This window comes from Camellia sinensis, chromosome 6, assembly GCF_055761805.1.
Source record: "Camellia sinensis isolate YWXY chromosome 6, ASM5576180v1, whole genome shotgun sequence".
NCBI classification, from domain to species: domain Eukaryota; kingdom Viridiplantae; phylum Streptophyta; class Magnoliopsida; order Ericales; family Theaceae; genus Camellia; species Camellia sinensis.
In genome coordinates this window covers 81,267,441-81,411,619 of record NC_138966.1, presented here as the reverse complement: position 1 = coordinate 81,411,619, position 144,179 = coordinate 81,267,441, and the positions used below count along the sequence as shown (strand labels likewise).

Here is a 144,179-nt window from a genome sequence, read left to right as displayed (position 1 = left end):
TCGAAAAGGAACATTGTTACACTCAGACCTCATAGTTTCGATTGTTTTGATTAGCAAATATAGAGCGAACCTTAACTAGCCGTTGAAAATCAAAAGAGGTAATATTGCTTACCTTTTCTTTTCCTCTGCTTTCTCAGGTACCAAACATACCCCTTTTTTTAATTTTATTTTATTTTTGGGTAAGACCCATTAGTTTCCCATAAAAGAAAATGATTACCCTCAAAACTTATGGTTTCAATTTTTTTATTAGCAAATCAAGAACAAAACTTGATTAGTAATTAAAAAATAGAAGAAAGAGCTCATATTTCTTTCCCTTTTCCTTTCCCCTATTTTCTCTAGAACCAAACAGACCCATTAAATTCCCAGAAAAAGGAAAATGAAAGAAAACTCGCCTGCGCAATATATGATCTGGAATGTGATCTTCACAGAGTTCTCGGATAGTCGTAGCCCTCTCTAAGATATCAGCTTCGATTCCAACACATGAAGAATCAATAAAAGCTCGTGAATGCCTATGATTGGAATTAGATAGAGAGCTGAGAGTCCGATTTCTACAATTAACGAACCATGAACGAGTACAGTTAGGGTATTGTGGTCTAGGTTTAACAGAGAACCTCCATGAAAGAGCGTACAGCTGAGTTGTAGAGACACAAGCCATGGACGCTCGTAGAGATAGAGGGATGGCAATTTAAACCCAGCCCGACGAGGACCCACTCCCCCATCCTCAATAGGAATGGTTTTTCCCCAAAAAATATCCCCAATGGACCGAGATGGTATTCAAAATTAAATCCCTGATCAATTTCGGGCCAGGGACGGGGATAGCTTTCATAGACCCGCCCCCGCCCCATCCCCGTCCCCGGCCTCATTTCTTCCTGAAGTAAAATTACGTTTGTACCCCTCTCTGTATATATGTGTGTCTCAATCACTGTATAGGTTCACACACACGCACACACACGAACAAAACAAAACACATCGCGCCTCTCTCTCTCTCTACTCTCCCTCACCGCTGCTTGCTCACTCTCTCTCACCGACGCTCACTCACTCTCCCTCGCCACCGCCGTTGCTCCTCACTCACCGCTGCCGTCACTCTTCCCTCTACTCTCTCTCTTATATGTCACTGATTTCAGTCCCTCACTCACTCGATCTTCACAGCGTTGACTTGCACAGCGTCGATCTTCCTCCGCCGATCTCCTCCGCCGCCCTTCTCCGCCCTCCTACGTTTCTCTACTCTATCGATCTCCTCTGCCCCCCTCCTCAGCTCAGATCTGTGAGATCTATTTTTTTTTTTATCTGTTATTTTTTTTTTATCTATAATGATGATCTGCTATTTATTTTTTTTGATCTATTATTTGATGATGATCTATGTTATGTTGTTGATAATGATCTCCGTTGATGATCTATGTTGTTGATAATGATCTCTCCCTCTCTGTTTGGTTTTTTTTTTTTTTTGGTCCGGGGAATTTCGAGGTCGAGGAAACCCAATCCCCGTTAGGGGACGGGGACGGGGACGGTGATAGGTTCCTCGTCGGGGATCGGGGCTGGGGACAGGGAGAATTTTACCATCGGGGACCGGGGACAGGGAGGGTGATCCTTGGCCCCGCTCCGCCCCGCCCCGTTGCCATTTCTATAGAGATTGAAAGAGTGATGGATAAGATCTGCTATAGATGAGAGCATTGGGACCCAGTTGGAGATTTGTTTTGATCAGATGAAAATCAACAGTTGAGGAGTTTTGAGAAACTTGAGGAGTAGAATGGTCCAATCATTAAAATGGAGCGTACGAAGTCGGGAGCTTCTATTTGCACACACCCATTACATTCTATGCATATTCTACTCAATAAATAACTTGTTCGGAATTAGCATTTCGAAAATAAACAACTTGTTCGGAAGTAGAATTCCGAAAATTATCATTTTTTTCGACAGTAGAATTTCAAAAAAAAAATTCATTTTTTCGACATCAAAATTCTGAATGTGTTTATTTGAATTGTGTGTGATGTCTATAATAATAATTTTACTTGGGAATAAAATTGTAATAAAAATAATTATCATTAAGTGTGTGCACAGAGTGGAATGGGTGTGTGCAAATAGAAGCTCCCTACGAAGTCGTTTTGATTGAACTCTGCCGGTCATAACACGTTAAAAGTCGTCGGTCTTTTGGACTCACCCATAATAACGTATTAAAAATAATGGAAAATTACATACAAATGGGAAAGGGGGAAAAAAATTATCAATATATAGAAGGTGCAAGTGTGTTTGTGATTGTACCTTTCAGACATGTTTGATTGACAAAATTAGAGTATAGGATTGAAATTTTTAATCCGTGAGCCCAATAATCCTGTGTTTGTTTTGAAATTCTATTTTAGGATTATTAATCCAATGAATAATCAATCCAACAAATTTGTAAGATTATTAGTAATGGGGTAGGAATGTGATTTTATATCCTAAGTTGAGAAATAAAATAAAAAGTCTCTTTTACCTTTATATATTTTCTTATCCAATACAAATCAAACAATGGATAAAAGGATAATTTATCCTACTAATGGATAGTGAATATCACACTAATTTGATAAGATTATTAATACATTTACTATTAGTCTAGTGAATCAAACATGGCCTTCATGTGTTGATAATTTTTTTTTTTTTTTCTTTTTCCACCTGCATATAGTTCCCTCAAAAGCAATTTTTTTTAAAAAAAAAATTTCATGCATTTTTTTACCTTTTTTTTAAAAAAAAAAATTTACGTGTCTGTGGTAATTTAAGAATATTATTACATATAAATAGAAATATTTTAATTATTAATTTGTAATTAATTTTTAAATTCTACACTGATCTAAAATTTTCGCTTAAAAAAATAATTAAATTCATTTTACTGTTTCATGATTTGGCACTGGAACACTTTATCACTGGTTCACATATAGTTAGAAAGCTCCCATGTAATTTTGTATTAAATTGTCACTGTTAGCTTTTTGGAGATTTTTTTTAGGATTCCTGATATTAAGATTTTATAACATAAAAGACACCCAATATTTTCATAATGTCTAAGGTTGCTCAACATCAATTCAGAGAAAATTCGATCCAGAGAATTTCTCTAGACTTCCCAAAGTATTTTTCTATGTTTTGACCAATTTTCTCTAGTTTGCTCATAATTTTCTCTGTGTTTTTTATCAAACTAGAGAAAATTGAACAACTGCCATTTTCATTTTGACCAATTTTCTTTAGATTGTAAGATATTCAGACAACAACAAACCAGAGAAAATAGAACAACCACCATTTTCATTTTGACCAATTTTCTCTAGACTGTAAGACATTCAGGCAACAACTACCTAAAGAAATTGAACAACCACAATTTTCATTTTGATCAATTTTTTTTGAACTGTAAGATATTCAAATAACAGCAAACTAGAGAAAATTGAACAACTCCCATTTTGACTAATTTTTTTTCTAGACTGTAAGACATTCAAACAACATATGCACCAATGTCGATCGAAGGGTTCTTGCTTCTAGTGTACGCATCAAATTATGCACATACAAATAGAGCAAATGAGAGTTACCTCGTCAATTTGAGCGAAATAGATGACGAGATCCATCCAAAAATCAAATCATTATTATTCTAATTTACAATATTAATTGAATTAAGGATGAATTCTAGAAATCAAAACACCAAAAGAAATGAATATCACAACACAACACTTAACCAAACTAGTAAATTTCACAAACAACAAGTGCAATCAAACGAAAAGCAAGAATTTAGTTTTTTTTTTCTTTTGTATATTACCCAAATTTGTATTAAAATCAATGATGTAGATAGACCCTTGTGGTTCTGAAAAAGATCAATTACACAGAGAGAGAGTATAACTGCTTAGGAGATGATGTACTCGGGGATGAAGTTGTTAATGGCAACTTTGAGGTCCGAGAAAGAGAACTCCAAAAAGGAGGGAACTTTGGTGTTTGGTCTGCTAGAAGGCTATCGATGGACGAAAAGTGGGTTTGTGCTTTGTGGCGGCTGTTGGAGATGATAAGTACGTGTGGTGGTTTTGAAATAGCATTGATGGTGATGACGATGATGAAGGAACCATTGAAAACGAAGAGTCATCAATGGCGGTGACGATTGCAGTAGAGATGAAGATGAAGATGAAGATTAGAGTGAAGAGTTGCAGAGGGGAAGCCATGATTCTTGTTTCACTTGTAGAGAGAGAGAAGATGAGGGAGAGAGAGGAGAGAGGATATGACTAAGGGACCTTAGACCATAAAAAGAAATATTGTGGACCTTTCTCATTACTAAAAGTTGGAGAAAGATGTTAGACTAAAATTTTATAGTTTTTTCATCTAAACTAATAGAAGCTATGTCAATGTTATCCCGTTTTCTCTAATCTTAAAATTAGATTAATATATTAATTAAAATAAAATAATTTAAAATATAAAATAAATAATAACTAAGAATTGAAATATAAATATAATTAAATTAAAATTAGATTAACCTAGTAGGAATTATAATAAATAATTAAGAATTTAGAATTAATTTTCATCCAAAATATAATTAAATTAAGATTAAAAGTTAAGAATTATAATAATAATTAAAAAAAATTTGGGTAAACTACCAATAGGTCCTAATAATTGGACTTAATTCCTATCAAGTCCTATTGAAAATAAGTATTGGTAAAATTATCGCTAAAAATAATTTTTTTTGTTACAATTTTTTACATATGTCACTAAAATTGACAATTAGTGACTTTTTTTGTCATGATTTTTATAAATTGTCGCTAAAACTTATAATTAGTGACCTTTTTTTAGAACAAATTTTTCTCATAGGACCTATTAGACAATAAGTCCACTTATTAGGACCTACACATAAGTATCCCTTAAAATTTTTTAATTAATTGTTATTTAATTGAATTAATGTTAGCCATTATAAATTATGCGTATGAGAGATAAGAGAAAAAAAAAAAAAAAAAAAAAAAAAAAAAAAAACAAGGATTTGCGATCATTTTACATTTTTAGTTAACGGTATTAACAATTGCACTTTGGTCCAAAACAATATAGAAACTTCTTGGCTATATTTGAACCATAAAAAGTAAAGTGCTCTGATCTCAAATCACAAGGGGTAAAATAAATGTTGCCTTAAAAAATTGAGATAAACAAGTAGTGAATTTTTTTAATTTATTTTTGTTTTTAAGTTAATAATAATAGAGCAAATTACCAAAACCCCTCTCGAGATTTAACTAAAATACGAGTTCCCCCTGAGTTTTGAAAAATTACAAATTGCCCCCTGAGGTTTATATTTGCATAACAAATTAGGGGGCAATTTGTTATGTAAATATAAACTTCATGGGGTAATTTGTTATATAAATTTAAACCTCAGGGGCGGGATGTAATTTCTCAAATCTCATGGGAGAATCTGTATTTTAGTCAAATCTCGAGGGGGTGTTGGTAATTTACCCTTAATAAAAAGGGGAAAAAATGAATAGATGCAAATTCATTTTTATAACAAATTCAATATTCAAATATATTATTTTATTTTTTTATTATTGATGAACTATCTTTTCTCTGACTTGTCTCTCTAATAATATATATAAAAAAAAAAATTAGAACTGAAGAAAGTGAAATACAAATTCATTTTATTAACCATACTTACATATTTCAATTTTTATTTTCTTTAACAAATTAAAGATCTAAACGTGTCATTAACTTCTTCTTCTCTTTTTTACTTTTCTTTTCTTTTTCTTTTTCTTTTTTTTAACTATCTTTTCTCTAACTCCAATATATCACTAAATTAGCACCACTAATGTTTTCATTATAAATCTTTATAGTTGCACCAAATCATTTAATCTTGTTCTTTGTGTCATCATTTCAAAGCAAATCAACTATGATAATTATACTTTGTTAGGATTTCACTCTGTCTGATTGAGATCATGTTTTATAATATTGGGAAAAGAAAATATATATATTTAAACAATTAAGTTTTATAAACTCAAATTTCAAGGGAAATGTAAATGTCAATTTTGATTTTTTGATAATATAATTACACATGAAGCTACAAATAAACCAATTAAACTAAATAATAGATTTTCTTGGAATTGATTTAAATTTTCAGGATCTATTTCTTAAATTTTTTTAAAAAGCTAGTTTGGGGAAAAAAATAAATTTAATTTAATCAATGAAAGTTATGTTAAAGTAACTTAAATACTTTTAAGTGGATATTTATTTTTGTTTAATCAACCTCTTTTTCACATAGGTCCATCTCACCATATGATTTTTCACATAAAAAAATAAATAGCAATGTCTTGTAAAAGCTTGCACCTAAATTAGTACATTTCAAACTAAAAATCACATTTCCCCATCTTAAAAAAGCACTAAAATTCACAACTTTTTTTACACCTTTTTCTTTTAATTTTTTTTATATTGCTTGTCAGCTACTTTTTCCAAGCCCATATGCTTGGATATGTTATGTGGTGGTTGGTTCACACTTCACCTTCACACCTCATAATTGACGGGAACCTCATCAACTGGAAATTTACAAAATAGAATGATCTAGGTTCATTTTTTACTTATTTTATTTTATTTTTCTTCGTAAGGCATTAAAAATTAAAGAGGAATAAACCTTAAAATGCTACTCCTATAAATAATAATAATAATAATAATAATAATAATAATAAGGCCCTATTTTGATGACAATTCTATTAGTAAAGTCTAGATTTATATATCACATTTTGTGTGACTTTTCAATTATAGAGGGACATGTAATTATTTTATTTTATTTTTAAACAAAATAATGGATTAATTACATTAAGACTCTTTCATTTATTTATTTGTAAACATCAACTTACCCCTCATTTATGAATCAATAAATTTTGACCCCTTCAACTAAAAAATACGATGGTGCTACATGCACCAATTAGTGTACTAACTAACGTACCAATACTAGTTATGACATTATTAATTGATTCCATTCATTATACAAATTACAAAAATAAAAAATGTTTTAAATTATATCATATCATCAATTAGTATACTAGTTAGTACACTGAGTTTATTTGGGAAGTGAGTTGGCTTTTTGGCTATTTTAGTCTAAAACTAAAAAGTCTCGTTTGAGATAGGCTTTTTAGCTTTTTAGACTTTTATGAAACAAAAAATAAAATGATTATGGGTTGGATATAATGTTTTGTCTTATTAGACTAAAAAGTTTATTTTGTTTTTTTATGACTAAAATAACGCCAAACCCAACCCAACCCTTCTTCACAAATGAGTGTTAATTGGCGCATATAATATTATTTAAAAAAAAATATTATTTTCATCCTTTTGAACCAACTTCACAAGAGTTGTATTTATATAATTTTTATAATTACGGGATCAATTTAAACGGATTTATCAATAAAGAGAATAAAATGTTACAAATAGTTGGGGAAGTCCTGATAGAATTAACCCCAATATAATCACGTGTCTCACGGATCAATTACATAATTCATTTTTATTTGATTTCTTTCAATATTTTCTATTTTGGGGAAATTACACAAATTGAGATGCCAAAAAAAAAAAAAAATCTACATATAAATAGATTAAATTTTTTTATAAATTGAATTACTAATATTTATAAAATTTTAAATTAATTTGTAATTATTTTTTGTTGTACTCCCCTTTTATTTTTTACTTTTTGCATTTTCAAAAATAGAAACCATGAAATTAAAAAAAAAAAAAAAAAAAACCTCTTTTTCAAGTTGTTTTTATTATAGTGTGATGATTCTGCACCTATATGTAAAAGAACAGAAGCAAACAGGTCATTTGAATCTAAAGCATGAAGTTGTCTAACTTACCCCTAGTGCAAGTAGAAAAACGGTTGAACCAAAGAAACATGGGGCGCGAACCAAATGGCCTGGCATGTCTTCTTCTCCCTTGCCTACTATTTTCTGTTAGTTTGGAATTTTCTTAAATCTTTGATTTGGTTCATGCTTCCGTCGCGCCCTCTATGTGTTGTGGTTATTTTGTGCCCTCTAGGTGCTGTGCTATTCTTGTTTGTGTTGTCCTGTTACAATATCAATTTCATGCTCACTATGTGTTTGACAATATGCCTAAAGGGCTGCCTTTCTCGTACACACTTGCATATTGTACTAACCATACTGTACACCATCACCGCAAATGATCTGCCAAACAATTAAATATTTAGAAAACAAATCAACACACACCTGGCTTGCAATATGTTAATTCCAGTGCATTGCGACAGAAAAGGATGGAAAAAAAAAAACGCTTTATTAAGAACATTCAACCACATAAAACCAACTAATTGATGCCTTATTTTTTTATTCCCCCCTCCCTAAAACATAAACTAACTGATGCACACCTTGATGGAAAAAGTAACTTTTAATTGAAAAAAAACCCTACCTCCATAGTCAGCAATTTATATGGTTTGGATTAGCAAACCAAGATCTCGATGCTCAAAGGTATTCTATAAACATTCTTTGTATAGTTTCTGAAAGCATTACAGTAACATTCATTTTTAAAAGTCCAAAATTGTTACAAACCTTATAAATAAACTCTTAAGTGATACCAAATGGGCCCTATAGATAGACGAAGAAATTTTTTGCTGCAATATTGGAATTTGATACAGCTCTTGTTTGTAATTATTTTCATATTTTTGTACCCACAAGTATGCAAATTATTGAAGTGAGTAGAATTTTCAAGTAGGTTTCTTGAGCACAAAAAAGTATTTGTGTTAAATTCAATAAGAGTAGAAAAACTCCCTTTTTTTTGTACTTTACATTTTCCAAAATTTCATATAAGTATTTGAGGGAGTTTTCTTGTATCTTACTGAGTAAATCAACATTCATAAACTTATGTATAAATGTAAACATTTGTAGCTTATATGTATAAAAATTATGCTCCTTTTTCAATCATAATGTCATAAATACATTAGAAAATAAGAATTCAAATTGATAAAATTGTGTATAGATATTTTTGTGTATATTTTCTTTGTACATATATGCTTTTCACAGTTTTATTCTGTTTTAACATATTTTTGGTTATTGTTTTCCCCGGTATTTAATCGAAATAGTTTTTTTTCCCTTCACATAAATCATTCTTTCCTTACTGATAACTTCAGTTTGTAAGTCTTTGGGCATGTGATTTGCCAGCTGTGTAGTAATAAACTTTTGAATTTAACTCCGTAAATTGTCCAAGCTTCCCTGCTTCTTTTAAGAGAATTATAGGTTAACAAAATGAGCTGCTATTGTAGAGAAGATATAGACAAATATATAGCATGTAATTCTAAGAGAGGTTGTCCTACAAAGCGGTGGAATTTATCTTTCAACGTGTGGCTCTTGCATGTTTTGTGCCTTCTACCTCGTATGAAAGAAATTGCACCGATATATCTATTCCATGCAATTGTAAGAGAAGAGGCAAAGTTCATCTCTAATATGTGGTTTTGGTTTTCTGTTAAAATTTGCAGATACAGATTCCAGATGCTGTGGATTGGTTGGACCTCCAATTTGGACAAATAGTGTTTTCATGTGCTTTGTATCAAATGTTAAGATGTGGAGGATCCTATATATATAGCTCTTGCTTCTACCATTGGTGTCATCTGCAACAAACAAAATACCTGGTATGTTTTTCTTCTTTGTTCGATACTATCTTCAATGCTATATTTTGTTTGGTTTTTTGCCATAGATTCATGCTTCTGTTTTATTCATTGTGTGTTCCCTTCAAAATTTGCTTACTATGTGCTTGACAATATGCCTACACAAGATATTCACACGTCTTTGCCTCCATAAATTGTCCACCACGTGCTTGTGAATATGTCTAAACCAAAAATTCAATTGTGTTTCCATATCTCATCTCTCAGCATAGCTACAAATACAAAACCATAAAAAAAAAAAAAAATTATTTCCAGTCCTTGGGTATTTATAGTAGGCAAAACCATATTGTCATGCTAGAAAAAAAAAATTGCTTTTGTTCTGATTTCTATACACTTGCAAGATGTTCAAGTATCTTCAGAACAAGAAAACACGCACACACACACAAAAGCAATTTGGAAATCCACCAGGAATTCCAAACAGATTCTTAGACATCCAAAAGATTTCATTAATATTCTTGATTTATGATCCACTTGACAATAAATAAACCAAACAAAGAACCACAAGATCCAAATATGATGAATTTTCTAACACTTTTGAACTAGAATTTCAATTGTTTGGCAAGATCTCATTCCATGGAATAAGTACAAATACAAAAAGATTAAAAAAGTAATAATAAATTAGCTATCGTGTATTTATAATAGGCAAAACATATTATGGTAAAAAAAAAAATTGTTCTGATCTGTATACACTTGCAAGATGTTCAAGTATTTTCAAAAATAAAAAATAAAAAATGGCTCCAATTTATTCTATTGGGTGTGATTGGAAATTAAGTATTGACATTGGGTCTTCAAATCCACTAGGAATTCCAAACAGATTCTTAAAATCCAAAAGCTTCCATTAATACTTAGATTCATTACTAAGGTTGTAAATGACATTCAAATAGCCGAATTCCAATTAGTCAAAGAAGCACTTGATCAATAAAAGAAATTTAAATTTAAAAAAAAAAAGGAAAAGAAAGAAATTGAGAATTCTCAAATCAAAGAGAGTTTTCAAGGAAAAATTGACCTGGATGAATTTACCAATGAATCAATCTATTCCTTGTATTTGACAAATAAATCATTACGATTTAATAGGTCCAACAATATTGTCTAGCAATCATTCTGAATACCTAATGACACATAACATGTCACATATGACACCAGAATGAAGAACAGTAGAAAATTAAAGGCACAAGATCAATGTAGAACAGTATAAAATTAAACAAAAGGAAACAGGCTCTTGGTCATGATTCACAAAGACCTGATGTGGACACCTCCCATATAATAAAGAAAGCATACATCCTGGAGAAAAGCAAGACAATGAACTTCACATATCATACAATCATGTCTTCTCAATTAATTCACTCAAAATTGTTTATTTGAACTTCACATATCATGAACTTTCAATATGGTGGATGCACGATAATTTGATGAGATTTACCTTTGGCTACATGGGTAGATGTTGTGTAGATTCAATTGCCGATTCAAATGTTAATTAAGAATTTTTTTTTTCTCTTGTTAAGAAAATAAAATAAGTTAGAATTCAAGCTGATATAAATTGTGGGTTTGATTATTTAAAATGAATGGCCTGTTGTTTAGCTTGAAACAACAGTGTGGGAGTTTTCATTGTCTTTTACATTTTGGAATGTACATAGCAATGAGTGGATAGACTGCAATAGAATGAATTGACAATAGCTCTTTTTCTCCGCCTTCTTAAAGGCAAAAAGTAATTCCTTGAGTAGTATTCAATCATTATCATGTGGTCTTTTTGAGTTATCCATTTAAATGGAATCTTCCAAATTTGATATTATATAGCTAGTGTATCAATCATTCATAGCTAACTTCTGATTTTCATAGCTTTTGAGTTGTCTTCCAGAGGAATAGCCATGTAGTTGCAATTGTCATGCCGCAATTTGTTATGTACATAATTTTGGGACCTTTTGGAATGATATCTTCCAGTTTGATGAGTGGATTCTGAATTATTTCTTCGCAGGTAGTGATCGAAGATGCAAAGCACTGAAGAGAGGCTGCCTATGGATAAAGTGGAGTAAGCATGGCAATATGAACAATTTATTTCCTTTTGCTCATTGAGATGTAAAGTAATTCAATTTAGAAAGATTGACTAGTGTAGGTTTGCAGCATCATTGGTGGTGATAGAATCACTGTTGAACCCACTCTTAAAGTAAGTCATGTTAGACCTCTCACCATGAATATTTGTTAATTCTTTAACTTTTAGTAATTCTTTTGGTTGAATCCTTGGATTTTACCTCGTCTGATGTAAGCATACATTGCTATAACTGGTTATGCTAGCTATGATTCATCTCTTTTGCATCTTCAAATTATTCTAGTATATACTAACAATGGATTTTGACTGAGTTATTGGCAATTTTTTAGGACGTTGCTCACTAGATATTGGTAGCATCAATTTTTCATTTTATTCTTTATGAATTGGATAGTAGCTCAAGGCACCTTAATTATATTCTAAAAGCATCTTATTCTCAACTAACGCGCATGGCTGTCCAACTAGTTTTTTAAAAACAAAAATGTAAAATAACTGATGTATTATTATTGATTGTATTGATGTTTTACAAGATTGATTAATTACAATTCCTATACAATCTATATATAGAAGAAAATGTGGTAGTAGGTGTAGTGGAGGTGATAGTGGGTTAGGTGAAGTGGAGTGTGTGGTGAAGTGGAGGTAGGTGAAGTGGAGTGTGTAGTGGAGTAGGTGAAGGTAAAGATGGGAAATTCTAACAGCCCCCCGCAAACTCAAGGAGGAGAGAAACTAACCAACTTGAGTTTGGAGAGAGTAACAAAACAAGAAAATACATAAAAATAAAAAAGGATAGGAGACACTGTATGGTCGTGTCAGACACTCTATATATATACGTTGGTGAAGACACTGTATGGGGTGTCATAACGTTGTAGAGGACACTGTATGGTGGTGTCAGACCGATGTAGAAGACAGTTTATGGGGTCATGTCGGACCGTTGTAGAAGACAGTTTATGGGGTCATGTCGGACCGTTGTAGAAGACAGTTTATGGGGTCATGTCGGACCGTTGTAGAAGACAATGTTGTGACAGTTTACAGAGTCTTGTCGGACCCATAAAGGAGCTAACCGGAATCAATGTCGGGACAGTTTACAGAGTCTTGTCGGACCCTTGTAGAAACTAACCGGAATCTATGTCGGGACAGTTTACAGAGTCTTGTCGGACCCATAAAGGAGCTAACCGGAATCAAATGTCGGGACAGTTTATGGGGTCATGTCGGACCGTTGGAAAAGTTGTACCCTCAAAAGGTGTGCCCAATTTTTCAAAAGGCGTGCCATCAAAAGGCGTGCCGGAGTCATCATGGCGAGGCACGTGAGTGCCTTGGTTGGCGTGCCCGTTTGTCGGCGTCAAAAGGCGCGCGATGCGCGTGGCGGCCTCGGCTATAAGACAGAGGCTGAGGCTGAGGCAGAGAAAACGGAGGCTGAGGCTGAGGCAGAGAAAAGCTGCGAGAGATATTCTGAGAGAGAGTGCTGAGAGAGATTCGGTAACACTCTGTTACGAGAGATAGTCTGTAATACTCTTGTGCCCAGAAAATGGCCTCGTCTTCCCGGAGTCTGCTCACTCTCTTTCCCGACCTCAACGAGTCAACAGGAGAGAGAACTGGTGCGGGGGCACTGGAACCTCAACCAAGTACCGCTGGGTATACTCCGTTGAACTTTCCGATGCGGTCTGTGGAGCAAAGAATGGCAGGGCTGTCGGATGTGGAGGCCAATCAGCATACTTTGAAGGCATGTGTGGAAAGCATGACGGCGGTCACAAATTTGTCGAACCGGCTGCAGAGTAGGACAAATGAGGTGCAGTATTTAAACTCCCAGCTGGCTCTGCTCCAACGCATGTATAAGGATGCGCGAGCAGAGATTAGCGTGCTAAGGGCAGAAAACAAGGAGCTGAAGCGGAAGGCCACCGTAATGTTCCGATTTGGAGGGCCGCCATATGCTGCAGTGGAGGAGCAGGGAGTAGTGATCATGCCCAGTGGAGTGGGAAACACGGAGGCAACGCCGGTAAGGGCCGCCCAGGACGGAGGCAAAAAGAAAAGACTGGCGGCAGAGTAGAGAAGAAGTGAGGTCGATGTGTGGCCGCTGCAGAAAAGAAAACAAAGCTGTGGTTGTTGTTGTTTGTTGTTTGTTGTTTTTTTTTTTTTTTTTTTTTTTTTGTGTAAAATTATGATCGGAGTGGATCCCGGAGAGGAATAAAATACGGGTGTTTGGCAAAGCTGTAAATGGTTTGATTTTTTTTTTTTTTTTTTTTTTTTGCTTGTTTAATAAAAAAAAATATATATATATATATAGATATAAAAAAAAAAAAAAAAATAGGGAACAATATGATGTCTGAGAGTATCAATGAAGGTTTAGAATAAAAAATAAAATTTGATGAAAAAAATAAAGTGGGCGGTTGCTGTTCAAAAAAAAAAACAATGGAGGAAAATAAATATAAAAACAAAGAAAAGAAAGTGGGGTTGTTGGAAGAATAAAAAAAAAAGAAAAGGGGTCTCGTTATGGAGGTGCAAGACGGCCAGTGGAGGGAAAAGGAAAAGAAAAAGAAAGGAAAAGAGAGGGTGGAAAGGGAGAGAGAATCAAGAAAGCAGAATGGGGTGGGGCGCAGAGAGAGAGAGAAGAAGTGGGGTGTGTGTGTGGTTAAATAAATAAAAGAAAAAAAAGGGTGTGTAGTGTAAGGATCACAGAGACTGCCTCTACATCTACACACGGGCATCTCTCTCTATTAGCAATGGCTCGGACCAAGCAAACAACACGGAAGTCCAACGGAGGCAAGGCTCCGAGGAAGCAGCTCGCCACCAAGGCCGCCAGGAAGTCGGCGCCGGCCACCGGCGGAGTGAAGAAGTGGAGTTGTATCAGCTTCTGGTGCCAAAGCCGGTGACACTGGATTGGGTGCAACAGAAGCTTGAGGACTAAGAGCAGCACCGGGAGACAAACAAGAGGAATGTAAGAACCGCGTCGAACCACACCCATCTTACTGGACTCCCCAATCTGGTCTCCTCCGATCGAACCGCGTCGAGGACCACCGACAACAATCCGGCGAGCTGGGCCGACGGAGTGGGTTCGGGTTCAACCAACACAAATCAGAGTTATTTGAGGGAAGTTACATTACTCAGGTTCGGCATCGTCGAATTTTCACAGTGAAAAGGGATCGGAAAATGTTTCAACCAGAGGTGAAGGTATGATGGAATCATGGATATGTTCTTCAGATTAGTAATCTTCTTCAGACAAAACAAAAATGAGAACAAAACAATGATGGTGTTTATCATAATACATGAAAGAAACAAGAGGAATGTAAGAAGAAGATGCAGAGGGTCGGAAGGGATGATGCCCACGAAGGTATAAAGAAGGTATGTGTAGAGATCCAGCGGGCGGCCAAGGCGAGGCTGCCGCCCGCCGGTGAAACGAAAGTACTAAGTTGTTAACCTTGCTCTGATACCATGTAAAATAACTGATGTATTATTATTGATTGTATTGATGTTTTACAAGATTGATTAATTACAATTCCTATACAATCTATATATAGAAGAAAATGTGGTAGTAGGTGTAGTGGAGGTGATAGTGGGTTAGGTGAAGTGGAGTGTGTGGTGAAGTGGAGGTAGGTGAAGTGGAGTGTGTAGTGGAGTAGGTGAAGGTAAAGATGGGAAATTCTAACAAAAAATATGATTAATAACTTTTTCGAGAATAAAATTGTCTAATATTGTTGATACAATTTTTGTTTGTTTGTTTGTATTATCTATTTTATTTTTTAAATAAAAAAAGTAAAATTAAAAAAAAAAACGAAATAGCATTTGCTTTTGGAGTTGATTGATTCTACTTCTACCAACCGTCTGAATTGCGGAATTTTCCAGTGTTTTCTGCCCCTTTCTCTTCTTCCTCTTCATTCCTCTCTCTCTCTCTCTCTCTCTCTCTCTCTCTCTCTCTCTCTCTCTCTCTTTTCTTGATCACTGTAAAAATGGCGGATTTTATATCCTCACTCGACAATCCTCCGATGATTTCCTCCGCATCGTCATCCGGAGCTACCGTTGCTGATCACGAGGATGATTTCATAGGCGCATGTAGTATCTGTCTCGAGCCGTTCAACTCACAAGATCCTCCCACTTTATGTTTTTAATTGTTCTGTTTAGTAGAGTCGAAGAATGTTAAATTTGTGATTTTAGGTTGAATTGAATTGAGATTCGAAGCTTCAAACTTGAACAACTCGAGACATGGTCTTTGAACTAATTGGAATGAGTTTATTTGTGAAATAAAATAGCTTAATTTGTGCTCTCACTTTTGAAATCTTGTCACTGATTATCATCGTCTGGTTTGTATATGTTTCATGGAGTGTCAAGTTTGTAATTGGGTTACTTGGTTTCTTTGAATTTTGTGATTCTATGATCTTAGATTGTCAATTTGTGCCTTCTTCTACATATTGATCTATTGTGCTGGATCAGTAGTGGCAATAAACCCTGTTTTTCCATTTAATTTTAGAGTTCAATCGATTGATTTGGCTGGAATTCTGTCATCTTCATCGGATATATTTGGGGGTCAATTATGTTATTCTTTTAAATTTCTATTTTTGCAACTCTTCTTCTCTTTATGATTGGGTTTGTGTCATAAAGTTTTGAATTTATGGTTGTGATATCGAATTTGCCAAATGATTGCTAGTAATTTATGATAAATACTCTTGTCCTGATATTATATATTGGTTGTTCTTGCTCATTTAATAGATAATTACATGTAGGTTCAAGCAAGTATTAATCTATGAAGTCTTGTTCTTTTCACAGGTCACCAACTGTAGACATGAGTATCATCTCCAGTGTTTTCTTGCATGGTAGATGCACTTACTATTTTATTTAGTTTAAACTTGAACTGTCTGAAACTTTAGAACCAATATTTCAGTGATGGCACTTCACACCCATGTGTTCACATGCATGTTTTTTACTTGTACATTGTGTTCGTTTGTTCGTATGGTAACTTGTTTCTCTTCAGGTCACAAAGAAGCAAAGAGTGCCCTATACGTTGGCAGCTTCTTGTCTTGAAGGACCCTTCCAGGTAGATGATTTTTGTGTGGAAAGAATCACATTGGCGCACAAACAATTTGTTGTTGTTAACTCATGAATTTCTTAGTGTCGGTGTCTCAGTGATGAATTCAATCTCATGAAGTTATTATTTATTGCCAATTTTCTTTCTTCTACCTTTAGTCAAGAGCTTTTAGCTGCAGTGGAGAATGAGAGGAATTTGAGGTCAAGGCACAATGCTCACCATGAGGACTATGAAATGAATATTGTGAGTTGTATGGTTGAACTTGAATCTACTTATCCTTCAAATTGGTTATGTTAAATAGCTTGCTAATAAAAATTGTCTCTTAGGATAATTCTTATGGAGATGATTCAGATTTTGGTGAGTGTATTATGAGGCATTTTGCCACCGCAGCACGCAGAGCTCGTTATGTTGAGAGAAGGGGAAGGCCGAGATCTTCTGGTATTGGTCCTCCACTGGTTCTGCTCTCTGTTCCTCCTGGAGATCTACCTCTACCTGATGTGCAGCATATGCGCAACACATCACCAGAAGAATGCCAAACTTCCAGTTATGAGTTTTCGGAGGGTGATTCACCAACATTTAGCACTCTAAGGTCTGTGGTTCCAGAGGTTGTGAATGTGGAACCCAACTCTGTTGGCAACAGAAACGGTTGCAATAAACCCAGGTACCTGCCAGAACTGTTGATCCTTGTATTTTGAGATATATATATATTCGTGAATTAATTTCAATAAACCAAGACACTCTTAACTCATTTCTTATAGTCGATGAATAGTTTTTGAATGTTACACGTGAATGACGGAGTTTGATAATGTAGAAGTTGGTTGAAACCTATTTCTTCGGACTGTTCTTATGCATACATGATTCTATGACTTTCTACATGTTTGGTAATTATTTAGAGTCCTTTGCTGCCCTGAAAGTCCACAGAGACCAAACTCCTCTGAATTTCTTGCTTTCTCGGAGTCTGTTAAATGGAAATTTTCTGTGGCTTCTGCCAGGTATTTTTTTTGGATAGTTTGGTTTCTTTAGGAGCTGATGCTTGCTTGTTTCATTTCTTTGATTCTTGGATGTATGGTTCTTGTGCAACAGGTATAAGGAATCAATCTCAAAAAGTACCCGAGGATTTAAAGAGAAGCTACTTGCCCACAATATCTCAGTCAAAGAATTGGGAAGAGGAGTTCAACGTGAGATGAATGCAGGTATTGCTGGTGCTGCACGAATGATTGAGTGCCTTGATCTTCCCTCAAAACGGACCGGAATTTCTGTTCCTTTATCCAGTTGCTCAACCTCAAACTTCTCGTATAAAGGAAAAGACACTCGAGTGTAATTACTCAGTCTCCTAATGAAAATGCTGGGGAAAGTGTGCATGATATGAGTTCACCTGAATCCCCTCGTGTTCACAGTACCTTCCCAAGTGAATTGGATATTTCTCTCGTTCAGGTTTGTTTACTCTTTAAATCATCTTCTCAATAAACTATTTTACTCAAGTTTTGTTAACAAGCCATTGTCTTAGTCGAGAGCTGATTCCTTCATTCTTTTCCTAATTTTCTTTTTGCCATTTTGGCCCATCAATTTGTTTGTGTAGAACTAGTATGAAATGCTCCATGTTATAGAAATGACAACTGCATAAGATTTGAATGCTTACCATAAGCATAGCTTATTTTCTTGCTATTTTCTCATGCCATTGGGATGAGCTATATATGTCAGAAATGGAATTTCATGTGTGGCATAAGTTTTTATATATTATGTCATTCAATGGTATTAGTTGAATTTCATATGAGAACTTTTGGGTGCCGAATTTGGGGTGCATTGGCTGGCTGGGTTATATAATTATGGGTAAGCTAATAGACATCCCAGCATTTTTGGTCTGCTAGATTGTCGGTAGGGTTTGTTGAGTTTGAGTTGGTGTAATGTAATAACTAAAGCAATCTGATGAGAGAGACAGCATGGCTGAGAAACAGCCAGGAAAAGCTTTGAGATGCTTCCAAACCAGATATTTGTGTCTTATAACCAAATCCTCGAGACCAACATATTGGCATATAGATAGATTGGAGGCTCATCGTTTATCATTAGACTGAGCCTCGAGGATGAGCGATTTTTTTATTTGGTTTGTTTAAATAATAGGCACCATCATTAATTGGCATGCCTCAATCCAAATGGCCTGTTTATTAACAAACACCGTGTCATGGTTACTTATGCAATAATCTCTACTTTGGCCAGCAGGTAGATTCCTGAAGTGATGGTGAATCGCCTCAATGGGTGATTTGAAATGCTAGTCATGCATAAAACAATGAGAAAATGCACCATTAAAACAATGAGAGACTTGAATTAGGGTGAAGCCATTTCAAAAGTAATATAAGCAGAATTGCAGGATTCAGTTTCCATGATTCATACAAGTACCCAATTTCTCAACTGATTGTCAAAGATAGATGTTTTATGTTTGAACTTCGGCTAATCTTTCAATGTTTTCCATTTCAGTCTGGAAGGTGATGTTGTTAAGATGCGAACCAGTGCTCAACTATGGGTTCCACATTTCATTCTCCCCATGAAGGCATTTACTCTATGCCGTACGATTAGGAATCAGTCCAGGCGTTTACGCAAGTGACGTATGACAAGGAATCAATCCACCATGATTTAAAGGATGATAACTGGTTCTTGTCCTGCAATAATTCTATTTGCGAAACTTGAAACCCTTCAAGTGATTTACTGTTTTTACATAAATATGGTTATATGCATTATTGTTCCAGTTAAGCGCATGGGATTTTTAACTTTGTTGGCGTTAATGTGCTTATTAATATAAAGTTTATCCTTTGTGCTTATTAATAAGCACATAAATAATTCCTTTGTAAAAATTATTTACTAATAGACGTGGTGGAAGGAGATGGACTTTTCTGGAGAATTCCTTCGTGCGTCTGCCATTTCCATCCCTTTTTTCTTGTTCTTGATTTTTGCGTTTGGTTGTGTTTTCAATTTTCATGTTTTCAAAAACAAAATAATGCGAAGATGGAAAACATCAATTTGTTTTTATTTGTACTATAACAATTTTGAAAATTCAAAATAACTTTTTTGATGTTTCCAAGAAAATAATTTGTTTTTCATAATTTTTTGGGGGGAATACTGATAAGCGAGGCTTAGAAAAATTATTTACGAAAGTATAAAGTTTATAATTTTAGTAATTAATATTTATAATGTTTATCATGTTTTTGTTAATAATTTTTTCAATTCTCATTGATTAGTAATTGTCCCTTTTTTTTCCTTTTTTTTTTTCCAGAAAGAATTTTCATGATTTGACTAAATTTTACCTGGCATATTGGTTTCAATGTTGATGAGAACATATTAGTGTATCAATTGGCACACTAATTAGATATAATATTAGGTAGGATCAGGGCGGAGGCACAGCAGGGCCAGCCAAGGGGTCACGTGCCCTCTTTCAATTTTGAAATTTTTTTTTTGGATACTGTCATGTATAAAATGTATTTTCCTTTTTTCTTAACATGTTCTTTGGCTAAAGGTTTATTGTATTGTTCACAATAAATTGTTATTTAATACTTTGAGAACACTATGTAATATTGTTTATGTAGTAGTTTAAATCAATAGTGTAACAAAAAATATTATAAATTAGATATAATGAACTCATTATTTTCAAGTAGTTGACATACCACTTAGTGTAATTTGTGATTTCTATATTTTAAGCATCACATAGGCAACGTCATATGGTATTCTAAGATTGTTTAATAATTTTCTTTCAAAACACATAATTTACAAGCAATGTCATCTCTTTAATATTTTTCTGTCAAATAAAAATTAAATAGATTTGATAATAATTTGTACTATAAATGATGTGTTTTTTTTTTAAAATTAGGAATTTTGGTCCATAATTTTTTGTGCTAAAATTGCAAACTTACGTCATCATCCGACATCGAGCTATTCCGCACTATTATAGAATTTTGATTTGTTCTTATTAATAATGAATATGTAATTTTTTATGTTTAAATTTATTTCATAAAATTATTATTATCTTAATATTGCTCATGATTTTATAATTTATCCTAATATAAATTAGAAGGCACATTTAGAAAGGGTGTGTATAGTGAAATTTTTTTCATGGGATGGGTACATTTGTTGAAATTTTTTTTTTGTTATGACTTTCTAATATTATGTCTCTAGATTTACAGCGAAAAACGTTTCATTGCAAGTGTGAATGCCTTTAACGTTTTAAAACTCTTTGGTCCATAATTGTCATGTTTAAAAAGTAATTTGTTTTAGGAGACGTGCATTAAATGGCGTAAGCTAATAATGAAGCATTTTATTTCATTATAATTTCACATAAAATGTTTAAAAAAATATGTACGAAAAAATAGAGAGAATGATATGATAGCTTACAGTGATTTTTTAGCTCAAATATGTAGTTGACAAACGAGACTTCATAATTTCACTAAAAGTCATTTATCTAAAAAGTCAATCAACAGATAAATCTAATTTTAAAATTTTTTTAGACACGACAAAAATTTTCATTTTTTGCGACGGCACAGTGCCGTCACCGATACTCTTAATGCCGTCTTAAAAACGTTTTAGTGATGACAAATGGAAGATCACAACAAAGGGCGTTGCAAAAACCTTTTAGCGACGACATTATGCTGTCGCCTTTTTTTAGTGACAGCAATTGTTACCTTTTGCGACGGCAATTTACTGTCGCATATAATATGAAAAAAAGTACCTTTTGCGACGGCACCGTTTTACGGTCGCTAAAAATTTTATTTGAGACAGCAAAAAATATTGTCACGAATGGTTTTGTTTTTTTGCAACGGCCTGCCCACTGTCACCAATGGTTCTAATATTTTTTGCGACGATATGGTGCTGTCGCAAAAAAAAAAAACTACAATAAAATTATTAAAAATATTAAAATTACTTGTATTAAATGAAAAATAATTGAAAAAGAAATCAATAATTGTATAATAATATAAAAATTCCTGTATAGAAAAAATAATTTCTCCATAATAAAAATATTCTTGCAATCTTAACTGCACATCAACAAAATTACCCTACCACATAATGTTCTATAATACATATATAATATTTAAATACATAATGTTGTTCATAATTCAAAATAACATAAACCTAAATTACAAGTTTTGCTCATCATTCTCTGTGGGTAACAAAAACAAAAATTACGCATTCTTTACAGACATACATTCCACAAGAAGCAAACTCCTACTCGGGAAATATCTGACAAAAATAAAATAAAATATAATTAATGACAATATAATTATGTGTTAATATGTTAATTACAAAAAAATATAAAAATTTAACTACAATACAATTACAAAGATAAGTAAATAATTTTGCCTAAACCGAAATCCTGCTCTAACTCCCAAACCGGGAACCCGATTCGAATCTCGTCTTCTCCCACAAGTATTTCATGCCTAGGCGGTCATGTGTGCCAAATTTCGTGCTACTTCGACGCCGTTTGGTGATTTTGGGACGTTAACACCTCGAATTCTAAATTTCCTAAGCAACTAGTTTGTCTAGAGTGAAATCCGACTCTAACTCCCAAACCGGGAATCCCATTCGAGTCCCGTCTTCTCCCACAAGTCTCTCGTGCCTAGGTGGTCGTGTGTGCCAAGTTCCGTGCTACTCTGATGTTGTTTGGTGATTTTGGGGCGTTAATGCGTCGAATTCTAAGTTTCATTAGAGTGAAATCCAACTCTAACTCCCAAACTGGAAATCCGATTCGAATTCCATCTTCTCCCACAAGTCTCTCGTGCCTAGGAGGTCGTGTGTCAAGTTTCGTGCTACTCCGACGCCGTTTGGTGATTTTGGGGTATTAACACCTCAAAGTCTAAGTTTCTTAAAAAACTAGTTTGTTTCTTAAAAGTGAAATTTGGCTCTAACTCCCAAACTGGAAATCCGATTTGAGTCCTGTTTTCTCCCACAAGTCTCTCGTGCCTAGGAGGTCATGTGTGCAACGTTTCGTGCTACTCCGACATTGTTTGGTGATTTTGAGGCATTAACACCTCAAAGTCTAAGTTTCTTAAGAAACTAGTTTGTTTCTTAAGAGTGAAATCCAGCTCTAACTCCCAAACTGAGAATCCGATTCGAGTTCTGTCTTCTTCCACAAGTCTTTCGTGCCTAAACGGTCGTGTGTGCCAAGTTCCGTACTACTCGGACACCATTTGGTGATTTCGGGGCATTGACACCTCAAATTCTAAGTTTTTTAACAAACTAGTTTGTTTCTTACGAGTGAATATAGCGATCCCGGGTTTACCCTTGTTGTACAGTGATCCGGACATGTGTCCGCGGATGTTGGTAGTTGGTTATTATCGTGTTTACATTCCTTTTTCTTCATATTTGAGTTATAGGATGTGTTAGGCAGGTTTGTTACAGGTTGGTTGTGTTCGGGAGCCTAGTGTTGCTGCCTAGAATTTTGGACCTTCGCTCGAGCGAGGAGTTGGTCGCTCGAGCGAGAGTGGGGTTCGTGTCTGGTGGGTCGAGCCAGAGTGGCTCGCTCGAGCCAGAGTGGCTCGCTCGAGCGAGCGGTTGCACCTGGTTCTGGACCTGAGAGTTGCCTTTCTTGGCTCGAGCGAGCTTCCTTCGCTCGAGCGGTCTGGGTTTTTCTTCGCTCGATCGAGAACTTCTTGGCTCGAGCGAGAGTTTCTGTGTCTGGTCGCTCGAGCGAGCGTGTTTTATATCAGCGGACAGTAGCGGTTTTGAGCTTCAGTTTTTCACTTCTTTTTTTGATCAAACCCTTGATCTGAGACCCTCTCTCTCTAAACTTACATTCTCTCTAAGATTTGATCTCCCTAGGGTGTGAATCTAGCCTAGGGCCTTTGTTAAAAAGATAGGGGGTGTTGAGAGCTTCGATTTAATCTGAAAAAGTTTGGATTTGGAGCACGTTGATCTTCGAGTCTTCATCTCCTTTTTGGCTAAAACTTCAAGGTAGGGATATCCTACTCCTCTCTATGGGTTTTGTCTTTAAATTTTGGTATTTTGAGATGTTGGGCTTGGTTTGGTAATTTTGTGAAAGTTTGGGGCTTTTGTGTAATTTTACAAAAGTTGGGGTTTTATTCATAATAAACCTAGATGCATATTTGGCATAGAAAAAATGGAATGATTGTTGAATCATTGATGAAAATGGGACCTAAGGGTTGAAATGTTAATTATGGGAATTGACCTAATTACATTGTTTAATTAATTGGGATAATTAATTGAGAAGAATGAAGAAATGAAATGTTGATTGAATATCCATTGTGCATTTATTTTCTATTTAGAAATAACTGCTTTGGGCTATCGGTGGAGGATAGTCGTGATTGTTGTAGACAATGCATGATGATTAGGCAAACTGAAACTAATCAATGAAGTGTGTCATGGAACTTGACGGTTGATAGAATACATTAATTGTATGTATTGGGTGATTGTGTATAGAACCAATGTGTTTGTCTACGTTATGTGTAGAGGAGGAGATAGGGGATGTACTCCGCGGTTTAGGGGAAGATAGGGGATGTACCTCTAAACCGGTTAGTGTTGGGAGAAGATAGGGGATGAACTCCGTAGATACAGCTCATATGCTTGTCTAGAAGTGAAGATAGAGCTTATATGCTTATCTTTGTGATGTGTGGATATAGCTCATATGCTTATCTGTGGATATTGTGGTTATACATATCTGTTGTAGAATGTGGATATAGCTTATTTGCTTATCTGAGAATGTGGATATTGTTGTTATACATATCTGTTGAGAATGTGGTTAGTGCTTATATGCCTATCCGTTGAAAAAGGGAAAATGAAAGGAAACTTGGACTCATAAGTCGTATGACATAAATATGTGGTTTATGTGATTGTATCAGTGTTGGCCATCTATCAATTGCTAATATTTTAGTCATTGTTCATGGTTGGTTTAGTGTATTTCTACTGGGCTGTGGCTCACCCTATATGGGAATATCATTTTCAGGTGCAGGTAGCATGCCACCTCCAAGGACATAGCTGGGAGGCTAGAGGCGGGCATACTTTTGTTGCTTAACTTTTGATGTATTACATGTAACTTCAAGCCAAGGGCTTAATGTGTAAACGAGTTAGTACTCTTTGTTGTAACCAAGTGTTAACTTGGAAAGCTGTAAGCCCGTAGGGCATTTTGTTATGATGTTAACATGTAATACTTATGTAATGGAACTCTAAGGAATAAAGTAATGTGGTTAGTTTATATGTAAATGCATGCCTTATCTGATGGGTTTAATGTTGTTATTTTGAGGGCGTTATAACTTGGTATCAGAGCGTACCGGGTTCGAATACTTTGGGTACGTGGGAAGTGATTAGGATCACAATGGGTTTGTCTCGCTTGATAGAGACTTAAATGTAGTATCATATGCTATGTGCTTAAGTGATAACATGCTTATGTGACTATGTGGGTATGGGATTTAATTTCTAGGATGTTGATTGGATCCTTGGGTTTCTGGGAGTCTTGTTGGAAAAGCACTTGATCAATGCTGTTTCTAACCGGAACTCTAGTAACGCCTCGGGACTATTATTATCCGGAAATGAAATTCGTAAGTGCTTATGTGTTTATGTGCTTATGTGGAGTGAATTACAGTTGTCCATGTATTAGGACGTGAGTGTTTAGTTTCGGCACATTTATGAATGTGCTAACGTTCTGTGTTGCCTTTATTAGGATGTCAGGACGAGGAAGAGGTGCTTGGCGTGGTAGACCTGCGAGGCAGGAAGTACCGTTACCGGGTGAGATTCCGGCAGTGCAGGAGGGAGTTGGGCAGGCCAATGTGGCCGAGCCAGTAGGTCAGCAGGCTATGGGTGCCTTGGCCAGAGAGATAGCAGGAGCTTTGGGTATTCTTAGAGCTGGGAATCAGGCAGCTGAGACAGGGCCTTCTTTCTTGAAGAGGGAGTTCTTCCGGTCTAATCCGGATGAGTTTATCGGGGATCCGAAGGAGCCACTGAAGGCTGATGAGTGGTTAGAACAGATGAGTAAGACGTTCGAGATGCTTGGCATTGAGGACGGAGCACTGAAAGTGACCTTGGCATCCTTCCAGCTGAAGGGAGACGCGGGTCAATGGTGGAAGTACGAGAAGGCTCGTGTGGGATTCAATGAATTTAAGCTTAGTCTTATTCAATGAATTTCAGCTCGTGTGCCTAGAGCTGAAGGGAGACGCGGGTCAATGGTGGAAGTACCCTAACTCTCAAACCGAGAACCCGATTGGAGTCCCGTTTTCTCCCACAAGTCTTTCATGCCTAGGCTATCGTGTGTGCCAAGTTTCATGCCAAACCAACACCGTTTGGCGATTTTAAAGCACAACACCTAAAATTCAAATTTCTTAAGGAACTATTTTGTCTAGACCGAAATCCGGCTCTAACTCCCAAACCAGGAACCCGATTCGAGCCCCGTCTTCTCCCACAAGTCTCTCGTGCCTAGGCGATCATGTGTGCCAAGTTTTGTTCTACTTCGACACCGTTTGGTGATTTTGGGGCATTAACACTTCAAATTTTAAGTTTCTTAAGAAACTAGTTTGTTTCTTAAGAGTGAAATCCGGCACCGGGAACCTGATTTAAGACCCGTCTTCTCCCACAAGTCTCTCGTGCCTAGACGGTTGTGTGTACCAAATTTTGTGCTACTCCGACGCCGTTTGGTGATTTTGGGGTGTTAACACCTTGAATTCTAAGTTTCTTAAGAAAGTAGTTTGCCTAGAGTGAAATCCAGCCCTAACTCCCAAACCAGGAACCCGATTCGAGTCCCGTCTTCTCCCACAAGTCTCTTGTGCCTAGGTAGTCGTGTGTGTCAAGTTTCGTGCTAACAATGAAAAATCCTTTGTCTTTCTTCCTAATTATGTGTTAATCATATTCGAATTTTATTATATATATGTTGTGTGAAAATTTAACTGTCAAACAATTTAATTTATATTGAACCTGTCTGTTGCGATCCACATTCGCCCCCTGTGACACAAAGGCCATCACATTAATATAGTAAACCATCAATATGCACAGAACATAATTTGCTAGAAATCACATTAATATCAACAATAAATGGAAAGCTACATCAAAGCATGCACACATGCAACTCTAGATGTGGTAGCAAGCAAATAATAATTATGATCATATTTAGACACATGCAAGTCTAGATGTGGCAGCAAGCAAATAATAATCAAGATCATATTTAGAACCATCTAGATGTGGTAGCAAGCAACTTCAAATAATTTATTTGAAGCATTTGTTCAACATGAAGTTATTCTAGGATATTAAAAAATAGAAGGGTTATATGCCGAAATGACCAACACTGCAGCAAATTTGAACCCCTCAAAAACAATGTCATGTACCTTTGGGGATTAATGAATTTAAGCTTAGTCTTATTTATTACCCCTTGGTTAAAGTTTTAACACTAAATTTAAATCCAAATTGTGTTTTAGAAGATCTATCTTTTGTTGATTCCTCACATATAACGATTATGAAATATCTTTAAGTTGACAACGACAAAAGGATTTCATTTCAATTAAGGAAATGCAAATACTATTCATCAATGTCCATGGATTATTAAAGAAAAATTAAATTTCAAATAACATCATATTCTATTTTTTCACTCCCTCAAATATCAAGACTTGTGAGTGCTCTTTTAAATCACACAATTTATAACAATTGCAGCAAAAATCACTACCCACTTGAAGATTGTATCACCTGTTAGTAATCAAATAAATCATAATGTAAATAAACATATCACTTAGTTCTAGAGATTTATGATGGTAAAATAGGTGAAAACAGCATTGGTCTTTCTCCTTGGACAGGGAGATATTTTAAATGTTAGTACTTCAAGCCCTATTCTTAGAATTAATTTCATATTTTTTGAGACATTCTTTTGATCTTAAAATGAACATTTAAAATTTTTAATTAATAATCCCCTCCCCTTTTTTGTTCTCTTTTTGGTGTAATTGTAATTGTTCTAAGAATCATAAATTAGTCTAAAGTAACTCTTTTTTTTTCTAATTATATTTTTGGTAATAACAGCCACATGCATCCACATACATTCACTTCAACTTGCCTCATTCAAAAATTTAAAATTACACATCACAAACAAGAAGAAACGATGATCTAGACCCTTTCATTAATATAGAAAATCATATTGGCAATTTAGCATACATTCTAGAAGAAAATATTTAACATTGATTTTTCTTTAATTTTCTTAAAGAATATATTGTATAAATTGATAAAATGTTTAACTATTTTTTTTTAAAATTATATTAAAGACTCCTATATATAATCCACAACAATTGACAAATTAATGTTTATAAGTTATAAATCCAGAATGGTACACCGAAAGGTAGTGGTATGCTCATGATAACTAATTGATACACAGCTACTTCACCTAAAAGTCCAATCGAATATGAGAAACTTAAACTTCTAGGTTGGAGAAAATTTGGAAGACATACAAACTACTAGCTTTTCCTTTGAAACTTATAATCAAACATGAAGAATGAATTGATTGCAATATTACCTGACTACTATCCCCATCCACAAGATCACTCGTGGCAATTCTACGCTCATACTCAACCAGAGGCCCTGCTTTGCTTACTACTACAATCAAATCAAATTAAACCCAAATCAAAATGTGAACGTCATGCTAAGGATTATTTAAAAAAATTTAAAAGGACAAAAAGACAACCTCCTCGTCATGAAGCCAAACCCTCAGCTTCTTCCACTTATCTAGTCATATATAACCTACCAAAGCGGCTCAAATTTGCGCATAAAAATCTCTCTTTACCTTCTTTTTTTTTACCCCACAAAAATCATTGCAACATTAAAACCCAAAGAACAAAATATTTTAACTCAATTCTCTGAACCCCATAGAAATTCTTATTTCATATTCAGAATTTTGACTAGCAAAACTAGAAGAAGAATCGAAGTTCACAAGGGGCCAAAAAAATAAACCTTCACACCAAATAATTTGAATTTTGCATCAAACAAAACATTATCTACAAAACTAAAATCTCTGTAAACCTTGTTACAATTATATAAAAAATAAAAACCCATATCTATTTTATAGATTTGTAACAGACCAAACCCAAAGAATAAAATTTGAACTCAATTCTGAACCCCACAGAAATTCATAATTCAATCAAAGAATTTTCACAAGCAAAACCTGAAAATTAACAAAAGTTCACAAGAATAAATAAATAAATATGAAAATGAAAATAACCCTTCACACCAAATAACATATATTTTAAATCAAACAAAATGTAAATTCATACCTCAACCATCTCCACATTTCTAGCTCGTTCGAACAACCCAGCAAGAGTAGCACTGTTGACATTGAACATTGAAAGGTAAGTTTCCAATGAAGAGTTTGAGAGCAGGAGACAAACTGGGTTCCTCTGCATCACTCTATAGGTCCTCTTCTTGCTTGTACTCGGATGAAACTGCGATGTTTTGTACGAACTTGGAAGGCGAGGAGGCTGCTCGATGCCGTCACTCGACGGAGAGAGAGAGAGAGCGCCGTAAGAAGAGATTAGGGATTTTTGGTTGAAGGGGATTTTTGGTTTTTGAGATTGGGGATTTTGGTTCAAGCGATTGGGGAGGGGGGTAACCCGAGCGAGAATGGAAACAAGGGGGAGTGGAAAATCGAGCGGGAATATTTTTTTTTTTGGGTTTCCGTCACAAATGAATATTTAAACAACAAAATGGCTCTTTTTTTAAAAAAAAAAATTATTTTTTGTTAAAATAATTTTTTTTTTAAAGTTAATGAATTTTTTTTTTGATTTTTCATTTTTTTTAGTCACTAAGGTTAAAAATTTATTTGTTTCATTTTTATTTTAATGAATAAAAAATTATTATTTTTTTTTTAATTTGGTAGAAGTAGGGGTAATATTTTAATGAAAAATATTTTTCATTAAAATAAAGTTAATTTTTTGTGGTCAATGAAAAATATTTTTTTGTGAACTCTTTGTTTTTGTTACTAAAAATCAGGAACTAATTTTTTGTGGTAGAGGAGAGAGAGAGGTAGTAGTGGTGAAGGTGATGGATAAGAGGTGATAGTGGTGATGGCGGTGATGGTGAAGGAGATTAGTGGTGAAGCTGTGGTAGTGGTAGAGGAGATGATAAAGTAGCGGTGGTGGAGGAGAGGTAATGGTAGTAGTAGTGGTGGTAGACAGAGAAAGAAGAGTGATGAGTGAAAGAAAAAGAGAAGAAACAGAGACAGAGAGACAAGAAAATGAAAAAATAGGTGAAAAGAGAAATGTTATATCAAAAGAGTAAGACGCGTCATTTTTCTTAATTTTTTTGTGACAGAAAAATACTGTTGCATTTATTCAAACCATTTTGTAACTGTATATTTATGAAGCTGTCTCAAAGCCACAATATTTTTTTTTTTTGCAACGGTACCTATTACAATCACAAAATTCTTTTTTTTTTTTTTTTTTTTTTTTTTTTTTTGCGGCGGCAGTTGGTGCCGTCGCAAATACTCTCCTTTTTTGCGACAATAATTTCTGCCGTCGCAAATACTCATTTTTCGCGACAACATTTTCTGCCGTTGCAAATACTCTATTTTTCTACCGTCGCAAAAACTCACCTTTTTCGCAACGGCAAGTTTTTTTGAGACGGCAAGTGTGCCATCGCAAATGCTTCCGTCTGTTAAGCCCACTTTTCTTCGAGTGAGACAACATTCTTAAATCGTAATATTTTGCAGTCATAAGGACAATAACAATTTAAAAGTCACTCGTCTACTATTTTACATATCTATCCACGTTACATATCTGTCTATCTATCTATTCAATGTCAACTAGCTATCATTCAAATTAAAAATTTTATGATTTTCTATTTCCAAGCTATAGAATCGCCTCTTTTGACCTAATTAGTTTTTTGAACAAATTTCACTTTACCCAGATTATGGCTCATGTGCACATTGCTCCTATCATTTGAAAATAAGCACATAACTCACGTAATTTGCATACTAAAGTACACCTCGTTCAGTCTATTAATAGCTCGGGTGAAAACACTAAAATACTCTTTGTAGATAGGTTACTCTCACTGTGCAAATCATTAACATTCTCAACATTTTTAACAAAAGTTTTTACTATTAACTTGATGAAATATTTAGCTTGTTTAATTTGAGTTTTTTGAATTCACTTTTTAAAAAATTAAATTTTTTTATTTTCCGTGTTTTTTTGTTCATTGAATTTTTAAAAAATATTTTAAGCCATTTTTTTAATTTTTTAGATACACCTAACATATATACACTTAAAAAGTATAATATTTTTTAATATTTTTTTTGCAAATATTTTACTTTTTAGATACATATAAGTAAGATACATATTAAAAGGTAAAAAAAAAATTGTTTAAAATTTTTAAAATATTCACTAAAAATATAAAAAAATAAAATAAAAAACTCAATTTTTAGAAAATTAAATTCAGAAAATTGAAACCAAACACGGTGAATACACTTCAATCTATAAATTACAAAAAAAATTATGCAACTATTTCAAAATGATTGATGATAATCTGCACATTGATGATACCACAAGTAAAGTAAAATTTACCCTAGTTTTTTTTTAAACCCAAAATTAAATAACTAGTGTATGAACATTAAATAACTAGTGTATGAACAAATATAATTTATAAACTATGTTAAAACATGAAATAGTAATGACAGTTAAAAAAGCATAAAAAAAGTTATTACTAATATAATATTTTACTAGAATGTAAACACTACAAGAGAAAAGTAGGTTCAAATAATGTTCTATTAATTAAAAAATGTAATTGGTAATCACTCTGTTTAAAAAATATAATTAAAATAACCCTTTAAATAAATAAAATAAAAAAAGAAAAAGCATGAATGCTATCCACACCTTGATCGGTACATTATGGTAAAAATTCTTCAGTTGCATACTTTAACAGAAACAAGCTCTCTCAAAATCAGTTCAAAAGTGCTCGAAATCAAATCAACCACAAAAAACTAAAAAAAAGATCACATTTTATAATCATTTGAAGTCACCAATAGTTTTTTTTTTAAAAAAAATTGTCACCAATAGTTTGGATGCCACTTGAACTTGTTACACATTTTGTGATTAGAAAATGTTTGAATAAAAAAATGCATAACATTATCATAAAATACATAACACTATCACAAAATGTGTAACTTCATTTCTCAATCATTAAGGCATTTGATGAACGTGGTGATGTGAATATTCACATTAAATAAATTTGACAATGTGAATATTCACGTTGATAGGTCGAATGTTCACATTCACAGTATGTATATTTACATCATGGAACATTCAGGCTGTCAATGTGAACATTAATGCGCGGTTCACCCTATTATTATGAGGGGTATTTTGGTAATTATGTTATCCATAGGATTTGTTGGAATATAAAAAAATAATTTAGACTAAGTGGAGCGAGTGAAAAATGATTTATGAATAAACACCATCTTGTTTGGTTTCAATTTGCTGAATTCAGTTTTTAAAAAATTGAAATTTTTTATTTTTCATCTTTTTTTTATTTTCACTGAATTTTTTTAATATTTGAAGTAATTTTTTAATTTTTAGATAACATCTAGTGTATAAATACACTTAAAAAGTATAATATTTGTGATTTTTTTAAAAAAATATAATTCTTTTTTAAAAAATTCACTAAATACCAATAATACAAAAAATATATATATATGAAAATTAAGTGTATTTTTATATTATTGTGCATTATTGATTTTGTAAAATATTTTTTTTATAAATATTTTACTTTTTTAGATATATCTAAGTAAGGTACATCTAAAAACATAAAAAAAAATATTTAAAATTTAAAAAATACTTATTAAAAATATGAAAAATAAAAAAAGCTCAATTTTTAAAAAAATAAATTCAAAAAATTTAAACCAAACCAAGTGATGATTTATTAATTTTCAACAATAGTGAGAATCAGTGTTTGGTAGAATTTTTGGAAACGTGATTCCATACCTTTTCGAATGCTGTGTTTGGTTAGAATTTTCAAAAATTGATTCCACACCCACTTTTGAAAACACGTCTATCCGGTCATCCTCCCGCACATTCGGCTGGTTGACCAGAACAGTGTTTGTTTTTTATTTTTTTGTCGCAATTGGCACATGTTATTTTTTATATTTTAAATAAAAAATATTTTCAAAATTTTTTTATGAGTTTTGAATTGTGTGTTTAGTTATGAATTGTAACTTTTTAAATCAAACAACTTTTCTAATTTTAAAAATTCAAAATTTTTTTCAAAACTCATTCCTAAACAAATTCTTTCTTTTCAAATCATAATTCAAAATTTCACAAATTCAAAATACTTATACCAAAAACTAACACCCCGGGCGTGTACTTTGATTCCATTATATGTAAGGATAAGCAAAACCCTAAATTCAGCAAACTCAGAGCCTTCCCCTCTCAGTAGCTTGCAGCTCTCTCTCTCAGCCATGGCGAACTTCTTCAGAAGAGGTAATTTCTAGATTCATCGAACATGCAAATTGTGTGGGTGCCTATCCAAATACTTAGAAGGGTTTCTGCACAATGTTACCTTCACTTTTCATATCATATCAATACACCCCAAAACATTGAAACGAATGATAAATTTGATACTCTTTTCATACTCTTTTCTTTCAAGGTCAAATGTCTTAGCAGTTCGCAGCTCTCTCTCTCTCAGCCATGGCGTTCTTTAGAAGAGGTACTTTCTAGATTCACCAAACATGTTAATTTTGTGGGTGCCTATCCAAATACTTTGAAAGGTTTCTGCATAATGTTACCTTCACTTTTCATATCATATCAATACACCCCAAAGCACTGAAACAAATGATAAATTTGATACTCTTTTCTTTCAGGGTCAAATGTATGTAGTCTTCATATCAAATGTTTTGTTCCCCCTACGCACTTTCTAATTTATTGTTTGTTTGACAAATCTATAATTCTGAAACATCTAGGATTGTTTATTCAAATTATTCTGTTGATCTACTTAAAGTTTAGTGCCATCTATGAATGACCATGTGAAATTATTTCTTAGAATTGACCCTAGTTGTTTATCATCGTTTAATTCTACATTTCTCGAGGTTTATTCTTGATAATTTTTTGTTTTGATTGTGAGTAGGTAGTTGTTTGGTGCTTTTGGAATATTTTTTTTGTTAAAAAAACAGCATTTTTCTAATTCAATCGCGATGGAGTTTTTATCACTATGAAAAAAACAGCATTTATCATTTGTTTCAGTGCTTTGGGATGTATTGATATGATATGAAAAGTGAAGGTAACATTGTGCATTAACCTTTCGAAGTATTTAGATGCATGTTTGATGAATCTAGAAAGTACCTCTCCTAAAGAACGCGATGGCTGAGAGAGAGAGCTGCGAACTGCTGAGACATTTGACCTTGAAAGAAAAGAGTATGAAAAGAGTATCAAATTTATCATTTGTTTCAGTGTTTTGGGGTGTATTGATATGATATGAAAAGTGAAGGTAACATTGTGCAAAAACCCTTCAAAGTATTTGGATAGGCACCCACACAATTTGCATGTTTGATAAATTTAGAAATTACCTCTTCTGAAGAAGTTCGCCATGGCTGAGAGAGAGAGCTGTAACCTGCTGAGAGAGGGAGGCAGCTAAGTTTGCTAAATTTAGGGTTTTGCTTACCCTTACATATAATAGAATCAAAGCACGCGCTCGGAGTGTTAGTTTTTGGTATAAATATTTTGAATTTGTGAATTTTTGAATTATGATTTGAAAAGAAAAAATTTGTTTAGTTATGAGTTTTGAAAAGAAATTTCAATTTTTAAAATTAGAAAAGTTGTTTGATTTAAAAACTTACAACTCATAATTAAACACAATTCAAAATTTTATTCAAAACTCTTTAAAAAAAATTGAAAATAATTTTTATTTAAAATATAAAAAATAACAGGTGCCAATTGCCACAAAAAAAACAAAAAACAAACAAACACTGCTCTGGTCAACCAGCCGAACGTGCGGGAGGATGACTAGATAGACGTGTTTTCAAAAGTGGGTGGAATCAATTTTTGAAAATTCTAACCAAACACATTCAAAATGTTTCCAAAATTCTACATTCTCACTATTATTGAAAATTAATAAATAATTACTTAGTTTGGTTGAAATTTTTTGAATTTATTTTTTAAAAAATTGAGCTTTTTTTATTTTTCATATTTTTAATAAATAGTTTTTAAATTTTAAATATATTTTTTTATGTTTTTAGATGTACCTTACTTAAATATATCTAAAAAGTAAAATATTTATAAAAAAAATATTTTACAAAATCAATAATGCACAATAATATAAAAATACACTGAATTTTCATTTTTTTATTATTATTATTGGTATTTAGTGATTTTTTTTTTTTAAAAAAATTATACTTTTTAAAAAAAAATCACAAATATTATACTTTTTAAGTGTATTTATATGCTAGATGTATCTAAAAATTAAAAAATTATTTAAAATATTAAAAAAATTTAGTGAAAATAAAAAAAAAAACATGAAAAAGAAAAAATTTCAATTTTTTGAAAACTGAATTCAACAAATTGAAACCAAACAAGATGGTGTTTATTCATAAATCAATTTTCACTCACTTATGCTCCACTTAGTCTAATTATTTTCTTATATTCCAACAAATCCTATGGATAACATAATTACCAAAATACCCTCCTAATAATAGGGTGAACCGCGCATTAACGTTCACATTGACAGTCTGAATGTTCCTTGACGTGAATATACTAGGGGTGGGCGCGGATCAGTTGCGGCCACGAAACCTCCAATCCGCCATCCGTCCGCCAGATTGGCGGATTGGAGAAAATCAATCTGCATCCGTTCGCCAATCCGGCGGATGCGGATTTGGCGGATTGGCAGATGGATACGAATCGGTTTGGTGGTTTGAAATTTTACAAATTTTCAACAAAAAACAAAAAACAAAAAAAAAAAAACCCTAGGCAATGCAATATTTATTCATTCAAATCCATGGTCTAACAACAGTTTAACAAAAAAAAAAGACTTGAAAGAAAATAAACCATTTATTTATTAAACATATAGAGTATTCAATTAATTGTAAAGCTACAGATTAGATTTTTTTAAAGTATAGAGCAACAAGCAACTGAGAAGAGTATTCAACATATAGAGTATTCAATTAAACATAATCTGATTCCATGCGTGATATAGTTTTAACACATTTTGTAGCAGCATATCACGGAAAAATTCTAAATATTGGTTAAGATGAGACTTACAGGAGCTCAAAATGCAGGTTGGTGTGCAACTATTTCAAACATACAACAACCTGAGACAGTAGCAACATGTCATTCATGGATGAGTCATGCCATGAAGTTCTCACCACCTGCATAAGATGTGAGGCGACACCATTAATAGGTAGACATAAGCTGGTGCCATTTCTTCTCAAGCATTAACAGTATACAAACCTTGTTGACTGAAGCCAATTCTAGGAGAGAATCTATCTGAGTATCTGAATGTAATATTAGATTGGACCTTAGAAAAAAGATCAATGGACTGATGGAATGCAAGTGTTGTATTTGATTAATTCAATTGTAGAATACAAGTTTATTTCATTTGAATATATATAAATTGATAAAGTATGATTAGGAAATAAATTGTAGAGCAGCTTTGCAAGTCCAAAGTCACCTGTGCATTTAATATTTATGATCATGAGATCAAAAACTACCTGGAGGACCATATGCATCAATCAAATCATATTCATTCTTTTTGCCTTCTTACCCAATCTGATTTCATTGTCTTTCGTAAGAAATATGTTTGAAAACTCAAAAACATTATTAAACATGATTAATACTCAGAAACATGATTAAACATGACTATTTGATCAATGACAGCCCAAATTTATGATTAATTTAACACAGTCAAAGCCCTAATTAATTAACAGAACACAGTCGAAGCCCTATCAGATTCAGAACACAGTCGAAGCCCTGAAGTGGAGAAGAAGATCTGTACAAAGACAAGAAGAGAAGACAAGAGAAGAAGCCGAAGCCCTAGCCCTAATTACTGAAAAAATAAAAAAATAAAAACACAATCGCCGATCAACGATCAAAGACAAAAAGAGAAGAGAAGAAGAGAAGATTACCTCCTAATCGATGCTTTGATGGCTCGCCGCCACTGTCGTCGATCGCCGATCGTCGCTAGCTAGTAGGCACCACTGTCGCCGACGCCGATCACTTCTCGTCGCCTCCGTTCAAGTGTGTGAGAGAGAGAGAGAGACTTGAGGGGAAATTAGGTAGGCGGGCGGGTCGGGTGATTCATTAGATTTGGCGGATTACCCGCCGCCCACACCCGCCACCCGCAAAAATGTTATTTATTGGCCGCATCCGCCGGTCAAATAGCACGCATACACCCATTATGCCTCGGGCCGGGTCGGGCGGATGGGTCGGGGCGGCAGATCCATTGCACACCCCTAACTGTCAATGTGAACATTCAACCTATCAACGTGAATATTCACATTGTTAAATTTATTTAATGTGAATATTCACATCACCAAGTTCATCAAATGCCTTAATGATTAAGAAATGAAGTTGCACATTTTGTGATAGTGTTATGTATTTTATGATAATGTTATGCATTTTTTTATTTAAACATTTTCTAATCACAAAATGTGTAACAATATCATAAAGTATGTAACATTATCACAAAAATGAGTAATTTTATTTCTCAAACACAAATTGTCATAAGTCTTATCAAAAAAATATGTTACATTTATAACAAAAATATATAATCCGGTGCATGCAATACACATTTTGTGGTATTGTGTATATGCTATAGTAGTATTAAGGGGAATGTTATGGTACACAAAATCTCAAAAAGTGTACTCATCTATATTACACATTTTTGTGATATATGTCATGTATTTTTATGATAATTTTTTTTTTTTTTTGGATATAGTTACGACAATTGTAAATGAATATTTTTGTGGTAATGTTACACATTTTTTGGCTAGAAAATATCTAAATAAAAAATACATAATATTAACGCAAAAATAAATATATTACCACAAAACACGTACCATCACTCTTGAACCACAAATTATCTTAATCCTATAAAAAAGATTATGTAATATTTATCATAAAATTACATATAATAGAATGAATATGATACCATAGCATTTCCCATGTAAATTCCCGTAACCATAAACCTAAATGAAGTTCTCCTTGTACTTACAAATTTACCTACATATAAGTAAATAAATTAAACTAAATTTAAAATCCAATTGAATCAAATATACATGAATAAACATTCACTTTGTCTCAAACTATTTGTTTCGTGCATAATCAAAAAAACTTTAAAATAAAATATTTGATCCATTTGTATTAATTTAGAATATTATAATTGTTGTTTTGTTAGTTATTATTAATCATCTAGTAATTAGGAGTTCTAACATTAGTGAGTTATAGGTTGGGTCACATGTGATGTGGTAGTGGATTGTTATATGTTTACGAAGGTCAGATTTAACTTGATTGAACCAACATTCAGCAGAGGTTTCCCCCTCAAGGTGGGTCTCTTCTTTCCAATTTCTTCTCTTTTTTTTTTTCTTTGTTCTTCTTTTTTTTCAATTTCTTCTTCTTCTTTTTGTCAATTTCTTTTTCTTCTTTATTTATTTATTTGTGTTAATGTGTTAATTTTGTTAAGAAAAGGGGACTGAACTTCTAATTACTAGATAATGAATAATAATAACAAAATAAAACTTATAATATTCTAAAATAATCTGAATTTACCACTTAAAATCAACCTTGCTCTCAAGGTTGAAATACAACTAGATGACATATTTTTTGAAATAAATATTCTATTCACGTATCAAAATTAAAAATAATATATATATATATATATGTTGGAAAATTTATAAAGAGGTAGTTGTGAATTGAAATAGACTCCATTTTGAATGAAAGGGTGTAATCTTTCATGGTGTCTTTTTGTTTTAAAGGAAGGGTCAAACCTCCATTTGAATGAAAGGGTACAAACATTTCATGGTGTCTCTTTATTTTAAAAGAATAGGTATGTCCCTTCTTCATACCTTTTCTATTCAAATTGAATAGGTGCCAACAAAACCTATATAAAGGCAGCCCCATTCCAATTTTGATTGATCCGAAAAATTCAGTCTGAAATTCTTGCCTCTTTGCTATCCATTTTCTTTTAGTGCATTATTCTTCATATAAAATATTAGGAATAAATTTCAAAGAGTTATAGAACACAAGGTTTTAATTCGCTGGACAATTTTGTTCGAAGTGCTTCTAAAAATTTGTGAAGATCATTGTATCCTGGGAGATAGACGCCACTCAACCGTAAGCACCGTAGCAGGGCAAATCTGTCTTAAGGACAGAGTGTCACACACTCGACTTGGTCTTAATTTTAATTCGATTCGATAAATAAATCCGGTATGTTATTTATTTATTTTGTTTGATTTTATTTCAAGTTATTTTATTTACACAGAATATTGTTCCAACAATCTTAAGACAGAACCGAATTATTCTGTTTACAGAATTTTTCGTTTGTTTCCTTTTTTTCATTCTTCGTAAATAATTTCGGAAGAAAATTATTTTCTGTGGATTTACAAAATAATATTCTGGTTGGAAAAATAAATAATGATTATATGCTATTTGACAGATAGTAGTAATATACTGTCTCTTTTCTTTGACAACAACTAGTAGTACGATACTGGTGTCATTAACAATTCAGAATATATTTTTGTGGAATTTTTCAGAAATTAATTTTGGGTTTTAGAAATTATTTTACGAGTTTTCATTATTTAAAATTCTGTTTTAGTATTTTAATTATTGAAGTGCTATAGAAATTAATTTTCTGTGTGGAATTAATTTGGTTGAATAAAATTTTATTTTATTTCCAAATTAATTGAAAAATAAAAGTTATTTTCTTATTTCTTTTATTTTATAGAATTTAATTTCTTGTGTGAAATTAATTTGGTTAAATAAAATTTTATTTTATTTCCAAATTAATTGAAAAATAAAAGTTATAGTTTTTATTTCTTTTATTTTACTGAATTTATTTTTCTGTGTGGAATTAATTTGTTTAAATAAAATTTTATTTTATTTTCAAATTAATTGGAAAATAAAAGTTACATTCTTGTTTCTTTTATTTTTACAGAATTTAATTATGTGAATTTGGTTTAATATTCTGTGTAGTGAAAATTATAATTATAATTTTATTTTATAATTTAGAATTTATGGCTACTAAAACTGGTCAAACTTATGTTCAAACCAGTACTGGTATGGTAATTGCCATTACGCCAACTTCTCCTTATGTTGGGACTATGCTAGTGAATCATGGTGGAAAACCAGAGAAGCTCTTAGGAACTATTTTTAAAAGATGGCATTAAAGAATGCTATCTAAAGGAGAGAAAACTGGGAAGTACAAGTTTAATGGCATGTGTTACATTTGTAACAAAAAGGGACATCGGGCCAAAGATTGCCGTTACAAACGTAAAGGCAAAGGAAGATCAAGTAAGAAGGTTGCTAATGCCAAAATGATCGAAATGGATAAAATTTCCAATGGTGTAGATGTCATCAATCTTTCTGCAGTTGTTTCCGAGGCAAATCTTGTCGGAAATCCTAAAGAATGGTGGGTGGACACTGGTGCTACTCGCCATATCTGTGCCGACAAAAAGATGTTCACATCTTATTCTATAGTGGACAATGGTGAACAACTTTTTATGGGCAACTCCTCAACTTCTAAAGTTGAAGGACAAGGAAAGATTATTCTGAAAATGACATCAGGAAGGGAACTCACTCTCAACAATGTGCTGCATGTATCGGAAATTCGCAAGAATTTAGTTTCCGGATCATTGTTGAGTATAAATGGGTTTAAGCTAGTTTTTGAAAGTGACAAGTTTGTACTTACTAAAAACGGGATGTATGTAGGAAAAGGTTACATGTCTGATGGCCTTTTCAAGATAAATGTAATGACCGTTGTACCCTCAGTCATTAATAAAAATACATCTTCTTCTTACTTGCTTGAGTCTTCAAATTTATGGCATGGTAGACTAGGACATGTTAATTATGGATCTTTGCGTAGATTAATTAATATGGAATGTTTACCTAAATTTAACATTGATTCAAATCATAAATGTGAAATTTGCGTTGAGGCAAAATTATCTAAAACTCCTTTTCATTCAATTGAAATAAATACGGAACCACTTGAATTAATTCATAGTGACATTTGTGATTTTAAATCAATTCAAACTAGAGGTGGAAAAAAGTATTTTATCACTTTTATAGATGACTATACTAGATATAGTTATGTTTATTTAATTCGAATCAAGGATGAAACTTTGGAAACTTTCATTCAATATAAGAATGAAGTTGAGAATCAACTTGGTAAGAAAATCAAGAAAGTTATAAGTGATAGAGGTGGTGAATATGAATCACCTTTTGGTGAATTTTGTAAAGAACATGGAATAATTCATCAAACCACTGTTCCTTACTCAACTCAGCAAAATGGAATTGCTGAAAGGAAAAATAGGACTTTAAAAGAAATGATGAATGCCATGTTAATCAGTTCTGGATTACCTCAGAACTTATGGGGGGAAGCAATACTTTCTGCTAATTATATTTTAAATAAAGTACCCCGAAAGAAAGTGAGTCAAACACCTTATGAAATGTGGCATGGTAGAGTACCATCCTACAAATACTTAAAAGTGTGGGGGTGTTTGGCTAAAGTGGCTATTCCTAGTCCTAAAAAGACTAAGATAGGTCCTAAGACCATTGATTGCATTTTCATTGGTTATGCCAAGAATAGTAGTGCATATCGGTTTTTGATTCATAAATCAGAACATTCCGAAATGCATGTAAATACTATTATTGAGTCTTGAAATGCATCATTCTTTGAACATGTATTTCCAAATAAAACTGGACAAGAGACTAGTAATAATAAGAGATCTTTTGATATTATTACTAGTAATGATCAAGAACATGATCAAGAGCAAGAGTTAGACCAAAATGAGGAAGAAGAACCTAGGCGTAATAAACGTGCTAGAACCTCAAAATCTTTTGGTCCAGATTTTCTAACATTTTTGTTAGAAAATGAGCTTTTAACTTTTAAAGAGGCTATGTCCAGTCCTGAAGCTCCTTTGTGGAAAGAAGCTGTCAACAGTGAAGTTGAATCCATCTTGCAAAATCACACTTGGGAATTAGTGGACTTGCCACCAGGTTGTAAACCTCTTGGGTACAAGTGGATTTTCAAAAGAAAATTGAAAGCGGATGGATCAATTGACAAATACAAGGCAAGACTTGTGGTCAAAGGGTTTAGACAAAAAGAATGTCTTGATTACTTTGACACATACTCACCAGTTACTAGAATAACATCCATTAGAATGCTAATTGCCATTGCATCTCTATATAATTTAGAAATTCATCAAATGGATGTAAAAACCGCTTTCTTAAATGGTGAGTTAAATGAAGAAATTTACATAGAACAACCAGAAGGGTTTTCTATTCCAGGAAAAGAAAAGAAAGTGTGTAAATTGGTTAAATCATTATATGGCTTAAAACAAGCGCCAAAGCAATGGCATGAGAAATTTGACAAGGCAATGATGTCAAATGGATTTAAAATTAATGAGTGTGACAAATGTGTTTATATTAAAAACACATATAAAGGTTATGTCATTGTATGTCTTTATGCAGATGATATGCTCATCATTGGTAGTAATAATGACATGATTAAAACTACCAAGAAAATGTTGAATAAACATTTTGACATGAAGGACATGGGCATTGCTGATGTAATACTTGGTATGAAAATTACCAAAAACATCAGAAGGATATGCTTTGTCACAATCTCATCACATTGAGAAAATACTTGACAAATTCAGCAAAGATGATGATCATCTTGTAAGAACACCTGTAGATATTCATTTGTATCTCTCTAAGAATGTACAGGAAAGTATTTCTCAATTAGAGTATGCCCAAATTATTGGAAGCTTAATGTACTTGATGAACTGCACTCGCCCAGATATAGCTTATGCAGTAAGTAAATTAAGTAGATATACGAGCAATCCGGGAGTAGAACACTGGAAAGCAATTATAAGGGTTCTTAGATATCTCCGATTTACTTGTAACATTGGGCTTAATTATACTAGATATCCAGCAGTACTTGAAGGATACTGTGATGTAAATTGGATATCGAATACAAGAGACTCAAAGTCCACTAGTGGGTATGTCTTTACTCTTAGTGGGGCGGCTGTATCTTGGAAATCTTCCAAACAGACTTGTATTGTTAGGTCTACTATGGAATCTGAATTCATAGCTTTAGACAAAGCAGGGGAAGAGGCAAAATGGTTTCGCCACTTCCTTGAACATATTCCAATATGGCCAAAACCGGTGCCTGCTATATGCATACATTGCGATAGTCAATCAGCAATTGGTAGAGCACAGAGTCATATGTATAACGGTAAGTCTCGACACATTGGTCGTCGACATAATACCATAAGACAACTACTCTCTAATGGAATTATGTCCATAGAATATGTTAAGTCTAAAGACAACATAGCGGATCCACTAACCAAAGGGTTAGCAAGAGAGTTAGCTGAGAATTCATCGAGGGGAATGGGACTAAAGCCTATTAAATAAGAGTTACCACAATGGCAACCCAACCTAGTTGACTGGAGATCCCAAGATCTAGGTTCAAAGGGACAACCGAGTTGTGAATGACTCAGAAGGATCACTGGGGAGTCTATCTCCTACCCATTTCTTTGATGAAATAGTGATGTCTGCAGCAGTTTAGGTTAAGTAATACTTTTAATGATTCTTATATCTAGGTAAACCTAGTGGAGTATGGCAGGATACTTTTCATAAGAATCACCTATGTGAGTGTGAACTGGGCCAGCTCTATAAGATTTGTGAAGGGCTACAAGTCTTTAGAGCACTCATGAAAGACTAGGTTGTTCAGGGCCAAAATGAACACAATAGTGAGAACTAAACTGTGTCTGGAGATATACTGTGTGAGTTCTATTGTCTTGGTTTACACAAATGGCTGAACATTTCAAGACATCATGTTCACTGGTTAGCTAGTAAATCCGATAATATCTCACAAGGGAATGTTCAAAGCCAAAAGCTACCTATCCTTTGCAGAATATTTCCAATTCTGTACTCTCTGTATTTACATCATGTTGTTGCATTTTCTCTCTGTCAATTTCATTCATGTGGGAGATTGTTGGAAAATTTATAAAGAGGTAGTTGTGAATTGAAATAGACTCCATTTTGAATGAAAGGGTGTAACCTTTCATGGTGTCTTTTTGTTTTAAAGGAAGGGTCAAACCTCCATTTGAATGAAAGAATGCAAACCTTTCATGGTGTCTCTTTATTTTAAAGGAATAGGTATGTCCCTTCTTCATACATTTTCTATTCAAATTGAATAGGTGCCAACAAAGCCTATATAAAGGCAACCCCATTCCAATTTTGATTGATCCGAAAAATTCAGTCTGAAATTCTTGTCTCTTTGCTGTCCATTTTCTTTTAGTGCATTATTCTTCATATAAAATATTAGGAATAAATTTCAAAGAGTTATAGAACACAAGGTTTTAGTTCGCCGGACAAATTTGTTTGAAGTGCTTCTAAAAATTTGTGAAGATCATTGTATCCTGGGAGATAGACGCCACTCAACCGTAAGCACCGTAGCAGGGCAAATCTGTCTTAAGGACAGAGTGTCACACACTCGACTTGGTCTTAATTTTAATTCGATTCGATAAATAAATCCGGTATGTTATTTATTTATTTTGTTTGATTTTATTTCAAGTTATTTTATTTACACAGAATATTATTCCAACAATATATACATATATATCCATTAAAAAGTATCATATATTTCAAACAATTTAAATCAAAGATAGTATTGTTAATTGCAACTCATTTGTGATATGATTCTCACTATTATTGAAAATTAAAAAATAATTTATTCATAAATCATTTTTCACTCGCTTATGGTCCACTTTTAAGTTATGTTTTATATTCCAACAAGTCCTATGAATAACATAATTACCAAAATATCTCTAATATTAATAGGATGAATTGTACATTAATGTTCACATTGACTGTCTGAATATTCCATGATGTGAACATACACAGTCAAATGCAACATTCACACTATCAACGTAAATATTCACATTTTCAAAGTTATTTAACGTGAATATTCACATCACTAAGTTGCTAAATGTTCAAAAAATATTTGTAAGAGTAAAATTGTTCATAAAATACCTTAATGGTTGAGAAATGAAATTGCACATTTTGTGGTAGTGTTACGTATTTTATGATAGTGTTATGCATTTTCTTATTCAAACATTTTCTAATCACGAAATGTGTAACATCATAAAATACGTAACATTATCACAAAAATGCGTAGCTTTATTTCTCAAATATAAATTGTCAACTCCTACAAAAAAATATGTAACATTAATCACAAAAATATATAACAAGATGCATGCAATACACACTTTGTGGTATTGTGTATTGTGTATATGCTATAGGAGTATTAAGGGGAACGTTATGGAACACAAACCTCAAAAAGTGTACGCATCTTATATTACGTATTTTTGTGATATATGTTATGTATTTTTATGATAAATTTTTTTTTTTTTACTAGAGTTACGACAATTGTAAATGAACATTTTTGTGATAATGTTACACATTTTTTGGCTAAAAAATATTTGAATAAAAAAATATATAACATTACCAATAAAATAAATAATATTATCACAACATACGTACCATCACTTTTAAGGCTATGTTTGGCATAAATGGTTCGGGTTAAAATAGCTACAAACAGACAACATTGGTTAAAAAGTCAATAAGACAAAATGTCACATCCAAATCATAATCATTTCATTTTTTTTTTAAAAAAAAAAAAAAAAAAAACCAAAAAAGTCTATCACAAACGAGGTTTTTTAGCCCCAAACTGACCTCGTTTAGCATGCAACACTTTTAGCCTAATACTCAAAATGTTATTAAAAAAACCAAAAAACCTATAATCGATACGAAAAAATCAATAATTTCAATTTCTCTCTATTTTTTACGTCTTTTAGCTTGATTGAATCAACATTCAACAGTGGTCTCCCCTTGGAGGTGGGTCTCTTCCTTCCAATTTCTTCATTTTTTAATTTTTTTTTTCAATTTCTTCGTCTTTTTGTCAATTTCTTTTTCTTATTTATTTATTTATTTATTTGTGTTAGCGTGTTAATTTTGTTAAGAAAAGGGGCCTGAAATTCTAATTACTAGGCCTTTATTTGGCATGGGACGAAACTGATGTTAGGGTTAAAATAATCATAAAAATATAAAATAAATAAAAAAAATTAATAAGATAAAGTGTCACATTTAAATTATAATAAAAAAAAAATTTCAAAAAGCCGACCACAAATGAGATTTTGAGTCTCAAACTAAAAACATCAAAAAGTCAATATAGTTCCCAAACGAAGCCTAGATAATGAATAATAATAGCAAAATAATATTCTAAAATAATCTGAATTTACCCCTTAAAATTAACCTTGCTCTCAAGGTTGAAATACAACGGGATGCCATATTTTTTGAAACAAATATACTATTCACTTATCAAAATTAAAAATAATATATATATATATATATAAACACCCATTAAAAAGTATCATATATTTCAAACAAGAGCAATACTTTGCCCCGAATGGCTCGAATTTCTGTTCACCGATCGTCCGGATCATCCGGCAAAAGGGTTGACAGTCGCGGTTGTCATTGACAACTGCAGTAGACAAGTGTTTCATCCGATCGTCCGGTAGGTCGTTCGGTTAACAGAAATTCGAGCCACTCAAGACAGCTCAATTCGAGGCACTAAGAATTTCCCTTCAAACAATTTACGTCGAAGATAGTATTGTTAATCGAACTCACTTGTGATATCCAAATCCGTAGATCTACGTTTACATTGTCATGGTTCACGGTTGTTGTCCTTGAAATTCTATAGGAAAAATTGTCAATAACAGATCTGTTTAAGTACGATCCGAATCTATCGATCCAAGTGTTATTACCTTGAATTGCAAAAAAAATAATAATAATAATTAAAATTAAAAACTCACAAATGAAGTGACGGATCTGATGTGTTTTTCTTCTTTTGTGTTTTCGCGGTTCTCAATCTATGCAGTGGGCTTGAATCTAACATCATAATTGACCTAGAAATTGTACCGCCTCTGTCTTCAGGAAAAGTAGATCTCATAACTCATCTCTACTGATATATAAAGCGCGGATGTAAATTCCTTGGTTCCTGATGAAATTACCATTTTCCCTTTCATTTGGGCTTTCAACCTCATTTGCTTCAAAGGGTTTAACCCTTGGTTTGGCATTGACATAGTCAATTTTTTTTTATTGGAACTTTTTTAATCTAACTTTTTTAGTCTGGTTTGGTTTGAATTTTTTGACTTTGTAAGAGAAAAAATGTAATAATTATGATTTGGATGTGACATGTAACGCCCTCAAAAATAAACCCATTAATTATATGTATCATCAGCATGCAATGTTAGAGAGGAAACATTTCATTATAATATTCATCAGAGTCTTACTAAATAAAAGCATTACATGTAACCTCAAATTAAATGCCCTACAGGCTTACATCTTTCCAAGCCAACACTTGGACAACAAAGTATGAGTTCTAACTCAAATCCAAATAAAGCCCTAGGCTTGAGTGTTTACATGTACTAACAAATAAAAACAAACAACTGAAAATAGTCTTCAAAATCCAAGTCCCTTCCAAGCTAAGTCCTTGGAGGTAGCTTATCACCTGAACCTGAAAATGATGTTCCCATATAGGGTGAGCCACAGCCGAGTAGAAATATACTAAACCAAATATAAGCAATGAATAAAGCAATAGCATTCAATAGATGGTTAACCAAGATAATCAATTACAACATTATCCAGTCTCATGACACTATTGTCAATGACACATTCCACTTTCCAACATTATCAACATGGCTCAGAACCTGGCCAAACTTACAACAGTGAATCATATATATCATATTCGCATTCTTCCAATGTCAACAAACAAATGAGACTCAAGCTCAAATCAAAACACTTCATACTTCCAGTTTGATACACATTTTAGTGCTGTATCAATAAAAACACTTCAATATAAATAAGCACACATAAAAGTGATGCTAATGGAGTCCATCCCCTATCTCCTCCCAAACAAAATCTGGTTTAGAGGTCCATCCCCTATCTTCCTCTAAACCGTGGAGTACATCCCCTATCTCCTCCCACACAAAATAATGTATGTAAACACATAACATATAACACACAATCAATACACATAATGTCTGTATTAATTCAGCAGTCAAAATGAATGACTCAACCAATGTGATTAGTTTCAGTTATCCCTAATCCACATGCAATGTCTACAACAATCACGACTATCCTCCACCGATAGCCCAAAACAGTTATTTCTAGATTTGGAAATAAATATATCAACAATTCAATAGGCGAGTGATTTAAATTATCCATCTACACCATTTAATCAATGAATTCCTCAATTTCATGAATTTAACCAAATTCCCCAATTCCCTTAAATTAATTATACAAATTAATTAATTAATACAACTAGGGTTTTTCCCAAAATTATCAAAGTAACCCCAACATATCAATATACCAAAACTTAGAACAAAACCTATAAAATGGAGTAGGAAATCCCTACCTCGAAGAAAACAACCCAAATGGAGAAGACAGAGATGAATACCCAAATACCAATGTGCTCCAAATCGCCAAATGTTCAGATTAAATGAAAGCCCTCGACTCCCTCTATCTTTTTAATAAAGCAACTAGGGTAGAAACACACTCTAAATAGATCAAACCTAAGAGAGAAGGTGAGTAGGGAGAGAGAGAAGTCGGACCTAGGGTTTGGAATCAAAAAGAAGATGAAAAAGACTGATCAAAACCCGCTGCTGCGTATATAAACTGGACAGGCTCGCTCGAGCGAATACATGGTCGCTCGAGCGACCAGACACAAGAAAAGCTCGCTCGAGCGAAGAAAAGCTCGCTCGAGCCAAGAATGCAATGCTTCAGGTCTGCAACCCTGGAGCACGCTCGAGCGACAGAATGCTCGCTCGAGCAAGGAACTCGAAAACAAACACCTCTCTCGCTCGAGCGAAGAAAATCTCGCTCGAGCGACTATACACTGCCTTCAGGTCTATACCAGATGCAATCGCTCGCTCGAGCGAAGAAAATCTGGATCGAGCCAGAAGACACAAAATACAAACCTCGCTCGAGCGACCAAACCCTGGCTCGAGAGACCAACCCAAAAACTAGACAGCAACACTTGGTTTACGAACCCAACCAACCTGAAACAAACCTGCCCAACACATCCAATAACTCCAAATGAGAAAATAAAGGACGACAACAACAATTATTCAATGACAGAATAGCCGGAACCTAAGTCCGGATACTATAATCAAATGGGAAAAGACCGGGGTCGCTATATGACATTTTATTTTATTGACTTATGGAGCCTATTTTGAACTTTTATATTTTTTAAACCCAAAATGAAAACTAAACGAGGGCTAAGATCATCCCCATCTCTCCCCTAAACCCATCCCTTACCTATTTTAAGGGGTTAAAATCTCTTTCTACACCTCTATCAGCTCCCCTAAACAATTCCCGAAATTAACGTTTACTATAGTGGCTCCCTATTTGTAGGGAGTCACTCCATTACATATATATATATATATATATTATTTTTGTTTTTTTTTACTTTGCTTTGTTTATGGACTGCAGTACACATTTATGATTTTTATTATTTTAAATTTATAATTAAAAATTATATTTTAATAAAATAGAGAAAAAATAGGGAGTTTATTAATAGAATAGGAAGAAAAAAGAAGTCTGTTAGGGGAAGTAAATGAAAAAGTGATTTTTAAAATAAGGAATGAATTTTTTAATAATATTTTAATGTAAAATTTAGAAAATCTGATAAGGATGCTCTAAGTCGAATTTCGCTTTGTGGAGGAGGCCATATGCTTTCACTTGTCTTCTCTTTGGCAGAGAGACCACCTCCCTTATTTCTGTCATTTCCCTTTCTCTCTTCGTCTTCTCTCTCTCTCTTTGATCACCATTGAAGTTTAAGCTTTGAGCTTCAATGGAGTTACATCAGTGGGCTTTGGGCATTATTCGAGACAGAGCAGTTGATTCTTCAAACTAGGTCTATTTATATAAACCTTTACAAATATAGCGATCCCGGGTTTACCCTTGTTGTACAGTGATCCGGACATGTGTCCGTGGATGTTGGTATTTGTTTATTATCTAGTTTGCATCCTCTTTACTTTGTATATTGAGTTATGGGATGTGTTGGGCAGGTTTGTTACAGGTTGGTTGTGTTTGGGAGCCTAGTGTTGCTGCCCAGATTTTTGGCCCTTCGCTCGAGCTAGGAGTTTGTCGCTCGAGCGAGAGTGAGGTTCGTGTCTGGTGGGTCGAGCCAGAGTGGCTTCGCTCGAGCGAGTGCTGCGTCTGGTTCTGGACCTGAGAGTTGCCTTTCTTGGCTCGAGCGAGCTTCCTTCGCTCGAGCGGTCTGGGTTTTTCTTCGCTCGATCGAGAACTTATTGGCTCGAGCGAGAGTTTCTGTGTCTGGTCGCTCGAGCGAGCGTGTTTTATATCAGCGGACAGTAGCGTTTTGAAACATCAGTTTTTCACTTCATTTTTCTTTCAAACCCTTAATCCGAGACCCTCTCTCTCTAAACTTACACCCTCTCTAAGATTTGATCTCCCTAGAGTGTGAATCTAGCCTAGAGCCTTTGTTAAAAAGATAGAGGGCGTTGAGAGCTTTGATTTAATCTGAAAAAGTTTGGATTTGGAGCAAGTTGATCTTCGAGTCTTCATCTCCTTTTTGGCTTAAACTTCGAGGTAGGGATATCCTACTCCTCTCTATGGATTTTGTCTTTAAATTTTGGTATTTTGAGATGTTGGGCTTGGCTTGGTAATTTTGTGAAAGTTTGGGGCTTTTGTGTAATTTTACAAAAGTTGGGGTTTTATTCATAATAAACCTAGATGCATGTTTGGCATGGAGAAATGGAATTGATGTTAAATCGTTGATGAAAATGGGACCTTAGGGTTGAAATGGCAATTATGGAAATTGGCCTAATTACATTGTTTGATTAATTGGGATAATTAATGGTGAGAAATGAGGACATGAAATGTTGATTGAATATCCATTTGTGCATTTATTTTCTGTTTAGAAATAACTGCTTTGGGCTATCGGTGGAGGATAGTCGTGATTGTTGTAGACAATGCATGATGATTAGGCAAACTGAAACTAATCAATGAAATGTGTCATGGAACTTGACGGTTGATAGAATACATTAACTGTATGTATTGGGTGATTGTATATAGAACCAATGTGTTTATATACGTTATGTGTAGAGGAGGAGATAGGGGATGTACTCCGCGGTTTAGGGGAAGATAGGGGATGTACCTCTAAACCGGATAGTGTTGGGAGAAGATAGGGGATGAACTCCGTAGACACAGCTCATATGCTTGTCTAGAGAAGTGAAGATAGAGCTTATATGCTTATCTTAGTAAAGTGTGGATACAGCTTATATGCTTATCTGTGAATGTGGGATTTTGTTGTTATACATATCTGTTGAGAATGTGGATATAGCTTATATGCTTATCTGAATGTGGGATATAGTTTTTATACATATCTGTGGAAATGATGATAGAGCTAGCATGCTTATCTGTTGAAAAAGGGAAAATGAAAGGTAACTTAGACTCATAAGTCGTATGACATAAATGTGTAATTTATGTGAATGTATCTGTGTTAGCCATCTATCAATTGCTAATCTTTTAGTCATTGTTCATGGTTGGTTTAGTGTATTTCTACTGGGCTGTGGCTCACCCTATATGGGAATATCATTTTCAGGTACAGGTAGCATGCCACCTCCAAGGACATAGCTGGGAGGCTAGAGGCGGACATACTTTGTCGCTTAACTTTTGATGTATTACATGTAACTTCAAGCCAAGGGCTTAATGTGTAAACGAGTTAGTACTCTTTTGTTGTAACCAAGTGTTAACTTGGAAAGCTGTAAGCCCGTAGGGCATTTTGTTTTGATGTTAACATGTAATACTTATGTAATGGAACTCAAATGAATAAAAGAATGTGGTTAGTTTATATGTAAATGCATGTCTTATCTGATGGGTTTAATGTTGTTATTTCGAGGGCGTTACAACAAATTAGTGATAAACTTTACAAATTTTACTAATTGAAATGACTTTTCTATGAGTTAGTAATTTCTTTTGGGGAAGAACACTGATTTATAAATTCACCTAATTTTTTTATTTATTTTATTGTTATCCCTCAACTCCTCTCTCTAATACTTATCAAGGTGTCTTCAATCATGGAGATCGAGTGTGCGTTGCAGTTTCCACAATACCATGTGGATTCAGATCTCTAAGATATTAGATACGTTTTTGAAATTCAAATGTGTCTAGTGTTTTTAGAATTCTATGCTTGTGTTGTTTGATCGGCAGGTATAACCTATAAAAATAGAAGTAAAAATAAAAAAGAGAGAATTTTTCTATAAATCTTAGTTCTAGACGAATTTTAAACATAATTTGGTCTATATTGTATCTCTAGAGGAAATTTTACAACTTTTAAAAATCTGGGCATAATTTCTTCTCTAATGATATCATTCTTTTTCTTTTTCTTTTTAATCTTAATTTTGGATATTTAGAATATAGCTTAGTTGCATCAAGCCCTTTTCTTTTTGTCAAACCTTTAAAAAAAAAAATCCTTTTTTAGATTTTTAATATATTTTGATCCACATAATCTGATTTGCTTTTGGAATTGAATCAACTGCGTTATTGATAACCACTGGAAATAAGAACCTCAAAATGAGATATTGAATTAACTCACAATTAAACATGGTCACAATTGCCGTAATAGTTTTAGTAGAGACTTTGGGCAAATTATAACCTCTTTTCTTGTATACTCTTTTGTTATGAACCTACTTAAAGTTCAAATTCTTGGTAACCGGAGAATTATGTGTTTGAATAAATTGGTACTGTTCTTCAAATGTCTTAGGGTCTTTTGATTTCTTTGTTTTCAGAGGATCTTTGTTTTGATTCACATTTGTCTCCTATTTTCCCAACATTGAAGAAACTCTAATGTCTATTTTGATATTTTAATGTTATTGCAGCCTCCGAATTGTTTAATTGGATTTAGCAGGTAAGATGACATTATTTCTTCCAAGAGCTCTTGTCCCAAATATTTGAGCTTGCCACCATTCACATTAGTAGGTAAGTTTCTTTCTTAATTTTATGATAATATAATTTTGGAGTAGTGGTAATAGAGAAGTTATGCCTTACATTCTCTAAGTATTTACGAATAATTTGGAAATGGTTTAATATATTAATAAAATAATTTTATTTAATCTTTACCTCTTCACTTTTTTTTCCTTCTCTTCAAGCTGTATGACTTAATTTTTTAATGGATTGTTCTGAAATTTTCTTCTTTTATACTTAAATGGAGGCTAAATGTACATTTGTTCCAATTTTGATTTGTTAATCATAAGTGTATTTTAAGTTCATCTAAAATAACTTTGTTAAAATAGTTGTTGCTACATGTATTTGATTGACTTTTTTCTCACCCTTTGCCACTGGCAACTATTACTCTCCCACCGTACCTAGCCTACGACCATGCCTTCCTCATCCTTCTAGCTGATGCTAGCCTTAACCCCGCTAATTCGCACTCTCCATAGCCTTAGCCTCAGCCTCAGCCTCAGCCCCAGCCCTAGCCCCAACACCAGCACTTTCACCACTGCCATTCCTAACCCTCACCCAAGCCTGGTTTCGAGGGGCAAACCACAAAGAAACCTCTTTGGGCCTCCAAAAAAAGGCTAAACATAGGGTCCCAAAAATATTTATAGAGGGAATTCTATTTACACCCAAAAAATAGTTAAGTGAGCCCAATTTTTTAATACACCCTATTAAATTGTTTAGGGTTACAATTTATTCTCAATACACCTTTTTTTTTCTCCCAAAATTACCCTTTCGAAGTACACCCAAATAAAATAAATTAAAATTTTCAAATTAGTTTTGAAAAACTTTTCTTTTGAGCTTAGGATTAGTGACTTGTTTTGTTATTAATCTAATACACATTATTTTTTCCAGATAACCAATGTAATGGATATTAGCTGAAATTAGTCAAAATTAAAGCTTGGCTTTGATATATATATATACACACAGATATATATATATATATATACATATAAATTCATTATATTTAACCTAGTTTGCATAATAATACACCAAAAGATTGCAATTTTACATTAATGGCGTGATTGGATTGTTAGTCCACATGATTAGAACAAACAAAATTCATGATTTAGTAAAATAAGAAACAAAAACACAAATTTAGGGTTGATGTATATAAGTCGAAATAAGTGAAATTTGAAGATATATATATATATATATATAATCAAATGTTCATTGAAAGCTACAAGTTTTTTAAGTGCAACTAATAATATAATAAAAAATAATGATGTTGATAATAGTGGTGTGTTTTGGTGGAGTGGATTGAAATTTTGGAGTGAAAAAGAAGAAGAAAAGAAAATAATTGAAACTTGGAGAAGAAGATGAAAAGATTTGAATAAGAGGAGAAATAATTGATTAGGGTATACCATGAGAAAAAATAATATTTTATTTTAATATTTAATATGTATTGTCTTTATTTATAAATTCATATTAGGTATAATAGAAATTAAAAATTAAAATTTTAAATTAGGCTTACTGAGATAATCTAACGTGTCACGACCTTGGTCGTTTCCTAGCTATCCGTGCAGCACTTAAACAATCTTAAGCCTCACTTGATGATGCTAAGTCAGCCTAACTCACGAACTTGCAAGATGACAAATAAGAAGACAAAGAGAGTTTGAGAGAATGTCTTGTATTCAATTTGAGAAAGCTTTACAACTCTTGGATGGTTTGGAGCAAATGAGCTCCTCCCCTATTTATAGGCTCCTTAGGAGCATTCTAAAACTCCCAAGAAAATGTCACGTATAGAAGTTTCCCATGGAAGCCTTCTTTACATGCTACAAAATGTTCTAAAATGCCTTCTAGAACTATTTATACAAATATTTAATTATATGTCCCTAGGTCCTTCTAGAATTCTCCATGGTCTTGACATGTGCTAAAGTTTGTTAGGGAGTTCTAGATTCTTCCATTAGGCTTTCTTTTTTGTATGGTCCCCTCTGGATATTTTGGAGAATTTTGTAGGGATGTGACATTTCTCCCCCACCTATGCTAGCGACGTCATCGTCGCATCCTCCTGGTTGAGATTTAATTAATCCAAAACCATGTTGTTTTGGGATGAAATTAAAAATAAAAAATAAAAATCTTAAGCCCTAGCTCCTAGTTTCCTATTTCTCTTATTCTTCTGTGAGCAACACAGCACCCCCAACGAACTAGCGACACCTCTAAGGACAAAAGGTGCACACATGCCAAAAATGCACTCTTAGGCCCTGCCCTGGGCAGAGGCAAGAAAGGCTTTTTCCTTCAGACCCAAAAACTTGGATGAAAATAAGATCCCCAAAATTTCTTAGTTCTTTATACTATTAAATATTAAAATAAGATCCAACATAATATTGAGATCCAATTTGAAGGACTTAAAACAAAAATCCTGGTTGGGCCAAATTTAAAATAATAAATTATATATGAATGTTGTTGGGAGAAGGATATGCCAGATAAATTAGAGTATACAAGCTTAATTAGTAATTTTACAACAAAAAATAAGAGAAAAGTGATATTAAATTCAATTTTTATTTGGTATTTTAGCTTTACACTTTTTTATTATTGTAAATTGGAATTTGCTAATCCATAATGCAACATGACCAAAATCTTGTCCCTTTGAATTCTTATAATGATTTTCCTCCTTATCTAGAAACGGTGTGCAATTAAACTTTTGTGTATACTAGCTAATATATATATATATATATATATATTTTTTTTGTTGCTATTTCCATATGCCTCAAACTTCTTTTTTAAAGGATAAATATGTAAAAGGATGCCTAGGACTCTATAAAAGTCAAGGCTGACCTTATGCATATTTGTTATATAATAGTGCTAGTTTTACGGTAACACACTATTTGTTATATCATAGCGTTAGTATAAAGAATTTTAATCTTTGCTGCTTCAAAGATGGTTATAGTTAGTGAACATTTTTTTTATTATTATCATTATTTAAGTCAACGTTTATATTATTAATTTGGTCCCTCTAATTAAGAAATCCTACCTCCACCCCTGTCATGATTAAATCATTGCATACAGTCACAACACTCCACGATATCGCACGCCATCCCTAGTATCTGAGACAACGAAGCGAACCAAATCATCATCTATCACCATCGTCAATCACCATCCCTTGAGCCCACCACCACCCCCTCCATTGTTATCTTTCTATCATTAATCTCTCTTCAATTTCAATAGCACCACCATAGTTGTAAGTCACCCCTACAACTCCTGGCTAGTCCACTTACCTCTTCAATTTTATTATTTCAAAACTTTTTCCCCCCTTTTGTTATGCTTTGATCAAACCTACTGCTAATTCATTAGTATTCTTTTGCACCATGGATAGGAGTTGGATGCAACTTCATAATAGAAGGTCACCTCAGTACATTGATGGGGTGAGGGAATTTATCATGTTTGCTCATGATCATATGAAACTAGGGGCGGATAAGATTTGGTGTCTATATTATAGATGCAACAACCATATTCAAAAGACCATAGAGGAAGTTGAAATTCATTTGTATGCATATGGAGTGGTCACAAGTTACACTAGGTGGGTGTATCATGAGGAAGGCTTTGAGTTGACTGACAATGATGACTCACAAAATGAAAATGACGAATATCTCAACAATGTGACAGAGAAGTCAAATAGCCCTAATACTGAGGTGCGAGAAGCTATTCATGACATATGACGTGGAACAACCACATTTGGTTATGTGAGAGAAACATCTAATAGTGGTAATCCTGACTTTCCTAGTAGTTGCGGTGGAGAAACAAAAAAATTTGCAAGATTAATGAGGGATGTAGAGCAAGATTTGTATCCAGATTGCCAACGATTTTCCAAACTATCATTCATGATTAAGTTGCTACATCTAAAGATATTTAATAGATGGAACAACAAATCACTCACGATGTTAGGCGCTTGCCATTGGTGAAACGCTTTCATGCTCTTACAATGAGGCTAAACAAATAATTCGAGATTTAGGCCTCGACTATCAAAAAATGTACGTATGCAAGAACGATTGCGTACTTTTTTAGGAGTATGAAAATGAAGACGAGTGTCCTGCTTTGTCACGCCCTCAAAATATACCCATTATATATATCATTGACATACATTATTTAAGGAAAACACTTTTAATAATTCATTATAATATCCATCAGAGTTTTACTAAACAAAAGCATTACATGTAACATCAAAGTAAATGCCCTACCGGCTTACATCTTTCCAAGCCAACACTTGGACACAAAGTATGAGTTCTAACTCAAATATAAATAAAGCCCTAGGCTTGAGTGTTTACATGTACTAACAACGAAAAACAAATAACTAAAAATAGTCTTCAAAATCCAAGTCCTTCCAAGCTAAGTCCTTGGAGGTAGCTTATCACCTGAACCTGAAAATGATGTTCCCATAAAGGGTGAGCCACAGCCCAGTAGAAATATACTAAACCACATATAAGCAATGAATAAAGCAATAGCATTCAACAGATGGTTAACCAAGATAATCAATTACTTCATTTTACAGTCTCATGGCACTATTGTCTAATACACGTTTTACTTTCCAATTTTATCAACATGGCTCAGAACCTGGCCAAACTTACAACAGTGAATTACATATATCATATTCACGTCCTTCCAATATCAACAAACAAATGAGACTCAAGCTCAAATCAAAACACTTCATACTTCCAGATTGATACACATTTTAGTGCTGTATCAATAAAACACTTCTATATAAATAAGCACACATAAAAGTGATGCTAATGGAGTCCATCCCCTATCTCCTCCCAAACAAAATCCGGTTTAGAGGTCCATCCCCTATCTTCCCCTAAACCGTGGAGTACATCCCCTATCTCCTCCCACACAAAACAATGTATGCAAATGCAATGCTCAATCAATACACGTATTTTCTATATCAATGCAATAATCAAAATTAATGACTTAACCAATGTGATTAGTTTCAGTTATTCCTAATCCACATGCAATATCTACAACAATCACAACTATCCTCCACCGATAGCCCAAAACAGTTATTTCTAGACTGGAAATAAATATATAAACAATTCAATAGACAAATGATTCAAATTATCCAACTACGCCATTTAATCAATGAATTTCCCAATTCCATGAATTTAACCATCTTTTCCCAATTCCATGAATTAATTATACAAATTAATTTAATAATACAACTAGGGTTTTTCCCAAAATTACCAAAGTATTCCCAACATATCAAAATACCAAAACTTAGAACAAAACTTATAGAATGGAGTAGGAAATCCCTACCTCGAAGAAAACAACCCAAATGGAGAAGACAGAGATGAATACCCAAATACCAATGTGCTCCAAATCGCCAAATGTTCAGATTAAATGAAAGCCCTCGACTCCCTCTATCTTTTTAATAAAGCAACTAGGGTAGAAACACACTCTAAATAGATCAAACCTAAGAGAGAAGGTGAGTAGGGAGAGAGAGAAGTCGGACCTAGGGTTTGGAATAAAAAAGAAGATGAAAAAGACTGATCAAAACCCGCTGCTGTCTAATTAAACTGGACAGGCTCGCTCGAGCGAAAACTTGGTCGCTCGAGCGACCAGACACAGAGAAGATACGCTCGAGCCAAGGAAGCCTTGCTCGAGCCAACAACCCAAAAGCTCGCTCGAGCGAAAGAAAACTCGATCGAGCGAAGAACTCAAACCCCCAGGTCTGAAACCAGACACACGCTCGAGCGAAGGAACTATTGCTCGAGCGAAGAACGAACTAACTCGCTCGAGCGAAGAAAAGCTCGCTCGAGCCAAAAACCTCTATTCTCAGGTCTAACTACAAAACGCAGTCCTCGCTCGATCGAAGAAACCCTGGCTCGAGCGACGGACCAAACAAAGAGCTTGCTCGAGCGAAGAACTGCTCGCTCGAGCGAAGAGTCAAAATTCGGGGCAGCAACCCATTGCTCCCAAGCTCAACCAACCTGCTACAAACCTGCCAATTGCATCCCCCAACTCAAAAATAGGAAATTAAAGGACGGTAACAGTCAAAATACAATGGTAGGAGCTACGGAACCTAAGTCCGGATACAATAATCATATGGGAAAAGACCGGGGTCGCTATAACCTCCCCCCTTCAAAGAATTTCGTCCCCGAAATTAAGCATAAGTTTATGAAAAACAAGTTTTTTCTCAATTCCCAAAGATATTAAATAACAATAATAAACAGCTTGACCCAATACTGGTCACTTCATCTCTTTATCTAGAGGCATCTCACAATATATATCTAAAACAACATATATCTCAACCTGTATCATTATTATGCATTATTCCTTTCAATGTTAGCAATCCCCATATCATATTCAATTGCATGATATATACAACACATTCAGCAATGTAATCAACATATGCAATGCTACACTAAACTTCTATAATGAAGCAAGTTTCAAGATACACCCATTTACTAAAATATACTCAACGTTTTACAACTTAAGACATATGTAAGGCTCTTAAGTTCAACAATAATATAAAAGCTAAATACAAGATTACAAATCGATAAACATATTCGGGTATTTCTGGCGGACTTCCAATTCACGTTCCCAAGTGGCTTCCTCCACTCCGTGATGTTTCCACAAAACTTTGACCAAAGGGATGGTTTTGCCTCGCAAAACTTGATCCCGCCTATCCAAGACCCGAACCGGTCTCTCCTCAAATGAAACATCCTCATCAACCACTAAATCGGTCCAATCCAACACATGTGATGGATCCGGCTCATCCTTCCTAAGCATACTCACATGAAACACGTCATGTACTCCGGACAACTGCGGTGGCAAAGCTAGACGATAGGCAGCCTCGCCAATCCTCTCCAGGATCTCAAAAGGACCAATAAACCGAGGGGACAACTTCCCGCTCTTCCCAAACCTCATCAAACCCCGCCTAGGTGATATCTTCATAAAGACACGATCACCCAACTCAAACACCAAAGGTCTCCTCCTACGGTCTGCATAAGATTTTTGACGACTCTGTGCTGTAACAAGCCTCTTACGGATAAGCTCAACTTTCTCCGTCGTTTCCCTCACCAACTCCGGACCCAACAAGGTGCATCACCCACCTCGGCCCAACAAACAGGAGATCTACACGGTCGGCCATACAAGGCCTCAAATGGTGCCATACCGATACTAGACTGGAAACTGTTGTTGTAGGCAAACTCCACCAACGGCAAGTGCCTCTCCCATGACCCACTAAAGTCTAGAACACAACCCCGAAGCATATCCTCAAGGATCTGAATAGTACACTCGGACTGCCCGTCAGTCTGAGGATGATAAGCCGTGCTAAAGGTCAACTTAGTGCCTAAGGCACTCTGCAAACTCTGCCACAACCTGGCAGTAAAACGAGGATCTCTATCTGAGACGATCGTCACTGGAACCCCGTGTAACCTCACTATGTCCCGAATATATAAATCGGCCAGATGATCGACTGAATCTCTAACACGCATAGGAATAAAGTGCGCCGACTTAGTCAACCGGTCCACAACTACCCAAAAAGCATCACTACCCCGCTGAGTCCTCAGAAGACCCACAACGAAGTCCATAGTGACATGTTCCCACTTCCACTCGGCAATAGGCAAGGGTTGCAATAAACCTGCTGGCCTCTGATGTTCGGCCTTCACTTGCTGACAAGTAAGGCACTTAGACACAAAAGCTGCCACATCTCTCTTCATACCCCGCCACCAAAACTGGCGACCCAAATCCCGATACATCTTAGTGCCTCCCGGATGCACCGCAAGGCGTGAATGATGGAACTCTCGGAGTACCTCCTCTCCGCAAGACTCCGGCACAAACAGACGGTCTCGGTATCTCACACTCAGGTCGGAATACACCGTCAAACCCTTCTCAACCTTCCCACCAGAAATCTTCTCACGAAGAGATTCTACCTCAAGGTCACCCCTCTGAGCCTCTAACACTCGAGTCACAAGTGTAGGCTGTGCAACAACAGAAAACAAGGCCGCAGACTCTACGGAGTCGCCCAGAAGTAAGTCAAACTCCCCAAGTGTACCCAACATCTCCCATTCTCGGATGGCTATACTCGCTATGACACCAACAGGTTTTCTGCTAAGGGCATCGGCCACCACATTGGCCTTTCCCGGATGATAATGCAACTCAAAGTCATAATCCTCTATAAATTCCATCCACCTCCTCTGCCTCATGTTCAAATCTTTCTGTGTAAACAAATATTTCAGACTCTTATGATCCGAGAACACCTCGAACCTCTCACCATAAAGATAATGCCTCCAAATCTTCAAGGCAAATATCACAGCTGCTAACTCTAGATCATGCGTAGGGTAATTCTGCTCGTGAATTTTCAACTGACGTAAGCCATAGGCAACTACTTTCCCTTCTTGCATTAACACACAACCCAGACCCTCTCGTGAGGCGTCACAATAGACTGCATAACCCAACCCTCTCTCTGGAATAATCAATACTGGAGCGGTGGTCAGTCTAACTTTCAACTCCTGAAACGACTTTTCACAAGCCTCACTCCATACAAATTTGACTCCCTTCCGAGTCAACCTAGTCAAAGGCGAAGCTAATCTGGAGAAATCCCTCACAAACCGACGGTAATACCCAGCTAACCCCAGAAAACTGCGGATCTCAAACACACTCTTAGGCTATGCCCAATCTTGTACTGCCTCAGTCTTGGATGTATCAACAGACACTCCTTCCCCAGAAACTACATGGCCTAAGAACTTGACCTCATCTAGCCAGAACTCACACTTCCCAAACTTAGCATAAAGCTTATGGACTCTAAGTAACTCAAGCACCACTCTCAAGTGTTCCTTGTGCTTCTCTTCAGAAGGTGAATAGATAAGGATGTCGTCCACGAAAACAACTACAAAACAGTCTAAAAATTCCCGGAATATCCGGTTCATCAAATCCATAAAAACTGCCGGTGCATTGGTGAGCCCAAATGGCATCACCAGAAACTCATAGTGGCCATACCGCGTACGGAATGTCGTTTTCGGAATATCCTCCTCCCTGACTCTTAACTAATGATAACCCGATCTCAAGTCTCTTTTCGAGAAACAACGGGAACCCTTCAACTGATCGAACAGATCATCTATACGAGGCATAGGGTACTTATTCTTAACCGTAGCCCGATTCAATTTCCGATAATCTATACAAAGTCTCAAAGCACCACCTTTCTTTTTAACAAAGAGGACCGGTGCTCCCCACGGCGAAACACTAGGACGTATAAAACCCTTGTCTAGTAACTCCTGGAGCTGAATCTTCAACTCAACTAACTCGGCTGGGGCAAAATGATAAGGTGCCATAGAAATCGGCGCCGTGCCGGGCACTAGGTCAATAGAGAACTCAATCTCCCGATGCGGTGGCAAACCAACAAGATCCTCGGGAAAAACGTCCGCGTACTCACAAACCACCCTTGGCAACACAATCAGAGTCTCATCCTCCTCACTAATCGAAAGGTTAGCAAGTAGACCACTAAGCTCACTCCGTCCTCGTGGAACATACCCCGGTGGCAACACATTACCAACCCGGTCCCCCAGAAAATGAAAATACTCTCCACTCGCAGTACAACAAGTGACCCTCTGGCGGTAGCAATCAATAACTGCCCGGTATGACGATAACCAGTCCATACCCAAAATAACATCGAAACCCCTCATAGGCATAACTACAAATGAAAATGGGATTCTATGGTAATCAACCTCTATATCACAACCCCTAACACCTTGTTTCAAAATCAATTCACCCCCAAGAGGTGACACTACACAAATAGGAGATGCTAACTGTGCTAACTCCAACTCCAAAACAGAAGCAAATGCAGCAGACACAAAGGAATGGGATGCACCCGTATCAATCAAAACATTAGCAACCATATAGCGACCCCGGTCTTTTCCCATTTGATTATTGTATCCGGACTTAGGTTCCGTAGATTCTGTCATTGTATAATTGTTGTTGTTGTCCTTTATTTTCTCATTTGGAATTATAGGATGTGTTGGGCAGGTTTGTTTCAGGTTGGTTGGGTTTAGAAACCAAGTGTTGCTGTCCAGGTTTTTGGTTCTTCGCTCGAGCGAGGAGTTGTTCGCTCGAGCGAGAGGTGGCGTCCAGTATGGACCTGTAGCTTTGCATTCTTGGCTCGAGCGAGCTTTTCTTCGCTCGAGCGAATTAGTTTGTTCTTCGCTCGAGCAATAGTTCCTTTCGCTCGATCGAGTTTTCTTTCGCTCGAGCGAGCTTTTGGGTTGTTGGCTCGAGCAAGGCTTCCTTGGCTCGAGCGTTGCTTTTCTGTGTCTGGTCGCTCGAGCGACCATGTCTTCGCTCGAGCGAGCCTGTCCAGTTTATATACACAGCAGCGGGTTTTGATCAGTCTTTTTCATCTTCTTTTGATTCCAAACCCTAGGTTCGACTTCTCTCTCTCTCTACTCACCTTCTTTCTTAGATTTGATCCACTTAGGGTGTGTTTCTACCCTAGATCCTTCATTAAAAAGATAGAGGGAGTCGAGGGCTTTCATTTAATCTGAACATTTGGAGATTTGGAGCACTTTGGTATTTGGGCACTCATCTTTGTCTTCACCATTTGTGTTGTTTTCTTCGAGGTAGGGATTTCCTACTCCATTTTATAGGTTTTGTTCTAAGCTTTGGTATTTTGATATGTTGGGGATACTTTGGTAAATTTTGGGAAAAACCCTAGTTGTATTATTGAATTAATTTGTATAAGTAATACATGGAATTGGGAAAAGATGGTTAAATTCATGGAATTGGGGAATTCATTGATTAAATAGCATAATTGGGTAGTTAGAATCATTTGTCTATTGAATTGTTGACATAGTTATTTTCAGTTTAGAAATAACTGTTTTGGGCTATCGGTGGAGGATAGTCGTGATTGTTGTAGACATTGCATGTGGATTAGGAATAACTGAAACTAATCACATTGGTTAAGTCATTAATTTTGACTATGGCATTGATACAGAAAATACGTGTATTGATTGAGCATTGCATTTGCATACATTGTTTTGTGTGTGGGAGGAGATAGGGGATGTACTCCACGGTTTAGGGGAAGATAGGGGATGGACCTCTAAACCGGATTTTGTTTGGGAGGAGATAGGGGATGGACTCCATTAGCATCACTTTTATGTGTGCTTATTTATATAGAAGTGTTTTATTGATACAGCACTAAAATGTGTATCAATCTGGAAGTATGAAGTGTTTGATTTGAGCTTGAGTCTCATTTGTGTGTTGATATTGGAAGGATGTGAATATGATATATGTGATTCACTGTTGTAAGTTTGGCCAGGTTCTGAGCCATGTTGATAAATTTGGAAAGTAAAACGTATCTTAGACAATAGTGTCATGAGACTGTAAAATGAAGTAATTGATTATCTTGGTTAACCATCTGTTGAATGCTATTGCTTTATTCATTGCTTATATGTGGTTTAGTATATTTCTACTGGGCTGTGGCTCACCCTTTATGGGAACATCATTTTCAGGTTCAGGTGATAAACTACCTCCAAGGACTTAGCTTGGGAGGGTTTGGCTTCTGGATTGAAGAAGACTACCTTTAGTTAATTGTCTTTATTTATTAGTACATGTATACATTCAAGCCTAGGGCTTTTCTTGTATTGAGTTAGAACTCATATTTTTGTATCCAAGTGTTGGCTTGGAAAGATGTAAGCCTGTAGGGCATTTTATTCGATGTTACATGTAATGCTTTATTTAGTAATACTCTGATGAATGAATCAATAAATTGTCTTCTTTAATTAATGCATGTCAATGATATATAATGGGTTAATTTTGAGGGCGTTACAAACCGAGTTGCAAAACAAGAAGGTACCTCTCACAACTGATGGTGCTAGCACAAGATCCTGCGCGGTAACAGTGTACACGCGCCCAGACGACCTCTGATCAACCTGCTCACCCCTAGGAGCATAAGATTGCTGTACCGACTGGGACGATGAAGCCCCCTGATTGGCCCTCGAGGCCTGACCTGACTGAGCTGGCTGCTGACCCTGAATCAGCCTCAAACCAGATGCACCAGGTGTGCCACCCAACTGCGGGCAATACCTCTTCATATGCCCTGGCTGACCACACTGATAACACGAGAGTGGCTGGCCTCTACCCTGACTCTGGCTCTGAGATCGAGCCGAAGATGATGCTGCTCTCTGCACTCCTCCCCTCTGAGGACAAACTGGAGACTTGTGGCCCAGCTGGCCACACTTGAAACAGGTAATGTCTCCCTGACTGCCTTTCCCCGAACTAGCACTTGGCACAGGAAAAGTCGATCTAGAAAAGCTACCCTGAGACTGCTGAGGATTAAAACCCTTCTGTCTCCTACCATCACTCTGACCATCCTGACTCCTCTTGGAGCCCTTCTGTCCTTCCTCCTCCTCCTGCATCATGATCTCCATATGGGCTGCAGCATCAACCATACGCCCATAATCCCGAATCATAGTTCCCCCAACTCTCAGCTTGAGGCCACGCCTCAACTTCTTCTCAAACTCGATACAACGGCGTTCCTCAGACGCCACCAAATTAGGTGCAAACCTGGACAAGCTAGTAAACGCAGCCTCAAACTCAGCCACTAAAGAACTCAACTGCTTAAGCTGGTAGAACTGGTCTCTCAGCTTCTCCCTAACTGCTGGAGATAAGAACTTCTCCTGGAAAGCATTCACAAAAGCCTCCCACGTACCTCCTATACGACCCTTAGTAAACTTCCACCACTGACCCGCATCCCCCTTCAACTGGAAAGATGCCAAGGTCACTTTCAACCCCTCGTCTTCGATGCCTAGCATCTCAAACGTCTTCATTGTCTGTTCGAGCCATTCATCTGCCTTAAGCGGCTCTTTAGGATCACCCACAAATTCCTCTGGATTAGACCGGAAGAACTCCCTCTTCAGAAAGGAAGGTCCTGCATCTGCAACAACATCCCGAGCTTGATTCTCAGCTCTGAGAATGCCTACTGACTCCCTGAATGCCCCTGCTATCTCTCGGGCTAAAGCGCCCATAGCCTGCTGGCTTACTGGCTCGGCCACATTGGCCTGGCCAACTCCCTCCTGAACTGCTGGAATCTCCTCTGGCACAGGCACCTCCTGCCTACTCGGCCTACCACGCCTACCGCGTCCTCGTCCTCAAACTCGATCGACCTAGGGTTTGGAATCAAAAAGAAGATGAAAAAGACTGATCAAAACCCGCTGCTGTCTAATTAAACTGGACAGGCTCGCTCGAGTGAAAACTTGGTCGCTCGAGCGACCAGACACAGAAAAGATACGCTCGAGCCAAGGAAGCCTTGCTCGAGCCAACAACCCAAAAGCTCGCTCGAGCGAAAGAAAACTCGATCGAGCGAAGAACTCAAACCCCCAGGTCTGAAACCAGACACACGCTCGAGCGAAGGAACTATTGCTCGAGCGAAGAACGAACTAACTCGCTCGAGCGAAGAAAAGCTCGCTCGAGCCAAAAACCTCTATTCTCAGGTCTAACTACAAAACGCAGTCCTCGCTCGATCGAAGAAACCCTGGCTCGAGCGACGGACCAAACAAAGAGCTTGCTCGAGCGAAGAACTGCTCGCTCGAGCGAAGAGTCAAAATTCGGGGCAGCAACCCATTGCTCCCAAGCTCAACCAACCTGCTACAAACCTGCCAATTGCATCCCCCAACTCAAAAATAGGAAATTAAAGGACGGTAACAGTCAAAATACAATGGTAGGAGCTACGGAACCTAAGTCCAGATACAATAATCATATGGGAAAAGACCGGGGTCGCTATATGCTTGTAAAGTGCCAAGATACAAAGTTCATAAAAGTAAAGGTAAAAAGATCCCTCTCAAGGTTCTGCAATACTTTCCTTTAAAACCAAGGCTACAAAGGCTATTCATATCAAGGAAGACGACTACTGATATGAAGTGGCACAAGGATAAACATGTAGATACGGAAAATGTATTGCGTCATTCGGCTAACTCTGAAGCATGGAAATATTTTGACAAAAAGCATGAGTCATTTGCCAGAGATCCTTGTAATGTTTGGCTCGAACTAGCTAGCGACGGTTTCAACTTCTTTGGAAACATGAGTAACTTATATAGCATATGGCCAGTTTTTTTTGTCCCATACAATTTACCACCATGGAAATGTATGAAGGATCCATTTTTTATGATGCCTTTGCTTATTCTTGGGCGTAGGGCTCCCGGATTTGACATTGATGTGTTTTTACGGCCATTGATAGATGAGTTAAAAGAGTTATGGAAGGTAGGGGTAGAGACATACGATGCATCAATGGCCAGAATTTTCAATTGAGTGTCGCATTATTATGGTCCATCAATGATTTCCCTATGTATGGTAACCTATCCGGTTGGATCACCAAAGGGAAATTGGCTTGTCCTTCACGTCAAACGCAGTGGTTTAAATATGAAGTGCTCCAATTCTTTGCAAAAACACGGTGGTTTTAATTCTATTTTGTGCATTTGATCTAAAATCTCTTTGGCTTATGGATTCTTTCTCTTTTTGATTTTGATTCTTTAACTCTTTTCTTTTCTTTTCTTTTTTTTAATTTTTTTTCTATTTGATGATATAACCCTTTTTGCTCGCTATTATTTTTTTATTTTCACTAACATTTTCATTTAAATTAAAACTTTTAAGAAGTAAATTGCTTGGTATAAACCATGTTTTAGTTTTGTACGCATTATAAAGTAATACAAATTTGTTGGACAATCTTCACTGTATTTAAAAGATTAAATTCTGTTGTGTACAAAACAACAACAAGAATGTAAAGAAATAAAGAAAATGAGAGAATTTGTTTGATTACAAAAATCAAACTCGAAATAAAAATAAATAAATAAAAACAGATTTTATTTTGTTACAAAAACAAAATTTAAATCTGATTTTAATAAATAAAAACAACACTGAAAATAAATTAAATAACTTACTTGATTTAATTTGTTCGAATTATTTTCTGATCAAGTCCAGTGTTTGACACTATGTCCTTAAGACAGATTCGTCCTCTCCACGGTACTTTCAGAATTTGGACATCTATCTCCCAGGATGAAATGATCTACCACAAACAATAGCAACACTACAAATTGTTTACCTTACGAACACACTAAGTGTTTACACTCTTTCTTTCAGAAATAAAATGCAACAAAATGAAGAATAGAATAAGCAGAGGTGAAATACGAAATTTCTGAATTTAAAACATCAAATGAGGGTGGTCCTATTTATAGATGTAAAGGTGGCTCTTGGTTTTAAATTGAACAGGTATGATACCTGTTGGTTTTGAATTCAAACAGATTTGAATCTGTTAACAATTCAAACAGATAGCAAAAACGGGAAGGGCCCTGTTTGGGTGTGCACTAATTCCAAACTAGTTTATTTCTATTTGAAAACGGGAAGGGCCCTATTTGGATGTACAGAAAATCCAAATCAGTTTAATTTGAATTCTGGATTTTATTTTACCAAAAAATAAAATTAAATTCAAATATTTTTGGCCCAAAAAGATTAGAAGCCCAACCCAACCACGCACCCGCGCCCAGGCCCAGCCCGCCCAACCGGACGGACGGACTGCGGCGGCGCGCGTGTGTGGTGATTTTTGGGTCCAATGGGTCTAGCCCATTTTGCCCATAACCTCTCCCTCTAAAACACTTGGGTACCCCTTGGGGCATACCCCAAGTATCTAACCCAAGCCTTATAAACCCTTTCAAAACTTCCCACCAAATCAATGTGGGACAAGCCAATTTACAACCTTAAGGAATTTCTACCAAAACTCCATTTTCATGGAGCACACTTTGGCTTCAATTTCCCATTCACTCAGTAATGGTTTTGAGCAACCAAATATACCACGTGAATCACAACGCGGCATAGAACGCGTTACCACTTTGACCTGAGTAAATCAACGCTCGGGGCCCACCTAAAAAATAGACCAAACTTGAGAAAAAATTCTGATTTTACCCAAAATTTTTCTACCATTTCCAACAAAATTCTCGAAAGAATCAAAGTTTTAGATTCGATATACGATGAATGAGTATTTCTTCATTCATTTCCATCCAATCAAAAAAGTTTTTTTTGACTTGGAGTTGAGTGTATCTCAATTTTTATTTTTATTTTTTTAATTAAATTGTCAGTGTTTGTTATCCTCGGCATAGAGATAGCTACATTCTGTAATCTTCCTTGCACTTTTACATTTCCTTAGACTTGTGAAGGGATATCAGTATATAGTGTTCTGCTTTTAGATATGCCACCATTTTTTTCATGAAAACTAAATATTTTTTTCTTCCAATATTTGTTGCAGATTGTTGATTCAATCATATCTCATGGCAGTTTCTTAACTAATTGCTTTATAGAGCAGTTGTTGGGATCCGTTGCCGGATAAACTCCAATGTGCACTTAAAGGTCTGCTCATGATTCATAGATGACTATATTCTTGACTCCATAATTGTAGAATTACATAAACAATTTACACTAACAGATTTTATGTAGAATATAGAACCTTTCTCATTACATCTTATGAAATGGATTTCTTTATTTCAGTGCAAATATCATTTCATCGTTTAAATATGGTTATTATTTTCTTCATTGTATGATCAATATTTCATTATGTTCTCTAAAATGAGTTGGAACATGATGATGATGCAGGACATGGTAATGCTTGGTGCAGACAACTATGAAACCGATGCTGAAATTGTAGCAATGTTAGCTGAGGGAAGAGTTCCGATTGGAATAGAAGAAAATACAAGAATCAAGTACAGACTAACTTAGACTTTTCCACTTCCATTATTTTCCTAGAAAATCATTTTCTACAACTTTTTCGGTCTCTGATGGCCATCTGTATGTTCTTATGCAGAGACTGCATCATTGACAAGAATGCTAGAATCAGGAAGAATGTTGTTATTGCCAACTCAGAGGTATGTTTCTTTAAATAATTTGTTATGGGAGATATAGAAAAGACCAATGATTTCAGGATAAAAATGGTGGTTAAAGACATTGGAACTTTTCCTTTGGTTGTCAAGAAAATGGAGGAGAAGAAAAGAAAATTTCAGGATTTCAAACACCCAGTAAAGCTAGTTTTTTGTTTTTATATGAATCATCAGGGCATATAAGAGGCTGATAGATACTCAAAAGGGTTTTATAACCGTTCGGGTATTACCATCATATTGAAAAACTCAACAATCAAAGACGGAGTTATGATATGATGAGCATCACCATCATTTTCTCTTTCTTTGTTTTTTTGTTTTTTGATTTTGGCTCCATTAGAGTGGGAAATGAGGATATCGTGAGATACGCGCATTGTATCTGATGATGGAAGGAAAGGTTGTAAAGAACTTGATACAATCAAGTACACTAATATGCATATATCCCTTATTGTTCTGTATTAATGCAAATTATCATTTTATACCCACATGACAAATGTAAAGGGAGATTTTGAACATCCTTCAAAAATAATGTTGTTTGGAAAAATTAAGGTACACTTTTGAAGAATAATTTTCATAATACCTTGCCAAACACATCTTTAGCACCATTTTTTGTTTTCTCCATGTTTCAATTATGTTAAAATTAAATTAAATTTCAAAAAATCAAACTATATTTCTTTTTACCACAAGAGAACTGGAGAAGGAATTGAGATAACTAGAACCTAAGGGAATAAAGAAGAAGACAGAAAGGCAGAGATGAAGAAGAGGAGAGAAGCATGGTAGTTAAACTCTTAGGATTCATGATTCGATATGAGTTTCAATCAAAACAATTCAATTCATGCCGCTAAATCTTAATTTAATTTCTATTCACTATAATTTCAATTATATTTGCATAATACATGAAATGACATCATGGTTTTATATGTATATACATATATACAACTTTGCTATGATATTTATTTTGTTTTAAATAGTGTGTGTGTGTGTATTTTTATATGTATTATATAATTATATATTATGCTAAATAAAATGAAGCTTACAATTCATGTTCTTGATTTCAGCAAAATGATTCATGATTCGATTAACGATTTGAAAACAATGGAGAGAAGAACGAGACGGATGAAACTAATATTGAATGAAACTGAAACTAAAATTGAATTTATAGAAACACCTCAGTACATTGAAACATCATTTCATTTTCAAATCTCTGTAACACAAACCTCTCTTCTGATGTTATAATGCTAGTAACATAACATTTATTGCCCGAGAATGGTTTTCTACATGTCCTCCCAACTTGATGAAGATAATCCACTGCAGTTTTTGGCAGATCAAAGTTGTATATATGGCTTGTCTCTGGAAGGTCAACTCCTATGGCTGCTATATCTGTCGCCACGAGAAGATAACTTCTTCCTTGTCTCATTTCCTGTATTCAAGAAGCGGATAACAAACATTTAGGTTGTGTTTGGATCATGGATTTGTGTAGGAATTTGTGGAGGGAAAAGAAAAGGGAAGGGTAAGAGCCTAGTTTCAATAAATGTCACAGAACGAACAATGCAGCAACCACCAAGTTTTCCAAAACCAAAATGAACGGAATTGTCTTGTAAAAAAAATTTAAATTAAGAAAAAAAGAAAAAGAAGAAGAAAAGAGAAAACGTGTCATTCCTCTAGCTCAAACCAATTCCCAAAGCAACTAATCTTACATGTGATTTGCTAGTGGTATGCCACAAAGGCAATCTAGGAGACGTGGCTTGGGATTTTTTTTTTCATAGAACAGTTCTATCATTTAATTCATAAAAAACAAGTTTCATTTTGTCATGTTTACTTTTGTATGTTATTATTCACATGATAAGTCCATATAGGGCCAGCCTTGGGGTATGTTAAAAAATGAGGGCCTAATCCAACTTCTTCTAGTCCACAAACTTATCTTTCATTAATCATGTCACTAGAAAGATTGAATGGATTAATTATGTTGCCCATTCAGCATCACTTACAAGTTAGTTTTCAACCTTGTCTATGATATGTTGGCCCCATTTGAACTAAATCTTCTAATGTGATATTGAAACTGTAAGCATATCTATGAAGTGGCACATATGCCACATGTTTTATTTATTTATTTAATTATATTATTATATAATTATTATATATATTTTAATCAGTAAACAATTGGATAACTAACGTGAAACATGTCCACTACCCCATAAAGTGGTTTCATGGGAAGTTACAACTTCTTGATGGTGAAAAGTTATAAGGAGTTACACTTAGATCATGGGTCCAAGCCTATCTATATATGCCTATGATAACTATCAAAACACAGACGTTGTTTTTGTGAATAGAATAGGCTTGAAACTCTGTTCCTTCCACTTTTCTATATGGTTCTGTGGAAGTGTTTTATAAGTGGTTTTGTTTATATATTCAAGACTTGATCAATCAAAAATAAGATTCAAAGACTTGAACATCATGGCAGGAGGTATTCTTCTGTTATTAAATTATTTTAGTTCTCACAATTGGTATCAGAGCATCCTTCTATTTTGTTATTCAGCATTATTGTAATTGTATGGGGGTCAAATCTTGTTTGATCCTAATAGTATCTCTGTTTCACATGATCCTCTGTTTCACTTTGTTTGATGTTACCCGTATATTGTGAAAACATGTTCCCTGCTTATAATCATGGCTTTGTCTTTATCCTTGATAGCATAGAACTTTGTTATGTGAACTGTGATATGAGTCTCAGAGAAACAAAAACAAGAAATTATTTTAATATCCATCCGCAGACTTTCTATCTACTTTTTGAAATTGACTTAGCCTAATGATCAAAGATATTTGGGTTGGTTTTATTCAAGCACCTCTTCCCTATCTTGCTGAGTAAAATTAAAATAAATAAATAAATAAATAAATAAATAAATAAATCAAGGGTTTCTGAAACTTTTTGGATTGTTTTTCTCACTATTAAAGATGAATTGTTGCTTGATGTATATTAATTAGAGGCAATAGAATTCATCTTGTTCTGTAATAGTAGTGTTTAAATTAACTTTGAAGTGTTCCTATTCTAAATTTGCTATGTTTTGGAAACCTACTGTATGTCATTAAGTATGAGTTTTCATTAATTGACATACATTGAAGACCATTTTGTATAAAATCTAAAAATTCAAATGCTTTTATTTGGATTTATTTAGTTAATTTTAAAAGGCATAAAAGACTTAAATTTATTTCTAGATTTTTATAAGGACATGATATTAAGGATATTTTGTTTATTATAGTTGCATGTCTAAATATTAAATAAATTCATTTGAATTTCATACAGTGAACTATTTTACATATCCTTTAAAGTCTTACAAATTTTCATATTCATTGGCATGCTCTCTAGTATAGTGTAATATCATATTACATGTATTAAGATTATTTATGCTAAGAAAATTTATGTGAAATAAGAGCTTGTATACACTATGTGTTGGACTTATGGAATTTATTTTGGTCCAACTTTTTCTAGTATAAGGTTGAATTACATGTGTTGGGTCATGGGATTTTTCATGTGATATTACTCTAATTGCACGTATTATGCATTATGTGCATTAAAAGATTATGTACTGGTTCTGATCATAAGGATTTGCTCACTTAATAAATTATGCCATAGTTAAAAATAAAAAATAAAAAATTCTGTTTTAAGAGTAGCCCTAACATCTTAAGACATAAAGATGTAGTGATCATTAGTATTTTGATCACATAAAGTTAAAAATTAATTTGACATTTTTATATTGCAATTATGTTTTATAAATAATTTCTCAGTCTCACAGGAAAGTAGTTATCTATGAAATTTAATGGGAATAAGATAACGGATTGGGTATTAAAGGGATTGGACGCTCTAAACCCACAGGAATGAGTTTTCTTTTCCTTGAATATTTCGGAATCCATTAGTCTTATTATAAAGTAATAGCAAATCTAATACAATTAATGACCTCTACCCACAAGAAAGTTTAGATTTGTTACTGAATTTGACATTGGTTGATTCAAACTATAGTTATTGTTTCAAAGCATTAATGATGTCCTTGGTAATTGCAGTGATTTCTACCTCTATACTGTCTAATGAGTCTTCTCGTATTCCATTCTTGAACGGTGATAATTTTTCAAACTGGAAGGACAAAATCCCTTTGACATTAGGGTGCATGGACCTCAATCTGGCACTCCGTGTGGATGAACCTCCTGAATCCACGGACAAGAGTTCCACTGCAAAAAAGAATGTTTATGGAGAATTTCGCTGCAAAAAAAATGCTTACGACGAATGGAAGCGATCTAATCACTTAAGCCTAATGCTCATAAAGTCACATATCAGCCAGAGTATTAGGGGCTCAATCCCACCATCTGATAAGGTCAAAAACTACATAAGGGCTACTGAAGAGCAATTTGTTAATTCTGACAAGGCATTGGCAAGCACTCTAATGAACAAACTATCAGGCATGAAGCATAACAATTCTAGGAGTGTGCGTGAGCACATTATGGAAATGAGAGACATTGCAGCTCGTCTTAAGTCCTTAGAGATTGAGGGCTTGTTTGGTTTGTTTTTGGGAGAGTTGTTTTTGAAAAAAAAATTCAAAATTTTGTTTAGTTTGTTATTTTTCTCAAAAAATTTCCAAAATCACTTTCTCTCTTACACATTATCAATCACTTTTTCTCTCTCCTCTCTCCTTCTTAATCACTTTTTCTCTCACACACATCTACTCAATTATAACAAAATATCAAATCACTCCAAACTCCCAAACTCCAAAACTATTTTCAAAATATACAACCAAACAAACCAAAAAAAATTTTAAACTTTCTCTCCAATTTTTTTTTTGAAAATCACTCTCCCAAAAACAAACCAAACACACCCTAAGATTTCTGAGTCATTCCTTATCAATTTCATACTCAATTCTCCGCCTATGGAATATGGAGCATTCCAAATTTCTTACAACACACAGAAGAAAAAATGGTCTACCAATGAACTTTTGACCATGTGTGTTCAAGAGGAGGATAGATTGAAGCATGAAAAAATGGAAAGTGCTCAATTAGCAACACATAAAGAAGGGCAATGGAAAAAGGGAAAAGGTGATCCAAAATGGAAGAAGCTTGGTAAAGTGCCATTCAAAAATCATGGCAATAAGGATGCATGCTTCTTTTGCAAGAAAAAGGGTCACATGAAGAAAGACTGGCCCAAGTATAAGAAATGGCTCGAGAAGAAAGGTAATCTCATATCTCGTGTTATGAATCTAATTTTGTTAATACTCATCAATATGATTGGTGAATTCATTTGGGTTCTACAATTCACGTTGCTAATACCATGTAGGGCTCCCTCAGCCTAAGGAAACTGGCGGGAAGTAAACAAGGTTTCTATTCAGGTAATGGGATACGTTCACATGTTGAAGCTATGGGAACTTTAAGACTTGTTTTAAAGAATGACTTTGTTCTAGATCTTGAAAACACTTTTTATATCTCATCGTTTTCTAAAAATTTAATTTGTGTTTCTAGACTAATATCGTTTGGATTTAAATTTCAATTTGTTGGTTCAAATTTTAGTTTGTTTAAAGACTCTGTTTCTATAGGATTTGGTACTTTAATTAATGGTTTGTACAAATTAAATTTGGATCCTATTTTTGAACAAAGTCTTTTAACCTTGCATGGTGATATTAGCATTAAGCGTAATATTGTCAATGAGTCCTCTATAGTTTGGCATAGGAGATTGGGACATATCTCCATTGAGAGAATAAGAGGTTGGTTAATGAAGAAGTCCTTCAAACTCTTGATTTTACCAACTTTGGTATTTGTGTGGACTGCATAAAGGGAAAGCAGACCAACAAGACCAGTAAAGGTGCCAAAAGGAGTGAGGAAATTCTTAGAATCATACACACTGATATTTGTGAACCATTTACTCCACATTGTCTAAATGGTTAGAGATATTTTATCTCATTTATTGATGACTATACACGATACATGTATCTCTACCTCTTGTTTGATAAGGCCGAGGCACTTGATGCCTTTAAAGTTTATAAAGAAAAGGGAAAGAAACAAACATAAAAGAAAATTAAAATTGTGAAGTCAGACAGGGGTGGAGAATATTATGGGAAGTATACAAAATTGGGACAAATACTAGGTCCATTTGCTAAGTTCCTTAAGGAAGAAGGCCTTATTGCACAATATTCAATGCCTGGCACACCACAACAAAATAGTGTTGCTGGAAAAAGAAACCGAACACTTATGAACATGGTAAGCAGCATGCTTAGTTATTCTAATGTGCCTATAAATTTGTGGAGTGAAGCATTGAAAACCGTTGTGTATATCTTAAATAGGGTTCCATTCAAGGTTATTCCCAAAACACCATTTGAGTTATGAAAAGGATGGAAGGCCAAGTTTAAGACACTTACACATTTGGGGTTGTCCAATTGAAGTGAGGGTGTATAACCCACATTTAAAGAAATTAGACCCCAGAACAATTAGTGGTTTTTTCATAGGCTATGCAGAAAACTCCAAGGGCTACAGATTTTATTACCCTTCAAATTTACTTAGAATTGTTGAAGTCAAAAATGCTAAGTTTATTAAGGAAGTTGACCCTAGTGGGAGTTATCATCGAAAGATAGAGTGGGATGAATCACGGGATCCAGATACAACACCCATGAATATAGGTGAATTGGTTGTCTTTCAGGATAATCAACCTGATATCCTTGAAGATCAACAAATTTAAGAACTTCCACCACAAAAGGAACAAGTCAACATAGAGCCTGTAGCTCAAGTCCCAATTGAGACTACAAAATTAAGGAGATCCTCACGAGCTAGAAAGTCCGCAATTTCAGGTGATTATTTTGTATACTTAATAGAGTCTAATTTTGACATTGGACCTAAGGATGATCCTATTTCATTTTCCAATGCCATGAATAGGGATGATTCTAAATTATGGTATGATGCCATGATGGAAGAGTTGAAAGCTATGGCTAAGAATCAAGTTTGGTAAATTGTGGAGTTGTCTAAGGGAATTAAAGCTGTTGACTATAAATGGGGTCTATAAGACCAAGAAAGACTCAAATGGCAACGTTGAATGACATAAGGCCAGACTTGTAGCTAAGGGTTTTACTCTATGAAGCACGGACACGTGACATGACATGGACACACAAAATTTCAAAAAATGGGGGACACGCTTAATATATAATTATTATTTTTATTATATATCATAAAATTGTAAAAATATATATATTGAAAGGTAATGAAAATTGATTCCTCTAATAAAATTAATAAACACATGTTAAAAAAATTAACAATTTCAGCTATGTCAACAATTTGATTTTTTTTCTTCAAATAAAACTAACTTATTCTATCAAATAAAACTAATTAGAAAAAAAAAAAGAAATAATCAGAGAGAGAGAGAGAGAAAGAAAGGGTTACTTTACATTCAGCAATATATATATATATATATATAATTGAAGAAAGAGGTTACATTTGAAAGAGAGAAAGGTTTCGAAGAAAAAAAAAAGTCGAAGAAAGAGAGACTGATTGAAAAACAGAGAGGCGGAGAGAGATCGAACAAGAAGAAGATCAAACAAGAAAAGAAGAAGAGAATCGAAGGAGAAAAAGGGAAGAACAGAATCAAAGAAGAAGAACAAGAAGACATATAGAGAGAGATCGAACCAAAAGAAAAAGATCGAATGAAAAAAGAAGAAGAAGAAGAAGTGAATCGAAGGAGGAGAAGAAAAGAACATAATCGAAGAAGAAGAAGAAGACATACCTTAGCGAACTGCCTTTTCTTTCGTCTCATCTCTTCGATTAAAGTAATAATTTTTGTTTTTTATAATTTGACCCCACTTACAAGTTTTAGAAATTATGTTTTCTACCCCGCAGTGTCTGAAACGTGTCCCGAACTTGTCCAACTACAAAAAATTCAATAAAAAAATGGGACACCTTCATGAGAGTGTTGAACGCGTGTCCACTGCATGTCCAACACTGATACGCAGACCCCAGAAAGGTGTCTGTGCTTCATAGGTTTTACTCAAAGAGAAGGCATCGATTATCATAATACCTTCTCTCCGGTTTCTAAGAAGGATTCATTTAGAATTATCATGGCATTAGTAGCTCATTTTGATTTAGCGCTACATCAAATGGATGTGAAAACGACATTTTTAAATGGGGATCGTAAGGAAGAAGTATACATGAAGCAACCTGAAGGTTTTTCTTCTGATAAAGATAGTCACTTGGTTTGCAAGCTCAAGAAATCCATATATGGACTAAAACAAGCTTCCCAACAGTGGTATATAAAGTTCCACAATGTTATTACTTCATATGGTTTTACCGAGAACATTGTGGACAACCAAATGTAGCTTAAGGTTAGTGGGAGCAAGCACATTTTTCTAGTTCTATATGTGGATGACATTTTACTTGTATCTAATGATTTGGGTTGGTTGCATGATACTAAACAATTTCTTTCCCAAAACTTTGAAATGAAGGATATAGGTGAAACTTCTTATGTCATTGGCATAGAGATTCACAAAGACAAGTCCAAAAGGACATTAGGATTGTCTGATAAAGCCTACATTAGGTTTATAGCATACTTTGAAGAAAATCACAGACTATTTGGTTAAGAAATTTTATCACAGGGTTACGAATTGTAAATTTGATTTCTAGGCCATTAAAAGTTTACTGTGATAATTCGGCTACAGTTAGTGGCAGCCGAAGCAAGCATATTGACATAAAGTTTCTTGCAGTTTGAGACCGTGTTAAGATTAGTACCGATATGATAGTTGCAGATCCCATGACCAAAGATCTTTCTGTAAAGGTGTTTTCAAAACACGTAGAGGGCATGGACTGATTGGTTAGCTCAATAATGTTTTCTAATTACATTTTGATTATTATTAATGAAAAGCATCACTTTGTGCACTTGTGATGCTATGCAGTCCATTGGGACTATTGATCCATAGGGATCATTAGACCCAGAATAACTTATTAGAAGTTATTCATAAAGAATGACACCATATAAAGTTGAGAGAATCATACAACGTAATACATGGAAGGAAATACTCATTTGACAGAGTATAACCGCCATAATTCGTGTATTATGTCTCTTTATAAAGTATGGGTATTTTTATTTAATGGCCATAATCTGTTTTTTAGTTATCCGAAAGTCAACAAAATGTATCATATGTGTCAAGTGGGAGAATGTAAGCATATCCATAAAGTGGCACATATGCCACATGTTTTATTTATTTAATTAATTATATTATTATATATATTTTAATCAGTAAACAATTGGGTAACTAATGTGAAACATGTCCACTACCCCATAAAGTGGTTTCATGAGAAGTTACAACTTCCCTGATGGTGCGAAGTTATAAGGAATTACACTTGGATTGGATCATGAGACCAAGCCTATCTATATATACCTGTGATAACCATCAAAACACATATGTTTTTGTGAAACGAATAGGCTTAAAACTCTGTCCCTTCCATTTTTCCATATGGTTCTGTGAAAGTGTTTTGTAATTGGTTTTGTTTATATATTCAAGACTTGATCAATCAAGAACAAGATTCAACTGCTTGAACATCATGACAAGGGGTATTCTTCTTTTATTTAATTATTTTAGTTCTCACAGAAACATCAAATACTATAATATACAGAGATGGCCTTATCTAATCCAACTTTCAACCCATTTTTTTCCCTATGGATGAAATAAAGAGTTATAGATACATCTAGCATCCATGAGCTGAATAGTACTTACAAATAACGAAGCTGCTCGCAAATTGAAATTCATGTCTTCCTCCAAAATAATAATATCAAAACACCCTGGAAGAGAAGTCTTCAACAACTCAATTAGAAGAGTTGTGGGTGAAGCATGGCCAGCCTTCTTTAACTTCTCAGACTGCAATATAAATTGGAAAATAATATTAACCTACTAACTAGAGTCACCAATGTTTAGTTTGCCACAAACTATGAACATTATGAACTTCAATAAGTCGGATATAATATTGATAAAAAATATCACATTATTCAAGTGAGACCGTGAAGTTAGATATCACATTTGTCAAATTTTATCATTTGGGTAAAGCCAGTCCTATATCCAAAACAATAAATAAAATGATTGAGAATGATAGCAGAATTAACCTGTGTGCGGAAAAAAATTATAGCAGAATGAGGTGCATCGCTTTGTAACAAGGATACCAAGGTTTGATGTCTTTCATTTTTACCACACATCTGATAACCATCAAAGCATGTCATCAAAAAAATAGTTGCTGTTTAGAACAAGATATTATATATACAAATAAGCTGAATATGAAATAAAGCAACACTGGGGAAAAGGGGAAAAAAACACACAGAAAATTGAACAAGTTTCATGGTTCCAAATTCTTTTACCACAAATCCGTGATGCAGGCGTGATGGCATTGGCTCAACTATGTTTACATGGACATGAACAACATCATCCTGTCTGAAACACGATTAAGTATGCAAGTAATACAATAATAGGCAGATTGAGCTAAAGCCCAATAACGAATACATAGAAACAAAGATTCCATCAGCAAACCTTGGTCCATTTTTGCTGAATGTAATTAGATAAGAATCTTCTGTGCTGGGGAATTGATGCACTGGAAAAAATAGTCTGACGGTTATTTCTTAATGAGTACGATATTAGAAGCTTTCGAAGCGAACTGACTTGCTTAGAAGAATTGAACATGAATTCAACCTAGGAGGCACAAAATATATCATGTCAATTCCTATGATGAACTTTTGCATTAAAGACTCAAACTTACGAGGCCTTGTACAATGAGAGAAGCCAAATATGTTACATATTGGCTCCTTTTAGTAAAAAAATGCCCACTCATCTACCTTAATATACCTTATAATTCAAACAAAAAGGGGCAGCCACTTATCTTACTGAAAAGTTCAAAAAAAAAAAAAAGGTCTAAAACTTCAAAGAAGTTCTTATAATCATTCAAAAGAATTTAAAGTTCTCAAGCAGAAGTTGTTTCTAGCAAATGCTGAATATATGTATTCTATATATACACACACATACGTGCACATCAATAATATAAGCAAAAGCCAAGTAAGTTATATTTCACTTACCTCATCGATTACCAACACCTGCATCGAATCTAGCTTAAGAATTTGCTTATCAATCATTTGACACAAACTTCCCAAAGTTGCAACCAGTATTGTAGGGGGCTCTGCCTGACAATAAGAGCTAGTTATAACAAGCTTCCATGAATAAATTTTCTTACAAGAATTTTCTATTGCAGGAAACAAACAACCAGACAAAAAAAAAAAATTTAAAGAAAAAACATTTGTAAGATCATACAAACCAACATGATATCTTCAACCAACTTTTATGTCTTCTCAGCATTCCTCCATCTAGAAGAGCCATAACACAGCATGCCTCCTCTCCAAGTTCAGCAGGTTTTGCAGCCAGCATTCGAGCAACTTTTGTGACCTTGTTTATAAAAACATCACAATATAAGAATAACCCGGGAGCTTCTATTTGCATGCACTCATTCCCCTCTTTACACATCTTTTTCAATAAATAATTGGTTCGGAAGTAGAATTCCAAAAATAAACAATTGGTTCAGAAGTAGCATTCCGAAAATAAACAACTTATTCGGAAGTAGAGTTCCAATTTTTTTTTATTTTTTTGACATTCAACTTCCGAATGTGTTTATTTAATGTCCATAATAGTAATTTCACTTGAAAATAAAATTATAATAAAAATAATTTTTATTAAGTGTGTGTAAATAGGGGAATGGGGATGTGTAAATAGAAGCTCCCGAATAACACATATCATAACCCTTGTAAGATTCAAATCATATATAAATTTTTTAACTTAAAATATATATATATATATATATATATTTGCAGAAGTGATCATCAATATTCATACTCTCATGCCAAGTTCCCTAGTAGGGACCACAATAAGTGCTTGCACTACTGATCTTTGAGCGTTTACAACTGAAAAAATTGAAAGCAGGTATGTCAGGGTCTTCCCAGAACCTGTCTAGAGGGCCAAATCAAGAAAGAAAAAAAAATCAACTACATTAGCTTTGTCACTGCTATAGAGTCAGAAAAAGCAACCACTTTATTTTCATTTAAGAATATACATATGAACACCGTGACCAATATATAACCAACCCATCAGATTGCAAACAATCATGTGTGTCATTATATTCCTTTCAGCAAAAGCCTAAGCATCTGTAAGTTGTTATGCTAATTTGGCAGATAGAAAGTTAGTGAATGTACCTTGAATAGTGTAGTGGATATTTTACTAAGAACTAAAGATCTTTCTTCACTACTTCCACAAGATTTCAAAAAAATAAAGTACCAGATCAAGTAAAAGAAACCAAAACAAACTTTGAAATAAAACAAGTCTAATAGCACAAATTAACCTGAGCGTGAAGTATGCAATCATGCCCAGAAAGCAGAATTGGCAAAGCTTTTTGCTGCACATCTGTAGGCACAACAAATCCAACCTCTTCCACCCTGCATCAAGTTAAACCAACTCTGATCAGTATCCTTCATACGATCCATTTTCAGCACATTTCACAAAGACTTGTATTGTACATTTCTGCAATCCTAGTGTGTCAATCGTCACACACAAAACTAAGAAAATAAAAGCAATTGAGAAAAGCATAAAACCAAAACTTGCTTTTAACCAATTCATTGGTCTATATATTCATCATTCTACTTCAATACTAATCAGTTATATGAGAAGAGAAAAGGAAAAATACTTGATTACACTAAGTTTGGTTATTGAGAAAGTAAGAGAACTAGTCGAAAAGGAACATTGTTACACTCAGACCTCATAGTTTCGATTGTTTTGATTAGCAAATATAGAGCGAACCTTAACTAGCCGTTGAAAATCAAAAGAGGTAATATTGCTTACCTTTTCTTTTCCTCTATTTTCTCAGGTACCAAACATACCCCTTTTTTTAATTTTATTTATTTTTGGGTAAGACCCATTAGTTTCCCATAAAAGAAAATGATTACCCTCAAAACTTATGTTTTCAATTTTTTTATTAGCAAATCAAGAAAATTAAAAAATAGAAGAAAGAGCTCATATTTCTTTCCCTTTTCCTTTCCCCTATTTTCTTTGGAACCAAACAGACCCATTAAATTCCCAGAAAAAGGAAAATGAAAGAAAACTCGCCTATGCAATATATGATCTGGAATGTGATCTTTATAGAGTTCTCGGATAGTCGTAGCCCTCTCTGAGATATCAGCTTCGATTCCAACACATGAAGAATCAATAGAAGCTCGTGAAGGCCTATGATTGGAATTGGATAGAGGGTTGAGAGTCCGATTTCTACAGTTAACGAACCATGAGCGAGTACAGTTAGGGTATTGTGGTCTAGGTTTAACAGAGAACCTCCATGAAAGAGCGTAGAGCTGAGTTGTAGAGACACAAGCCATGGACGCTCGTAGAGACAGAGGGATGGCAATTTAAACCCAGTCCGACGGGGACCCACTCCCCCATCCTTGATAGGAACGATTTTTCCCCGAAAAATATCCCCAACGGGCTGGGATGGTATTCAAAATTAAATCCCCGATCAATTTCGGGCCAGGGACGGGGATAGCTTTTACAGACCTACCCCCGCCCCGTCCCCGTCTCCGGCCTCGTTTCTTCTCGAAGTAAAATTACGTTTGTACCCCTCTCTGTATATATGTGTGTCTCAATCACTGTATAGGTTCACACATACACACACGCACAAAACAAAACACGTCGCGCCTCTCTCTCTCTCTGCTCTCCCTCACCGTTGCTCGCTCACTCTCCCTCACCGACGCTCACTCGCTCTCCCTCGCCACCGTCATTGCTCCTCACTCACCGCCGCCGTCTCTCTTCCCTCTACTCTCTCTCTTATATGTCACTGATTTCAGTCCCTCACTCACTCAATCTTCACAGCGTCGATCTGCACAGCGTCGATCTTCCTCCGCCGCCCTCCTCCGCCCTCCTACGTTTCTCTACTCTACTGATCTCCTCCACCCCCCTCCTCAGCTCAGATCTGTGAGATCTATTTTTTTTTTATCTGTTATTTTTTTTTTGATCTATAATGATGATCTGCTATTTATTTTTTTTGATCTGTTATTTGATGATGATCTATGTTATGTTGTTGATAATGATCTCTTCCTCTCTGTTTGGTTTTTTTTTTTTGGTCCGGGGAATTTCGAGGTCGGGGAAACCGGATCCCCGTTAGGGGATGAGGACGGGGACGGTGATAGGTTCCTCGTCGGGGATCGAGGCCGGGGATAGGGAGAATTTTACCATCGGGGACCGGGGACGGGGAAGGTGATCCTCGGCCCCGCCCCGCCCCGTTGCCATTCCTATAGAGATAGAAAGAGTGATGGATAAGATCTGCTATGGATGAGAGCATTGGGACCCAGTTGGAGATTTGTTTTGATCAAATGAAAATCAACAGTTAAGGAGTTTGAGAAACTTGAGGGGTTGGATGGTCCAATCATTAAAATGGAGCGTACGAAGTCGGGAGCTTCTATTTGCACACACCCATTACATTCTATGCACATTCTTCTCAATAAATAACTTGTTCGGAATTAGCATTTCGAAAATAAACAACTTGTTCGGAAGTAGAATTCTGAAAATTATCATTTTTTTCAACAGTAGAATTTCGAAAAAAAAATTCATTTTTTCGACATCAAAATTCTGAATGTGTTTATTTGAATTGTGTGTGATGTCTATAATAATAATTTTACTTGGGAATAAAATTGTAATAAAAATAATTATCATTAAATGTGTGCACAGAGTGGAATGGGTGTGTGCAAATAGAAGCTCCCTACGAAGTCGTTTTGATTGAACTCTGCCGGTCATAACACGTTAAAAGTCGTCGGTCTTTTGGACTCACCCATAATAACGTATTAAAAATAATGGAAAATTACATACAAATGGGAAAGGGGGGAAAAAAATTATCAATATATAGAAGGTGCAAGTGTGTTTGTGATTGTACCTTCAGACATGTTTGATTGACAGAATTAGAGTATAGGATTGAAATTTTTAATCCGTGAGCCCAATAATCCTATGTTTGTTTTGAAATTCTATTTTAGGATTATTAATCCAATGAATAATCAATCCAACAAATTTGTAAGATTATTAGTAATGGGGTAGGAATGGGATTTTATATCCTAAGTTGAGAAATAAAATAAAAAGTCTCTTTTACCTTTATATATTTTCTTATCCAATACAAATCAAACAATAGATAAAAGGATAATTTATCCTACTAATGGATAGTGAATATCACACTAATTTGATAGGATAATTAATACATTTACTATTAGTCTAGTGAATCAAACATGGCCTTCATGTGTTGATAATTTTTTTTTTCTTCTTCCACCTGCATATAGTTCTCTCAAAAGCAATTTTTTTTTAAAAAAAATTCATGCATTTTTTTACCTTTTTTTTTAAAAAAAAAATTTATGTGTCTGTGGTAATTTAAGAAAATTATTACATATAAATAGAAATATTGTAATTTTAATTATTAATATTTATAAAGTTTATTATTAATTTGTAATTAATTTTTAAATTCTACACTGATCTAAAATTTTTGCTTAAAAAAATAATTAAATTCATTTTACCGTTTCATGATTTGGCACTAGAACACTTTATCACTGGTTCACATATAGTTAGAAAGCTCCCATGTAATTTTGTATTAAATTGTCACTGTTAGTTTTTTGGAGATTTTTTTTAGGATTCTTGATATTAAGATTTTATAACATGAAAGACACCCAATATTTTCATAATGTCTAAGGTTCCTCAACATCAATTCAGAGAAAATTCGATCCAGAGAATTTCTCTAGACTTCCCAAAGTATTTTTCTATGTTTTGACCAATTTTCTCTAGTTTGCTCATAATTTTCTCTGTGTTTTTTATCAAACTAGAGAAAATTGAACAACTGTCATTTTCATTTTGACCAATTTTCTTTAGATTGTAAGACATTCAGACAACAAAAAACCAGAGAAAATAGAACAACCACCATTTTCATTTTGACCAATTTCCTCTAGACTGTAAGACATTCAGACAACAACAACCTAAAGAAATTTGAACAACCACAATTTTCATTTTGATCATTTTTTTTTGAACTGTAAGATATTCAAACAACAGCAAACTAGAGAAAATTGAACAACTCCCATTTTGACTAATTTTTTTCTAGACTGTAAGACATTCAAACAACATATGCACCAATGTCAATCGAAGGGATCTTGCTTCTAGTGTACGCATCAAATTATGCACATACAAATAGAGCAAATGAGAGTTACCTTGTCAATTTGAGCGAAACAGATGACGAGATCCATCCAAAAATCAAATCATTATTATTCTAATTTGCAATATTAATTGAATTAAGGATGAATTCTAAAAATCAAAACACCAAAAGAAATGAATATCACAACACAACACTTAACCAAACTAGTAAATTTCACAAACAACAAGTGCAATCAAACGAAAAGCAAGAATTTAGTTATTTTTTCTTTTGTATATTACCCAAATTTGTATTAAAATCAATGATGTAGATAGACCCTTGTGGTTCTGAAAAAGATCAATTACACAGAGAGAGAGTATAACTGCTTAGGAAATGATGTACTCGGGGATGAAGTTGTTAATGGCAACTTTGAGTATAGCGATCACGGGTTTACCCTTGTTGTACAGTGATCCGGACATGTGTCCGTGGATGTTGGTAGTTGTTTATTAACTTGTTTGCATCCTCTCTACTTTGTATATTGAGTTATAGGATGTGTTGGGCAGGTTTGTTTCAGGTTGGTTGTGTTTGGGAGCCTAGTGTTGCTGCCTAGATTTTTGGACCTTCGCTCGAGCGAGGAGTTGGTCGCTCGAGCTAGAGTTGAGTTCGTGTCTGGTGGGTCGAGCCAGAGTGGCTTCGCTCGAGCGAGCGCTTGCTCCTGGTTCTGGACCTGAGAGTTGTGTTTCTTGGCTCGAGCGAGCTTTTCTTGGCTCGAGCGGTCTGGTTTGTTCTTCGCTCGAGCGAGAGGTCTGTCGCTCGAGCGTGCGTCTGGTTGCAGACCTGAGGGTTTGAGTTGTTAGCTCGAGCGAGTATTCCTTCGCTCGAGCGCACTTTTGAGTTTTTGGCTCGAGCGAGAGTTTTCTGTGTCGCGTCGCTCGAGCGACAAAGGCTTCGCTCAAGCGAGCGTGTTTTATATCAGCGGACAGTAGCGTTTTAAACATCACTTTTTCACTTTCTTTTTTTGATCAAACCCTAAATCCGAGACTCTCTCTCTCTCTACACTTATATTCTCTCTAAGAATTGATCTCCCTAGAGTGTGAATCTAGCCTAGGGCCTTTGTTAAAAAGATAGAGGGCATTGAGAGCTTTGTTTTAATCTGAAAAAGTTTGGATTTGGAGCACGTTGATCTTCGAGTCTTCATCTCCTTTTTGGCTCAAACTTCGAGGTAGGGATATCCTACTCCTCTCTATGGATTTTGTCTTTAAATTTTGGTATTTTGAGATGTTGGGGTTGGTTTGGTAATTTTGTGAAAGTTTGGGGCTTTTGTGTAATTTTACAAAAGTTGGGGTTTTATTCATAATAAACCTAGATGCATGTTTGGAATAGAGAAATGGAATAAATGTTAAATCATTGATGAAAATGGGACCTAAGGGTTGAAATGTTAATTATGGGAATTGACCTAATTACATTGTTTAATTAATTGGGATAATTAATTGTGAGGAATGAGGAAATGAAATGTTGATTGAATATCCATTGTGCATTTATTTTCTGTTTAGAAATAACTGCTTTGGGCTATCGGTGGAGGATAGTCGTGATTGTTGTAGACAATGCATGATGATTAGGCAAACAGAAACTAATCAATGAAGTGTGTCATGGAACTTGACGGTTGATAAAATACATTAACTAAATGTATTGAGTGATTGTATATAGAACCCATGTGTTTGTATACGTTATGTGTAGAGGAGGAGATGGGGGATGTACTCCGCGGTTTAGGGGAAGATAGGGGATGTACCTCTAAACCGGATAGTGTTGGGAGAAGATAGGGGATGAACTCCGTAGATACAGCTCATATGCTTGTCTAGAGAAGTGAAGATAGAGCTTATATGCTTATCTTTGTGATGTGTGGATATAGCTTTTATGTTTATCTGTGGATATTGTGGTTATACATATCTGTTGTAGAATGTGGATATAGCTTATATGCTTATCTGTGGATATTGTTGTTATACATATCTGTTGAGAATGTGGGTAGTGCTTATATGCCTATCCGTTGAAAAAGGGAAAATGAAAGGAAACTTGGACTCATAAGTCGTATGACATAAATATGTGATTTATGTGATTGTATCAGTGTTGGCCATCTATCAATTGCTAATATTTTAGTCATTGTTCATGGTTGGTTTAGTGTATTTCTACTGGGCTGTGGCTCACCCTATATAGGAATATCATTTTCAGGTGCAGGAAGCATGCCACCTCCAAGGACGTAGCTTGGGAGGCTAGAGGCGGACATAATGTTGTCGTTTTACTTTTTGATGTATTACATGTAAATACAAGCCAAGGGCTTAATGTGTATGAGTTAGTACTCTTTTGTTGTAACCAAGTGTTAACTTGGAAAGCTGTAAGCCTGTAGGGCATTTGCTTTTGTTGTTAGCATGTAATACTTTTTGTAATGAAACTCTGATAAATGAAAGAATGTGGAACTTTTGAATATCAATGCATGTCTTATTTGTTGGGTTTAATGTTATTATTTTGAGGGCGTTACATTGAGGTCCGAGAAAGAGAACTCCAAAAAGGAGGGAACTCTGGTGTTTGGTCTACTAGAAGGCTATCGATGGACGAAAAGTGGGTTTGTGCTTTGTGGCGGCTGTTGGAGATGATAAGTACGTGTGGTGGTTTTGAAATAGTATTGATGGTGATGACGATGATGAAGGAACCATTGAAAACGAAGAGTCATCAATGGCGGTGACGATTTTAGTAGAGATGAAGATGAAGATGAAGATGAAGATTAGGGTGAGGAGTTGTAGAGGGGAAGCCATGGTTCTTGTTTCACTTGTAGAGAGAGAGAAATGAGAGAGGATATGACTGAGGGACCATAGACTATAAAAAGAAATATTGTGGACCTTTCTCATTATTGAAAGTTGGAGATGATGAGTACGTGTGGTGGTTTTAAAATAGTATTGATGGTGATGACAATGATGAAGGAACCATTGAAAATGAAGAGTCATCAATGGCGGTGACGATTGTAGTAGAGATGAAGATGAAGATGAAGATTAGAGTGAAAAGTTGCAGAGGGGAAGCCATGGTTCTTGTTTCACTTGTAGAGAGAGAGAAGATGAGGGAGAGAGAGGAGAGAGGATATGACTAAGGGACCTTAGACTATAAAAAGAAATATTGTGGACCTTTCTCATTACTAAAAGTTGAAGAGGGATGTTAGACTAAAATTTTATAGTTTTTTCATCTAAACTAATAGAAGCTATGTCAATGTTATCCCGTTTTCTCTAATCTTAAAATTAGATTAATATATTAATTAAAATATAAAATAAATAATAACTAAGAATTGAAATATAAATATAATTAAATTAAAATTAGATTAACCTGGTAGGAATTATAATAAATAATTTAGAATTTAGAATTAATTTTCATCCAAAATATAATTAAATTAAGATTAAAAGTTAAGAATTATAATAATAATTAAAAAAAAATTGGGTAAACTACCAATAAGTCCTAATAATTGAACTTAATTCCTATCAAGTTCTATTGAAAATAAGTATTGGTAAAATTGCCACTAAAAATAATTTTTTTGTGACAATTTTTTACATATGTCACTAAAATTGACAATTAGTGACTTTTTTTTGTCATGATTTTTATAAATTGTCGCTAAAACTTATAATTAGTGACCTTTTTTTGGAACAAATTTTTCTTATAGGACCTATTAGACAATAAGTCTACTTATTAGGACCTACACGTAAGTACCCCTTAAAATTTTTTAATTAATTTTTATTTAATTGAATTAATGTTAGCCATTATAAATTATGTGTGTGAGAGATAAGAGAAAACAAAAAAAAAAAAAAGAGTTGCGATCATTTTACATTTTTAGTTAACGGTATTAACAGTTGCACTTTGGTCCAAAATAATATAGAAACTTCTTGGCTATATTTGAACCATAAAAAGTAAAGTGCTCTGATCTCAAATCACAAGGGGTAAAATAAATGTTGCCTTAAAAAATTGAGATAAACAAGTAGTGAATTTTTTTAATTTATTTTTGTTTTTAAGTTAATAATAATAGGGCAAATTACCAAAACCCCTCTTGAGATTTAACTAAAATACGGGTTCCCCCTGAGCTTTGAAAAATTACAAATTGCCCCCTGAGGTTTATATTTGCATAACAAATTAGGGGGCAATTTGTTATGTAAATATAAACTTCATGGGGTAATTTGTTATATAAATTTAAACCTCAGGGGCGGGATGTAATTTCTCAAATCTCAGGGGAGAATCTGTATTTTAGTCAAATCTCGAGGGGGTGTTGGTAATTTACCCTTAATAAAAAGGGGAAAAAATGAATAGATGCAAATTCATTTTTATAACAAATTCAATATTCAAATATATTATTTTATTTTTTTATTATTGATGAACTATCTTTTCTCTAACTTGTCTCCCTAATAATATATATCTATAAAAAAAAAAAATTAGAACTGAAGAAAGTGAAATACAAATTCATTTTATTAACCATACTTACATATTTCAATTTTTATTTTCTTTAACAAATTAAAGATCTAAACGTGTCATTAACTTCTTCTTCTCTTTTTTACTTTACTTTTCTTTTTCTTTTTCTTTTTTTTAACTATCTTTTCTCTAACTCCAATATATCTCTAAATTAGCACCACTAATGTTTTCATTATAAATCTTTATAGTTGCACCTAATCATTTAATCTTGTTCTTTGTGTCATCATTTCAAAGCAAATCAACTATGATAATTATACTTTGTTAGGATTTCACTCTGTCTGATTGAGATCATGTTTTATAATATTGGGAAAAGAAAAAATATATATTTAAACAATTAAGTTTTATAAACTCAAATTTCAAGGGAAATGTAAATGTCAATTTTGATTTTTTGATAATATAATTACACATGCTACAAATAAACCAATTAAACTAAATAATAGATTTTCTTGGAATTGATTTAAGTTTTCAGGATCTATTTCTTAAATTTTTTTCAAAAGCTAGTTTGGGGAAAAAAATAAATTTAATTTAATCAATGAAAGTTATGTTAAAGTAACTTAAATACTTTTAAGTGGATATTTATTTTTGTTTAATCAACCTCTTTTTCACATAGGTCCATCTCACCATATGATTTTTCACATAAAAAAATAAATAGCAATGTCTTGTAAAAGCTTGCACCTAAATTAGTACATTTCAAACTAAAAATCACATTTCCCCATCTTAAAAAAACACTAAAATTCACAACTTTTTTTACACCTTTTATAGCGATCCCGGTTTTCCTTTTTGGTGCTTAACCGTAATCCGGATTCGGTTTCGTAAGGGTGCTGTTGTCTTATCCTCTTTCTATCCCTTACTCTTTGTGTTCAAGCTTTGGGTCGTGTTGGGCAAGTTGGGAATAAGTTGGTTGTGTTTTAAAACGTAGAATCTTCGCCCAGTTTTTGGTCTCCCCGCTCGAGCTGCGCTTTTGACGCTCGAGCGGGGAAATCACCCATCCAGTATTTCGTCTGCAGCGGTAGACGCTCGAGCGGAGGATTGGCCGCTCGAGCGGGAGTTTGTGTTTGACGCTCGAGCGGGGAGTTTGACGCTCGAGCGGGAACCATGTCTGTAAAAGTTCTGGGAACGTGCATCTGCCGCTCGAGCGGGGAATTGGACGCTCGAGCGGGGATCTGTGAGTGACGCTCGAGCGGGGAGTTTGGCGCTCGAGCGGGGAGACTTGTATATAAAGCCGAGATCCGACTTTTTTGTTCACTTTTCAACATCCTTTCTCTCTCTTACTTTTCCAAAAAGCTATTTTGAGAGTTCCTCTCACTAAAACCCTAACTTCTCTCTTAGGATTGATCTAGTAGGAGTTGTTTTCTCACCTTGGGCCTTTACAAAAGTTGTGTTGATCGTCGAGGGCTACCTTTTAATCTGAAAATTTCGGGATTTGGAGCGTTTCCGTTTCTTCATCTCCTTCGTTGCGTCCCATCATTCGAGGTAGGGATAACCTACTCCATCTTATGAGCTTTGTCTTTGAATTTTAGCATTTTGATATGTTGGGGGTTGTTGGGTAATTTTGAGAAAGTTTGGGCCTTTGTGTAATTTTACAAAAGTTGGGGTTTTAGATATATAAACCTATATGTATGTTAGGCATAGAGAAATGAGATTAATGTTGGGACATTGATGGAAATAGAACCTTAGGGTTGTTTTGTGAATCATGGTAATTTGCCCTTATTGGTTTAATTAATTAATGCATATAATTAATTGAAGAAAACGAGGAGTTGATTTGAGAATGTTGTTATATTATCTATTAGTGCATTTATTTTCTGCTTAGAAATAATTGCTTTGGGCTACCGGTGGAGGGTAGTGTTGATTGTTGTAGACAATGCATGATGATTAGGCAAACTAAAACTAATCAATTGGATGTGTCATAGAGTATGACGGTTGATAGAATACATTAACTTTATGTATCTGTGGATTGTGCATGTGACCAATGTGTTTATATGCATTATGTGTAGACGGTTGATAGAATACATTAATTTTATGTATTGATTGATTGCATATAGCGATCCCGGGTTTACCCTTGTTGTACAGTGATCCGGACATGTGTCCGTGGATGTTGGTAGTTGTTTATTATCTTGTTTGCACCCTTTTTACTTCGTATTTGAGTTATAGGATGTGTTGGGCAGGTTTGTTACAGGTTGGTTGAGTTTAGAAACCAAAACTAGTTGCCCAGATTTTGACCTGTCCGCTCGAGCGGGGGTGTTGGTGCTCGAGCAGGAATTGCACCCATCCAGTATTTTTTCTGTGCAGTGTTGGACGCTCGAGCGTGGTATTGGCCGCTCGAGCGGGGTTGTGTGAGTGCCGCTTGAGCGGGGAGTTGGAAGCTCGAGCGAAGACCTGGTTCTATAAAAGTTCTGGGAGTGTGTATTCGCCGCTCGAGCGGGATTGTTGGCGCTCGAGAGGGAGTCTGTGAGTGACGCTCGAGTGGGGTGTTTGACGCTCGAGCGGGTCGACTGGGTTTAAGTTCCGTGTTTTGACTTTTCAAATCACTTTTTCACTTTCTCTTCTCTCTCCTACTTTTCCAAAAACACCATTGTTGAGCCTCTCACTCTAGAACTCTACCTTCTCTCTAGGTTTTGATCTAGTAGGAGTGATTTGCTCACCTTTGGCCTTTACAAAAAAGTTGTTGATCGTCGAGGGCTACTTTTTAATCTGAAAAATTTCGAGATTTGGAGCACGTTGAGTTTTGTCTTCTTCTCCCTTGGAGCTCCGAATTTGAGGTAGGGATATCCTACTCCTCTCTATGGATTTTGTCTTTAAATTTTGGTATTTTGAGATGTTGGGGTTGGTTTGGTAATTTAGTGAAAGTTTGGGGCTTTTGTGTTATTTTACAAAAGTTGGAGTTTTATTTATAATAAACCTAGGTGTATGTTTCGTATAAAGAAATGGAATAAATGTTGAATCATTGATGAAAATGGGACCTAAGGGTTGAAATGGTAATTATGGAAAATGACCTAATTACATTGTTGATTAATTGAGATAATTAATCGTGAGAAATGAGGAAATGAAATGGAATTGTTGAGATTGGGAATGTATGGGGTTAAAGGGTGTAGTTGAATTGTTATCACACACCGAATTGAAATGTTGATTGAATATCCATTTGTGCATTTATTTTCTGTTTAGAAATAATTGCTTTGGGCTATCGGTGGAGGATAGTCGTGATTGTTGTAGACAATGCATGATGATTAGGTAAACGGAAACTAATCAATGGAATGTGTCATGGAATTTGACGGTTGATAGAATACATTAACTGTATGTATTGAGTGATTGTATATAGAACCAATGTGTTTGTATACGTTATGTGTAGAGGAGGAGATGGGGGATGCACTCCGCGGTTTAGGGGAAGATGGGGGATGTACCTCTAAACCGGATAGTGTTGGGAGAAGATAGGGGATGAACTCCGTAGATACAGCTCATATGCTTGTCTAGAGAAGTGAAGATAGAGCTCATATGCTTATCTTTGTGAAGTGTGGATACAGCTTATATGCTTATCTGTGAATATGAGATATTGTTGTTATACATATCTGTTGAGAATGTGGATACAGCTTATATGCTTATCTGTGAATATGGGATATTGTTTTTATACATATCTGTTGAAATGATGATAGAGCTAACATGCTTATCTGTTGAAAAAGGGAAAATGAAAAGTAACTTGGACTCATAAGTCGTATGACATAAATATGTGATTTATGTGAATGTATCAGTGTTGGCCATCTATCAATTGCTAATCTTTTAGTCATTGTTCATGGTTGGTTTAGTGTATTTCTACTGGGCTGTGGCTCACCCTATATGGGGATATCATTTTCAGGTACAGGTAGCATGCCACCTCCAAGGACATAGCTTGGGAGGCTAGAGGCGGACATACTTTTGTCGTTTTACTTTTGATGTATTACATGTAAATTCAAGCCAAGGGCTTAACGTGTAAATGAGTTAGTACTCTTCTGTTGTAACCAAGTGTTAACTTGGAAAGCTGTAAGCCCATAGGGCATTTGCTTTTGTTGTTAACATGTAATACTTTTGTAATGAAACTCTGATAAATGGGAGAATATGGAACTTTTACATATAAATGCATATCTTTATTGATGGGTTTAATGTTGTTATTTTGAGGGCGTTACATTGCATATGTGATTCTGTGTTTATATGAATTACTTGTGTATGGGAGGAGATGGGGGATGTACTCCACGGTTTAGGGGAAGATGGGGGATGTACCTCTAAACCGGTTAATGGTCTAGGGGAAGATGGGGGATGTACCTCTAAACCGGTTAATGGTTAAGGGAAGATGGGGGATGGACCCAGGGATGCAGCTCATATGCTCACCCATTGTAGTATTGGATACAGCTCATATGCTTATCTATTAAAGTGTTGATACAGCTCATATGCTTATCTATTGGAATGTTGATACAGCTCATATGCTTATCCGTTGTAGTATTGAATACAACTCATATGCTTATTTATTGAAGTATTGATACAACTCATATGCTTATCTATTGAAGTATTGATACAGCTCATATGCTTATCTGTTGAAGTATTGATATAGCTCATATGCTTATCTGTTGAAGTATTGATATAGCTCATATGCTTATCTGTTGTAGTATTGATATAGCTCATATGCTTATCTGTTGAAGTATTGATATAGCTCATATGCTTATCTGTTGTAGTAGTGATATAGCTCATATGCTTATCTATTGAAAAGTTTGTTTGAGTTGATATAGCACTAAAATGTATATCATCATTGTTTGCGAAGTATGGAAGTAGTTTATGTGTTATTGATACAACACCATAATGTGTATCCACCTTGAATTTTGAAAGTGTTCTAGTGATGAACTATAATCCCATCAAATGTTTTGGCCAGAGTACTGAGCCTTGTTTTCAAACTCAAAGTTGAATAAGAAATGGAAAGTGAATTTTAACATAGACTCGACTGTCATGGAATTGTAATAAGATGAAAATGGAAGTGTAAGTACTGACCATCTATCAGTTGCTAATCGTTTAGGCATTGTTCATAGTTGGTTTAGTATATTTCTACTGGGCTGTGGCTCACCCTATATGGGAACATCATTTTCAGGTACAGGTAGCATGCCACCTCCAAGGACATAGCTTGGGAGGCTAGAAACGGACAAACTTTTGTTGTCTTATTTCCTTTTGGATGTGTTACGTGTAAATTCAAGCCAAGAGCTTATTGTGTAATTGAGTTAGTACCCTCTTTTGTAACCAAGTGTTAACTTGGAAAGCTGTAAGCCCGTAGGGCATTTGCTTTTGTTGTCTAAATGTAATACTTTTGTAATGAAATACTCTGATGAATAGATGAATGTGGACTTTTATGTATCAATGCATGTCTCTATACGGATGGGTTTAATGTTGTTATTTTGAGGGCGTTACACCTTTTTCTTTTAATTTTTTTATATTGCTTGTCAGCTACTTTTTCTAAGCCCATATGCTTGGATATGTTATGTGGTGGTTGGTTCACACTTCACCTTCACACCTCATAATTGATGGGAACCTCATCAACTGGAAATTTACAAAATAGAATGATCTAGGTTCATTTTTTACTTATTTTATTTTATTTTTCTTCGTAAGGCATTAAAAATTAAAGAGGAATAAACCTTAAAATGCAACTCCTATAAATAATAATAATAATACTAAGGCCCTATTTTGATGACAATTCTATTAGTAAAGTCTAGATTTATATATCACATTTTGTATGACTTTTCAATTATAGAGGAACATGTAATTATTTTATTTTATTTTTAAACAAAATAATGGATTAATTACATTAAGACTGTTTCATTTATTTATTTGTAAACATCAACTTACCCCTCATTTATGAATCAATAAATTTTGACCCCTTCAAACAAAAAATACGATGGTGCTACATACACCAATCAGTGTACTAACTAATGCACCAATACTAGTTATGACATTATTAATTGATTCCACTCATTATACAAATTACAAAAATAAAAAATGTTTTAAATTATATCATATCATCAATTAGTATACTAGTTAATACACTGAGTTCATTTGGGAAGTGAGTTGGCTTTTTGGCTATTTTAGTCTGAAACTAAAAAGTCTCGTTTGAGATAGGCTTTTTAGCTTTTTAGACTTTTATGAAACAAAAAATAAAATGATTATGGGTTGGATGTAATGTTTTGTCTTATTGAGCTAAAAAGCTTATTTTGTTTTTTTATGACTAAAATAACGCCAAACCCAACCCAACCCTTCTTCACAAATGAGTGTTAATTGACGCATATAGTATTATTTAAAAAAATATATTATTTTCATCCTTTTGAACCAACTTCACAAGAGTTGTATTTATATAATTTTTATAATTACAGGATCAATTTAAACGGATTTATCAATAAAGAGAATAAAGTGTTACAAATAGTTGGGGAAGTCCTGATAGAATTATTCCCAATATAATCACGTGTCTCACGGATCAATTACATAATTCATTTTTATTTGATTTCTTTCAATATTTTCTATTTTGGGGAAATTACACAAATTGAGATGCCAAAAAAAAAAAAAAATCTACATATAAATAGATTAAATTTTTTTATAAATTGAATTACTAATATTTATAAAATTTTAAATTAATTTGTAATTATTTTTTGTAGTACTCCCCTTTTATTTTTTTACTTTTTGCATTTTCAAAAATAGAAACCATGAAATTAAAAAAAAAAAAAAACCTCTTTTTCAAGTTGTTTTTATTATAGTGTGATAATTCTGCACCTATATGTAAAAGAACAGAAGCAAACAGGTCATTTGAATCTAAAGCATGAAGTTGTCTAACTTACCCCCTAGTGCAAGTAGAAAAACGGTTGAACCAAAGAAACATGGGGCGCGAACCAAATGGCCTGGCATGTCTTCTTCTCCCTTGCCTACTATTTTTTGTTAGTTTGGAATTTTCTTAAATCTTTGATTTGGTTCATGCTTCCGTCGCGCCCTCTGTGTTGTGGTTATTTTGTGCCCTCTAGGTGCTGTGCTATTCTTGTTTGTGTTGTTCTGTTACAATATCAATTTCATGCTCACTATGCACACTTGCATATTGTACTAACCATACTGTACACTATAACCACAAATGATCTGCCAAACAATTAAATATTTAGAAACCAAATCAACACACACCTGGCTTGCAATATGTTAATTCCAGTGCATTGCGACAGAAAAGGATGGGAAAAAAAAAACGCTTTATTAAGAAAATTCAACCACATAAAACCAACTAATTGATGCCTTATTTTTTTATTCCCCCCTCCCTAAAACATAAACTAACTGATGCTCACTTTGATGGAAAAAGTAACTTTTAATTTAAAAAAACCCTACCTCCATAGTCAGCAATTTATATGGTTTGGATTAGCAAACCAAGATCTCGATGCTCAAAGGTATTCTATAAACATTCTTTGTAAAGTTTCTGAAAGCATTACAGTAACATTCATTTTTAAAAGTCCAAAATTGTTACAAACCTTATAAATAAACTCTTAAGTGATACCAAATGGGCCCTATAGATAGACGAAGAAATTTTTTGCTGCAATATTGGAATTTGATACAGCTCTTGTTTGTAATTATTTTCATATTTTTGTACCCACAAGTATGCAAATTATTGAAGTGAGTAGAATTTTCAAGTAGGTTTCTTGAGCACAAAAAAGTATTTGTGTTAAATTCAATAAGAGTAGAAAAACTCCCTTTTTTTTTGTACTTTACATTTTCCAAAATTTCATATAAGTATTTGAGGGAGTTTTCTTGTATCTTACTGATTAAATCAACATTCATAAACTTATGTATAAATGTAAACATTTGTAGCTTATATGTATAAAAATTATGCTCCTTTTTCAATCATAATGTCATAAATACATTAGAAAATAAGAATTCAAATTGATAAAATTGTGTATAGATATTTTTGTGTATATTTTCTTTGTACATATATGCTTTTCACAGTTTTATTCTGTTTTAACATATTTTTGGTTATTGTTTTCCCCGGTATTTAATCGAAATAGTTTTTTTTCCCTTCACATAAATCATTCTTTCCTTACTGATAACTTCAGTTTGTAAGTCTTTGGGCATGTGATTTGCCAGCTGTGTAGTAATAAACTTTTGAATTTAACTCCGTAAATTGTCCAAGCTTCCCTGCTTCTTTTAAGAGAATTATAGGTTAACAAAATGAGCTGCTATTGTAGAGAAGATATAGACAAATATATAGCATGTAATTCTAAGAGAGGTTGTCCTACAAAGCGGTGGAATTTATCTTTCAACGTGTGGCTCTTGCATGTTTTGTGCCTTCTACCTCGTATGAAAGAAATTGCACCGATATATCTATTCCATGCGATTGTAAGAGAAGAGGCAAAGTTCATCTCTAATATGTGGTTATGGTTTTCTATTAAAATTTGCAGATGCAGATTCCAGATGCTGTGGATTGGTTGGACCTCCAATTTGGACAAACGGTGTTTTCATGTGCTTTGTATCAAATGTTAAGATGTGGAGGATCCTATATATATAGCTCTTGCTTCTACCGCTGGAATCATCTGCAACAAACAAAATACCTGGTATGTTTTTCTTCTTTGTTCGATACTATCTTCAATGCTATATTTTGTTTGGTTTTTTGCCATAGATTCATGCTTCTGTTTTATTCATTGTGTGTTCCCTTCAAAATTTGCTTACTATGTGCTTGACAATATGCCTACACAAGATATTCACACGTCTTTGCCTCCATAAATTGTCTACCACGTGCTTGTGAATATGTCTAAACCAAAAATTCAATTGTGTTTCCATATCTCATCTCTCAGCATAGCTACAAATACAAAACCATAAAAAAAAAAAAAAAAAATTTAATTCCAGTCCTTGGGTATTTATAGTAGGCAAAACCATATTGTCATGCTAGAAAAAAAAAAATTACTTTTGTTCTGATGTCTATACACTTGCAAGATGTTCAAGTATCTTCAGAACAAGAAAACACGCACACACACACAAAAGCAATTTGGAAATCCACCAGGAATTCCAAACAGATTCTTAGACATCCAAAAGATTTCATTAATATTCTTGATTTATGATCCACTTGACAATAAATAAACCAAACAAAGAACCACAAGATCCAAATATGATGAATTTTCTAACACTTTTGAACTAGAATTTCAATTGTTTGGCAAGATCTCATTCCATGAGAATAAGTACAAGTACAAAAAGATTAAAAAAGTAATAATAAATCAGCTCTCGTGTATTTATAATAGGCAAAACACATTATGGTAAAAAAAAAAAAATTGTTCTGATCTGTATACACTTGCAAGATGTTCAAGTATTTTCAAAAAAAGAAAAAGAAAAATGGCTCCAATTTATTTTATTGGGTGTGATTACAAATGAAGTTTTTTTTTTTTTTTTTTGATCGGCAAAAAGAAGACTTTGTTGATGGAATATGTGAAAAATTACATCAATAAAGAGGAGCTTGGAGCTATATCAAGCTCCAACCTCCTGGTGAGAGACCAACAAACAAAGCAAACAGAGCAAAAATAAACCAGAAAAACCAAAAAAACAGCAGCCCTTCCTACAGCCATGAGCAAAACTTGGTGCTTGGAGCACAGCAGCAAAAACAGATCAGGTACTACAGATCAACAGCCCTTCCATCAGCAAAACATCAGCACACAGCCATGAGCAAAACTTGGTGCTTGGAGCACAACAGATCAGGCACTACAGATCAACACAGCAGCAAAATAGAACAGGCACTACAACAGACAGCCAGTCCTTCAGGATCAACACTACCTTGAACTACACTTCCATGAACTACTATAACCCAACAATCATTCCAATCACACTACAGCCTGCCAGCCCTTCCAATCACCAGACAGCCAGTCCTTCCAACAGCAGCAAGGGGAAGACAGCCTCTTACTTAAGCCAACACAACAGAACCAGCAGATCAGTAACAGCAGACCCACCAGATGATGCCACCACAATTGATACTAGAGAGACAGCACAACAACAAAATATACAGATCATGATGCACCAGAACAGAACACACTCTAAATCAGATGCACCAGAACAGAACAACAGCCAAAAACAGCAATTCACAGGTTAAAACACTCAGTGCGTGATGCAAAATTTCACATTTTGCAAATTAAACACCAAATCATCAGCTGAATAACAAAAGGAAGGACTATAAGCTCTGAACCACAATGCAATCCGTGTTTTGATAAGATCACACAACTTTTCGAAATCCAACTGTGAATCTTTAAAAATGATTTCATTCCTCTGTTTCCATAAAGACCAAATCACTGCCAGTGGGATTATCCTCCTGATTACCTTCAATCTGTTATTGCATCTAAACCCAGTCCACCATTGAATAAGACCAACCACTGACCCCGGCTGCACCCAAGATACACCCCACCATCCAATAATATTAGACCAAACTCTCCAACTAAACGGACAGCACAGCAGCACATGAGAGGCAGTTTCCCTTCCATTCCTGCAAAATACACAGTTAGCATCAGAATTGGCACTTAGGACTCCAATTCTTTGCAAATAGGTAGAAGTCTTGATCCTCCCTTTCCACGCTAGCCAAGCAAAAAATTGCACTTTTGGAGGTGCAGCATTCTTCCAGATGAGAAATGAAGTATTGACGTTGGGTCTTCAAATCCACTAGGAATTCCAAACATATTCTTAAAATCCAAAAGCTTCCATTAGTACTTAGATTGATTACTAAGGTTGTAAATGACATTCAAATAGCCGAATTCCAATTAGTCAAAGAAGCACTTAAGAAGTTTGTCTAATCAATAAAAGAAATTTAAATTAAAAAAAAAAGGAAAAGAAAGAAATTGAGAATTCTCAAATCAAAGAGAGTTTTCAAGGAAAAATTGACCTGGATGAATTTACCAATGAATCAATCTATTCCTTGTATTTGACAAATAAATCATTATGATTTAATAGGTCCAACAATATTGTCTAGCAATCATTCTGAATACCCAATGACACATAACATGTCACATATGACACCAGAATAAAGAACAGTAGAAAATTAAAGGCACAAGATCAATGTAGAACAGTATAAAATTAAACAAAAGGAAATAGGCTCTTGGTCATGATTCACAAAGGCCTGATGTGGACACCTCCTATATAATAAAGAAAGCATACATCCTGGAGAAAAACAAGACAATGAACTTCACATATCATACAGTCATGTCTTCTCAATTAATTCACTCAAAATTGTTTATTTGAACTTCACATATCATGAACTCTCAATATGGTGGACGCATCATAATTTGATGAGATTTACCTTTGGCTACATGGGTAGATGTTGTGTAGATTCAATTGTTGATTCAAATGTTAATTAAGAATTTTTTTTCTCTTCTTAAGAAAATAAAATAAGTTAGAATTCAAGCTGATAAAAATTGTGGGTTTAATTATTTAAAATGAATGGCCGGTTGTTTAGCTTGAAACAACAGTGTGGGAGTTTTCGTTGTCTTTTACATTTTGGAATGTACATAGCAATGAGTGGATAGACTGCAATAGAATGAATTGACAATAGCTCTTTTTCTCCGCCTTCTTAAAGGCAAAATGTAATTCCTTGAGTAGTATTCAATCATTATCATGTGGTCTTTTTGAGTTATCCATTTAAATGGGATCTCAGTCACTTCCAAATTTGATATTATATAGCTAGTGTATCAATCATTCATAGCTAACTTCTGATTTTCATAGCTTTTGAGTTGTCTTCCAGAGGAATAGCGATGTAGTTGCAATTTTCATGCCGCAATTTGTTATGTACATAATTTTGGGACCTTTTGGGATGCTACCTTCCAGTTTGATGAGTGGATTCTGAATTATTTCTTCGCAGGTAGTGATTGAAGATGCAAAGCACTGAAGAGAGGCTGCCTACGGATAAAGTGGAGTAAGCATGGCAATATGAACAATTTATTTCCTTTTGCTCATATTGAGATGTGAAGTAATTCAATTTAGAAAGATTGACTAGAGTAGGTTTGCAGCATCATTGGTGGTGATAGAATCACTGTTGAACCCACTCTTAAAGTAAGTCATGTTAGACCTCTCACCATGAATATTTGTTAATTCTTTAACTTTTAGTAATTCTTTTGGTTGAATCCTTGGATTTTACCTCGTCTGATGTAAGCATACATTGTTATAACTGGTTATGCTAGCTATGATTCATCTCTTTTGCATCTTCAAATTATTCTAGTACATACTGACTATGGATTTTGACTGAGTTATTGGCAATTTTTTAGGATGTTGCTCACTAGATACTGGTAGCATCAATTTTTCATTTTATTCTTTATGAATTGGATAGTAGCTCAAGGCACCTTAATTATATTCTAAAAGCATCTTATTCTCAACTAATGCGCATGGCTATCCAACTAGTTTTTTAAAAACAAAAATATGATTAATAACTTTTTCGAGAATGAAATTGTCTAATATTGTTGATACAATTTTTGTTTGTTTGTTTGTATTATCTATTTTATTTTTTAAATAAAAAAAGTAAATTAAAAATAAATAAAAAAACGAAATAGCGTTTGCTTTTGGAGTTGATTGATTCTACTTCTACCAACCGTCTGAATCGCGGAATTTTCCTGTGTTTTTTGCCCCTTTCTCTTCTTTCTCTTCATTCCTCTCTCTCTCTCTCTCTCTCTCTCTCTCTCTCTCTCTCTTCTTGATCACTGTAAAAATGGCGGATTTTATATCCTCACTTGACAATCCTCCGGTGATTTCCTCCGCATCGTCATCCGGAGCCAACGTTGCTGATCACAAGGATGATTTCAAAGACGCATGTAGTATCTGTCTCGAGTCTTACAACTCACAAGATCCTCCCACTGTATGCTTTTAATTGTTCTGTTTAGTAGAGTCGAAGAATGTTAAATTTGTGATTTTAGGTTGAATTGAATTGAGATTCGAAACTTCAAACTTGAACAACTGGAGGCATGGTCTTTGAACTAGTTGGAATGAGTTTATTTGTGAAATAAAATAGCTTAATTTTTGCTCTCACTTTCGAAATCTTGTCACTGATTATCATCGTTTGGTTTGTATATGTTTCATGGAGTGTCAAGTTTGTAATTGGGTTAGTTGGTTTCTTCGAATTTTGTGATTCTTTGATCTCAGAGATTCAATTTGTGCCTTCTTCTACATGTTGATCTATTGTGCTGGATCAGTAGTGGCAATAAACCCTGTTTTTCCATTTAATTTTAGAGTTCAATATTCTGTCATCTTCATCGGATATATTTGGGGGTCAATTATGTTATTCTTTTAAATTTCTATTTTTGCAACTCTTCTTCTCTTTATGATTGGGTTTGTGTCATAAAGTTTTGAATTTTATGGTTGTGATATCGAATTTGCCAAATGATTGCTAGTAATTTATGATAAATACACTTGTCCTGATATTATATATTGGTTGTTCTTGCTCATTTTATAGATAATTACATGTAGGTTCAAGCAAGTATTAATCTATGAAGCCTTGTTTCTTTTCACAGGTCACCAACTGTAGACATGAGTATCATTTCCAGTGTTTTCTTGAATGGTAGATGCACTTACTAGTTTATTTAGTTTAAACTTGAACTGTCTGAAACGTTAGAACCAATATTTCAGTGATGGCACTTCACACCCATGTGTTCACATGCATGTTTTTTACTTGTACATTGTGTTCGTTTGTTCGTATGGTAACTTGTTTCTCTTCAGGTCACAAAGAAGCAAAGAGTGCCCTATACGTTGGCAGCGTCTTGTCTTGAAGGACCCTTCCAGGTAGATGATTTTTGTGTGGAAAGAACCACATTGGCGCACAAACAATTTGTTGTTATTAACTCATGAATTTCTTAGTGTCGTTGTCTCAGTGATGAATTCAATCTCATGAAGTTATTATTTATTGCCAATTTTCTTTCTTCTACCTTTAGTCAAGAGCTTTTAGCTGCAGTGGAGAATGAGAGGAATTTGAGGTCAAGGCGCAATGCTTACCATGAGGACTATGAAATGAATATTGTGAGTTGTATGGTTTAACTTGAATCTACTTATCCTTCAAATTGGTTATGTTAAATAGCTTGCTAATAAAAATTGTCTCTCAGGATAATTCTTATGGAGATGATTTAGATTTTGGTGAGTGTATTATGAGACATTTTGTCGCCGCAGCACGCAGAGCTCATTATGTTGAGAGAAGGGGAAGGCCGAGATCTTCTGGTATTGGTCCTCCACTGGTTCTGCTCTCTGTTCCTCCTAGAGATCTACCTCTACCTGATGTGCAGCATATGCGCACAACATCACCAGAAGAATGCCAAACTTCCAGTTATGAGTTTTCGGAGGGTGATTCACCAACATTTAGCACTCTAAGGTCTGTGGTTCCAGAGGTTGTGAATGTGGGAACCAACTCTGTTGGCAACAGAAACGGTTGCAATAAACCCAGATACCTGCCAGAACTGTTGATCCTTGTATTTTGAGATATATATATATATATATTCATGAATTAATTTCAATAAACCAAGACACTCTTAACTCATTTCTTATAATCGATGAATAGTTTTTGAATGTTACACGTAAATGACGGAGTTTGATAATGTAGAAGTTTGTTGAAACCTATTTCTTCGGACTGTTCTTACTCATACATGATTCTATGACTTTCTACATGTTTGGTAATTATTTAGAGTCCTTTGCAGCCCTGAAAGTCCACAAAGACCAAGCTCCTCTGAATTTCTTGCTTTCTTGGAGTCTGTTAAATCGAAATTTTCTGTGGCTTCTGCCAGGTATTTTTTTTGGATAGTTTGGTTTCTTTAGGAGCTGATGGTTGCTTGTTTCATTTCTTTGATTCTTGGATGTATGGTTCTTGTGCAACAGATATAAGGAATCAATCTCAAAAAGTACCCGAGGATTTAAAGAGAAGCTACTTGCCCACAATATCTCAGTCAAAGAATTGGGAAGAGGAGTTCAACGTGAGATGAATGCAGGTATTGCTGGTGTTGCACAAATGATTGAGCGCCTTGATCTTCCCTCAAAACGGACCGGAATTTCTGTTCCTTTATCCAGTTGCTGAACCTCAAACTTCTCGTATAAAGGAAAAGACACTCGAGTGTAATTACTCAGTCTCCTAATGAAAATGCTGGGGAAAGTGTGCATGATATGAGTTCACCTGAATCCCCTCGTGTTCTCAGTACCTTCCCAAGTGAATTGGATATTTCTCTCGTTCAGGTTTGTTTACTCTTTAAATCACCTTCTCAATAAACTATTTTACTCAAGTTTTGTTAACAAGCCATTGTCTTAGTTGGGAACTAATTGCTTCATTCTTTTCCTAATTTTCTTTTTGCCATTTTGGCCCATCAATTTGTTTGTGTAGAACTAGTGTGAAATGCTCCATGTTATAGAAATGACAACTGCATAAGATTGAATGCTTACCATAAGCATAGCTTATTTCCTTGCTATTTTCTCATGTCATTGGGATGAGCTATATATGTCAGAAATGGAATTTCATGTGTGGCACAAGTTTTTATATATTATGTCATTCAATGGTATTAGTTGAATTTCATATGAGAACTTTTGGGTGCCGAATTTGGGGTGCATTGGCTGGCTGGGTTAGGCTGGCTGGGTTATATAATTATGGGTAAGCTAATAGACATCCCAACATTTTTGGTCTGCTAGATTGTCGGTAGGGTTTGTTGAGTTTGAGTTGGTGTAATGTAATAACTAAAGCAATCTGATGAGAGAGACAGCATGGCTGAGAAACAGCCAGGAAAAGCTTTGAGATGCTTCCAAACCAGATATTTGTGTCTTATAACCAAATCCTCGAGACCAACATATTGGCATATAGATAGATTGGAGGCTCATTGTTTATCATTAGACTGGAGCCTGGAGGATAAGCAATCCTTTTATTTGGTTTGTTTAAATAATAGGCACCATCATTGATTGGCATGCCTCAGTCCAAATGGCCTGTTTATTAACAAACACCGTTTCATGGTTACTTATGCAATAATCTCTACTTTGGCCAGCAGGTAGATTCCTGAAGTGATGATGAATCGCCTCAATGGGTGATTTGAAATGCTTGTCATGCATAGTATTCTTTGTCATGAGAGGATGAAGAATGAGAAAATGCACCATTAAAACAATGAGAGAGACTTGAACTAGGGTGAAGCCATTTCAAAAGTAATATAAGCAGAATTGCAGGATTCAGTTTCCATGATTCATACAAGTACCCAATTTCTCAACTAATTGTCAAAGATAGATGTTTTATATTTGAACTTCGGCTAATCTTTCAATGTTTTCCATTTCAGTCTGGAAGGTGATGTTGTTAAGATGCAAACCAGTGCCCAACTATGGGTTCCACGTTTCATTCTCCCCATGAAGGCGTTTACTCTATGCCGTACAATTAGGAATCAGTCCAGGCATTTACGCAAGTGACATATGACAAGGAATCAGACCACCAAAATTAAAAGGATGATGATCGGTTCGCATCCTGCAATAATTCTATTTGCGAAACTTGAAACCTTTCAAGTGATTTACTGTTCTTACATAAATATAGTTATGTATAATTGTTCCAGATAAGTGCATTGAGTTTTAACTTTGCTGGCGTTAATGTGCTTATGTCCTAATAGACGTGGTGGAAGGAGATGAAAGAGTTTTCTGGAGAATTCCTTTGAGCTTTTGCCATTTCCATCCCTTTTTTCTTGTTCTTGATTTTTGCGATTGGTTGTGTTTTCAGTTTTCATGTTTTCAAAACCAAAATAATGAAAAGATGGAAAACATCAATTTGTTTTTATTTGTACTACAACAATTTTGAAAATTCAAAGTAACTTTTTTTGATGTTTCCCAGAAAATAATTTGTTTTCCATAATTTTTTTGGGGGAATACTGATAAGTGAGGATTAGAAAAATTATTTACAAAATTATAAAGTTTATAATTTTAATTATCAATATTTATAATGTTTATCATGTTTTTGTAAATAAATTTTCGAATTCTCACTGAATAGTAATTTTCCCTTTTTTTTTTTTTGGGAAACAATTTTCATGATTTGACTAGATTTTGCCTAGCAGATTGCTTTCAATACTAATAAGAACACTAATTAGTGTATCAATTAACATACTCATTATATATAATATTAGGTAGGATCTGGGGCGGAAGCACAGCAGGACCAGCCAGGGAGATTACGAGCCCTCCCTCAATTTTGAAAACTTTTTTTTTTGGTTATTGTCATGTATAAAATGTATTTTCTTTTTTTTCTTAACATGTTCTTTGGTTTTGGTTAAAGGTTTATTGTATTATTCAGAACAAGTAGTTATTTGATACTTGAGGAACACTATGTGATATTGTTTATGTAATAGTTTAAATCAATAGTGTAGTGAAAAATATTATAGATTGGATATAATGAAATCATTATTTTCAAATAGTTGACATACCACTCAGTGTAATTTGTGATTTTCTATGCTTTGAGTATCACGTAGGCAACATCATATGATATTCTAAGACTATTTAATAACTTTCTTTCAAAACACATAATTTATAAGCAATGTTATTTCTTTAATATTTTTCTATCAAATAAAAATTAAATGGATTTTATAATAATTTGTGCTATAAACTATGTATTTTTATTTTTTAAAATTAAAAATTTTGATCCATAATTTTTTGTGCTAAAATTGCGAACTTACAATATTATCCCACATCGAGCTATTCCCCACTATTATAGAATTTTGATTTGTTCTTATTAATAATAAATATGTAATTTTTTATGTTTAAATTTATCTCATAAAATTATTATTATCTTAATGTTGCTCATGATTTTATAATTTATCCTAATGTAAATTAGAAGGCGCATTTAGAAAGGGTGTGTATAGTGAAAAATTTTTCATGGGTTGGGGACATTTGTTGAAATATTTTTTTGTTATGACTTTCTAATATTAGTCTCTAGATTTACAGCGAAAAACGTTTTATTGCAAGTGTGAATGCTTTTAACGTTTTAAAACTCTTTGGTCCATAATTTTGTCATGTTTGAAAAGTAATTTGATTTAGGAGACGTGCATTAAATGGCATGCGTTAATAATGAAGCATTTTATTTCATCATAATTTCACATAAAATGTTTTAAAAAAATATGTACAAAAAGTAAAAAGAATGATGTGATAACTTATAGTGATTTTTTGACTAAAATATGTAGTTGACAAACGAGGTCTCATAATTTCACTAAAATTCATTTATCTAAAAAGTCAATCAACAGATAAATCTAATTTTAAATTTTTTTAGGCAACATTCCTAAATCCTAATATTTTGAAGTCATAAGGACAATAACAATTTAAAAGTTACTCGTCTACTATTTCACATATCTATCCACGTCACATATTTGTCTATCTATCTATTCAATGTCAACTAGCTATCATTCAAACTAAAATGTTTATGATTTTTTATTTCCAAGCTATAGAATCGCCTCTTTGACCTGATTAGTTTTTTTGAACAAATTTCACTTTATCCAAATTATGGCTCATGTGCACATAGTTCCTATCATTTGAAAATAAGCACATAACTCACGTAATTTTTCATTCTAAAGTATCCCTCGTTCAGTCTATTAATAGCTCGGGTGAAAACATTAAATACTCTTGTACATAGGTTACTCTCACTGTGCAAATCATGTACGTTCTCACCATTTTTAACAAATGTTTTGCACTTCCTAATAGATTCAGGGAGATTGTTGTCAAATCTATTAGCATCAACAAATAAGTCTGTGATTGTGGAGAAGAAGTAGGGCCACCCAATATACGTCGTTGGCTATGACAAGAATAGCCAAACTGAGAGGCTCAGTTTTATTTCCTCTGCAATAACGATTATTAGCTTTGTAACATTCTTAGGTTTGTTTCTGCCAGCCAAGCTGTTGGAGGAGGATTTGAAAAAAGAGGATTTGGAAACTACCATCAAAGCTAGCGTCACAAGTTTGCAGACGGAGATGGCAACTATACGGAGCAACTTGGAGGCAATAAAGAAGGACATCGGGGAGCTTAAGGAGAAGAAATTCAGCTTCAAGTTTTGGTGAATATATGGATGGAGTTCCAAACGCTGCCAATTATTCTTGAAGGTGTTTAAATACAATAGGTTAAATGTCGCATTCCTTTTTAATGGTTTGTCGACATGCACTCCTCATGAAGTTAAACCATTAAATTTGTTGAAGACTTTTAGGATCCTAACCTGCAGTTTTCAAATAGCATCTATCTAATGTGGTGTTAAGGATGTTGGAAATGTTTGTCTTTAATTAAAAGGCACTTTTGAAATTCGATTTAATTGGTGTTATATCCGACCTTGTTGGAATAAAAATCAGAACAATTTCAAGTGGCATCTAAACTATTGGTGAAAAAAAGAAGAAGAATAAGAAATCACTACGATTTGCCAATTAAAATTAAATGCAAAAACTATTGAGTTTAAGTCAAAAATTATTTTACTCAGACCCATTCTCCAGTTGAGTTTAACCCAAGAAAAAAAAAAAACCATTGATTGTTTTACGATAACCATGAAGTAGTTCAAAATAATGCTGAGAAAGAGGTAATAGGGAAAAAATAATCTAAAGAAGAGGGAAAAAAAAAAAAATAAACCTTCAAAATTTGCTTAGAAAGAAAAGTTGTTAAATCCTAAAGGTTAGAAGATTAATTACAGTTATTGGTTAATCACAGCTAGCAGGAAATTAACCATTTCAAGCCAAAACTACAAGTTCCAAAAACAAAAATATAAATATAAATATAAATAAATAAATAAAATACAATCCAAAAACTAATCAGACTCTTCAACTATAATTGATCAGGTAGCAGTAAGTTGGCTGAAAGACCAACAAGAAAATGCCAACATTTTAGGCCAACAACAATGCTACTCCATTTATCAATATTAATTGACAATAATGAGACCTTGAAATTATTTTCCCCACCTTTTCTCCACAAATCCTAATATAAATCCAAGATCCAAACACAACCTAAAAGCTATGTAGTAATGTACATAAATTCCTACTTTCTAGCGAAACTTAAAATGTGGAAAAATAAAAAAATTCATATCTCCTGGGCCAAAACAAAATCAGTTTCAACCGCAAAGAAATATCACATTCAAGCAAAATGTTAGCCACTGAATCATTTGTCTTCCTTACTTTTTTCCAACAAACAATTGGACAAAATTAGAGCCAAAACAAATAAAAAAGAAACCAAACGACTCTGACCATATCAAACTAAGGCATAAAAACAAAGAAAAAGAAATCAAAAGTGATAAAAACTCCATCGCGATTGAATCAAAAAAATGCTATTTTTTTTTAACAAAAAAAATATTCCAAAAGCACCAAACAACTACCTACTCACAATCAAAACAAAAAATCATCAAGAATAAACCTCGAGAAATGTAGAATTAAACAATGATAAACAACTAGGGTCAATTCTAAGAAATAATTTCACATGGTCATTCATATATGGCACTAAACTTGAAGTAGATCAACAGAATAATTTAAATAAAGAATCCTAGATGCTGTTTTAGAATTATAGATTTGTCAGACAAACAATGAATTGGAAAGTGCATAGGGGAACAAAACATTTGATGTGAAGACTATATACATTTGACCCTGAAAGAAAAGAGTATCAAATTTATCATTTGCTTTAGTGCTTTGGAGTGTATTGATATGATATGAAAAGTGTAGGTAACATTGTGCAGAAACCCTTCAAAGTATTTGGATAGGCACGCACAAAATTTACATGTTTGATGAATCTAGAAAGTACCTCTTCTCTGTTTCAGTGTTTTGGGGTGTATTTATATGATATGAAAAGTGAAGGTAACATTGTGCAAAAACCCTTCGAAGTATTTGGATAGGCACCCACACAATTTGCATGTTTGATGAATCTAGAAATTACCTCTTCTGAAGAAGTTCGCCATGGCTCAGAGAGAGAGTTGCGAGTTGCTGAGAGAGGGAGGTGGCTGAGTTTGCTAAATTTAGGGTTTTGCTTACCCTTACATATAATGGTATATATGGGAATCAAAGTCCGTGCTCGGGGTGTTAGTTGTTGGTATAAGTATTTTGAATTTGTGAATTTTTTAATTATGATTTGAAAATACAGAATTTGCTTAGTTATGAGTTTTGAAAAAAAAAATTAAAATTAGAAAATCTGTTTGATTTAAAAACTTACAACTCATAACTAAACACACAATTCAAAATTTTATTTAAAACTCATAAAAAAATTTTGAAAATACTTTTTATTTAAAATATAAAAAATAACAGGTGCTAATTGCCAAAAAAAAAAAAAACACTGTTCTGGTCAACCAGCCGAACGTGTCGAAGGATGACCGAGTAAACGTGTTTTTAAAAGCAGGTGTCGAATCAATTTTTTAAAATTCCAACCAAACACAGAATTCGAACCAAGGTGTAGAATCACGTTTTCAAAATTCTACCAAACAATGATTCTCACTATTATTGAAAATTAATAAATAATCACTTAGCTTGGTTTAAATTTTTTGAATTTTTTTTTAAAAAAATTGAGCTTTTTTATTTTTCGTATTTTTAATAAATATTTTTTAAATTTTAAATATATTTTTTATGTTTTTAGATGTACCTTACTTAGATATATCTAAAAAGTAAAATATTTATAAAAAAAATTTAATGCACAATAATATAAAAATACATTGAATTATTATTATTATTATTTGTATTATTGGTAAAAAATCACAAATATTATACTTTTTAAGTGTATTTATATGCTAGATGTATCTAAAAATTAAAAAATTACTTAAAATATTTTAAAAATTCAGTGAAAATAAAAAAACACGAAAAATAAAAAATTTCAATTTTTAAAAAATTAAATTCAATAAATTGAAACCAAATAAGGTGGTGTTTATTCATAAATCATTTTTCACTCACTTATGCTCCACTTAGTCTAAATTATTGTTTTATATTCCAACAAATCCTATGGATAACATAATTACCAAAGTATCCCTAATAATAATAGGGTGAACCACACATTAATGTTCACATTGACAGTCTGAATATTCCATGATGTGAATATACACACTGTCAATGTGAACATTCGACCTATCAACATGAATATTCACATTATCAAATTTATTTAATGTGAATATTCACATCACTAAGTTGTTAAATGTTCAAAAAAATATTCGTAAGTGTAAAATTGTTAATCAAATGCCTTAATGGTCGAGAAATGAAGTTGCACATTTTTTGATAGTGTTACGATATCATAAAATGTGTAACGATATCATAAAATACGTAACATTATCAAAAAAATGTGTAACTTAATTTCTCAAACACAATTTGTCATAAATCTTATCAAAAAATTATGTAACACTTATCACAAAAATATATAATCCGGTGCATGCAATACACATTTTGTGGTATTAAGGGGAATGTTATGGTACACAAAATCTCAAAAAGTATACGTATCCATATTATGCATTTTTGTGATATATGTTAGGTATTTTTATGATAATTTTTTTTTTTGGATATAGATACGACAATTGTAAATGAATATTTTTGTGATAATGTTATGCATTTTTTGGCGAGAAAATATCTAAATAAAAAATACATAATATTACCACAAAAATAAATATATTACCACAAAACACGTACCATCACTCTTGAACCACAAATTATCTTAATTCTATAAAAAAAGATTATGTAATATTTATCATAAAATTACATATAATAGAATCAATATGGTACCATAGCATTTCCCATTTAAATTCTCGTAACCATGAACCTAAATGAAGTTCTCCTTGTACTTACAAATTTACCTACATATAAGTAAATAAATTAAACTAAATTTAAAATCCAATTGAATCAAATATACATGAATAAATATTCACTTTGTCTCAAATTATTTGTTTAGTGCATAATCAAAAAACTTAAAATTAATATATTTGATCCATTTGTATTAATTTAGAATATAATAATTGTTGTTTTGTTAGTTATTATTAATTATCTAGTAATTAGGAGTTCCAACATTAGTGAGTTATAGGTTAGGTGATGTGGCAGTGGATTGTTATACGTTTACGAAGGTCAGATTTAACTTGATTGAACCAACATTCAATAGAGGTTTCCCCCTCAAGGTGGGTCTCTTCTTTCCAAGTTCTTCTCTTTTTTTTATTATTATTATTTATTTTTCAATTTCTTCTTCTTCTCTTTGTCAAGTACTTTTTCTTCGTTATTTATTTATTTGTGTTAATGTGTTAATTTTGTTAAGAAAAGGGGACTGAACTTCTAATTACTAGCTAATGAATAATAATAACAAAATAAAACTTATAATATTCTAAAATAATCCGAATTTATCCCTTAAAATCAACCTTGCTCTCAAGGTTGAAATACAACTGGATGACATATTTTTTGAAACAAATATTCTATTCACGTATCAAAATTAAAAATAATATATATATATATATATATATATACACACATATATATCCATTAAAAAGTATCATATATTTCAAACAATTTAGATCAAAGATAGTATTGCTAATCGCAACTCACTTGTGATATAATTCTCACTATTATTGAAAATTAAAAAATAATTTATTCATAAATTATTTTTCACTCGCTTATGGTCCACTTTTAAGTTGTTTTTTATATTCCAACAAGTCCTATGAATAATATAATTACCAAAATATCTCTAATATTAATAGGATGAACTGTGCATTAATGTTCACATTGACGGTCTGAATATTTCATGATGTGAACATACACAGACAAATGCAATATTCACACTATCAACGTAAATATTCACATTTTCAAATTTATTTAACGTGAATATTCACATCACTAAGTTGCTAAATGTTCAAAAAATATTTATAAGCGTAAAATTGTTCATAAAATACCTTAATTGTTGAGAAATGAAGTCGTACATTTTGTGATAGTGTTACGCATTTTATGATAGTGTTATGCATTTTCTTATTCAAATATTTTCTAATCACAAAATGTGTAACAATATCATAAAGTATGTAACATTATTACAAAAATGCGTAACTTTATTTCTCAAATATAAATTGTCATAACTCCTACAAAAAAATATGTAACATTAATCACAAAAATATATAACAAGATGCATGCAATACACACTCTGTGGTATTGTGTATTTGTGTATTGTGTATGTGCTATAGTAGCATTAAGGGGAACGCTATGGTACACAAACCTCAAAAAGTGTACGCATCTTATATTACGTATTTTTGTGATATATGTTACGTATTTTTATGATAATTTTTTTTTTTTTTAGTAGAGTTACGACAATTGTAAATGAACATTTTTGTGATAATGTCACACATGTTTTGGCTAAAAAATATTTGAATAACAAAATATATAACGTTACCACAAAAATAAATAATATTATCACAAAATAGGTACCATCACTTTTGAACTTATCTCAATTCTATCAAAGAAAAAATATTTGTTAGTTATTATTAATTATTTAGTAATTAGGAGTTTTAAAGCTATGTTTGGCATAAATGGTTTGGGTTAAAATAGCTACAAACAGACAAAATTGATTAAAAAATTAATAAGATAAAATGTCACATTCAAATCATAATCATTTCATTTTTTCTTACAAAAATAAAAAAAAACCAAAAAAACTTATCACAAAAGAGGCTTTTTAACCCCAAATTGAACTCATTTAGCATGCAACACTTTTAGCCGAATACTCAAAATGTTATTAAAAAAACCAAAAAAGCCTATAATCTATATAAAAAAAATCAAAAAAATTATTTTCTCTCTATTTTTTACATAATCTTTTAGCTCGATTGAATCAACATTCAACAGAGGTCTCCCCCTAGAGGTGAGTCTCTTCTTTCCAATTTCTTCGTTTTTTTTTAATTATTTTTTTTCAATTTCTTCTTCTTTTTGTCAGTTTATTTTTCTTATTTATTTATTTATTTATTTGTGTTAGTGTGTTAATTTTGTTAAGAAAAGGGGCCTGAAGTTCTAATTACTAGGCCTTTATTTGGCATGGGACTAAACTGATGTTAGGGTTAAAATAATCATAAAAATATAAAATTAATAAGATAAAGTGTCACATTTAAATCATCATAATTTTTTTTTCAAAAAGCCAATATACTTCCCAAACGAAGCCTAGATAATGAATAATAATAACAAAATAATATTCTAAAATAATCCGAATTTACCCCTTAAAATTAACCTTACTCTCAAGGTTGAAATACAACGGGATGCCATATTTTTTGAAACTAATATACTATTCAATATCAAAATTAAAAATAATATATATATATTTATAAACACCCATTAAAAAACATCATATATTTCAAACAAGAGCAATGCTTTGCCTCGAATGGCTCAAATTTTTATTCACCGATCGTCCGGCAAAAGGGTTGACAATTGCGATTGTCAAGGTGACAACTGCGGTAGACAAATGTTTCATCCAGTTGTCCGATAGGTCGTCCGGTGAACAGAAATTTGAGCCACTCGAGACAACTCATTCGAGACACTAAGAACTTCCCTTCAAACAATTTACATCAAAGATAGTTTTGTTAATCACAACTCACTTGTGATGTCCAGATCCGTAGATCTACATTTACGTCATCATGGTTCATGGTTGTTGTCCTTGAAATTCTGTGGAAAAAAAAATCAATAACAGATATGTTTAAGTACGATCCAAATTTGTCCATCCAAGTGTTATTACCTTGAATTGCAAAATAATAATAATAATAATAATAATAATAATAATAATTAAAATTAAAAACTCAGAAATAAATAGAGATGGCAAAGGGGCGGGGCGGGACGGGGCCGAGGACTACACTCCCCGTCCCCGATCCCCGAAAGTGATAAATTCCCTGTCTCCACCCCCGATCTCCGATGGGGACCCATCGCCCGCCCCCGCCCCCGCCCCCGCCCCCGCTCCCGCTCCCGCCCCCGATTGGGTATCCTTGACCCCGAAAAATCCCCGAATTATTGTAACATTTCAGATTTTTTTTTTTGGTTCTTTTTTATTTGAAACATCCTATTCAATTTGTCAACATATTTTTAAATTAAAAAATTTGTAAACATCCTATTCAAACATATTTGTAACATATTTTCAAATTAAAAAATCTGTAAACATTCTATTCAAACATATTTGCCAACATATTTTCAAAATAAAAAATCTATAAACAACAAAATAGCATTTGTCAATATATCCTATTCAATATTTTAAAAAATAGCATATTCAAATAGCAAAATAGCATCTGTCCACATAGCATCTATAAACAACAAAATAGTCCCAAGCACAGCCCACACAAAGGAAAATTCAATAACCACATCACAAGCACAGAGAATAATTAGATTAATGTTAACCTTTATAAAAATAATATGGATTGAATTAATGTTAGGCAACATAACATTAGATTACTGGAATTGAGAAACAAATTAATAATAACTAAACTAATGGATTGAATTAATGGAACTAAGAAACAAATTAACTAAACATTTGAAAATATCAAAGAAACAATTAATAACTAAGCTAATGGAATCATCAATTTTCTTTCTCTGTTTCTTTTCTAAACTGTGTTTAGAACAATTATTATATTCAGCCTCAGGTCACAATTATATTCAGCCTCAGGTCACTATTTAAAAAAAAAAAAAAAAAAAACAGATATGTGCAAGATTCAAAATAGTGTTTAGAACAACTTCAACTACCAATGAATGTTTGTGAATTTTTCAAAATCAGGTCAAAATTGGTCTCTCTCTCAATAGAATGATGAAGGTCGAGAACTGTTTTCCTTTATGAAATCTTCACATAATTTTGACTTTAGAACACACCAGAAGAAGTAGTAAAATACACTCAGAAGTCACAATCAATAAAGAGAAAATATCTAGATGAGCAGATTGTGTAGCCAATCCTAGTGGTGTTTCTTTCTACACACAGAATCGCAAACCAAATTTCAGTAGTGAGCAAAAATGGAAGATAATAGATGACAAAACTCAACACAACTGCAATATTACACTGGCCAATACTGCAGTTTAAACCCATGGTTACGATTGCCATATTCAATTTGGCTAATTTCTCAATATCATCATCAGGCTTGAAATATAATAAAAAAAATAACTGAACTAAAATATCAAGTCCCATAACTTTGAAATCCATGACATAAACTGAGATTACATATTTTAACAATAAAAACCAGATCATATATATATATATATATATGTATATATTTAACAGATCAATAATAGATCAAGAACTCAAGTGATTAGGTCGTCGAAAACAAATCAATAACAGATCATATATGTATATATATATATTTAAAATAAATAAATTTAGAGAAAAAAAAAATAGAGGTCGAAATCTCTTGAGAGATACTATGTGTACACACAGATATATATCTATATATATATATAAGTATATAAATCCTAGATCGAAATCCCTAGAGAGAGAGAGAGAGAGAAAGACATACCCTTTGAAAATCGACAATGAGAGAGGATCGCCGGTGAGGGTGGAGTGGCGGTGAGGGAGCAGCAACCGTCGTGTATGAGAGAGAGAAAGGGAGGCGAAACTCTAACCAGCAGTGGCGGTGAAGGAGGAGGATCGACAGTGAGGTACGAGCGATGATGACGGAGGATCGGCGGTAGTGGAGGATCGGCGCCGTTGTTGTGTGAAAGAGAAAGAGAGGAAGACAAAACCCTAGAGATAGAGAGAGAGAGAGTAGGAGCAGAGATGAGAGAGACGACTTTGGCCTTGTTTGGTTTGTGTTTCCCAAAAATTTTTGAAAAAATTCTCTACAAATAAGTTTTCAAAAGTAATCAAACCAAACAAATTTTCTCAAAAAAATTTTCCAAAACTTGTTTGGTTTACAAGTTTTCCAAACAAATCTCTCTCTCATACACATCAAATCAATCACTTTTTCCAAAACTCTCTTTCAAAATAATTTTCCAAAACATCTTTTGAAAAAAATCAAACCAAACAACTTCTCGTACTTTTTATCTCTAAAACTCATCTCCCAAACTCAAACCAAACATATTGTGTTTGTGTTGTGTGTGAGAGTGTTCAGCCAAAACCCTACACATACGCACAAATATATATTATATAAACAGGGGTAAAATAATAATTTTGCATTAGGGGCAAGTGGGGTGGGGATTAGGGCCAGGGTCAGAGGCTGAAACATGTACTCCCGTCTCCGGCCCGAATATCATCTGTGATTCAATTTTTAATACTATCTCCAACTTGTCGGGAGTATTTTTGTAGAGAATAACTGCTCAATTCATGATCGGGAAATCATGTCGCCGTCGGGTCGGGTCGTGTCGGGTTCTGATTGCCATCTCTGCAAACGAAGTGACGAATCTGATGTTTTTTTCCTTCTTTCGTGTTTTCGCGATTCAAGATCTGTGCAATGGCGCGTGAATTCAACATCATAACTGACCCAGAAATTGTGCCGCCTCCGTCGTCAGGAAAGGTAGATCTCATACTAAGCTACTACGGTGAGTCAAGTGTATGAATCTCTAAGCTAAACCCAAAACCCTAGTTTGAATCAAAAAAAAAAAAAACCCAAAACCCTAGCTCTCAGCTCCAGTCATCTCATCGGCGGCTGACCTTAGAAGACAGAACCGTAAACCCTAGAAGCCTCTGTTCTCATCTTCAACCTTGGGAACCCTAATATACATAAATCGAAGCTGTATCTGTAATTCGATTCAAAGATGCAGCACGACAAGGTCATATGGCAAGTTATCAGGCACAATCACTGCAGTTTCATGGCCAAGTAAGTCTCTTTCATCTGAATCAATTCTTGATTTTGCTTCGCATTCGATTCCTTTTTTGATTGATTGGTTGATTTTGAATTGGGTTTCTTCGTATGTTAGAATAACGACCGGGAATTTCTGTCGAAACCCGTATAACGTGACTGGGATTTGCAATCGGAGCTCTTGCCCTCTAGCTAACAGTCGTTACAGCACCATTCGCGACCACGATGGTACTAATTCCTCACCTCTTCTGCTTATTCGTCTTTGTTTTCTTGTTTTCTATGCTCAATTCTAATTCTCATTCCCTTCATTTTTGTGAAGATTAGAACTTTGTAGCTAATCTTGAATGCATACTATGGGTCAACTGCTATGGGTCACAATCAAACACAAATATGGATCGTAACGAAAATCACTAGTTTCATAACCCATTTTGATTTGATATTGTGGTGTGATTTCAAATTATTTATTTATTTGTATTTTGGGCTGCCGTTGCCTAGGACTAGCCATTTAGTAATTTAAGGTAATGAAAGATGGGTTGCTAGAAAAAATTTCTGCGACTAAAGTAATTAGAACAACATTTTCCTTTGATCTGTTTACTGGTATCATTTCTCTAAGCTGTGGAACTAAACATTAAAAATTTTAGGATATACATTATAAAGAGATGTACGCTTTTAAGTACTTGTAATTTTTATGGAGCTCATTTCTCTCTCCTATCCTATCTGATCTCCAAATCACGAGCAAAGATCTTAAAATGTAAATTGCAGGAAAAAAAACCCCTTCAAGAATCTTATTTTCAACCTCTCCTTGGAAGTCTCTGTTTACCACTTGTGGAGCACTAGGGATGGATAACAGAGTGTTTACTGAGAAAAGGAGAGTAACTCCTGTACTTATTATAGTTATATTGAAGAGGACAAGATTCAGAGTGTCTTCTTCGAGGCTGGAGGACAAAAACCATTCTAACTGGAAAATTTGCATGGTTTTACTTATCTACTTTGGTTATAGCTTAGAATTCTACATAATAGCAAGTTTTGATTTGTACAAGGGAGGATGCCCCTCATGTGGTCTGTGCTTTCTTGTTTATTCTGTATAGTACAGTAGTATAATTTCTACTCTGCCTTCTCCTGTTGCCGTCTATGAGCGGAAACAAAGTTGAGGCAGGCTATGAAACAGATTGTTATTAAATCATGAGAAAAAGGTAGGCTTTCGAGTGTTGGTATTTATTTTGTATGGTAAAACAAGATTTTTTGGTGTTTCTGGGGTTTGCAACTTCTAGACTACTCTAGCCCTTAGCATTTTTTGATATCTATTTTTTTGGGGTTTGAAACTCTTTCACACTGAAATTTGGCACATGCCATCTTTATATTATTTATGTAGGAAGTGTTAATGGATCTTATGCTGTCTAATTGTCTCAATGAATCATTTGTACATGTGATGGGATGTCAATGTCTGCGCATAATTGAATGCATGTCTCTAATCATCATATTTATTATTATTATTTCATCTTTTGATGCTTTGCAGGAGTCTTCTATTTATATATGAAAACTATAGAAAGGGCTCATATGCCAAACAAATTGTGGGAAAGAGTTAAGCTGTCGAGAAATTATGAGAAAGCCCTTGAAATTATTGACAAGCATATGGTATTGTAGTTCTAGCACATTCTAGCAGTTTGACTGGGATTTTGATTCATTTTTATATTAATCTGGAGCACATTCAATTGCTTAAAATCTTTTCTTGTTTTGAATTGATAGATGTATTGACCTAAGTTTCTTGTGCACAAAACAAAGCAAAGATTGACTAAAATGACTCAGATGCGAATACGTATGAGGAAACTTGCTCTAAAAACGAGGTTTGGATATCTCTTTCTCTCACTGTTCCCCCACCAATATCTGCATGGTAGACCATGATAGTTATAACATGCCTGATAATCATCCGGTGTGTGGATTTTCTGTTTTACTTTCAAAATCTTTTTTCAGATTATCCTGTGCTGTTAGTTGTTAGCTTGAAGAAGCAAAATGTGTCTTTGCAGGTTGGCTCTAAAATACCTTGCATTTGGCATGATGAATGCTGTATTTGCTACAAGAAGCACAACTAGCATATCAATATTTACATTTACAAAGCCTCGTGTAGAATCATGTTACCTTTCCCACTAGGAAAACAATTTCCAAACTCGTAATGAACAAAGCTTCCTAAACTAATTAAGACTTAGCTACTTCCAAGTTCCAAACTAGTATTGAATTTAGGAACACTCATAACCCAGGCACTAATTAACCTAGAGACTAAATAAATATATATCACAGAAATACTCATAGTCTACAAAAATACCAAATTCCTTTGACTTTGACAAATCTTAAATTTTCCAGATCTAATGTAATTGGAATTGTTTGTCTATAACCAAACCCCTCAAAATGGACCTTTAGAGAGATCCTCATTCCCTAAACCCTATCTTTTTGTTGGTACATATAAGCTTGAAAAGTTTATATATTTTTATCACCATTTTTAGTCACAAACACCAATGCAAATAAGCCCCAAAGCCTACTTTTCTGTAGATATATATTAATTTTGGGTTCGCTACTAGTAGAAGAATGTTCCCTGTGCTTGTCCTACATCAGCCTGACATAAAAATAACTAATGTAGTTATGCTTTCTCTTATATGTGAATCCTCGTATGCGGGGAAGATGGTTCATTTTATAGCAATAAATGGCCGATATAGACCCTTCTTGACAGTAGTAATCTGCTCTTAAATTTCATTATATTATATTGTCAGATGCCTTCAACCAATATTGTGTATTTGACCTTCCAGTCAAAAAAGTTCCTTCACGACTACTGTTTGGGAAGCTGTAGTTCCAAACTTGACATGATCATTATATGCAGTGTTTTTTAAAGCAAAAAGTGAACAGAGGCAATAAGGTGCCTTGAGGCCTAAGCGTGAGGTAATGAGGTGAAGTGACATGATGCTGTCATCAAAGCAAGGCGAATGTGGATGATATTTTAAAAAAATGAATAAATAACATAAGCAAAAACTTAATAAGTTTAAAAGCTTGATGCATGTAACATTCAAAAACTTAATAAGTTTAAAAGCTTGATGCATGTAACATTCCAAATACTAAACATTAATAAAATATAAAAACATTCGACAAAATGTGACATTTCAAATACCAATATCCAACAAAAAGGGAAGACATTGAACAAACACTAACATTTTGACATATGAAAACATAAAAACGCAAAATAATTGATTAACTTCTAAACAAAAATTTCATTGTCAATCATGGCCAAAGTAGTTGTTTAGCTGAAGTTTAGAAAAACAGTTCAACATTTTTAAAAATATATATATAAAACAAATAAAATAAAAAAGATAAAGCCCATAGTCATAAACTATGAATTGATGTGCATACGACATCATATGCTTGTTACAACTGCACAGATTCTTTTTCGTCACACTCATTTAGTTTGCCCGAAGTGACAAACTATGATCTAATGTGCATGTCATATATTTATTACAACTCAAAAAGTAGATGGTTGAGATTAAATCATAACAGGGGAAAATTTCACCGCCTTGAATGCCTCAGCTACCTCGGCCTGAGCCTAAGGCAACTGCTTCAGTCTTGCCTTGCCTCGCATCTTGCCCAAGCCATCACTTAGGCACACTTTTCAAAACACTAATTATATGCATGCAAAGAAGTGAGAACTTTCTGTCATTTTGCATTATACTGTATTAATTAACTGTAGAGGGTTTTTGACAGAATATGTAGATGACCAATAATGCCATGGTGACCAATTTTTGGTATGAAATTTTGGATACCATTTGATATGTTACCAATGCATTGGTTTAATGGGCTTCACCTTTCCCATTAAACCAATGCATTGGTGACACATTAGATGGTATCTAAAATGTGGTACCCAAATTTGGTTACGGTAGCATCGTAATTGATAGTTGATATAATCCCTACTTGACAGAATAGTACTCTTACATTTCATTATTTTGTTTATGCTGCTTATCATGCATTAGTGAGTTGTAATCTCTTATTGCTTAAGGTTTGGGTTCTTTTCCAGCTTTAGCATATGTTTATTTTCCGTTGTTTGTGTTGCTTCCCAGGGAAAAGATAATGACAATGCCTAGGAAAGAGAAGAAAAGAGAGGCTAGGAGAGAGGAGAAGGCTGAAAAGGCAGCAGTTTTGGATAAGGTTGTAAAGCCATTCTGGTCTTGTGCTGTTATTGCAACCTGAATATGTTGTCTCTAGAGCTCTCATTAATGCTGTTGACAATCCTGCAGAGTATTGAAAAAGAATTGCTTGAACAACTTAAGAGAGGAGTTTATGGTGATATATATAATTATCCTGTAAAAGAATACAATAAAGTTCTTGATATGGACCGACTCCAGGTTGCTAGTGAAGATGAAGATGAGGAGGTATTGCATAACTTATTGATATGAGCCCGATATGAAATTAATTTTGTGATAAAAAAATATTGAGGAGAACGAAATTAATTTTCAATTGAAATAAGCAGGAACCTGAGATTGAGTATGCTGAAGGCTATGAAGAACTTGAAGAGGAGGATGACATGGAGGATTTTGGTGGTCTCGCAATTGACAAGTCTGATACAGATGTTGACAATGGTAAAAGCTCTTATAAGCGTATTTGTCATTATTAGTATGCACAGTTTCTTAGAATGTTTTTGGTTGATGTGATTTTTCTCAAATGTTAATACATGTTTTGTATACACGTGCGCATTTCATATATTGATTCCCATAAAATCTTTTTGGCGTATTGGTTGATTATGTGTTTGTTGCCTATCGGAAGTTAAACAGTGGGCTATTTGGCTTTAGCAAAACTGCCCATGTAAGTATTTTCCTTTTAAAAAGAACATGAAATTTATTCTAGCATTGAACATTACAGATGCAGTTGGAATAGATGATGATGATGAAGAGACAATAGCTATTGATCGGAAGAGACTAAGAAGAGATTCTCAAAGAAAGCTTGAGAAAGATGAACCTCGTGCCAAACCAAAGAGAGTTAGAGTACTTGTTGAGGTAAAGATTATCCAGCTCCATCAAGTTCATTATAGTTGGTTCAGTGTTCTCAATATAAAAGTCATAAAAGGCAATTGGTAGTTTGATCCAAAATAATAACTTACACAGCCCTATGTTGCTAAAGACGTGAAAACATTGAAAAATTTTAGTCTAAAGTTTCAGCCTATAATCTTTTTAACAGTCTACCCTTATCACGGTAATATAATTCTACGATTCGATGACACACTTGATGCTTGGGCAAGTAGTTAATCCTAAGGAAGTGGAAACTTTGATGAAGATGATGGGCCATTGCATGTTTTTTTCTTCATTTCTTGCTAGGAACGTTCAACGATTTTGAAGTATGTTGTGCTAACATCACAAAAATATTATTTATTTGTCAGGTTGAGCGCGAAGATATTGAGGAAAGATCTGCAGTCCAATGAGACTCTGTGCTTTTTTTTTTTCCCCCCTTTCTTCCCATGTATTTGGACTTTTAAACCAGATAGCAGTTAATTATATCATCAATTGTATTAGTTAGGGTTTGAGCTTGTCTTCTCTATAGGCAGAAATCAATGCCAGAGCGTTCCTGCTTCTAGGCTCGATATTTCTTTTAAATTTGTATGACAAGCAGGGAGGCTGCTCAAAGAGATGTGATATTTGGTGGTTGTCATTTCGATTTTGGTTCAATTATAATGGTAGACTAGATTTTGATCTTTCTTCATCTTCATCTTCCTCTTCCTCTTCCTCTTCCTCTTCCTCTTCTTATTATTTGTTTTAGATTTCCCATTGTATTATGATATCGCTGGCCGTGGAAAGTGGTAAAGCTGACTGTAGAAGATTGAAGGTGTGAAAATAGGAGAAAGGAGGGAGCTTTGTGGAGAGTATTAGGCCCTGTTTGTTTTGGGGTGTAGAAGGTGGGATGGGATTAGGATGGAGGTAGAGTTCATTTAATGTTATGTTTGTTTGTAGAGTTGGGGAAGAGATTATGATAGAGGAGGAGATTAAGATCACTACAAAAAATTTAACTTTTTGCGACGGCAAAATGCCGTTGCAAATACTCAAAATGCCGTCTTAAAAACTTTTTTGCGATGGCAACTGACCTTTAGCGACGGCAAGTGGGGGCTCGCAACAAAGGGCGTTGCTAAAAGGTTTTAGCGACGGCACAATGCCGTCTTTTTTTTTTTTTTGCGACGGTAAAGTTGCCTTTTTGCGACGGAATGCTGCTGTCGGTTTTACTATGTAAAAAATTTGAGATTTTTTGAGACGGCATGTGTTGCTGTCGCTAAAAGTGTTATTTGCGACGGTAAAAATGCCGTCGCGAAAGTGTTTTATTGCGACGGGTATGTGCCGTCACTAAAAGTTTATTTGAGACAGCACGCCAACGCCGTCTCTAAAAGGTTATTTGCGACGGCAAATAATGCCGTCGCGAAAGGTTTTTTTTCAACTGTTCCCAATATCTTTTGCGACGGCATTGCTTATGTCGCAAAAACAATCTGGTTCTAATGTTTTTTGAGACATTGTGGTGCCATCTCAAAAAAAAAAAAAAAAACTGCAATAAAATTATTAAAAATATGAAAATTACCTGTATTAAATGAAAAATAACTGAAAAGTAAACCGATAATTACATAATAATATAAAAATTTCAGTATAAAAATAACAATTCATCAATAATAAAAATATTCTTCCATTTATAACAATACATCAGCAAAATTATCCCACTACATAATATTGCATAATACATATACAATGTTTAAATACATAATATTGTTCACAATTCAAAATAACGTAAATAAAAAACAAAAGTTTTCGTTATGATTCTTCCGTGAGTAACAAAAACAAAAGTTAAATTGCAATCTTCACACGCTTGCATTTCACAAGAATCAAATTGCTACTGGGGAAATATCTGAAAACAAAAAATAAAAATAATTAATGACAATATAATTATGTGTTAATATTTTAATTACAAAAAAACATAAAAAAATTAACTATTATATAATTAAAAAGATAATTAAGTAAATAATTTTGGCTAGACAGAAATCCGGCTCTAACTCCCAAACCGGGAACCCGATTCGAGCCCCGTCTTCTCCCACAAGTCTCTCGTGCCTAGGCGGTCGTGTGTGCCAAGTTTCGTGCTAATCTGACCTCGTTTGGTGATTTTGGGGCGTTAACACCTCGAATTCAAGTTTATTAAGAAACTAGTTTGCCTAGAGCGAAATCTGGCTCTAACTCTCAAACTGGGAACCCGATTGGAGTCCCGTCTTCTCCCACAAGTTTCTTGTGTCTAGGCGTTCGTGTGTGCCAAGTTTAGTGCCCAACCGACGCCGTTTGGTGATTGTGGGACGTCAACACCTCGAATTCAAGTTTATTAAGGAACTAGTTTGCACAAAGTAAAATCCGGCTCTAACTCCCAAACCGGAAACCCGATTGGAGTCCCGTCTTTGTCTACAAGTCTCTTGTGCTTAGGCGGTCGTGTGTGCCAAGTTTCGTGCCAAACCGACGCCGTTTGGTGATTTTGGGGTATCAACACCTCGAATTCAAATTTCTTAAGGAACTAGTTTGCCTAGATCGAAATCCGGCTCTAACTCCCAAACCAGGAACCCGATTCGAGCCCCGTTTTCTCCCACAAGTCTCTCGTGCCTAGGCGGTCGTGTGTGCCAAGTTTCATGCCAATCCAACCCCGTTTGGTGATTTTGGGGCGTTAACACCTAAAATTCAAGTTTCTTAAAGAACTAGTTTGTCTAGAGTGAAATCCGGCTCTAACTCGCAAATCGGGAACCTGATTGGAGTCCCGTCTTCTTTAACAAGTCTCTCGTACCTAGGCGGTCGTGTGTGCCATGTTTCGTGCCAAACCGACGCCGTTTGGCGATTTTGGGGCATCAACACCTCGAATTCAAATTTCTTAAGGAACCAATTTGCCTAGACTGAAATCTGGCTCTAACTCCCAAATCGGGAACCTGATTGGAGCCCCGTCTTCTCCTACAAGTCTCTCGTGCCTAGGCAGTCGTGTGTGCCAAGTTTCGTGCTAATCCAACCCCGTTTGATGATTTTGGGGCGTTAACACCTCGAATTCAAGTTTCTTAAGGAACTAGTTTGTCTAGAGTGAAATCTGCCTCTAACTCCCAAACCGGGAATCCAATTGGAGTCCCGTCTTCTCCCACAAGTTTCTCATGCCTAGGCGGTCGTGTGTGCCAAGTTTCGTGTCAATCCGACCCGGTTTGGTGATTTTGGGGCATTAAAACCTCGAATTCAAGTTTCTTAAGGAACTAGTTTGCTTAAAGTGAAATCCGGCTCTAACTCCCAAACCGGAAACTCGATTGGAGTCCCGTCTTCTCTCACAAGTCTCTCGTGCCTAGGTGGTCGTGTGTGCCATGTTTCGTGCCAAATCGACGCCGTTTGGCGATTTTGGGGCGTCAACACCTCGAATTCAAATTTCTTAAAGAACTAGTTTGCCTAGACTGAAATCCGGCTCCCAAACCGGGAACCCGATTTGAGCCCCGTCTTCTCCCATAAGTCTCTCGTGCCTAGGCGGTCGTGTGTGCCAAGTTTCGTGCTAATCCGACCCCGTTTGGGTATTTTGGGGCTTCAACACCTCAAATTCAAGTTTCTTAAGGAATTAGTTTGCCTATAGTGAAATCCGGCTCTAACTCCCAAACCGGGAACCCGATTGGAGTCCCGTCTTCTCCCACAAGTCTCTCGTGCCTAGGCGGTCGTGTGTGCCAACTTTCGTGCCAAACTGAAGACCTTTGGCGATTTTGCAGCGTCAACACTTCAAATTCAAATTTTTTAAGGAACTACTTTGCCTAGACCGAAATCCGACTCTAACTCCCAAACCAAGAACCCGATTCGAGCCCCGTCTTCTCCCATAAGTCTTCGTATAGTTGCCATTTTCGACTGCAAACTTGTGACGCTAGCTTTGATGGCAGTTTCCAAATCCTCCTCCAACGACTTGGCTGGCAGAAATGAACCTAAGAATGTTACAAAGTTAATAATCGTTATTGCAGCCAACGACGTATACTTTGGTGACCCCACTTCTTCTCCACAGTCACAGACTTATTAGCTGATGCTAATAGATTCGACAACAGTGTCCCCAAATCTATTAGCATCAGCTAATAAGTCCGTGACTGTGGAGAAGAAGTGGGGCCACCCCGTATACGTCGTTGGCTATAACAAGAATAGCCAAACTGAGAGGCTTAGTTTTATTTCCTCTGCAATAACGATTATTAGCTTTGTAACATTCTTAGGTTCATTTCTGCCAGCCAAGCCGTTGGAGGAGGATTTGGAAACTGCCATCAAAGCTAGTGTCACAAGTTTGCAGACAGAGATGGCAACTATACGAAGCAACTAGGAGGCAATAAAGAAGGACATCGGGAGCTTAAGGAGAAGAAATTCAGCTTCAAGTTTTGGTGAATATATGGATGGAGTTCTAAACGCTGCCAATAATTCTTGAAGCTGTTTAAATACAATACGTTAAATGTCGCATTCCTTTTTAATAGTTTGTTGACATGCACCCCTCATGAAGTTAAACCATTAAATCTGTTGAAGACTTTTAGAATCCCAACTTGCAGATTTCAGATGGCATCTTTCTAATGTGGTGTTAAGGATGTTGGAAATGTGTGTCTTTAATTAAAAGACACTTTCGAAATTCCATTTAATTGGTGTTATATCCAAGTCTGACCTTGTTTCAGAACAATTTCAAGTGGCATCCAAACTATTGGTGACAAATTTAAAAAAAAAAAAAACCTATTGGTGACTTCAAACGATTATAAAATGTGATTTTTTTTTTTAGTTTTTTGTGTTGATTTGATCCGGAGCACTTTTGAACTGATTGTGAGAGAACTTGTTTGTGTAAAAGTATGCAACTGAAGAATTTTTACCATAATGTACCGATCAAGGTGTGGATAGCGTTCACGTTTTTTCTTTTCATTTTATTTATTTAAAGGGTTATTTTAATTATATTTTTTAAACAGTGACTACCAATTACATTTTTTAATTAACAGAACATTATCTGAACCTACTTTTCTCTTGTAGTGTTTACATTCTAGTAAAAAAATTATATTAGTAATAACGTTTTTTTATGCTTTTTTAACTGTGTCATTACTATTTCATATTTTAACGTAGTTTATAAATTATATTTGTTCATACACTAGTTATTTAATTTTGGGTTTGAAAAAAAACTAGGGTAAATTTTACTTTACTTGTGGTATCATCAATTTGCAGATTATCATCAGTCATTTTGAAATAATTACATAATTTTTTTGTAATTTGTAGATTGAAGTTTATTCAGCGTGTTTGGTTTCAATTTTCTAGATTTAATTTTTTTTTAATTAATTTTTTTATTTTTTTGTATTTTTTTGTATTTTTAGTGAATATTTTTAAAATTTTAAACAATTTTTTTTTTTACTTTTTTAGATGTATCTTACTTAGATGCATCTAAAAAGTAAAATATTTACAAAAAAAATATTATACTTTTTAAGTGTATTTATGTTAGGTGTATTTAATTTTTTTTTTTAAAAATGCTTAAAATATTAAAAAAATCAATGAACAAAAAAATATGAAAAATAAAAAAATTTAGGCTGTGTTTGGTTGTGTTTTCAAACCATGGTTCTACACCTTGATTCAAGTATGATGTTTGGAACGTGATCTGAAATTATGTTTCCAAAACTTTGCACAAAATACTCTGTCTCAGGCGTGGTTTTTGAATTTTTTTTTTTCAAATTTGACCTAACCGGTCGTCCCACCGGTTGACCGGAACAGTGAATTTTTTTTTTTTGCAATTGATATGTTAATTTTTATATATTCGAAAAAAATATTTTCTGAATTTTTAAATTTTTTTTGTGCTTTAAAATAATTTAAAATTATATGTTTGGTTATGAGGTTGTAAGTTTTTGTATCAAATATCATATGTCACATAAAAAATTCCCCACTCAATTCAAAACTCTTCACTAAAATTCAAAACTCTTCACTAAACAAATTTTCTATACTCAAATCATAATTCTAAAACTCACAAACTCAAAATACAACTAATACTCTAAAATTATATTTACAAAACTCTACCAAACGCAATCTCAATTTTTTAAAAAGTGAATTCAGAAAATTCAAATCAAACAAGCTAAGTATTTCATCAAGTTAATTGTAAGTGCAAAACATTCGTTAAAAATGGTGAGAACGTACATGATTTGCACAGTGAGAGTAACCTATGCACAAGGAAGGAACCCATAAAAAAAACACTACCCAAATCCTTGATCCAAGGACAGGCCATCAGTTTTTATTTTATTTGATTTTTGTTTCTAGTTTCCTGAAACATATTTGGATGGTTAGAATTAATCTATCTATCTATCTATCTAAACCATTAAACTAAAGATGGGAGAAAAATAACACTTATGCTGGGGCAAGACGACTGCCGACAAAACCTCCAGCAAGACAGGATGCAATTATCACAATTGGAACAATAACAAAGTTTGAATACTTTATCTATCCGGAAATATCTTTCTATGATCACTTTGGACGAGTTTCTCTTCGACCAGTCCCTCCATAGCTCTAGCAAAAAGATGGTAGCCATTCACATGGGGACTCTCAACTCATTGTGAAAGAGGTTTGAGGGGCTGAGGGGATGATACCTACATTTTTTGCCATAGATTTTGTGAGCCCATCAGGAGTGCGCATTGTCTGGACCTCTTTTCGGGGAAGAATTCCATTTCTAGAAGTTCCCTCTACTATTATATATGTGAGCACATGACTTAGTGTCTAATAGTGTGGTGGCTTCTCCTTGCAAATTTTCTTATCCTAAAATAAAAACAAGATTTAAACCCAAGGCCTTGGATTTCATTAAGAACACTTTTACTATTTAGCCAAAACTTTATTATTTGTTTTTATGTTTACTTATTTAAATTGTGTCACCCACTAGTTTTTATATATAACAAGAAGGCTGCGAATTCAAAAGAACCAATAATACAAAAACCCAAACTTACTGCCTAGTTCTTTGTCGCTACATTTCCTCAACAAAATTTCAGTAACCACTACAAGAAAAAGCACAAATGGCGACTAAAATAAAGAATTTCGTCGCTGAAAGTTGACCAAATGGCGACTAAACTGGATGTAGTCGCCAAAAATGAAGCCTTTTGCCGACTAAAATGAATTAGTCGCCGAATACCAGGGTTTTAGCGACTAAACTGTTTGTTGGTCGCCGAACGTGGCAGTTTTACCGACTAAAGGTTGTTTGGTAGCCAAAAGCGACGGTTTTTGGCGACTAAAATAATTTAGTAGCCAAAAGTGATGGTTTTGGCGACTAAAAACCATTTTAGTCGCCGATTATAGGTCTTTTGCCGACTAAAAAAAGATTAGTCGCTGAAAATGAAGGTTTTTGGCTACCAAAAAAAAATTAGTAGCTAAAAACTGAGTATTGGCGACTAAAATTCAGTTTAGTAGCCAAAAGGTGACGTTTTTGGCGACTAAAAACAGGTTTAGTCGCCAAAACTGCATATTTTTAATTGGAACTAATTTTTTTAGCGACAAAAAAATCATTAGTAGCCCAAAATAATAGAATTGGCGACTAAATAATGGTTTTAGTCGCCAAAAGTGGCCTAAATTTTTTTTTAATAAATAATTTATTTTTTAAATAATTTATATTGAATAAAAATAATTATATTTATATAATTAGTTTTGTATTAATACCGATTAATATACTATATAAATAATATATATTGCATATACATTAATGTGATGTTATAGTGGCATAGTGGAGGGAGTGTTTGGTTAAAGGTTTAGATTGTCAAAGGGTTAGTGGTTCGAAACTCAGAAAACGCAAAGAAATAAGGTTTTTTTTTTTTTTTTTTTTTCACGGAATACCTTTGGCGACTAAAATTAGTCGTCGCCAAAAGTGTTGCTTTGGGCGACTAATCACTTTGGTCGGCGATTCATGGCTATCGGCGACTAAAATATTAGTCGCTGAATGTATAATTTCCAAAAGTGTAATTCACTATTGGCGACCATCACTTTCGTCACTGAAACACCTGTTTTTGCCGACTAAAACTTGTTTAGTCGCCAATACCTCTGCCGACTAAGTACTGGCGACAAAATGGGCGACTAAAACATTTAGTCGCTGAATCTGAAAAATCCACTTTTGGCGACTAAAGAGGGACTTTTGGCGACTAAAAATTTAGTCGCCAAACGTGATTTTTGTTGTAGTGAACAAACCCCATCTTTGGCTGTGAAACTCTTCTAATTCTATAAACAGATAAATCAATCGGATCAAATCAAATCAAAGCAAATACAAAGCAGAAAAGAAACCATGAATGACTGATTTCCACTCCAAGAAACGCAAACATCATCAATCAATAAATCAAAATTAATATATAAAAAGAAAGATTTATGGAGAACAATCAAGAAAGATTAGGGTTTCAACATATACCCTGAAATTGACGCAGAATCAATCACCTCTCTCCTTCTTCTGCGCACCCTGCAAAATCCGTGCCCTACAAAAAAAAACCCTAGTCTCCTTATATAGCCGCGTGCAATCAACTGTTTGTTTGGTTACAACCCCTTAATTGTCTTCCACCATGTATATTTTTGGGTCCTGCTCCAGGTTAAAAGCACATACAACTCGAACCTTGTTTGTTTGGCTATGTTAGCAGAGTGTAAAAATGGCTCGTGGGCGGTTCGAAATCCGCTCGAGGCCCAAGATGGGCTCAGCCCGTTTATGTCCAAACCCAAGTTCAGTCCGAGTCTCTGGGCCTGAGCCATCATTTTGAAACTCTGCCCGACTTGTGAGCCGGGCTCGAGGCCCGGCCCGCTCGAGACTCAGTGTCTTTTTTAGTGAAAAATAATAAAATTTTTGTAGAAAAAATTTAAAAACCAAAAAAAATTGGTCCAGCGATCACAAAGGTTCTTCACCTTAATACGAATTTGGTAACTTCAACTCCATTAATCACTACTTATGAGTCTTTTTTTGGCTTACACCCATTATCTCAAGTTTTGGATCGAATTAATCAAGCTTCATGAAATGCTTCTTTAGGAGTTAAACTTCCATTTGTCCATATTTCGAGGACCCAGGCCCACTGGGCCAGCCTGAGGCCCGAATACTCTTGGGTTTGAGCCTAATGTTTTTGTCCATAGGCCGGCCCGGCCCAAATTTTGGTTAGAGCCCTCGAGTCCCGACGTGGGCCGGGCCGAGCCCGAGGCCCAAGCCAAATTTACACCCCTAATTATAAGCCTTTTTTTGTTTTGTTTTGTTTTGTTTTGTTTTTGTGTGTGTGGAGATTTTAGGATAAGTTAATTACAAAAATATATATATATATAAACCTAGGCTAAGGCTTATCAAATCCTACCTTTTTTTGTTATTTCAATTTAAATCCTAATCAATTTCTACCATTTGTTGGGGGCAATTTAACCACTTTTTGTTGGTGATGCTAAACAGCAGCAGTGGCTATAGAGTAGAAAGTAATGAGAGTGGTGACAATGAGTTAGGGAATGGAAGTAATAGTGGTATACATGCAAAAATGATAGAACGGTAGCAATGGATTGTGAAAGAGGATGAGAAGTGATCTATCAAAGGTAAGGGTACGAGATGACAGACTTTGATCCTATCTATTCTATGTATTTAATGAAAATCTAATGACTATGAAATAAAAATGCAAATTTATAATTATGGGAACTATCAATTGTAACGATGAAAAAAATAAAATTATTAGATTGTTTAAATTGCCTGTTTTTCGTTAATTATAATCTTTTTTTTTTTTTCCTTCTATAAAAGGTCGTTGCTACTCCATCAACTTAAATTCTTGATATTCCTTTCACCACATCTTAAGATGTGAACAAGACCACTAGACTAAACCCCAAAGTCTGCTTATATAGTTGTATAGTTAGAATTGATTGCATTTTAACAATTTATATATATTTATTATTATCTTTCTTAAATTTTTTTATACCATGTTTGTTTATTGAATAAATAATAAATATTGAACCGAGTGATTTGGGACATCTATTCAAGCCCAACAACACTACAAACTTAGATTTTACCCAAAATTGAGAATTAATGGTTCAAATTATTTCACTTATACACCTCACATTTTATTAATTTCACATGCCTATTCTTGTTCAATTATGGGTTACCAAATTCTAGATCCCTAGCTTTTTTGATTTATGCCAGCGCTTTTGATAATCAACATATTATTGTTACGTATTGAAAAATAATAAATAAATAAATGGGACACTATTTCATAAATCTCTTTTTACCTACTTATATTCCATTTAGTTTACATTATTTTCTTATATTTCAATAAGTCCTATGAGTGACATAATTACCAAAATACCCGTAATAATATTCACATTTATAGTGTAAATGTTTCGTGATATAAATGTTTACACTATCAATGTGAATGTTCACATCGTCAATGTGAATGTTAACATGACAATGTGAATACTCACATTGTCAATGTGAATATTCACATTGTAAAATATGAATGTTCATAGCACCAAATTGCTAACGTTCAAAAAATATTTGTAACGGTATAAATGTCCATAAAATACCTTAACTATGAGAATTAGTATTTAGTAGATCAAATGTCCAAATAATAGGACTTATTAGAATATAAAAATATCTTATAGACTAATTAGGATACAAACACTTGAAAAATGATTTTTTAATAAATTTCTCTAAATAAATATATTTATTGGAGATAAATTGATATATTAAAATAATATCGCTCGAATATATATTTTGATCGCATGTATATTAAAGTCAAATTTTGATATGATTTATTGGAATATATAGTTTGATAGGCTTATTTTGGGCTAACTTTAAGCCCAAATTTGGATGGGACCCACACGTCTTTTAAGGTGGGTCTAAAGAGGTGACGTGTTCCTTACTGCATGGCAAGTCACAAGGTGAAAATGGTTCGTCAAAACCATTTATGAGTGAATGGGAACTTGACGTCGTTTTCGAATTCGTGGAATGGACAATTAAAGAGTAAAATGTGGATTTCCTTGAAATGAGTTGTCCTATATTGAAACTTGAAGAGAGCTTGTATGTGTTAATAAGCTCTAGATGGGAACACTTGGGTTGGGCCCCAAAGGGCACCCTAAGTTTGTAGAAGGGAGCAGTTATGGACAAATTGAACCTTGGCTCAAACCACCACACAAGCGCGCGCCTCGCTATCCGTCCGTCCGTCCGACTGGCCGGCTAAGCTGAGCCATGCCGATCTTGGGTGTGGGTTGTGGGTCAGGTCGGTTCTAACATTAATTTTTTGGACAAAATTTATTTGAATTTTTTCAAATTCTTGCGGGAAATTAATTCAAATTTTGTGCCAAATTTGAATTCAAATTTTTCTGTCCAATCAAGTCTTCTCCGGTCCAAATTTCTAAAGGATTCAAACTGTTTTTACAATTTTAAAATTGCCTAGTAGTTTTAGGTTGAAAGTTGCTGCAGATTTGTTCAAATTTGAACTGTATCTGTTCATTCAAATTTCATACCTGTTCGGTTCAAAACTATATCTGTTCGGATCTGTCCAAGGGTCACCTTCTTGCCTATAAATAGAGATCATTTCCAGCAACTTTCTCATTACAAAAATCATCTTCTTGCTTTCCTTTTGATCTTTTGCATAGATATATTCTTCATATTATTTTAGGAAAAAAATTTCAGGGAATATAAAACACAGGTTTGGTTCGCCGTACAAATTGTTTGGAGTACTACTACATTTTGTGAAGATCATTGTATCCTGTGAGATATACATCATTTATCTGTAAGGACTGAAGCAGGGTGAATCTGTCTTAAGGACAGAGTATCACACATTCGACTTGATTTTTTAAATTTTTATTCAGTTCGGTAAATACATTTTGCAAGTAATTTATTTTATTTTATTTGGTTTAAACTTATTTGTTTTACACAGAAGATTGTTCCCACAATCTTAAGACAGATTCGAATTATTCTGTTTATACAAAATTTTTCACTTGTTTCCTTTTCTCTTTTTTCTACTTACAAAAATTATTTTCTGTGGTTTTACAAAATAATGTTCTGGTTGGAAAAAAAAATACTAGTAATATACTTGTTTGACAACTAGTAGTAATATATTGTTTATATTCTTTGCCAACTAGTAATATACTGGTAGTCATTAACAATTCAGAATATTTATTTGTGAAGTTGGTCAGAAATTAATTTTGGTTTTCAGAAATAATTTCTGTGTTCATTAATTAAAATTCTTTTTCAGTATTTTATTTTTTGAAGTGTTACAGAAATATTTTTCTGTGTGGAATTAATTTGTTTAAATAAAATTTTATTTTATTTTCAAATTAATTAGAAATAAAAGTTCAATTCTTGTTTCTTTTATTTTTACAGGATTTAATTATGTGGTTTTGGCTTAAATTTTCTGTATAGTATAAAATTCTAATTCTAATTTTGTTTTATACTTTAGAATTCATGGCTACTGAAGCTAATGCTCAAACAAGTACCGGTGTGGTGGCTGCAATTGCTCCAACCCTTTCTCTTGTGTTGACTGTGCCAGTCAATCATGGTGAGAAGCCAGAGAAGTTCTTAGGAACTGATTTTAACAGATGGCAGAAGAAAATGCTGTTCTATCTTACTACTCTCAACCTGACACATTTTCTCCTTGAGGATGCTCCTACTCTGAAAGAGGATAAAACCGACCGGCAAGTGGTTGCTGCAGTCGGTGCTTGGAAACATGCTGATTTCCTTTGCTGAAACCACATCTTGAACGGACTTGACAACACATTATATAATATCTACAATCCTATCAAAATGGAAAGGAACTTTGGGAATCTCTGGAGAAAAAGTACAAAACAGAAGATACTGGCTCAAAGAAATTTGTGCTTGGTGAATTCCTGGATTTTGTGATGATTGATTCAAAGACTGTGATCAGCCAAGTTCAAGATCTCCAAGTCATTCTGTATGACATTCATGTAGAAGGCATGTCTCTCTGTGAATCCTTTCAAGTTGCTGCCTTAATTGAAAATTACCACAAGGCTGAAAAGAATTCAAGAATTACCTCAAACACAAGCGCAAAGAAACGACTTTAGAGGAATTGATTGTGCGTTTGAGGATTGAGGAGAACAACTGCAATTTTGAGAAGCGGGCTGGCAAGCATCCCATGGAGTCTAAGGCAAATGTGGTGGAACATGCTCCAAAAGCAAAGAAACGAAAGTTTTCTAGAGAAAGTTTCGCATAAGGCTCTAAAGAAGGGGAAACTAAAAAGTACAAGTTCAATAGCAGATGTTACATCTGTGGCAAAGAGGGACATCAAGCCAAAAATTGCTGTAGCAAGCGCAAAGGCAAAAAAAGATCAAGCAAGAAGCCTGCTTAAGCCAATATGACCGAAGTGAATATAATTTCCAATGGTGTAGATGACATAAATCTTTCTGCAATTGTTTTTGAGGTAAACCTTGTCAGAAATCCTAAAGAATGGTGGGTGGACACTGGTGTTACTCGTCATATCTGTGCCGACAAAAAGATGTTCACATCTTATTCTTTTGTGGACAACGGTGAACAACTTTTCATAGGTAACTCCTCGACTTCTAAAGTTGAAGGACAAGGAAAGATTATTCTGAAGATAACATCTGGAAAAGAACTCACTCTCAACAATGTGCTACATGTATCGGACATTCGCAAGAATCTAGTCTCCGGATCTCTGTTGAGTAAAAAGGGGTTTAGGCTAGTTTTTGAAAGTGACAAATTTGTACTTACCAAAAATGGGATGTATGTAGGGAACTTTTCGAGATAAACTTTTCAAGATAAATGTAATGACCGTTGTACCCTCTTTTATTAATAAAAATACATCTTCTTCTTACTTGCTTGAGTCTTCAAATTTATGGCATGGTAGACTTGGACATGTTAATTATGGATCTTTGTATAGATTAATTAATATGGAATGTTTACCTAAATTTGACATTGATTTAAATTATAAATGTGAAATTTGTATTGAGGCAAAATTATCCAAAACTTATTTTCATTTAATTGAAAGAAGTATGGAACCACTTGAATTAATTCATATTGATATTTGTGATTTTAAATCAATTCAAACTAGAGGTGGAAAAAAATATTTTATCACTTTCATAGATGACTATACTAGATATAGTTATGTTTATTTAATTTAAATCAAGGATGAAGCTTTGGAAATTTTCATTCAATATAAGAATGAAGTTGAAAATCAACTTGGTAAGAAAATTAAAAAATTTGAAAGTGATAGAAGTGGTGAATATGAATCACCTTTTGGTGAGTTTTGTAAAGAACACGGAATAATTCATCAAACCACCGCTCTTTACTCATTTCAGTAAAATGAAATTGTTGAAAGAAAAAATAAGACTTTAAAAGAAATGATGAATTCCATGTTAATAAGTTCTGGATTACCTCAGAACTTGTGGGGGGAAGCAATACTTTCTGCTAATTATATACTTTATAAAGTACCCCAAAAGAAAGTGAATCAAACACCTTATGAAATGTGGGATGGGAGAGTACCATCCTACAAACTTAAAAGTATTAGGGTGTTTGGCTAAAATGGCTATTCCTAGTCCTAAAAAGACTAAGATAGGTCCTAAAACCGTTGTTTGCATTTTCATTGGTTATGCCAAAAATAGTAGTGCATATCAGTTTTCGATTCATAAATCAGAACATTCCAAAATGCATGTAAATACTATTATTGAATCTCAGAATGCATCATTCTTTGAACATGTATTTCCAAATAAGACTGGGCAAGAGACTAGTAATAATAAAAGATCTTATTACTAGTCATGATCAAGAACAAGAGCAAGAGCAAGAGCAAGAGATAGATCAAATTGATGAAGAAGAACCTTGGCGTAGTAATCGTGCTAAAACCTCAAAATTTTAACGCCCTCAAAATAATACATAAAACCCACCACTATAGACATGCATTGATATAAAAGAAACCAACCATTTCTATTCATCAGAGTAATTCTTACAACAGTATTACATGTTAACAACAAAAGCAAATGCCCTATGGGCATATAACTTTCCAAGTCAACACCTGGTTACACAAAAGAAGAGTACTAACTCTATACAAAATAAGCCCTTGGCTTGATATACATGTAATACAAACAAAATAAACAAAAACAAGAGTCTTCAACTCTCATCATCATCCAAGTTATGTCCTTGGAGGTGGCATACTACCTGTACCTGAAAATAATGTCCCATATAGGGTGAGCCAACGCCCAGTAGAAATATGCTAAACACAGTATGAGCAATAACTAAGACATTAGCAATTGATAAATGTTCAATTTCCATAAACCAATTCATAACCCATTTCCATTTCATGAACATTCATGTTTCATTTCAGTTTCCATTTCTTATCAATTTCACAATTTACATCAACGGCTCAGAACCTGGCCAACCATTTATATGAGACAGTGACTCATATTAAACGTTTCTCATTTTTTTACAATAGATAAACATATTAGTTATATCAACATCTCAACAGATAAGCATACAAGCTGTATCCACATTTCAACAGATATGCATATTAGCCATATCAACACTTCCAAAGATAAGCATATGAGCTGTATCAACACTTCCATAGATAAGCATATGAGCTATATCAACACGTTAACTGACAAGCTTATGAGCTGTATCAGTGGAGTCCATCCCCTATCTCCTCCCAAACAACATCCGGTTTAGAGGTCCATCCCCTATCTTCCCCTAAACCGTGGAGTACATCCCCTATCTCCTCCTCCCACACATAACGTATATACACATAGGTCATATACACAATCAATCAATACATAACGTTAATGTATCCTATCAACCGTTATACTCTATGACATATCCAATTGATTAGTTTTAGTTTGCCTAATCATCATGCATTGTCTACAACAATCAAAATTACCCTCCACTGGTAGCCCAAGCAATTATTTCTAAACAGATAATAAAAGCTCCAACAGATAAAATATCAATGTTTTCAAAAGTGAGCGATTAATGAATCCAACTCCACTATTCTACTATACAATGAGCCGATTTCATTATTTCTAACTCAATTCCATATAACCACAATTTTTCCAAATTAATTATACCAATTAATTTATACAACCAATTAGGGTTTTCTACCCCATTTCCTAATATTGACCCAATGGTCTATATATCAACAACCAACAACAATTTCGTTATTTTGAAACCCAAGATACACATTTTAGAATCAAAATAGCAAACCCCTTTTCAACATTTTCAAACACCAACTTTCCAAAATTAACCATTTAACAAAAAGCCCAAAAATCTAGGTTAAAACCAATAGTAGTGAGTCGGAATCCCTACCTCAAAAGATGACACCTAACGAAGAAGATGACGAAAACGAAGTTGCTCCAAATCACAAGTTTCTCGGATCAAAATGTAGCCCTCGACGATCAACACAACTTTTACAAAGGCCAAAGGGGAGGGAAGCACTCTAACTAGATCAAACCCTAGAGAGAAGGGAGTTTCTAGAGAGAGAAGCTCTCAAATGGCGTTTTGGAAACGTAAGAGAGAGAGAGGAAGTGTAGAAAATGATTCAAAAATGCCCAGCTGCCCTCTGTTATACGACATTTCTGCTCGAGTGGAAAACACAACGCTCAAGCGTCAAGAACAAAAAACTAGGTTCGCTCGAGCGCAAGAAGGCCCACTCGAGCGCCAAGACACAAGAATAAAGTACATTCGCTCGAGCGCGAAAATCAGTCCGCTCGAGCGTAGATTTTCATCTCCCAGAACTTTCACCAACGAGGTACTACCCGCTCGAGCTCAACCCGTTCGAGCGCAAGAAACCCGCTCGAGAGTAGAAAACACACCTGCAGAAGTTTTGTAGGGACTCGAAATGCTGGAAGGGTGTAAACCCCGCTCGAGCCCAAAATGACCCGCTCGAGCGGACCACTAAAAAACTGGGCAACAGCTATGGGAGCCGAAGCTTTACCAACCTATAACCACCAAGCCCAACACATCCTAAAACTCAAACAAATGGAATTAAAGGATGACAACAAGATAGACACAACAACTAACTCCACGGAACCGAGTCCGGAAAACAATAGATATAGAAAGGGAAAACCGGGATCGCTATAACCTTCCCCCCTTAAAGAATTTCGTCCTCGAAATTAAATACAGGTTTTTCAAAAACAAGATTTTCTCAATTCCCAACATTATTACAATGCGAAATTCAACAACTCGACCCATTACCGGTCATTCTATCTCTATTCAAGAGGCAATTCACCACATATCTCAATATGTATTAACAACATGCTTTCCTCGAAATTCAACAATTTCTATATACATGTTTCACAATTCTATATCATATTTCACATTGATGATATAACTCCATTTCTACAATACACTCAACATATATAATGTTATAACAAACTTCCATTTCAAGGCAAGTTCTATAATACTTCCATAAACCAAAACATCCACAATGTTTTACAACTAAAGACATATATAATGCTCTTAAAGTTCAACGATATTACAAAATTACCAATGCATGGTTACACATTAACAAACAAGTCCGGATATTTCTCGCGGACTTCCAACTCACGTTCCCAGGTGGCTTCCTCCACTCCATGATGTTTCGACAAAACCTTTACTAAAGGGATGGTCTTGCCACGCAGGACTTAATCTCGCTTATCCAAGACCTGAACCAGTCTCTCCTCATACGAGGCATCCTCATCTACCTCTAAGTCAGTCCAATCTAACACATGGGACGGATCCGGCTCATACTTCCGAAGCATACTCACATGAAACACATCATGCACTCCGGATAACTGCGGTGGTAAAGCTAAACGATTAGTAACCTCCCCAATCCTCTCAAGGATCTCAAAGGGACCGATAAACCGAGGGGATAACTTCCCACTCTTCCCAAACCTCATCAAACCTCGCCTAGGTGATATTTTCAAGAAGATATGATCACCTACCTCAAACGCCAAAGGCCTCCTCCTACGGTCGGCATAACTCTTTTGGCGACTCTGGACTGTAACAAGCCTCCTACGGATAAGCTCAACTTTCTCCGTCGTCTCCCTAACCAACTCCAGACCCAACAGAGGTGCATCACCCACCTCGACCCAACACACTGGAGACCTACACGGTCGGCCATACAAGGCCTCAAACGGTGCCATACCGATGCTAGACTGAAAACTGTTGTTGTAGGCAAACTCCACCAAGGGCAAGTGCCTTACCCACGTCCCACTAAAGGCAAGGACACAACGTCGAAGCATATCCTCAAGGATCTGAATAGTACGCTCGGACTGCCTGTCAGTCTGAGGATGATAAGCCGTACTAAAGGTCAACTTAGTGCCCAAGGCACTCTGCAAACTCTGCCACAACCTAGCTGTAAAACGAGGATCTCTATCTGAGATGATCGTCACTGGGACCCCGTGCAATCTCACTATGTCCCGAATATACAAGTCGGCGAGATGATCTACCGAATCTCTCACGCGCATAGGAATGAAGTGCGCCGACTTAGTCAACCGGTCTACAACCACCCAAATGGCATCACTACCCCGCTGAGTCCTCGGAAGACCTACAACGAAGTCCATAGTGACATGCTCCCACTTCCACTCAGTAATAGGCAAGGGTTGCAACAAACCCGCTGGCCTCTGATGCTCGGCCTTCACTTGCTGGCAAGTAAGGCACTTCGATACGAAAACAGCCACATCTCTCTTCATACCCCGCCACCAAAACTGGCGACCCAAATCCCGATACATCTTAGTGCCTCCCGGATGCACCGCAAGGCGTGAATGATGGAACTCTCAGAGTACTTCCTCTCGACAAGACTCCGACACAAACAAACTGTCTCGGTATCTTATATTCTGGTCGGGATACACTGACAAACCCTTCTCAACCTTCCCATTGGAGATCTTCTCTCGGAGGGATTCTACCTCAAGGTCACCTCTCTGTGCCTCTAACACTCGGGTCACAAGTGTAGGCTGCGCAACAGCAGAAAACAAGGCCGCAGCCTCAACTGATTCGCCCAGAAGCAAATCAAACTCGCCAAGTGCACCCAATATCTCCCATTCCCGGATGGCTATACAAGCTACATCACTAATGGGTTTCCTACTAAGTGTATCGGCCACAACATTAGCTTTTCCCGGGTGATAGTGTAACTCAAAATCATAGTCCTCAATGAACTCCATCCACCTTCTCTGCCTCAAATTTAAGTCTCTCTGTGTAAACAGATACTTCAAACTCTTGTGGTCCGAGAACACCTCGAACCTCTCACCATAAAGGTAGTGCCTCCAAATCTTCAAGGCGAAGATCACTGCTGCTAACTCTAGGTCGTGTGTAGGGTAATTCTTCTTGTGTATTTTCAACTGACGTGAGCCATAAGCTACCACTTTCCCTTCTTGCATTAGCACACAGCCCAAACCCCCTCGTGAGGCATCAGAATAAACCGCATAACCCAACCCTCTCTCCGGAATAATCAACACCGGAGCGGTGGTCAATCTAACTTTCAACTCCTGGAACGACTTTTCACAAGTCTCACTCCACACAAACTTGACCCCTTTCCTCGTCAATCTAGTCAACGGCGAAGCCAACCTGGAGAAATCTTTCACAAACCGACAGTAATACCCAGCTAATCCCAGAAAACTGCGAATCTCAAACACACTCTTAAGTTGTGCCCAATCTTGCACTGCCTCTACCTTGGATGTTTCAACAGACACCCTTTCCCCGGATACCACATGGCCTAAGAATTTGACCTCTCCTAGCCAGAACTCACACTTCCCAAACTTGGCATACAGCCTATGGGCTCTAAGTAATTCAAGCACCACTCTCAAGTGTTCCTCGTGCTCCTCCTTAGAAGGTGAATAGATAAGAATGTCGTCCACGAAAACGACCACAAATCGATCTAAGAATTCCCGAAAGATCCGGTTCATCAAGTCCATAAAGACTGCAGGTGCATTGGTAAGCCCGAATGGCATTACCAGAAACTCATAATGGCCATACCGCGTATGGAATGCCGTCTTAGGAATATCGTCCTCCTTGACCCTCAACTGGTGGTAACCCGATCTCAAGTCTATCTTAGAGAAACAATGGGAATTCTTCAACTGATCAAACAAATCATCTATACGGGGCATAGGGTACTTATTCTTAACCGTAGCCCAATTCAACTTTCGGTAGTCGATACACAATCTCAAGGCACCATCTTTC

The 144,179-nt window shown here is 34.6% G+C and overlaps 4 protein-coding genes across 11 annotated transcripts; 3 read left to right on the top strand and 1 right to left on the bottom strand.

Annotated features, from left to right (window-relative positions):
• Positions 1-7,704: 7,704 nt before the first annotated feature.
• Positions 7,705-51,545, top strand: LOC145792728 (E3 ubiquitin-protein ligase RHF1A-like). 5 transcript variants are annotated; one of them, XM_082874074.1, is made up of 11 exons: positions 7,705-7,864; positions 9,431-9,583; positions 11,589-11,642; positions 11,735-11,777; positions 16,413-16,459; positions 16,618-16,680; positions 16,830-16,914; positions 16,998-17,332; positions 17,565-17,663; positions 17,755-18,105; positions 19,144-19,605. In XM_082874074.1, exons 3-10 carry the CDS (start codon positions 11,602-11,604, stop codon positions 17,990-17,992), a joined length of 951 nt encoding a protein of 316 aa, XP_082730200.1. In that variant the 5' UTR covers positions 7,705-7,864; positions 9,431-9,583; positions 11,589-11,601; the 3' UTR covers positions 17,993-18,105; positions 19,144-19,605. The 5 variants fall into 5 exon arrangements, with proteins under 5 accessions (XP_082730200.1, XP_082730201.1, XP_082730202.1 ...); XM_082874073.1 differs by lacking the exon at positions 7,705-7,864 and adding an exon at positions 8,446-9,327; XM_082874075.1 differs by lacking the exons at positions 7,705-7,864; positions 19,144-19,605 and adding an exon at positions 51,508-51,545 and having other exon boundaries at positions 8,442-9,583.
• A 19,353-nt stretch (positions 51,546-70,898) lies between these two features.
• Positions 70,899-83,155, bottom strand: LOC145789322 (DEAD-box ATP-dependent RNA helicase 58, chloroplastic-like). Its single transcript, XM_082873075.1, has 10 exons — positions 82,879-83,155; positions 82,118-82,211; positions 81,616-81,729; positions 81,040-81,171; positions 80,808-80,912; positions 80,269-80,427; positions 80,100-80,168; positions 79,851-79,940; positions 79,468-79,608; positions 70,899-71,162 (listed from the first exon to the last, which is right to left on the bottom strand). Exons 1-10 carry the CDS (start codon positions 83,139-83,141, stop codon positions 70,899-70,901), a joined length of 1,431 nt encoding a protein of 476 aa, XP_082729201.1. The 5' UTR covers positions 83,142-83,155.
• A 14,535-nt stretch (positions 83,156-97,690) lies between these two features.
• LOC145792729 (E3 ubiquitin-protein ligase RHF1A-like) lies at positions 97,691-107,065 on the top strand. 4 transcript variants are annotated; one of them, XM_082874078.1, is made up of 11 exons: positions 97,692-98,729; positions 98,833-98,985; positions 102,258-102,311; positions 102,406-102,448; positions 103,897-103,943; positions 104,102-104,164; positions 104,314-104,398; positions 104,482-104,816; positions 105,067-105,153; positions 105,245-105,595; positions 106,672-107,065. In XM_082874078.1, the coding sequence occupies exons 3-10, from the start codon at positions 102,271-102,273 to the stop codon at positions 105,438-105,440; spliced, it is 897 nt and encodes a 298-aa protein (XP_082730204.1). In that variant the 5' UTR covers positions 97,692-98,729; positions 98,833-98,985; positions 102,258-102,270; the 3' UTR covers positions 105,441-105,595; positions 106,672-107,065. The 4 variants fall into 4 exon arrangements, with proteins under 4 accessions (XP_082730206.1, XP_082730204.1, XP_082730207.1 ...); XM_082874080.1 differs by having other exon boundaries at positions 97,691-98,985; positions 104,482-104,744; XM_082874081.1 differs by lacking the exons at positions 102,406-102,448; positions 103,897-103,943 and having other exon boundaries at positions 97,693-98,985.
• Positions 107,066-118,693: 11,628 nt separating this feature from the next.
• On the top strand, positions 118,694-124,779 carry LOC145792727 (uncharacterized). The gene is made up of 9 exons (XM_082874072.1): positions 118,694-119,078; positions 119,179-119,288; positions 120,577-120,695; positions 120,807-120,904; positions 123,155-123,242; positions 123,332-123,466; positions 123,565-123,673; positions 123,954-124,087; positions 124,468-124,779. Exons 4-9 carry the CDS (start codon positions 120,858-120,860, stop codon positions 124,507-124,509), a joined length of 555 nt encoding a protein of 184 aa, XP_082730198.1. The 5' UTR covers positions 118,694-119,078; positions 119,179-119,288; positions 120,577-120,695; positions 120,807-120,857; the 3' UTR covers positions 124,510-124,779.
• The last annotated feature ends 19,400 nt before the right edge of the window (positions 124,780-144,179 follow it).

What these genes read in the sequence shown, in the direction of transcription:
- LOC145789322 (XM_082873075.1), bottom strand. Translation starts at nt 83,141, where the DNA reads ATGGCTTGTGTCTCTACAACTCAGCTCTACGCTCTTTCATGGAGGTTC. An exon ending in TGAAGATATCATGTTGGTTT is followed by an intron (nt 80,913 to 81,039) that starts GTATGATCTTAC and finishes TCTTATTGTCAG; the next exon opens with GCAGAGCCCCCTACAATACT. An exon ending in AGGTGTTGGTAATCGATGAG is followed by an intron (nt 80,428 to 80,807) that starts GTAAGTGAAATA and finishes TGTGCCTCCTAG; the next exon opens with GTTGAATTCATGTTCAATTC.
- LOC145792728 (XM_082874075.1), top strand. Translation starts at nt 11,602, where the DNA reads ATGCAAAGCACTGAAGAGAGGCTGCCTATGGATAAAGTGGA. An exon ending in CTGTTGAACCCACTCTTAAA is followed by an intron (nt 11,778 to 16,412) that starts GTAAGTCATGTT and finishes TTCTTTTCACAG; the next exon opens with GTCACCAACTGTAGACATGA. An exon ending in GTCTTGAAGGACCCTTCCAG is followed by an intron (nt 16,681 to 16,829) that starts GTAGATGATTTT and finishes TTCTACCTTTAG; the next exon opens with TCAAGAGCTTTTAGCTGCAG.
- LOC145792729 (XM_082874078.1), top strand. Translation starts at nt 102,271, where the DNA reads ATGCAAAGCACTGAAGAGAGGCTGCCTACGGATAAAGTGGA. An exon ending in CTGCCTACGGATAAAGTGGA is followed by an intron (nt 102,312 to 102,405) that starts GTAAGCATGGCA and finishes GTAGGTTTGCAG; the next exon opens with CATCATTGGTGGTGATAGAA. An exon ending in TTTTCTGTGGCTTCTGCCAG is followed by an intron (nt 105,154 to 105,244) that starts GTATTTTTTTTG and finishes CTTGTGCAACAG; the next exon opens with ATATAAGGAATCAATCTCAA.
- LOC145792727 (XM_082874072.1), top strand. Translation starts at nt 120,858, where the DNA reads ATGACTCAGATGCGAATACGTATGAGGAAACTTGCTCTAAAAACGAG. An exon ending in GTGAAGATGAAGATGAGGAG is followed by an intron (nt 123,467 to 123,564) that starts GTATTGCATAAC and finishes TGAAATAAGCAG; the next exon opens with GAACCTGAGATTGAGTATGC. An exon ending in TGATACAGATGTTGACAATG is followed by an intron (nt 123,674 to 123,953) that starts GTAAAAGCTCTT and finishes TGAACATTACAG; the next exon opens with ATGCAGTTGGAATAGATGAT.